The sequence below is a fragment of the Stomoxys calcitrans genome, chromosome 1, assembly GCF_963082655.1.
Source record: "Stomoxys calcitrans chromosome 1, idStoCalc2.1, whole genome shotgun sequence".
NCBI classification, from domain to species: Eukaryota; Metazoa; Arthropoda; class Insecta; order Diptera; family Muscidae; genus Stomoxys; species Stomoxys calcitrans.
The window spans coordinates 254,821,743-254,943,638 of record NC_081552.1 but is presented as its reverse complement, the minus strand read 5'-3'; the positions used below and the strand labels follow the sequence as shown (position 1 = coordinate 254,943,638).

General features: G+C 37.1%; 6 protein-coding genes across 17 annotated transcripts; 3 read left to right on the top strand and 3 right to left on the bottom strand.

Moving 5' to 3' along the window:
* Positions 1–402: 402 nt before the first annotated feature.
* On the bottom strand, positions 403–39,182 carry LOC106089049 (protein nervous wreck). 8 transcript variants are annotated; one of them, XM_059361239.1, is made up of 12 exons: positions 38,802–39,142; positions 26,932–27,161; positions 22,833–23,916; positions 22,631–22,766; positions 22,242–22,432; positions 21,534–22,167; positions 16,993–17,046; positions 15,941–15,967; positions 12,225–12,250; positions 7,912–8,023; positions 7,699–7,836; positions 403–7,635 (listed from the first exon to the last, which is right to left on the bottom strand). In XM_059361239.1, exons 1-12 carry the CDS (start codon positions 38,832–38,834, stop codon positions 7,289–7,291), a joined length of 3,012 nt encoding a protein of 1,003 aa, XP_059217222.1. In that variant the 5' UTR covers positions 38,835–39,142; the 3' UTR covers positions 403–7,288. The 8 variants fall into 8 exon arrangements, with proteins under 8 accessions (XP_059217222.1, XP_059217220.1, XP_059217217.1 ...); XM_059361237.1 differs by having other exon boundaries at positions 403–8,023; positions 21,534–21,950; positions 22,008–22,167; positions 38,802–39,182; XM_059361234.1 differs by adding an exon at positions 27,584–27,983 and having other exon boundaries at positions 403–8,023; positions 38,802–39,178.
* A 1,948-nt stretch (positions 39,183–41,130) lies between these two features.
* LOC131997756 (all trans-polyprenyl-diphosphate synthase PDSS2-like) lies at positions 41,131–48,026 on the top strand. Its single transcript, XM_059369278.1, has 4 exons — positions 41,131–41,546; positions 46,672–46,861; positions 46,929–47,475; positions 47,539–48,026. The coding sequence occupies exons 1-4, from the start codon at positions 41,131–41,133 to the stop codon at positions 47,808–47,810; spliced, it is 1,425 nt and encodes a 474-aa protein (XP_059225261.1). The 3' UTR covers positions 47,811–48,026.
* Positions 48,027–54,472: 6,446 nt separating this feature from the next.
* On the top strand, positions 54,473–59,340 carry LOC106089051 (all trans-polyprenyl-diphosphate synthase PDSS2). The gene is made up of 4 exons (XM_013254804.2): positions 54,473–55,047; positions 57,657–57,846; positions 57,900–58,446; positions 58,510–59,340. The coding sequence occupies exons 1-4, from the start codon at positions 54,629–54,631 to the stop codon at positions 58,779–58,781; spliced, it is 1,428 nt and encodes a 475-aa protein (XP_013110258.1). The 5' UTR covers positions 54,473–54,628; the 3' UTR covers positions 58,782–59,340.
* On the bottom strand, positions 59,264–60,547 carry LOC106089052 (methyltransferase-like protein 22). The gene has a single exon (XM_013254805.2). It carries the CDS (start codon positions 60,168–60,170, stop codon positions 59,343–59,345), a length of 828 nt encoding a protein of 275 aa, XP_013110259.2. The 5' UTR covers positions 60,171–60,547; the 3' UTR covers positions 59,264–59,342.
* Positions 60,548–62,745: 2,198 nt separating this feature from the next.
* On the top strand, positions 62,746–84,699 carry LOC106089050 (serine/threonine-protein phosphatase 6 regulatory subunit 3). 5 transcript variants are annotated; one of them, XM_013254802.2, is made up of 16 exons: positions 63,316–63,500; positions 63,796–63,934; positions 64,076–64,155; positions 70,850–70,969; positions 71,050–71,374; positions 71,455–71,762; positions 71,841–71,976; positions 72,048–72,166; positions 72,238–72,511; positions 77,048–77,112; positions 77,188–77,469; positions 77,605–77,641; positions 78,062–78,927; positions 83,261–83,518; positions 84,542–84,557; positions 84,638–84,699. In XM_013254802.2, exons 2-15 carry the CDS (start codon positions 63,875–63,877, stop codon positions 84,555–84,557), a joined length of 2,946 nt encoding a protein of 981 aa, XP_013110256.1. In that variant the 5' UTR covers positions 63,316–63,500; positions 63,796–63,874; the 3' UTR covers positions 84,638–84,699. The 5 variants fall into 5 exon arrangements, with proteins under 5 accessions (XP_013110255.1, XP_013110256.1, XP_013110257.1 ...); XM_013254801.2 differs by lacking the exons at positions 63,316–63,500; positions 84,542–84,557 and adding an exon at positions 62,746–62,856; XM_013254803.2 differs by lacking the exon at positions 84,542–84,557 and having other exon boundaries at positions 78,215–78,927.
* Positions 84,700–119,876: 35,177 nt separating this feature from the next.
* Positions 119,877–121,403, bottom strand: LOC106089023 (protein snail). Its single transcript, XM_013254765.2, has 2 exons — positions 120,631–121,403; positions 119,877–120,597 (listed from the first exon to the last, which is right to left on the bottom strand). The coding sequence occupies exons 1-2, from the start codon at positions 121,401–121,403 to the stop codon at positions 119,877–119,879; spliced, it is 1,494 nt and encodes a 497-aa protein (XP_013110219.2).
* Between the last annotated feature and the right edge of the window lie 493 nt (positions 121,404–121,896).

Genomic DNA, 121,896 nt, shown 5'->3' with positions numbered 1-121,896 from the left:
CAATGAAATACCGATTCAAACTCCTCAAGCCAGAATATTATAGAATTAAACAAAATAACACACAATTTTTTGAAATGGTTTACTTCATTATTATTTTTTTTTTTTTTTTTGTTATTCATAAAACAGAGTTTTTTCCATTGTATGTACTTATATGTATGTACTCATATGAAGGATTATTAGTGCTAACATAAAGTATTCTGTTTTTATTTTGCATATTCTTGCTTAGAAGAATCTCTTACATATCAAATTTATATTTTATTCTTTCGCCTCCTTTCATTTCATTTTTTATCATAGACCAAAACATTTAACAAATTATTACTAAAAAATAAATGTAAATAAATTGTATTTTAACATTATCATAAGTATTTTCATATCAAATAACCGATTGAAACAATTGATATATGTTTGTAATAGTTGTATCATTACTGAAGGCTCCTCTGATGGGCATTTATTTGAGGGACTTAGATCGAGAGTTAAATTCAACATTAACTCCACGCTCATAGTCCAAAAAATATTTTACCCATCCAAAATCACAGCAACAATACCCAAAGTAATAAGTTAGTTTTATTAATAGGTTATTTCCTAAATTGTTCTAGATTATCATAGAATTGAAATATAACAAATTAATAGAATTGTTATTATAGATACGAGTTAGGGTTTTTAGAATGAGAAAATTCCATTTGTATTGTTTGCATTACTTTTTTTTCTTTGCAATGTATTTGTTTAAAATTAATACTCACTATCAAAACTTTACCAATTGGCAAATAATAATCAATTTTTAGGCATTACGTGGGTGATACAAACATACAAACATATTGTATACAAGTGTTGGTGATGATTACACAATGCTAAATGCTGTACGTACGTTGTTTTTGTTTTGTTTTTTTTTTTGGACCACCAAATAAGAAGTTTACACAAATGTCAATGAATTTGTATGTGGATGCTTACATAGATATATGTCTTATAATTTGTAATAAATAGTGTATACATTTTATAACTATAGCTGTATGGTACATATATATGAATGCATGTATGTTAGTAAGTAGGCATGTTTGTATATAGGAGAATTTTTGTTTATGTTAAAGAAACTAATTGGCATATGGTTGGGTTAAAGGAATATTACGTTAATACCACATCTAGAGTTGACTTTAATGGAACTGTAGTTAAAGAACTTAGGATATGAGTTAAGTTTGGGCTTTATTGTACTAGTTTTAATTATATTCCACAAGAACATATTAATTTGAAAAGTTTAAAAAGGAAAGTTTAACGTGATCCTGAGGTGGATCTAGGAATCATGATGTACCGATTCGAAGGGAGTATCTTACGCTGAATCTTGAACAGTTCTTTATTTAGAAGAAGGAAAAGTTCAAAGAAGAATTATATCATATGCAGGCTCTTATAGAGCTGATTCATAGCCACGTGATTTTAACTCCTTAGCTCATAAATGGATCATTTTTGTTTATATTCGATGATATATGAAAAATTGTTATATGTATGTAAATATTAAACTTCATGAATTAGACTTCCCGAAAAGCGGAACAGTAACGATGGCACATTTCGATAAAAATTCCAATTATACCGATCTCAAAATTAAACTCCATTGGCTTTTAGGATACGAATTTTGTATCCAATTTTTCTAAAATTTCTTAAGTCGACTTTATAAGTTGAGGATCTCAACTGCAAAATTGCAAATTTTGCCCATGAACATTCCACTAAGGAACAGAAAGTTTGCACAAATACTTTTTATTAGTGTAGGTCAGTTGGGATTGTAAATGGTCCAAATCGGTCCATGTTTTGATATAGCTACCATATAAACCGATTTTGGGTCTTGATTTCTTGAGCCTCTAGAGGGCGCAATTCTTGTCCGATTTGACTGAAATTTTGCACGTGGTGTTTTGGTATCTTTTCCAACAACTGTGCTAAGTATGATTCATAGTCTGGTATAGCTGCCATATAAACCGATCTTGGATCTTGATTTCTTGAGCCGCTAGAGGGCGACATTTCCCATCCCATTTCGCTGAAATTTTGTACAACGGCTACTCTCATGACTTTCAACATTCGTGTCTAATATGGTCTGAATCGATCTATATAGCTTGATACAGCTCCCATATAAACCGATCTTCCGATTTTGCTTTTTGAGCCCCTACAAGGCGCAATTCTTATCCGAATGGACTGAAATATTACACAATGACATCTACAAGGTTCAGCATTCAATTTATTTATGGTCCGAATCGAGCTATAACCTGATATAGCTCCAATAGCATAACAGTTCATAATCAATATTCTTTGTTTGCCTAAAAAGAGATACCGCGCAAAGAACACGACAAATGCGATCCGTGGTGGAGGGTATAAAAGATTCGGCCCGGCCTAACTTAGCACGCTCTTACTTGTTATATGTAGAACATATCTCGAAATTTAGTCAGACTTTAATTTGGATACCTATTGAAATATCAAATAGAACCTCCTAAGGTTTTCCTACGACAGGACAACAAATTTGGATTTTCACATCCTTACAAGGCCCTATCAAATAAAAAATTATATGCGAGTTATATCGAAACCTGTGCCAATTTTAATGACACATATTGGGACGTCAAATAGAACATCTCACGCCCTATATTGTAGAGATGTGATCAATATTGAGGCTTTTACTGTCTTAAAAGACCATATCGGATAAAGTATATATATTGGAGCTACATCTAAATCAGGACCGATTTTTATGAAATTTTGCGCACGTATTGAAGAATTCGAATCACGAATAAGAAAGTGATTCTAAGCCGATCGGTGTACTTATCAATGGGTTTAGCTCTTCTCCTTCTAAGCGTTGCAAACAAATGCACAAAGTTATAATACCCTGTACCACAGTGGTGGTGCAGGGTATAAACATCTCATGCAGAAGAAAGAAAAATCCATAAGATATCAAAACGCTTTACATTGTAACATCATCTTGACTGTCATTAGACTGTAAAAAGTGATTATTTCTTAAATCTACACTTATCAGAAAATCTAACATAAATAATTGCATAAAATTAATTCCCTTATAAAAGTTCTGAATTTTACTCTACAAACTTATCGGCAATCGACTAACGTTTATATAGGAAAAATAATGTTTATATACTGGATTAAAATACGATGAGGCCAAAAATCGCAATTCCTAAGGCCGACTTCAAATCGCCGTAGCTTTGATGTAGAAAATTAAGATTTTTCTAAATAGTCCTTTACATTATAAGCTAACGACAACATGTTCTTGTGGCATGGTCATAGTGGGTTGGGAGTACATGGAGTTTTAAAGGCTTTGGCATAATTATTGTAGAAAAAATTGATTTAAATTAAGAAAAATCCTAAATTCTGATTGTTCTCCAAAATTCATGGGATATTTCATGAACAAATTATAAACAATTGACAGTTTAGTGTTAAGTGTTTTTTTTTTAATATAGTTAGTTTCACATTTATGTATGTATGCGACTGTAAATATGTCAATATAAGTGAACAAACAAAAGTGTTTTTGTAATATAATTAAATTTAATTCAATTCAATATTTATTTTAATAATAATAATAAATTTCTTCTATATAATATGTATATGAACGTCAACCAGTTTCGTTTTTATTTTGCCATTGCATTAAAATTTCTTTCTAAGCAGCACAACTTGATGAAGTACATTCACACGTTACCATTATAAGTATTTTGCATTGAAGAGTTTCTTTCATTCATGGTTTTCTATCATATTTACACTAAATATAATAATATGAATATTTTTATTTATATATTTGAATAAATTATTATTATAATTTTCTTGTGAATTCCCTAATAAAGTAGTTGCTTGTGTTTAAGATAATATTTTCTTGTTTATTGTGTATAAATTGTTTATGGAGCAGTTTTTGATGAGATTTTGGGAGGAGTAATGCAAAGTTATTGTTCTCTTCTATCGATAAAGGGAAACATATCAGTAGAGAGTCTTGGTTAAGTTAAGTTATTTATTTAATACCGTTTATTCTGAGCAATTTAGAGTTGTTTCTATATTCTGTGGGTTTTTTTGAAATTTTCTCATTTAATTAGTTTTTGTTTTTTAGAATTGGTCAGATTTTATTAATAAGCCTTAAGCATTCTAATCTCGAAGAATATTAGTTAAAGTTTGTATAAGGGTTTTTTTTCAATTGGATATCATTTTTAAAGAAAGATGGCTAAGGATACATATCATACTATAACTCACATGAGTCTCAATGGCATATAGAGGCATATAGACATTTTGCTATTTGTGAAGACAGGTGCGATATCTGCTATGGTGTCATAAAACAAACTTCTCTAAATATGATGCAAACTCTCTTTAAATAGATTCCTGTGATATTTCTCTGACGCTTAAAGATTTATGGTGCACTCAGTTCGGCTTATAGTTAGAATACTTTCGAGTGAAATTGAGAGACCTACGGCCATATTCACGAAACCTAATGAAGCCTTAAAAAGGTTTATATGACATTTCTATAAAGGAAATCAGTGAAACAAACCTATTTCAAAACTATACTACGGTTTGTAAATACTGGTTGTAACACCAATCTTATTCATTCCAACTGTTAAAGAAAAACTTTTAATCTTTTTGCGTTTTTTGTCAGGAGGAAACTTACACCCAAGTAATATAGTCTTTATAAATTCAGAATCTCATACATCAGTAGATCTGTTTATTTGCAAAATTTCCCCTGAACATTCCACTAAGGAACAGGGGCAAACTTCTCACATATCAATGAGTGTTGTCCGATTCAAGTTTAAGCTCAATGATAAGGGGCCTCCTTTTTATAGCAGAGTTCGAACGGCGTGCCGCAATATGACACCTTGTAGAGAGGTTTTTACATGGCATAGTACCTCACAAACGTTGCCAGCATTAGGAGGGGAAAACCAACGCTGAAAATTTTTTTTGATGGTCTCGCCAGGATTCGAACCCTGGCGTTCAGCGTGGCCTCACATGGTGAAAAGCGACACCTCTTTTAAATGCAGAATACTATCCTTATATTTCTAATCGAAAAACCGATGTACAGTCAATCAAATACATTTACGTACACTTCATTTATTCAACAAAAAACCAGCAAAAAATGCTCATGATGCAAAAATTTCGTAATATAACTTTTTCTAATTTGCTTAATCACACATTCATCTATCCAATATGTATAACTAAAATTCAGATATCACTCTTACTTGCACCTTAAGATCTATGAAAAACGAAAAAGTCTGTTTTGCGCTTTCTTTCTTTGGTCTTAAAATCTTATTGAGATGCCATTGCAGGATATTGTCCGGCTTTAGACCATCATTGTTTAATGCTTTCTTTTCAAAGAATAGCTTAGCAAAAGACATTTAAAAGTTAGCAAAAAGTGTGTTGTTGCTAGAAGCATTTGACTGGTTTCCTGCATCACGATTTCATTTTCGACCAAGAAAAATCATCAGCAGCAGATGTAAAATGGATCATGGTGCTTTACAACCATTCCAACTAGAGTAAGTTGTAAAGCACATATTTGAATTTGACTTGTTTTTTAAGCTCAATACTCTAGTTGGAATGGTTGTAAAGCACCATAATCCATTTTACATCTCCTGCTGATGATTTTTCTTGGTCGAAAATAAAATCGCGATGCAGGAAACCAGTCAAATGCTTCTAGCAACAACACACTTTGTGCTAACTTTTAAATGTCTTTTGCTGCACTATTCTTTGAATAGAAAACATTAAACAGTAATCGAAAGTCGGACAATATCCTGCAATGAGATCTTAAAAAGAAAAATAGCTAGAAAAATAAATCCAAAAAGTTTACGCACACAACTCACATCTCCTTTTCGATATTTTGGGAACTTTTGAGGAATTATATGGCAATTGACATTGTCGGTAAATAGTATATCCGATGTAATATGTCGAATATGTCAAGGAGCAGAAAATTCTTTGTAAATGCGAAAAATAATTATTACTGTATATTTGTAAAATATATCCTCAGTTGAAATTGAAAAACCCCATCCATATGTACAGAGAGTCATAAATAATTATATAAATGCTAACACTTTAGTCGCAAGGCTGGGATCAGGAAGACCTTATATATCATCGTCCGAGAAGGACGTTTCATTTTGGTCGCCAACTAAAACCAACTTTATGACAAGAGTAAGCCTATACAGGAGACATCGATACTCAAATTACGGTTAAAATCGTGAACCGACGAATGGAAACCACTCCCCATTCCGATAAAAAATATCTATATATTAATGGTGGGATTACATCCCTTTTAGTTGCCAAACAAATGAGTACGTAAACTTTTTAAATTGACTGTATGTATAAAGCTATATATAATGGATCATACTCAACTTAGCAGTAAGCAATTACGGTGTTCTTTCTGTTGTGTCCAAAGTATGCCGAAAAAATTTTCAGGAAATACAAGCATTTTAAGTTTTAAACTGAAGTTTTGATTGTAAATTTGAGGCCGTCCCAATCCCAAACACGTATAGCCATCGGAACTATATGGAACTCAAATGAAACACATTTGAGAGTAAAGCAGGAATCTGACATTTTAATTTGTGTTCCAGAATATGAAATACGATACTGGTTTTCATAATTAAGTTACATTAATTTACAATATTAGTAATAAAAATATGCAAAATATTCTAAAGTTCCCATATGAATGCGAATGTTTTTGAAATCAAGAACAAAAAGATTTTAATATGCTATGCTCTATGTTTTATGCATATAATATTAAACCATTTAAATAAATGCCTTCAAATGTAGAATGGATCGAATCATTATCAATAGTTTTAAATAATTTCTCATGTTGAATATAATTTTTAACAAAAGAACATTTTGATGTACTCAACGATTTTCTCGATGCATCAGTTGGGACTGATGAGTGATCAATTTTTAAAAGTTATGAAATAACTTTTTCAAGATCAAGATACTTCTGTAGATGGTGTATTGGTGTTTCAGGCATTGAGCATATTCATATTTGTGTATCGGTGAGTTTTAAATTTTGAGTATTTCCGTTTCCTTTACAACTGCGTTGCTTGATTTTCACTTTGAGGAGTCAGTAAGTGATTGCCCAGCAGGTATCTTCTAGTGCTCTTTTTTTATTATAATTTTATTTTGTTGTTTTGTAGTTTTGTTATGTTGCTAAATTTTTTTATTTTCGCTGCATCATTTGCCTGTGTGATTGTTTGTTTGTATACATAATCATATTTATATATAAGTAGAGTTTTTTTCATATATATATGCATATGGTACTTAGTGCTAATAATGCCGTTTGTGTGGGTGTATGTGTTATTGTAATATTGGCATTTTAAGCGTTGGATTCTTTCAGATTCTGTAACCGAGCCAATTGATTCGAGTCCAATTCTTCGGGTATACTAGCTCGTCCGCCCACCACTTGCTTGGGCGCATCCACATCGGCGGCCTGTTCTTGTTCTGACTCATCTACACTTTGTGGTCCTCCTCCTCCGCCGCCTCCGGCATTAGCAAAGGCATCATCGAAATTCGCATCAAAATTAGCCTCGAAGTTAGCCTCAAAGCCAGCGGCAGAATCTGATGGAGCAGCAGCATTGGATTTCTCATTGAATGGATCTTCAGCCTCTTCCAGGGGCTGGACGTCGGATGAATCATGCTCCTGGTCAGATGAGGGTAAGTCCTCTGGATTGGGTGTAGGCGAGGTTAGTGTTATTGATACACTTACAGCCTCTGGGGCTTCATTACCTTCAATTACTGGTGCTTTATCCGTTTGCCTGGTGGTCTGGTCTCCTTTCTTCGTCTTGCTTTTGTCATCACCACCGCCCGCGGCAGTCTCGGCTTTGCCATTGGAGGCCTCCTCGGCTTGACCATTACCTCTCTCTTCTATTGGAGGGAAAGATTTATCGGATCCGTCTTCAACCATAGGGGTTGCAGCGGTTACAATAATTTGTGCCATACCTAAATTTAAACTATTTCCTTTGTCCTTTGATACCTTGGCACCCAACGTGGGCGCAGCGAATGACGGTGGTGGCTGTGAGGGTGGTGGGTTACCATCTTCCTCGATATCGTCCTGAAAATTAAACATAAATTGATTTGATTAGCACAATTTGAATAACCAAAAGTTGCTGCAACTATTTTGTTAACAAGAAAATATAAATATTTGGCGTTAAAATCTAAGTTCGGTACTGTTATATGGAGACTATACTAAAACTTTGAACGAAAACTGAGACAAAGAGCTTCCAAATACCTAAAATCGGTTGGAATCTCTTAATGGGTGGGGGGGTACATCAAGATGACTGAAAACTAATATCAGGTGGCACCATCATATGGGCATGTACCTACAGTGGACCGATATTGAATATTTTTTGAAAGAATGCTTTCTGCTCGTTGAGAAACCAAAATGCTAAGTAACCTCCAAGAGGATTGGAAAAAATGGCAAATACCAAAAAAAAGTTATTTTAAAGCGTGGACTTTTCTTGTATCAAAACATAGACCATTATGACCCATTTTTAATACCAAAGATCTTCGAGGTAATGCAGCTATTTCTTTCTTAAAAATAGAAACGATTTTTTATCTTTGCTGGAGGTAGTATATACGAGGGCTGCTACATAAGTTTATGGCCTAGGCCACTACTTAATTGAATTCAGTTGTGGCCGACACTCACTCAAAGACTAATTCCATAAAGGTCGTACAAAAACGGCCGTTTTACCACAGAACATTGATGCCGTGCGTGAACTTATAATGCAAGATCGTGAGGCAGAGGCATCATTTGACACATCGCCCACCTGCACACATTCGATATTCCACGAACAGTTGGCCGTAAGAAAAGTTTGGTCTCGTTGGATTCCGCAGCGATTGGTGCAAAGAAATTGAAACAATGTTGAGGTTTTAGATAAGTTATATATTGGCGCGCCCCGGTAGCCGAGTTGGTAGCGTGCTTGGATTACCAGTGCAGGGGTCGTGGGTTCGATTCCCGCCAGAAGCCTTGTTCTGTCGCTACTGTGGTATCACAATGGACTTAAAATTGTCTATGTGAGTTTGTAAAGGACTGCCACTCTTACCTAACCTAACCTAACCTAGATAAATTATAAAACAATCTGTATCAATTTTCAAGCAAATGTGTTCAAATTGTAATAACTACGGCTCTATATGTGGAAATAGGGCGGTATATATGAATATGGAAACTGAATATAAATCTGAAACGATTTTGATGAAAATTGACAAATTTCCACAGTCATAAGAGACAAATGGCAATCGGTCAACAAATGACCCCAATATGGAAAGTCGGAATCTAGTTTGGGATCAAGCATAAACTTCTAAACTACTTCCACACAGACTTCCAACACGCATTTATAAAGGGATGAGACTTCCAGAATTTATTCCAGTAAGCCTGTAATAGAACACATTTTTTTAGATTGGAACCAAAAAATTATAAACTTAAACAAAACAAGTAAAAAGGCGTTAAGTTCGGCCGGGCCGAACTTTGGATACCCACCACCTCGGGTATATATGTAAAACACCTTTCGTCAAAATCCGGTGAAAAATGCATACCTTATGCCCCATAGCAGCTATATCGAAATATGTTCCGATTTGGACCAAATACTTATAAGTACAAATAATTTTTCAATTGCGTATAGCAAAATATTGGTCTTTTAAGTAGCTATATCTAAAATTAAACCGATTTGAACCATGTACTAAACGGATGTCGAAATGCTTAGCATAAGTCACTGTGTCAAATTTAAGTGAAATCGAATTTAAATGCGATTTTATGGGACCAAGACTATTGATCGGGATATCGGTCTATATGGCAGATCTGGACGGATCTGGATCAAATTTAAAAAGAATATCGAAGGGCCTAACACAACTCACCGTCCCAAATTTCGGCGTCATCGGACAATAAACGCGCGTTTTATGACCCCAAAACCTTAGATCGAGAGATCGGGCTATATGGCAGCTATATCCAAATCTGAACCGATCTGTGCCATATTGCAAAAGTATGTTGAGGGGCTTAATTTAACCCACCGTCCCCAATTTCGTACACATCGGACAATAAATGCGCCTTTTATGGGCCCAAAACCTTTAATCGAGAGATCGTTCTATATAGCAGCTATATCCAAATCTGGACCGATCTGAGCCAAATTGACAAGGGATGTCGAAGGGCCTAACTCTACTCACTGTCCCAAATTTCAACAAAATCGGGTAATAAATGTGGCTTTTATGGGCCTAAAATCCTAAATCAGGGGATCGGTCTATATGGCAGCTATATCCAAATCTAGACTGATCTGGGCCAAATTGACGAAGGATGTCGAAGGGCTTATCACAACTCACTGTCCCGAATTTCAGCAAAATCGGATAATAAATATGGCTTTTATGGGCCTAGGACCCTAAATCGTAGGATCGGTCTATATGGCAGCTATATCCAAATTTGGACCGATCTGGGCCAAATTGTCGAAGGATGTCACTGTCCCAAATTTCAGCAAAATCGGATAATAAATGTGGCTTTTATGAGCCTAAGACCCTAAATCGGAGGATCGGTCTATATGGCAGCTATATAAAAATATGGGCCAAATTGACGAAGGATGTCGAGGGGCCTTACATAACACACTGTCCCAAATTTCAGCAAAATCGGATAATAAATGTGGCCTTTATTGGCCTAAGACCCTAAATCGGAGGATCGGTCTATATGAGGGCTATATCAAGATATAGTCCGATATAGCCCATCTTCGAACTTAACCTGCTTATGGACAAAAGCTGAAACTTTGCACAGAATCTTGCAAAGTTTCAGCTCAATATCTCTATTTTTGAAGACTGTAGCGTGATTTCAACAGACAGACGGACAGACGGACGGACATGTCTGGATCGTCTTAGATTTTTACGCTGATCAAGAATATATATACTTTGTAGGGTCGGAAATGGATATTTCGATGTGTTGCAAACGGAATGACAAAATGAATATACCCCCATCCTTCGGTGGTGGGTATTTTAACCCTCCCGGCATCTGACCTAAATATGGTTCAGATCGGACTATATTTATATATAGCTGCCATATAGACCGATCTCCCTTTAAAGGGTCTGAAGCCCATTAAAGTTTTATTTATTCACGATTTTGCTGAAATTTAAAACAGTGGGTTATTTTAAGCCTCCCGACATCTGACCTAAATATTGTTCAGATTGGACTACATTCGATTTCGCTGAAATTTGGAATAGTGAGTAGGTTAAGGCCTCTTAACATCCCACCTAAATATGGTCCTGGTCGGACTATATTTAGATATTGCTGCCATATATACCGATGTGCCGATAAGGGGACTGAAGCCCATAAAAGCTTTATTTATTACCCGATTTCGCTGAAATTTGAAACAGTGAGTTTTTCTGAGCCTCCCGATATCCGACCTTAATATGGTTCAGATCGGTTTATAATTGGATATATCTGCCAAAAATACCAATATATATATTAGACCACTCAATGTCCGCGCCGAATTTGGGTGCTTAAGTTATCCAATTTTCACCGGATTGTGAGGAAAAGGGGTTTACATTTATACCCGAGGTGGTGGGTATCCAAAGTTCGGCCCGGCCTTAATGCCTTTTTGCTTGTTTCATTTCTGCCTATGAAGAGAAGTCGCGCAAAGTATTTATCAAATCGTATCCATGGTGGGTGAATAGGGAGGATGTAAAAAATTCGGACCAGCTGAACTTATCACGTTTTTCTCATTTTTGCTGACAAAGTTCCTTTGATTTATTAAATTTATTTAAATTACATATCCGTTTATTTTTCTTTTAAAATATAGTTGCCAGCTCTAATATCACAACACTCGGGGAAAAGGGAAAAGTGCGGCTTTCAATCATTAAAACGGAGGTAAACAATTACGATGTTGACTTCTTAGATCGGAATTGGAATTACCCAACTGAAGTTGTACTCAAATAGTTGGGGGGTTTTATTTGGGTTCTTAACCAGATGGAAGTCAAATGGATTAAATTGGAAAGTTATGGAAATCATGTGATAACAGCCGATAACACTTGATATAAAATGTAGAGCACAAAACACCGCCCGGTTGAGATTGTATTTAAAAAGGATGAGCAGTTTATCATTACTAACACTAATTCATCAATGATCTCTATATTCTATTTTTCTGATGGCCATCACATAATAGGCAATGCTTATATATGTCAGCATATTAAATATATTTTACATAGCTTATAACATAAAAATAAACTAAAAAATTTTAATATTTTGAATCAATATACAATATGGCAATATTTTTCTTATAATTTACCTCGTCTCCTTGCTCTTGGATGAGTACTGATGTAAGCATTAAATAGAGATAAAATTTTCATGAAACAAATTTTTTAAACAAATAACTTATGTAGCTAGATTTTCTATACGTTATGGTTGTATATAAGTAGAAAAAATATTATTATTATTTTTGAAGTAAAAGAAATACAAACTATTACAGTGTAGGGGATCAATAAATGGAACAACGTTTACATTGGATGTTCTACGGCATTTTATATATCTTGGGTAAAAATGGAAAGTGAACAACACAATATCATGTATATTGTGCAAATCACATGCATTTCTTTCAACGTGCTGGGATGTGTTTTTTGTCTTTATATAGAATATTTATATAGAGAAAAAATATTGAAAAAAAACATTACAACAAATAACGTCAATTTTGTTTTTTACTTTTCATTAAAAAGTACGGTAACACAAAAGGATCAAAGCAATGTATGGTCTTTGCTTTAGTTATTGTACCGATAACATTTAAATGCATAGACAAAATTAACCTACACAGAAAAAAAATAAAAATCGGATTTAATCACGAAACTAATTGATCCAATTAATTTTTTATTTTAAACTGCTTTAGTCACGAAAATGATAATTTTAATCACAGTTTTTGAAAAAAAAAGATTAAAACATTTTTTCAATTAAAAAGGTTACATATTCAATTAAAAATTTGATTGAAAATTTTTGAGATTTCCAATTTATTTTTTATTCCATCCAATTAAGAAATTTTCAATTAATTTATTAATTGATCCAATTAAAAAAAAAATAAAAAACAATTTTTAATCTTAAACAGAATTATTTGCCAGCAATTGCATTTTGTGATAGAAAAAACATCAAATTTGTATTAATTTTCATCCAGAAAATTAAAAGATCTTCTTCCCACATTTCAGATATCATTGGTTGGAATTCGATTATGAGATAGTCCACGATGTTAATTGTGTGTTACACTATGTTTTTGAGCAACTTCATTTGTCATTATCTTGTTTCAGTCTTCGACAAACTCAGCCATTAACCAGTAAGGAAAGCAAAAGTCGGGCGGAGCTGACTATATAATACCCTACACCGCCGAGTCGACGTTAAACTTTTAATATATATCACTTATATCTAAATTTAGTCAGTCTTTAATTTTGCATACCTATTGAAATATGGAATAAAACCTTCTACGATTTTCTTACGATGGTACGAAAATTGTGGCTTCTACAGCCTTAGAAGTCGAAACCCATGAAAGATATATATGGGAGTTTTATATAAATCTGATTAGATTTTGATGACAATTTTTGCATGTATTGCGACTAATATTGTGGCTACTACAGCTTTAAAAGGTCATAACGGATGAAAGATATATTTGGGAGATATATATAATTCTGACCCGATTCTGAAGAAATTTTGCACACATATTGGGACGTTACAAAAAACACTTCGGGCCAAATTTGGTAAAGATCGGACCAAAATTGTGCCTTTTACAACCTTAATAGGTCAAATCGGATGAAAGTTATATATGGGAGCTATAACTAAATCTGAACCGATTTTGATGAAATTTTGCACACGTATTAAGACGTCATATATATCATGCTAAATTTGGAAAAGATCGGATCAAAATTGTGCCTTCTACAGCCTTAATAGGTCAAATCGGATGAAAGTTATATATGGGAGCTATCTCTAATTATGAACCGATTTTTTTCAAAATCAATAGCGTTCGTCCTTAGACCCAAAAAGATACCTATGCAAAATTTGCGACCTGTACCTTGATTACAAGAATACATAGGCAGACGGTTATAGCTTAATCGAATTACGAAGGGATTCTAAGCCGATCTGTATACTTATTGATGGGCCTAGCTCTTCTCCTTCTTAGCATTGAGAACAAATCCACAAATCTATAATACCCTGTATCACAGTTGTGGTGTAGGCGTTCAAATGGAAATAAACTGTGTGAACTTTGTTCTTTTTTCAATAAGCAAAGGACACACATCGGATGGGGATGTAGTACAACCAAAGCCGTGGTGAGCATTTGGCTGATATTTTGCTTGGCACATAATTGTCACAGATTGTTTAATGGAGTATTCAACACCCTATTATTATTAAAGGCTCTATTACACGGCATATAGTTGTCTTATGACATAAGAAGGGAAAAATTTTTGTAACTGGTTTCAGTCGTTTTCTTTACCCCAATCCAAATTTCATTACGATACCTCTTCCCAAACTCGAGCTAGAATTTTTCTAGGGCAGCTACAATATATTCTTGGATATTTTTCGTCGTTTATGGGTTAATGCAATTTTCTTCAAAGATGGAATCGCAATGTAATTTTTTCAAAAGATAAAATATTTTGTGAAAAGTTATTAAAAGTTTCTTTAAGCCAAAATCTTCATGGAATTTTCTCGCCAACAAATTTTTATATTAAAATTGTTTCGAAAGACAAACAATTAACAATAATTTTTCTATAACATAATTGTATATGAATGTTCTTTTAATTCTTATTTTATTTAATTAAAATTTTGTCTGTAGAAAAAATATTATTTAAAAAATGACTTAAATGAAATAATTTGCTTGTTAGTCTGAAAAACTTTTCCAAAGAATAATTAGTAACTTTTCGCTTTGTTTCTCTTTCGAGATGAGCTCACTGGTCGAAGATTTTGGCAGTGGAAAAGGAAAGCCAGAGATCACTCCACACACCAACCACTATGGGACGCGTTTCGTCATTTGGTTTGAATAGCTCATCGGCCATATTAGGAGTGGAGGCTTCAAGGGCCAAACATTGGTAGATCGTACTTATGAAGCGGGACACTAACACAAGTCCTGCACCTTTCATACTAGTGTGACACTTTCACTACACTTTGAAGGCTTTGAAAGATTAGGATCAGCCTATTAACAGTGTGTTGGCAAATGCAAATTTTGGGCATGATAATTCCACTAAAGAACAGGGGCAAACTGCTCACATATCAATGAGTGAGTCCGAACGGAGTGCCGCAGTGCGACACCTGTTTGGAGAGAAGCTTTACATGGCATAGTACCTCACAAATGTTGCCAGAATTTTGGCCATTTTCGATTTTGAACAAAATAAAATCCCCGGAAAAAAACTTCAGAGTATATGTTCTCATAGTGGCTATCCAAGGTTTAGCCCGACCACCGTCGTTTGTAGCAATTACTCATTTTGCCTATTATTATCAATATCATCTTTGTACCTTACAATTTGTGGAATTTATAATATATCGATATTAACAGAAATCTTTTCAAAGAATTTGTTTCTAATACTAAAAACATATTAAGATGCTATCAGACGATATGTATTTTTCATCTATCCATATGAGTTTTTTTTATATGTATAGAGCTCTCATCCGCCTAAATTTGTCATATGTACTGCATATATTTTTTCCAAATACATCTACATGGAAGACCGATGAAAATAGAGACCGATCTAATCAAAAAAATTTTATTATTTATTTCAATATTCGTTATTCCAATAAATGTTTCATACGTATCAAACGAAGTTGACAACTGTCATCTTTCAACTTTGCCATGGTATGTAACAAATATATGTCGTCTGATAATACATTTAAAAAATCCAAGTAACAAAATCAAATCAAAACTATGGGGAGTAAATTGTATATGGAAAAAAACTAAACTATTCTATAAAAGAGAGTAATATCAATAAAAAGAGAGCAAAGTATAAACACATTGACAACGCAACAGAAGAGAACAAAATTTACCCTTTTTGGCAGTGCTTTTATTCGGTGCTTTAAACGAAAGGATTAGAGACGGATATTTTCGAAACAAAATACACTTAAAGCGGTAGGCAGTACAATCAAGAAACGAAAAATTTACAATTGAAAGAAATTTCAAATCAAAAGAAAAAACACACACGAGGTAAAAACAATAGCAACTCTTAGTTGATTGTTAGAGGAAACGGAAGAGACTTATTTGGAGGATTAAAAAATACAACGATGATAGGCATCACAGCCTACGCCGTTGCCGTATTGTTGTCGCTGGTTTTTAGGCTGCAAAGAAATTAAAATAAAAACCCACAGGACACGCACAACAAACGAAGAGGATAACACCCACACGCACACAGTAAATACATTGAGATATAAAAGGAATATAAAAAACTTCGGGGAGGAAAAAGAGATACATTTTTCTCAAGCTATGGCAACATTGGAAAATTTTGAAAAGTACAAAGAATTTTCGGTAAATCATTAAGTAAAATATTATTTTTAGATCTTTATAAAAAAACAACTAAAGTTAATTATAGTCAAGAAAGACAGAGAACTGAAAAGGGAAACATCAGAATTGAAATGTCATTGTAGATGTCTTCAGAGTTTAGACAGAAGACCAACACGCTTACACACTCATGGCCCTAGGGAGGAGGCTCTTCATGTACAGAGTGTTGTTGGAGGTTTCTCATGGAAGGATTTTTTTTTCTTTGTTTTTTACCTCTTAAGATATACAGAAAAGCAGGAGGATTATAATAGTAGGTTATGATTTTTTTTTGAAATAAAAATGGGGGAAAAGTTGTTGTAGTCAAAGATGAAAAACCAAATAAATCGAAATAAAGTTTAGTCGATAAAAACCCAAATACCAACTTAAGAATAATTTGAGGCATGATGTTGTTCATTGGATATTATACGAAAAAGAACCAAAAAAAATGAGAATGTTAACAAGAAATCATCAAAAACTATATGGTAGAGAAGACTAAGGGTATAGTGAGAGAGACATGAAAAGTACACAAAATATCTTAATGGTGTCTTCGCTGTTGGACAATTACCTGGAGGAGGCATGCTGGGCGCAGCGCCATTGGGTATGTAACCACTGTCGTCATCTGGAAGAAAAGAAAATGGAATGAAAAATCCATACAGAAATTTTGAAAAGTCAGCCAAAGTCGAGACCCCATACCACTCGTTGTATTTTGTATTCAACACATATTGTTAAATATTTCGTTGAAACAGTTAAAAGTAGAAATTGTTGCCATTCAGGTACTGCGGGGAGAGTGTTGCCCTATGTAAGTTTAAAATTAATGATAAACCCCCATTTACACTGCTCATTAAATCCGGATTTAAGACTGTGGTCAACTGATTTTACAAAGATGATCCAGCCATTAAATCCAGATTTAAAGAGCAGTGTAAACGGGGTATAAGCGATTTACTTTCAATAGCCGAGTCAAGTCGTCGCGCCACTAAGTGGTGTACCGGTTCAACCGGTTTTTATTGATAATATTTACTTCTTTTTTTTAGTGGCAACCTCACACAACCCTCTTCTAATCTTGAAATATAAAGTGATCTATTTTCGTCACATGATCATTTTGAACTCTTTGAATACTGCAAACAAATCTTAGTCTATACGAACATAGAAACTTACAAAAAAATTTAGATTTTTTATCTTAAAACATATGGGACCCTTCACATAATGTAAGCAAAAATACTTCAACCTCTTTACTTTACTCGTTTTAACTCTCCGCCAATTATTGCATTCATCAAGTGCATAGTGTGGCCACACAATTACTGGAACACTTGGAGCAATGTATCTTAGGCACCGGTTAAGGCAAGCTGTGGTCTACTGTTAAGTCGCTCTCGAACCCCGGTAGACGGAATGACAGGACCACAGTTACTTTTGGCGAAGTAACCGTGACTGATCCGAAGAGAATTTATTGTGCATCCCGAGAGTGACAGGGCAAGGCTATTCGCCGTATCCGTGGTCTCCGAGCTGATGGACATCCATCACAATTTACCATGGGCGAAGTAACGAATGTCACCCATGGCGCCAAATCATCCAAGGCGTTAGGCCCCGACGGAATCTCTACATTGATGTTGAAGAATCTGGATTTACCTGGAGTTGAGTACCTTACTACTCTCCTCAACCTGTCTTTGAATACTCTTATAGTTCCTGATGTCTGGAAAATGGGCCAAATCCGGCCACCAAGTGTTCCAAAATACTTGGTGTCACATTTGACAGCTCTTACACATTCTTCCCACATGCTACAACAATTTGCGATGAAGTCAAAAGTAGAAACATGGTCGTCAAGTCACTTGCTGGGAGCATGTGGGGTGCAGACAAAGAAACCTTGTTGACCACGTACAAAGTAATTGGCCGGTCTGTGGTAAGTTATGCAGCGCCGGTGCGGTCTCGTCAGCATTGTGAATAATATTCAGATCTGTCAGAATGCCGCCCTCCGAACTGCGACGGGCTGTCTCCTCAGTTCTCATGTGGACCACCTCCATCAGAAGACAAAGATCCTACCAGTGCGAAGACATAACTATATGCTGTCTTTGGGCTGTTATCGCAGAGACCATCCAAATCATCATCTTGTGGATAGATATCCACCGCCCAGAAGCCTTAAGGTAGATCTACATGATCTAGAGCGTGAGGTTCAGCGCTACAAGGGAGAACCAATATTCGCAGACACGGTAGCAGATGCGGTAAATGGCTACCGGATGAATGTAGTCCTTGGAGAATGACCGCCTCCCAAACTGATCCCCGCCGGCAAACCAGAGAACTTCTGGCTCAATTACGTTCCGGAAGATGCAGTCGCCTCAACTCCTACAGAGCAAGGATTGATGACGATGTGCACAATGTATGTCCCGATTGTAACCAGGGACCGCACGATACACGTCACCTGTTAAACTGCCCAGTCAGACCCACTCGACTCAGACCCAGATCCCTGTGGACGTACCCCATCTTATTCGCAGAGTTCCTGGATCTTGACACTCAACAGAATCAAGCAGACGAAGAAAGAACAAAACAAACTGCTACAACAACCCAATTACTTAAACCGTTAAACAGCAAACGTCGATGTCTACAGCCGCATCTTAAGCTAATGACTAACATTCATGCCAAAGAACACCTAGTAGGGTCACACACATACCCTTTCTCTCGCACACACCAGTCACCTCTCTCACTCTCATCACCAATACTCCTACCTATGACTTTGCATTCACACAAATAACGGATGCTTAAGTAAAAAGCAACAACAATTTGCTATATTTCTACTTCGTTTTCTCTTATTGAAAATTTATTCCTCATATTCATCGATTTGATTTTCGGAAAATTAATTTTCCTAAATATTCTGAACATCTCTGGAAAAATATCTTTCGATTCATTAAAATGCATTCAGTGGTTTGGCCGTAATATGTACCACAAACTCATTTAATAAAACTCAACTACTGCATAAGACCCGTAGTAATAAAATTTTTGCCTTGTTGTGCAGGCTCGCAAAACATATACAAACAACAACAACAAAAATGCAAATGCCTTGCACGCCAAAGCCGAACTTTAAAGAATTTGCCGATCTACATGCCAAGTAGGGCCACTTCACTCTTCCCCCAGGTAGTGATACTCTTTCTCTCGCACCAATTATTTCTCTTACTCTCATGTATGCTCCCACCCATGACTCTGCATTCACACTAGAAATGTGGGAGTGAGTGATTTTCCACCCACTCTCACAAGAAAAAAATTTTACTCACGCACTCTCACGAAAGAGAGAGAGAGAGACACTCATGTCAAATTCTTTGAATGACTTCTATAAATATATATTGACTATATCAAGTTATTGACCGATATGGACTTGTCGTGGCTGTTAGAAGTCATAGAAAAGATAACATTCGAAATTTCAGGCAAATCGAGTAATAATTGCGCCCTATAAATTAGAGATTAATTTCAGCCAAAGCGGATGAGAATTACGCCTTCTAGAAGCTCAAGAAGTCTAATGGGGAGATCGGTTTATATGGCAGCTACATCAGGTTATGGAACGATTTTAACCATACTAAGCACAAATGTTGGAAGTCCTACCAAAACACCACGTGCAATATTTCAACCAAATCGGATAAGAAGCTCAATAAGTCAATACCCAAGAACGGTTTATATGGCAGCTATATTAAACCATGGACTGATTTGGTCCATTTACAATCCCAGCTGACCTACACTAATAGGAAGTATCTGTGCGAAATTTCAAGCAACTAGCTTTACTACTTCGAAAGTTAGCGTCCTTTCAAGAATATTTATATTCTTTTTGTGGTCTTGGACATATATTTCGAGGTTTTACAAACGGAATGACGAAATTAGTACACCCCTATCCTATGGTGGAGGGTATACAAATTTCCTATATGTTATTTATATTCGAATTGCTAGCAAAAACGGATGGAGAGTCTCGAAAAGCATGACCAAAATAGTACAAAAACATGAAACTTGGAATATATTTAGATATAGCTGCCATATAGACCGATCTGCCGATAAAGGGTCTGAAGCCAATAAAAGCTTTATTTTTTATCCCATTTCGCGAAAATTTTAAACATTGTGTTGTTTCAAGCCTCCCGACACCCGCTCCAAATATGTTTGAGATCGAACTATATTTAGATATAGCTGCCACATAGACCAATCTGCCGTTTAAGTGTCTGAAACCCATAAAAACTGCCCAATTTCGTGAGCCAGCCGCCATCTGACCCAAATATGGTAAAGATCGGACTGAATTGAGATAAAGCTGTCGTAATGCCGATTAAGGGTCTCAAGCTCATAAAAGCTTTATTTATTACCCGAAATTTTAAACCTGCTCACTGTTTAAAATTTCAGCCAACAGGCCGCCCAACATCCGACCCAAATATGAGCCAGATCAGATTATATAGATATAGCTGCCATATAGACCGATCTTCCAATTTAGGGTCTTAATTCCATAAAAAACAGATTTATTGCCTGAAAATGTTTCTTGTACTACATGAGTTCTCGGGACCAGAATAAGATATGATCGAGACCAGCCCCTATTAAGATATAACTACGGATATAGTAGTGGAGTTATAATAAAATAGGATGATTATTATATCCTTGTTGAATTTGGCCCAGATCAGTCCAGATTTGGTTATAGGTGCCATATAGAACGATCTCTCGATTTAAAGTCTTGGCCCTATAAAAAGCTCATTTATTATCCGATTTCGTTGAAATTTGACGCAGAGACTTATGTTAGGCTTTTCGACATCCGTGTCTTATATGCTTCAGATCGGTTTATATTTGGATATAGATGCCAAAAAGACCAATATTTCGTTCTACAAAATTGAACAGTGACTTATATTTATTAGACCACTCTATGTCCGTGCCGAATTTGGATGCCAAGTTATCCAATTTTCACCGGATTCTGGCGAAAGGGGGTTTACATATACACCCGAGGTGGTGGGTATCCAAAGTTCGGCCCGGACGAACTTAATGCTTTTTTACTTGTTTTTAGTATATGGAAAAAAATTGTTTGTTTCATTCGAAATCTGTCTCTGTCTTCAGATTACAATAGTGGTATAGGGTACAATTGATTTTTTTCTGCATTAAACTTACCCGCAGTATCTTGAGAACCAAACATATCCTCTGTCAATTCGTGGGCATACTCTGGCGGCAATGCTGGGGCAGGTGGAAGTGCGAAACTGGGTGGTGCTGTGGGTGGTGGTGAATCTTCGCCACCCTCCGTTAAAGGTTCCCCATTCTCATCGCATTCTTCCACAACCAGAGAAGGGAAATTACCAAATTTACCCTCCAATTCACCTTCCCACCAGCCATCATCTACGCCATGGGCTGTCTTTGTTACAATCTTAATAATTTGACCCTCCTCAAACGTCAATTCATCCTCGGCCGTGGCATCATAATCGTACAAGGCAATGCAATACATTATGTCGGATTTCTTCTTTTGTGGTGCCATAATGACTGACACCTGGTCGGGTGATTGCATGGAGTCCACTGTTTGATCCTCCGTGTCAACTGTGTAATCGACAGATGAGAAAGAGATCTGCGAACGTAATTGATTAGCCGCACTACCATTGCCAGCAGCATCCTGTTCGATGTCCAAATAATTGTGGGGTACGTAGCCCTCCTCGCCGCGATAATTGCGTGCTCTTAACCAGCCATCACCATCGCCCTCGCCAATCACCTCCAATTGTTCATTCTCAACTATGGTCAATTCATCGGGATTTTGAGCCTAGATATTAAGGGAAAAGCGGCGATTAATCAAAAAAAGCAATTTTTTGGGTTAGAGGTTTTTCAAATACTAACAGTATAGCTGTATAAAGCTGTACACTTGAAAATAGCCTCTTTGGGTTCAGGAACAATGGGCTCTTCAGTTTCCTCCTCTTCATCGTCACCGCCCCAATTCACCTCAGTGGGATCCTCCCAAGCACTACTGGTGGTCATTGCAGCCATTGCCGGCATTTGAGTGGTAGGCTCTGGTATGTTTTCCTCCGTTTCTGTAAATTGGCATACAAAGTCAAACAATTAAAGTCGTATCAATTATACTAGCAAAAAAGATATGTGTCCGAATTGGGACAAAACTTTCTTAGGTTTACAGATAATCAAATACCAACGCAATTTTTAATGGCATATTTTCTTTCGTGGAAAAAATTCTGTGAAAATTAAATGTTTTAATGTTTTAATCAACAATTTACCTTCATCACTATCGCTGAAAGTTCTGTCGCGAGTAAGTTGAGGTTCCTCCTTGGCTCCAGATGTCGCAGGAGCTGGAACTCCGCCAGCAGCTTCCTCTTTGTCGCTATCATAAAATGAATCTGAACTGGGATTTTCCTGCAAAATAAAAATTGCATGAGAAAAGCGATCTAAAATATAACTCCCTTCCCTCGTTCAACTCACCCCTTGCCCTGAAGCATCAGTACGCATTGAAATTGAACTGGCCGATCTGGTTAACTCTTGAGCACCCATAATTTCGGCTTCCTGGACCCATTCGTCTACATTAATACCTCCTTCACGCAGACTCTGCAAACAAGCTTCGGCCTTAGCTTTTTCTGTTTCTGATCTTCGTATCTGATCGCGGAACTCCTCAATTTTGGAATCCAAATCTGGACCGTTGGGATCATTTGGATCGCTGCGTTGCCCGGAATCCCTAAGAGCCTGACATATGGCCAACTTTTTGGCATTCTCCCTTATTGAAACATTTTCCTTAACCACTCGCCCAGCTAAATTCTTGGCTTCCTTTGTCAAAGTCTCAGCAGCCGATTCATGTTCTGTGGTTACTTTACGCACTGGATCATTGTCGCAAGGTTCAAAGTCATATTGAATGTGTTGCTTGAGTACCGGATAGAATAGGTAACAGCATTGCAAATTGTATTCCCGTGTCAATTGTTGGGCCTGGTCACGAATCTTGCCAAATGAATTTTGTGTAGCCGAGCAGGTTAGCAATTCGGTGCGGCCCATCAGGGTCAAATACTCAGCCACTCGCTCGAACACATAGTTCTCCATGGTGGTCATGGTAGTCTGCAAGTCAACCGTGAAATAACGATTCTGATGGGCATTGGCCGCAGCCAAACTTAATATGTAATCATTGCGAGCTCCCGTCGACTTCTCCTCAAGCAATTCCTTACGCGAGGTCACTCGAGCACTGTTCTTCTGCAGCGACGTAATAGATTGGAAAAATGAGCCTTTTTTCTTCTTCAATTTCTCCTCAATGTCCCGAGCTTTGTCACGCACATCGTGGGCACAATGCTCTTCATCGAAATATTGTTTTTTGGTTTTATCCAAGTCGCCCACACTCAGATGCAGCTCCTTCTGGACATTCACAATGTAGGACAGCGATCTTTTGGCAATGCCCAATTTGTAGTCCCTCAAGACTTTGGCCTCATCGGCAATTTGCTGTTGAAATACTTCAATGGCAGCGAGGCGAGCACGAGCCAATTTTTCATTCTCTTCCAAAACTGTGCGCCAAACGCTCCACATGTTCCTATACGTTTAAGGGTAAATAAATGGGAAAACATTTATCAATGAAATGGAGTGAAATTATTTCATTAGGGGGTGTGTATTTGGGGTACTGATAGCTAAAGCGAACAATTCTATTGTGCCATTATCCACCCCTAAAATAAGTCATAAATGCGCCACAATGAATGGATTCGATACTGGAGGGTAAATAACACAAGCTCTTCCATTCCTAATTAAATACAAAGTCGACATTTTGTCAAAGGTAAAAAGCATTTAGCATAGAACCTTTTTTGGTTAAATGGCAAATTTCTTTAAATAGAAAGTTTTTGCATGGCATAGAACCTCACAAATGTCGCCAGCATTACTAGGGGAAAAACACCGCTAACATTTTTTTCTGATGGTCTCGTCAGAAGAGATGGGTCTATATGCCAGCTATATCCAAATCTGGAACGATCTGGGCCAAATTGAAGAATAATGTCGAGTTGCCTAGCACAGCTCACTATCCCAAATTTCAGCAGAATCGGATAATAACTGTGGCTCTTATGGGCCTAAGACCTTAAATCGGCGGATCGATTTATATGGCAGCTTATTCAAATCTGGACCGATCTAAGTCAAATTGAAAGAGAATGTCGAAGGCTCTAGCACAACTCACTGTCCCAAATTTCGGTGCCATCCGGCAATAAATGCGCCTTTTAGATCGGTCTATATGACAGCTATATCCAAATCTGAACCGATCTGGGCCAAATTGTCGAGTTGCCTAGTACACTGTCCCAAATTTCAGCAGAATCGGATAAAAACTGTGGCTCTTATGGGCCTTAAATCGCCGGATCGATCTATATGCGGGCTATATCAAGACATTGTCCGATACAGCCCATCTTCGAACTTAACCTATGGACGAAAAACGAATCAGCAAAATTCAGCTCAATATCTCTATTTTTAAAGACTATAGCGTGATTTCAACAGACGCGTCCGTCCGTCATAAACTATATATAAGCTATTGTATATAGCATGTGAGCACCGCAATAGGTTTCTATTCTTATAATCAGTACTCGCAAGCGACAACCTTAACGGTTCAAAGTTGCGAGTTCTCCGAGAGGAAACATTAAATGTTATCTCGGTTGTCAGGTGTGGAGAATCGATTAGACCCCGTAGTATTTTAATGATAAATAATGCTCTCAACATAAAACGTCTTCGGCGGACATGCAAATCTCTATGCTACGATGGCCTCATATGCACATATACACTAAATTGACAGTTTCGCACGCATTTACTCGAAATTAAAATCGATTCAGAATTAGATATAGCGTCCTGATAATGATATTTTAATAGTAATGCCATATTGTCCCGATCGGCATACATGCTCACGGAAATTAGATACGTACTTTCTCAATGTCTTTCATTTAAGTGCCACATTATCCTGGTAGCCTGTATGTCCTTTAGGGGGATTTTCTTTTTATACCCACCACCGAAGGATGGGGGTATATTCATTTTGTCATTCCGTTTGCAACAAATCGAAATATCCATTTCCGACCCTATAAAGTATATATATTCTTGATCAGCGTAAAAATCTAAGATCATCTAGCGTCATGTCCGTCCATCTGTCTGTTAAAATCACGCTACAGTCTTAAAAAATAGAGATATTGAACTGAAACTTTGCGGAGATTGTTTCCATAAGCAGGTTAAGTGCGAAGATTGGCTATATCGGACTTTATCTTGATATAACCCCCATATAGACCGATCCGCCGATTTAGGGTCTTAGGCCCATAAAAACCACACTTATTATCCGATTTTGCTGAAATTTGGGATGGTGAGTTGTGCTAGGCCACTCGACATCCTTCTTCAATTTGGCCCAGATCGGTACAGATTTGGATATAGCTGCCATATAGACCGATCTCCAGATTTAAGGTCTTGAGCCCATAAAAGCCACATTTATTATCCGATTTTGCCAAAATTTGGGACAGTGAGTTGTGTTAGGTCACTCGACATCCTTCTTCAATTTGGCTCAGATCGGTTCAGATTTGGATATCTCGCGATTTAATATTTTGGGCCCATAAAAGGCGCATTTATTGTTCGGTTTTGCCAAAATTTGGCATAGTGAGTTGTGTTAGGTCCTTCGACATTCTTCTTCAATTCGGTCCAAATCGATTCATATTGGGATATAGCTGCCATATAGACCGATCTCTCGATTTAAGGATTTGGGCCCATAAAAGGCGCATTTATTGTCCGATTTCGCCGAAATTTGGGACTGTGAGTTGTATCGAGCCCTTCGACATTCTTCTCAAATTTGGCTCAGATCGGTCGAGTTTTGGATATAGCAGCCATAGTGCCATAAAAGGTGCTTTTATTGTCCGATTTCGCCGAAATTTGGAACAGTGAGTTGTGTTGGGCTCTTTGACATTTTTCTGCAAATTGGCCCAAGTCGGTCCAGATTTGGATATAGCTGCCATATAGACCAATATCTCGATTTAAAGTCTTGGCCCCATGAAAGGCACATTTATAAACCGATTTCATTGAAATTTGACACAGTGACTTATGTTAGGCTTTTCGACCTCCGTGTCGTATATGGTTCAGACCAGTTTACGACACAGACCACTAAAAATATCAATATTTTGTTATACACAATTGAACAATGCCTTGTACTTATTTGGTCCTAATCGGAACATATTTCGATATAGCTGTTATGGGGCATAAGGTATGAATTTTTCACTTTTTTTTGTTCGGCCCGACCGAACTTACCGCCTTTCCACTTGTTTGGAAGTCATATGGTGGAAACACCAGGTTTAGCTTTGCTAAATTCGTTAATATCAGCCGTATATGAGAGAAGACAAGAACGAAGTGTAATGCAGCGTCATCGACAGAAACGCAAATCATCTTTTATTTACCAACGAATAAAGCAAAAATTAAATCTAAAATCCTCTTCGTGGAAGCAAACGGAAACTCTATTTGACAAATTAGAAAACTTTTCTCTCCCCTTAGATTCCCAATCACACAAATAGCCTATGCACGTGTACAAGTGTTGTAAAACTGCCTTTCAACTTACCATCGTTCCTCCATTCCTTCCATTTTAATATCCGGTATATTGGGTATCTTTTTGTTCAAATACTGCGAGGATATCTTCAGCAGAGCTTCACTGTAGGACTTTTCCACGGCGGATCGCTTGATGGTGAATTGTCGTATGTCCTCGAGCAAATCGCACTCATGTTGATTCTTCAACTGCAACTTGGCCACTTGTTCCGTGTGCAAATTCTTTAGGAATTTCACATAGTTACCCTAATTAGGCGCCCCATAAACACACACAGGATAAAGCAGGAAAGTCACCAAGATACGAGAGAGATATAGAAAACAAAACGAAAATATAAATCAGGATATGTGTTTGACAAACGAGGAGATTGAGACACCGATATAAACGGGAAAAACTGATGCAAGAATGACAGATGCAACGGATGACGTGTTAGTATAGTCATTTGTATAAGGATATAAAAGCATGAGTAACATTCAACCCATGCCAGTGTGTGTGGACTGTATGTGTTTATGAACTCATACGGCTAGGTGTTGTTTTCGAGTCGACAATAAAAGCAGTGATAGAAATAGATATAGTAACCAAAAGACATAAAGATAATAATAATAAAAAAGTCCACTTTGCATATAGAGGTGTTGGTAGTGGTGAGGTCAGTTCATATGGATATGCTTACCTTACGCGGTGGGGGCTGCATTTTTATTAGTGTGTTTCTATTTTTTTGTTATCCTAATATTATGTCCAAATTATGGATTGATTATTTTTTGTTGGTTCTTTCGAATTTCGATTTTCTTATTTTTAGCGGTTTTACGATTTAAATGTATATGTGTGTATGTATGTTTGTATGTCTGTGTGTCTGTCTTTTTGTGGGAGCGTTTATGCCTTTGTTTAACTGTTCCTTGAAAAGTCCTCCAGTTGTCAATTTGAGAGCATATAAATATGTGTGTGTATTTGTGTATGTGATTCTGGGTGTTGGTGCGTTTAAGCGTTAAGCATTTAGCGTTTTTTTTTTCTTAATTTATGATTGTTGTTTTTTTTTATTCAGCACAAGCAAGGGTACATTTTTCGTTTTTTATCTAAAAATACAAAAATAGATGTTGATACAATAAATTTACATATATATTGACAAATCATAGGGAAGAAAAACTATGAATAGCTTAATATAATAATATGTATGCATTGGGTTCGGCTAGGTCGACAACAATAAACCCTCCACCAAAGAGAAAGGCTTCATCGATATGCGATTATTCTTCTTTTTTAAACTAAACGAAAACAAAACCAGTATGGAAAGACAAAAGTCGGGCGGAGCCGACTATATAATACCCTACACCACCGAGTCTACGTTATACTTTTAATCTATAGCACTTATATCCAAATTTAGCCAGACTTTAATTTTGCGTAGTGAAATATCGAATAGAACCTTCTACGATGTTCTTACGATGGTACGAAAATTCGAAATTAAAAGTCGAAACGCATAAATGATATATACATGGGAGTTTTATCTAAATCTGATTCGATTTTGATTAAATGCACACGTATTGAGATATCAATTTAAACATCTATTAAACAATTTTGTACCGATCGGACCAAAATTGCCACTACAGCCTTAAAAGTCAAAGATATATATGGGAACTTTACCTAAATCTGGTTCGATTTTGATGACATTTTTTGCATGTAGTGCGACGTCGAATAAAACATCTCATGCAAAATTTTGTAAGGATGGAACCATAATTGTGGCTACTGCTGCTTTAAAAGGGCATATCGGATGAAAGATATATATGGAAGCTATATATAAATCTGATCCGATTCTGATGAAATTTTGCACACACACTAGGACGTCAAAAAAAGCACTTCGTGCCTATTTTGGTTAAGATGGGACCAAAATTTTGCCTTCTACAGCATTAAAAGACCATATCGGATGAAAGATATATATGGGAGCTATATATAAATCTGATCCGATTCTAATGAAATTTTGCACACATATTGGGACGTCACAAAAAGGACTTCGCGCCAAATTTGGTAAAGATCGGACCTAAATTGTGCCATATACAGCCTTAATAGGTCAAATCGGATGAAAGTTATATGTGGGAGCTATATCTAAATCTGAACCGATTAAGATGAAATTTTGCACACGTATTAAGACGTCACACGAAACATATTATGCAAAATTTTGTAAAAATCGGACCAAAATTAAAAGGGCACATCGGATGGAAGATATATATGGGAGCTATATCTAAATCTGGACCGATTTTTTTCAAAATCAATAGCGTTCGTCCTTGGACCAAAAGAGGGTCTTATGCAAAATATTGTGAAAATCGGGGCTCAAATGCGATTACAAGAATACATGAACGGACAGACAGACGGACATAGCTTAATCGAATCAGGAAGTGATTCTAAGCCGATCCATATACTTATCAATGGGTCTAGCTCTTCTCCTTCTTAGCGTTGCAAACAAATGTACCACCTCTGTAGTACAGGGTATAAACACAATTAAAACAAAACCAGTATGGAAAGGCAAAAGTCAAGTGGTGCCGTCTATATAATACCCTACACTTACCCTATAAGTGAAAATTGTGCAATACCACTATAACATCGCTATGTCTAATTCTTAACCAATGTTGATGGACTTTGGCATAGGTTTCCAGATAGGTAATACAACAATTTGTACTTATACATATATGAGAGCTGTATCTCCATTCGAACTGACTTTAATAAAATTCGCTAAACGTTTTTATACCCTACACCACCACTGTGGTACAGAGTATTATAAGTTTCTGCATTTGTTTGCAACGCTAAGAAGGAGAAAGGCTGGACCCATTGATATTTATACCGATCGACTCAGAATCCCTTGCTGATTCGATGTAGCCATGTCCGTCCATCCGTCTGTGAGTCCAGGTGCAGGTCGTATTTATTGTCCTATCGTCACGAAATTTTGCACATATCACTTTTTTGGTCCAAGGACAAACGCTATTGGTTTTGGTAAAAATCAGTTCATATTTAGATATAGCTCCCATATATATGTATCGGCCGATTTGCACTTAAATGACCGTAGTAGCTTCAATTTTCAACCGATCTGCTCACAATTTGCCGCAGATTGTTTTGTTGCTCATCTCAATATATCTACAAGATTTCATCAAAGTTGGTTCAGATTTAGACATAGCTCCCATATATATGTATCACCCGATTTGCACTTAAATGGCCATAGTAGCTACAATTTTCAACCGACCTGCACAAAATTTGGCACGGACTGTTTTGTTACTGATCCTAACATATCTGCAAGATTTCACCAAAATCGGTTCAGATTTGGATAGAGCTCCCATATATATGTATCGTCCGATTTACACTTATAAGGCTGTAACAAACACAATTTGTAACCGACCTGCACAAAACTTGCCACGGATTGTTTTGTTACTGATCTAAACATATCTGCAAAATTTCATCAAAATCGGTTCAAATTTGGATATAGCACCCATACATATTTGTCGCAGAATTTGCACTTAAATTGCAGTAGTAACAACAATTTTCAAACGATCTGTTTAAAAGTCGGTTCAGATTTAGATATAGCTCTCATATACATATATATTTACATATTGCCTTTCCTTACTGGTTCGTCATAAAGTAATGATTTTTGAAACATTTTTGTGAGGATCGCTTGAAAAATTGCCACATTTTCTCAATATGTATACTAACAAGTAAGAGCGTGCTAAGTTCGCCCGAGCCGAATCTTATATACCCTCCACCATGGATCGCATTTGTCGAGTTCTTTGCGCGGTATCTCTTTTTAAGCAAACAAAGAATAATGAAAAAGAATTGTTATGCTATTGGAGATATATCAAGTTATAGCCCGAATCGGACCATAAGTAAATTGAGTGTTGAAGACCAGAGTAGTAGAATTGCGCCTTGTAGGGGCTCAAGAAGCATATTCGTAAATATTCATATATGGGAGCTGAATCAGGCTATAAATCGATTAAGACCATATTGAACACGTATGTTGAAGGTCTCTGTACTAAATTTCAGCCAAATCGGGTAAGAATTGAGCCCTCTACAGGCTTTAGAAGTCAAGATCCAAGATCGGTATATATGGCAGATATATCAAGTTATGGACCGATTTCAACCATACTTAGCATGGTTGTTGGAAGTCATAACAAAATATTTCATGCAAAATTTCAGCCAAATCGGATAAGAATTGCGCCCTCAAGACGCTCAAGAAGTCAAGATCCAAGATCGGTTTATATGGCAGCTACATCAAGTTTTGAACCGATTTCAACCATACTTAGCACAGTTGTTGGAAGTCATAATAAAACACCATGCAAACTTTCAGCCATATCGGATGAGAAGTCCGCCCTCTAGTGGCTCAAGAAGTTAAAATCCAAGATCGGTATATATGGCAGCTATATCAGGTTATGAACCGATTTGAACCATGCTTAGCACAGTTGTTGGAAATGATACCAAAACACCACGTACAAAATCTCATCCAAATTGGATAAAAATTGTGCCCTCTTGATGCTCAAAAAGTCAAGACCCAAAATCGGTTTATATGGCAGCTATATCAAAACATGGACCAATTTAGCCCATTTACAATCCCAATCGACCTACACTAAGAAGTATTTGTGCAAAATTTCAAGCGGTTAGCTTTACTCCTTCGAAAGTTAGCGTGCCTTCGACAGACGGACGGAAGGACAGACCAACGGACAGACCAACGGACAGACGGACGGACGCACAGACGGACGAACGGACGGAGAGACCAACGGACAGACCGACGGACGCACAGACGGACGAACGGACGGACAGACGGACGGACAAATGTCATGACGATCAAGAATATATACACTTTATGGGGCCTTAGATTCATATTTCGAGGTGTTAGAAACGGAATGACGAAATCAGTATACTCCCCATCCTATGGTGGAGGGCATAAAAATTGGGCGAACATAGATATTGGAGATGTAACTTAATCTGAACCAATTTCTATTAAAACCCTTAAATATAGAAGATATCATAAAAGTATTTCATAAATGTTCTGGCAATGGCTCTAAAAGTGAAACTCATATATGGAAGCAACATCTATGTATATCTTTAACGATTTCCACCACATTCAGGGAATATGTATTGTGGTAGTCGAAGAGGAAAGCGTTGTGCACAATTTCGAGGGATCGGTTCATATACAAACTTGAAAAGCCTCTAAATGTGGAAAACTGACGAACACATACATATATGGGAGCTATATCAAAAGCTAAATCGATGTTTTCCAACTTCAATAGGCTTCGTCGATAGGCCACAAAAAAATTTCCGCAGCAAATTTGAAGATGATCGAACACCACACCACAATAGTGTATTCAGAACATATTTCGATGAAATTTCAACTAAGTTGTATAAGACCACAACACGTGTAGAGTACGGTCCAGTTCGGACATTATTTGCATATAGCTGACCATATTTCCATGAAATTTGCAACTGAGTTGCATAAGACCATAACACGTGTAGAGTACGGTCCAGTTCGAAAATTATTTGTATATAGCTGTCATAAAAACCGATCTCCCGATTTAAGGGCTTGGACCCATAAACGGCGTATTTATTAGCCATATCAAAGAAATATGAAACAGTAAATTATTTAAGGCCCCTCGAATCTCTGGCCAGATATGGTCAAAATTTAACCATTTAGCGAAAAAACTTTTCATAAAGTTCATAATTAGTGAATGTGTGTAAAATTTTCAAACTCTAGCTCAACCAGTTAGGTTAGTACTTTATACAATAGTATTAAATGATGCACTAAAAGTACATATCAAAGACCGTATACGACCAAGATGTACGGTCTGTTTGGTCTTCCTAACAGTTTAGACTAATGCAAGTAGGCATGTCTTTGGTATGTATTGAAACACATATGGTTCGATTTTTTCTTTTTTAACATATTTGCGTGAAGGGACCTTTCGACTGTAACAAATTTTCGATGTAGGCGAAGATAGTCCTTGTCGTACTATTATGTACTTTTGGTACCGAAATGTACACTCAAAGAAAAAAAGTTTGCTGAAATTGTGGCAGTAGTTCTGCAATTTCAGAGTAGCAGGCTTATTGCTGAAAAGTCTGTTGTTTGCTGAAAATGACTGCTGCTTAATTATGAGAGGATGTTAGAAGAAACAAGTAAAAGCGTGCTAAGTTCAGCCGGGCCGAATCTTAGGAAGCCACCATCATGGATTCTGCTATAAATTTATACAAAATAAATTTAGTTGAAGGGCATCATTTTATTCTACATACTTCTAGGTACCGAACAAGGATGATCGAGAGACCGGTTTACATGGAAGCTATATCAGGTTATGAACCGATTTAGACCGTACTTCGAACAGTTGTTAGAAGTCATAGCATATGCAAAATTTCAGCCAAATCTTACATAAATTGCGGCTTGTAAAGGCTCAAGAAGTCGAATCGGAAGATCGGTTTATATGGGAGCTATATCAAGTTAAAAATCGATTCAGACCGTACTTGGCACAGTCGTTAGAAGTCATAACATAACACCACATGCAAATTTTCAGCCAAATCGGACACAAATTTCGGCTTGTAAGGGCTCAAGAAGTCGAATCGGAAGATCGGTGTATATGGGAGCTATATCAGATTATAGACCGATTCGGACCGTACTTAGCACAGTTATTGGAAGTCATAACAGAGCACTACATGCTAAATTTTAGCCAAATCGGACAAAAATTGCGGCTTCCAGGTTCTGAAGCAGTCAAATCGGGAAATCGGTTTACACGAGGGCCATATTTAAATCTGAACCTATGTGACCCATTAGCAATCCCCAACGACCTACATCAATAAGAAGTATCTGTGAAAATTTCAAGCGGCTAGCTTTACGCGTTGATTTCGACATACGGACAGACATTACTAGATCGACTCAGACCTTCGAGACGAACGAAAAAGAATATGTATACTTTATGGGCACACAAATCAATATTTTGAGGTGTTACAAACGGAATGACTAGATTAGTATACCCCCCATCCTATGGTGGTGGTATAATAAATTGGAGACTTTTGGTGCCTGAATGAACGAATTTAAGAAAAATATTCTAGCCGTTCAATATAAACTGTCAAGGTGGACTTCTATCCCAAATTTAAGTGATCTAGTTCACTCCGTAATGAAAGCACAGAATGGTAAAAATTACATTACGGACGTTTTTCCATTTCCGGCACATTCACCATACGAGTCAACCTTACTTTTTATACCCACCACCATAGAATGGGGGGTATACTAATCTACTTATTCGCTTTGTCACACTTCGAAATATTAATCTGCGACCCCATGTAATCCGACCATCTGTCCGTCTGGTGATATCATGATAACGGTCGAACGAATAAGGATATCCGCTGGTAATTTTGTACAAGTACTTCTTAGGAGGCCACCGTAGCGCAGAAGTTAGCATGTCCGCCTATGACGCTGAACGCCTGGGTTCGAATCCTGGCGAGACCATCAGAAAAAATTTTCAGCGGTGTTTTTTCCCCTCCTAATGCTGGCAACATTTGTGAGGTACTATGGCATGTAAAACTTCTCTCCAAAAAAGTGTCGCACTGCGACACGCCGTTCGGACTCGGCTATAAAAAGGAGGCCGCTTATCATTGACTGCACTCATTGATATGTGAGAAGTTTGCCCCTTATAAACCGATATCCGTATTTGACATTTTTAGGCCCTGGAAACCGCTAAAGTTATTCGATTTTGCTGAAAACGAGGGTCTGTTACGACTATAACAACAAGTACAATCCAATCAGTCTATTACCTGATGTAGATTCCGGTTAGTCTTCTACGGTGCCAAGAAGTTGGCTGAATTGGCAGACATTTTTCACTTAAAGTATACTTGTGCCCTTCAACTAAGTTCGTTTGTGTAAATTTGTAGAACAATCCATGATGGTGGGTTCCCAAGATTCGGCTCGCCCGAACTTGGTACACTTTAACAAGTTTACGTCTCTTTTTACATGTTTACGCCTCATTATACACGCAAAAATTAAAACGTTTCGGACATTTTCACGACAAACTAAATAGTTTTATTACTACCTATTAACATTATTGAACGAAACTAACTTTGTTTATTGTTAACTATTAAGCAGCTTCGTCTATGGGAAAAAATCACATCTTTTATTGTGAAACCAAACACTTTTAAATGGCAAAAAGAGTTTCGATAACCGCCGACGATTATACTTTTACCGGACCAATAATCCTTAACTTGGTTCTCTCCCACTAAAGATAAAAAGTGAGTATTTGAGCGTAGAGACCAGTGATGGGCAAAAATACTCACACTATTGCACATTACTGTGTACGCACACAAGAAAATAATCCCAAGCAAGACTAACCAAAGAGCAGTCAGTATGTTGAGGAGTTCCCTCGAATGCGGATGGTAAACCCAAAAAGTGACAATCTTTAAAGTTTCGACTTATGTAAAAATATGCTGGTATGTCCAATGACAAAAATCATTAGAGCCACAGACAAATGGCTGCCAGGTACAAGCATTTCCAAGGCACACACATACATTGTTTAGTAATATTTACGCGGAAAAAGAAATATCCATGACAACAACTCCTATAATAAATTTTTGGTTTTATTTATAGTATAACGAATACAGCGAATCCTAAAACAAACCCACAATGGACTTGTGCGAAAATGGAAGGCTTTTAATATAATTGTGTATTATAACATCGAAATAAATCAAAATAAACTCTGAACAAGTTTGAGTTACCAACTGAGATTTGCTTATAATTGGTAGAATATTGAGTTTTAATTATGTTATAGCATTATATTGAACTTGGTTGGCATCCATTTCAATATGCACATTCTATTTTAAAATCAACAAGTAAAAAGCTGTTAAGTTCGTCCAGGCCGAACTTTGGATACCCACCACCTCGGGTATATATGTTAACCACCTTTTGTCAAAATCCGGTGAAAACTGCATACCTTATGCCCCATAGCAGCTTTATCGAAATATGTTCCGATTTGAACCAAATTCTAACAAGTACAAGTCATTGTTCAATTGTGTATAACAAAATATTGATCTTTTTAGTAGCTATATCTAAAATTAAACCGATCTGAACCATATACGACACGGATGTCGAAAAGCCTAACATAAGTCACTGTGTCAAATTTCAGTGAAAGCGGATTATAAATGCGCCTTTTATGGGGCCAAGACTTTAAATCGAGATATTGGTCTATAAGGCAGCTATATCCAAATCTGGACCTATTTGAGTTAAATTGCAGAAAGTTGTCGAAGAGCCTAACACAAGTCACTGTCCCAAATTTCGTCGACATCGGATATATGACAGCTATATCCAAATCTGGACCTATCTGCGCCAAATTGAAGAAGAATGTCGAGCGGCCCAACACAAGTCACTGTCTCAAATTTCGGCGACATCGGACAATAAATGCGCCTTTTATGGGCCCATAACCTTAAATCGTTAGATTGGTATATATGGCAGCTATATCCAAATCTGGACCGATTTGAGTCAAATTGCAGAAAGTTGTCGAAGAGCCTAACACAACTCACTGTCCCAAATTTCGTCGACATCGGATATATGGCAGCTATATCCAAATCTGGACCGATCTGCGCCAAGTTGAAGAAGGATGTCGAGGGGCTCAACTTAACTCACTGTCCCAAATTTCGGCGACATCGGGCAATAAATGCGCCTTTTATGGGCCCAAAACCTTAAATCGCGAGATTGGTCTATATGGCAGATATATCCAAATCTGAACCGATCTGCGCCAAATCGAAGAAGAATGTCGAGCGGCCCAACACAAGTCACTGTCTCAAATTTCGGCGACATCGGACAATAAATGCGCCTTTAATGGGCTCAAAACCTTAAATCGAGAGATCGGTCTACATGGCAGCTATATCCAAACCTGAACCGATCTGAGGCATATTGCAGAAGTATGTCGAGGGGCTTAACTTTACTCATTGTCCCAAATTTCAACAAAATCGCATAATAAATGTGGCTTTTATGGGTCTAATACTCTAAATCGGCGGATCGGTTATATCAAAATCTGGACCCATCTGAGCCAAATTGAAGAAAGATGTCGAAGAGCCTAATGCAACTAACTGTCCCAAATTTCAACAAAATCGCATAATAAATGTGGGTTTTATGGGCCTAAGACCCTAAATCGGCGGATCGGTCTATATGACAGCTATATCCAAACCTGAACCGATCCGAGCCAAATTGAAGAAATATGTCGAAGGGCCTAACACACTCACTGTTCCAAATTTCAGCGAAATCGAATAATAAATGTGGCTTTTATTGGCCTAAGACCCTGAATCGGGGGATCGGTCTATATGGGAGCTATATCATAATACAGTCCGATATAGCCCATCTCCGAACTTAACCTGCTTATGGACAAAACAAAGAATCTGTACAAAGTTTCAAATCAATATCTCTATTTTTAAAGACTGTAGCGTGATTTAAACAGACATACGGGCATGGCTAAATCGTCCTAGATTTTTACGCTGATCAAGAATATATATACTTTATAGGCTCGGAAATGAATTTTTCGATGAGTTGCAAACGGAATGACAAAATGAATATACCCCCATCCTTCGGTGGTGGGTATAAAAAGATTTGCATACACAAAAACATGACGTTAAATTATTTTATAAAGGAAGAAAAATTATTTGGAACATGTACTTTCATCGTAAACAAAGTTCTATGTTGTTCACAAAAGAAGTTTACTTGTCGAAAATTTTCGTTTACATGAAACGATTTTTTTTTTTTTGCGTGTATATAGATATCTTTATATGGAAGCTATGTCTGAATCTGAACCGATTTTGATGAAATTTGTAAAAACTGTAGATGGGCAATTAAATAACTAATACCAAATTTTTTTGGGATCGGTTAATTATTTAGTTTTCTTGAATAATTCCGGCGCAGGAAAATATTTTATGTTTTCTTGGGAATCCCCGGGCAGTGCCACCCACATATTTTCACTAGATCCCGACTTTGTTCACTTGAATGATTTTTATTACAGTGACGAAGTTTTAAGCTTGACAATTGTTATACTTTTCGATTTTATATTGTAGAGTGTACACATTTTCACGGGATTAGTTATTTCCGGGTTTAGTAAACGATTTCAATAGGAAAAATGTATAGCATTATTTTTCACTTTCATTTCATCCAATGTCTCACTATGTCAAATAAAACTTCCTACCCATTGACATTTTCTCCATGTTAACCCATTTGAAGCAAATGTTTTTTGTTGCCCTTCTTTTCCCCTTAACCAAGTCATGTGATTTTTTGCGGACGGACGGAGCAACATGCATTGAAATCGATGTTAGTTTCTTTTTGGCCCTAAATCTGTGAAAAAGAAACATTAAACATTGGGACTGACTAAGTGACTTTGTTAGAGCGACATCGTTGGGACAAAATGTTCGTTTCATACTTGCCATTGTCATGGTGGAGGGTAGAAAAGACCGACGAGCATAAAAGGATATTTTCTGTGAGTGTGTGTGGGTGTGTTTGTGTCTTATGTACACTTATGTAATGGTTGTATATGAAAAAATAAACCCAACCAACACAGACAGAAGACAGCGCACAACACTCCAATTCCTCAAATTGAAATGAAAAAGTTCTGCAAATTTTAAGTTATTTGAACTAATTTTTCAGTTAAAGATACTTCAGTTTGAAATTTTTGTTCTCCTTTCTTATCATCAACCAATTTTCACATCACGATGCCAAAGGCTAGGCTAGCAAAGGCGGAGGCCATAAAGCATTCTGTGGAAATTCTACTCGATTTTAAGAAGGAATACAACACAAGAAAACTTTGGCTTGGTTGGGAGAGGGGAGCCAGGGGAGTTTAGCAGCACAGTAGACTTGTTTCATGTGTTTCTGTAGTATATTTTTTTTAATGGAGAATAAAAATTGGAAATTTTCTAACACTTTTCTTGGTTGTAGCTTCCTTTTTGGCCATTGATTTTCTTCACATAGAGAGCACCGTTTGCTCTGAACTCCGGAATAGCACAAATATGGATAATCCACGCACTTTCAACACTGAATTTTTTCACAAAAAATACTTTTCAATAATTTCTTTTTGCGTTTCGTTTCTTACGTATCGATTTGGACGACGATGTCGTCGTTGTTGATGGAGAAAAAAGAAATGTTCTTTTTCTATTGTCCCAAAGAAGAAGTCTTCTTCTTCCTGTTGGCGTTATGTTGTGGTGTCTTTTCTGACGTTGGTGGATGTGAACATTTTTAAGTTTGGAACTGGAATAACTACGGACAACATTGTGCTGTTTTGAGGGTATCGTAATGCGAGAGTGTAATTTTCCAGTGTGCTCTTGATGTTGTTTATGTTGTTGTTGCTGAGTTCTGTTTTCCCTGTAGCGCTGTGGGGCCAATGGGGGGTTGCTTTGAGGATAGCGTAAATATTTTCATTCATAAATGACATTTTGTCCTTTGGTACGGGCATGAGCAAAGTTGCATTTGCAGAGCTTGCGCAATACTAACATCCCCACAGAATTCATGGGAATTTCTAAATTCCAGTCGCCACATTGCCAAGCCGTTACATTCGAAACACTTTTCCTTGCGTTGTCACTGCACTTTTGTCATATATGATTGCTTTTATTCTTACATACGATAAGATTACGATTAAGAGACTTTAAGCCGATATATTGTTATATGTTTTTTTTTTCAATTGAATAAAAAAAAACTTTTTGTCCGCATTGCTATTCCATGCCGCGTTTAACGTTTTTGCTGATACCCGATATGTTTGCTTTATCAGTTGGCCCATTTGAACAAGACCTTCATGACGTTCTCACTCAATTGGCGCGACTAACGAGTGTTTAGTTGCTGAGTGTAACACCAATCGCGAGATAAAACAAAATGATAGAATGCTTAGGGCTGTCGAGGTAGTTTTAAGGTCAAAAATATTCCCAAATTCACTCGAAAACTATTGAGGGGAAAATTTACTTTTATCTTATCCATTACGGTGGGTCATTGATTCATTGTTTATGATGAGTAGAGGTGGATTCAATTTTGTTATGTTATATTTTAATACCCACCACCGACGGATGGGACGGATTCATTTTGTCATTCCGTTTGCAACACATCGAAATATCCATTTCCGACCCTACAAAGTATATATATTCTTGATCAGCGTAAAAATCTAAGACGATCTAGACATGTCCGTCTGTCTGTTGAAATCACGCTACAGTCTTCAAAAATAGCGATATTGAGCTGAAACTTTGCACAGACTCTTTTTTTGTCCATAAGCAGGTTAAGTTCGAAGATGGGCTAAATCGGACTATATCTTGATATAGCCCCCATATAGACCGATCCGGCGATTTAGGGTCTTAGGCCAATAAAAGCCACATTTATTATCCGATTTTGCTGAAATTTAAGACTGTGAGTTGTCATAGGCCCTTCGATATCCTCCGTCAATATGGCTCAGATCGGTTCAGATTTGGATATAGCAGCCATATAGACCGATCCTCCAATTTAGGGTCTTAGGCCCATAAATGCCACTTTTATTATCCGATTTTGCGGAAATTTGGGGCAGTGAGTTGTGTTAGGCCCTTCAACATTCTATCTCAATTTGGCTTAAATCGGCCCAGATTTGGATATAGCTGCCATATAGACCGATCTCTCGGTTTTAGGTTTTGGGGACCATAAAAAACGCATTTATTGTCCGATGTTGCCGAAATTTGGGACAAGGGGTTAAGTTAATCCCCTCCACATATTTCTGCAATTTGGTCTAAATCGATCAAGATTTGCATATAGCCATATAGACGATCTCTTGATTTAAATTCTTGGCCCCATAAAAGGCGCATTTTTAATCCGATCATTTTTAATTTTAATCATGTCACATGACAATTCAAGTTACGACGTCCTTTAGAGAGCGTCCGTTTTTCTCAATAAAAAAATTGTGATGACTTGTTCGTGGACCCGGTTAGTGAATTCGTCGACACTCAAATTTTAAAACAGACAATCTGTAAGACACGTTAGTAGATATGCCATATCGATGAAATATTCAAATTGTCTTAAATAAGTCTTTGAAGGCAATATTATGATAGACATTTGGACTGCTGGGGCTGTTTAGTTTTGGGCTCGGCTTTTGGTAAGAACAATCAAAAGCAACCGGTTGAAGTCGGGATTCACTTTTAGCTTTTGGCAGAAGCATCAACGACAGATTGCTCACATCCACAATAGAATTAGACGAACGAAACCAGCTGTTAATAAAGTTCTAATTTAAAATAATTTCCCGCACAATGCAATCGAGTAAAATATTATTGCCTCATTGGAGGAAGTTCAATCAAGTACAAATTACCAGAAATTTGGCAATCAACAATAGGAAATTAAGTGCTAACTATTCTGCACCATTGTTGATTAACGAAAATTTTACTTTAAGGCAACAGCAGCAGCAACATCAAATATTTTATCAACAAATACCACAGAGGTGGGGGACAACTTCAGCAATTCATTTGACGACAACCACAACAACAGCGGCCAAACCATCACCTCCGAGACATGATTGGAATACGGCCGTAAGGGAAGCAGAACGTATTGTGGGATATCCAACTTCCTTTCTAAGCCTGCGATGGCTACTCAGCGATGAAATTGCCAATATGGGCCTGTATTTACGAAAATTGGTTGGTAGCACTCATCCTCTCTTGAAGACGGCCAAGTAAGTTGAACCATTTTGCAAAGTGAAGGTATACAATTCATCATCACTGAGTGAGTGATACGGGTAGTATGTGAATGGGATATGGAATGCAAATGTATCCATTTATTGTTTAAATATTTGTATACCTTCTACCATAGGATGGGGGCATACTAATTTCGTCATTCCGTTTGTAACACATCGAAATATTGATCTGAGACCCAACAAAGTATATATATTCATGATCGTCTTAGCATTCTTAGTCGATTAGCCATGTCCGACCGTCTGTCGAAAGCACGCTTACTTTCGAAGGTGGTTGAAATTTTGCATAAATATTAGTGCAGGTCAGTTGGGCCAAATCGTTCCAAGTTTGGGCATAGCTGCCTTATAAACCGATATCGGATCTTGACTTCTTGAGGCTTGAAGGCGTAATTCTTATCCGATTTGGCTGAAGTTTTCCACCAATTGTTCTTTTTTGACTTCCAAGCACTCTGCCAAGTATAGTCAAAATCGGTTCATAACCTGATATAGCTCCAATATAAACCGATCTCGGATCATGACTTCTGACTGACTGCACCGCTAGAGGGCGCAATTATTATCCGATTTGCTTGACATTTTGCATGCAGTATTTTGTTTTAACTTCTAACAAAAGCGTCTAGTATGGTTCAAATCGGTTCATAACCCGATATAGCGCCCATATAAACCGATCTCGGATCTTGACTTCATGAGCATCTAGAGGGCGCAATTATTTTCTCCAACAGCCAAACCAAGTGTGACCCCAATCGGTTCATAACTTGGTATAGCTGAAATCGCATACCAATTCTTATATATTATCCTTGGTTTGTCTACAAAGAGATATAGGCCAAAGAACTTAACAAATGCCATCCATGGTGGATGGAATATAAGATTCGACCCGGCCGAACTTAGCACTCTTTTACTAATTATACCCACCACCGAAGGATGGGAATATATTCGTTTTGTCACTCCTTTTGCAACACATCGAAATATCCACTTCAGACCCTATAAAGTATATATATTCTTGATCAGCGTAAAAATATAAGACGATCTAGCCATGGCCGTCCGTCTGTCTGTTGAAATCACCCTAAAGTCTTTAAAAATAGAGAAATTGAGCTGAAACTTTGCACAGATTCTTTTTTTGTCCATGAGCTGGTTATGTTCGAAGATGGGTTATATCAGACTATATCTTGATATAGCCCCCATATAGATCGATCCGCCGATTAAGGGGCTTAGGCCCATAAAAGCCACATTTATAATCCGATTTTGCTGAAATTTGGGACAGTGAGTTATGTTAGGCTCTTCGATATCCTTCTTGAATTTGGTCCGGATCGGTCTAGATTTGAATATAGCTGCCGTATAGACCGAACTCTCGATTTAAGGTTTTGGGCCCATAAAAGTCGCATTTTTAGTTTGATGTCGCCGAAATTTGGGACAGCGAGTTAAGTTCAGCCCCTCGACATATTTCTGCAATTTGGCCCGGATCGATGAAGATTTGGATATAGCTGCCATATAGACCGATCTCTCGATTTAATGTTGTGGGCCCATAAAAGTCGCATTTATTGTCCGTCGTCGCCGAAATTTGGGACAGTGAGTTGTGTAAGGCCCTTCGATATTCTTCTTCAATTTGGCTCAGATCGGTCAAGATTTGCATATAGCCGCCATATAGACCGATCTCTCGATTTAAGGTTTTGGGGTCATAAAAAGCGCATTTATTGTCCGATTTCGTCAAAATTTGGGACAATGAGTTGTGTTAGGCTTTTCGACATTTTTCTGCTACTTGGCTCAAATCGGTGTTGATTTGGATATAGCTGCCATATAGACCGATATCTCGATTTAAAGTCTTGGCCCCATAAAAGGCGCATTTATAATCCGATTTCGCTGAAATTTGACACAGTGATTTTTGTTAGGCTTTTCGACATCCGTGTAGTATATGGTTCAGATCGGTTTATTTTTAGATATATCTACTAAAAATACCAATACATTATTATACACATTGGAACATTGACTTGAATCGGAACATATTTCGATATAGCTGCTATGGGGCATAAGGTATGCAATTTTCACCGGATTTTGAGGAAAGGTGATTTAAATATATACCCGAGGGGTGGGTATCAAAAGTTCGGTCCGGCCGAACTTAACGCCTTTTTAGTTGTTTTTCGTTTAATATGTACAAATACAAACATACATTGTTGGATGTTGAAAATGTTGCCGGGGGCTAGTTCAGAATAGTAGTTTCACAAAAGCTAAAAATATACTTAACTTTTGGCATAAACCTTTTGTACCCATCAAATGCTACCCTTTTGATCTGCGCAATAAAATTAGTTTTTATTGGCCACCAGCATTGGTAGTCATGTTTTTAAAAAGCCAAAATCATTTTATTTTCATTTTGGAATAAAATTAAAACATTTTAAAATGTATTTACCTCTTTTTACTCCATTCGCATGTCGTAAAATGTCAACACCAATTTCTATTCTCAACTGATTAGCGTAAAAATTCATAACAAGTTTCCAAATGTTGAGCAATCAAATCTGGGGGTAACTAAATATATTTCCCGTTTTGCTTAGACAATACAATTTATTTTGAAATAAGCATAGAAATGTACAACATATGTATTGTATATGATGTTTGTTTGAGCTGGTTGACAACGAGACAACATAATGGGGCCTTATCGTATGTCTAAAGTAAAATGAATCCGAGACGGCTTAACATGGCCAATTTGATTGCATTCAAGGAACAGCGGAAGTACTTCGCAAATCGATAAATTCTGTCCGATTCAAGCCTCTTTGTATAGAAGTTATTCCATTTTATGGACGAAGCTCATTTTTGGCTCAATGGGTGCGTAAATAAGCAGAATTGTCGATTTTGGAGCGAAGATCAGCCAGAAGCATTGCAAAAGCTACCAATGCATCCAGAAATAGTCACAGTTTGGTGCGGTTTATGGGCTGGTGGCATCATTGGACCATACTTCTTCAAAGATGATGCGAATGGTAACGTAACTGTGAATGGTGATGATATCGAATTTTTTTTTTTTGCCGAAAATGCAAATGACTTGCATGATATGTGGTTTCAACAAGACGGTGCTCCATGCCACACAGCACTCGTAACGACTTATTGAGAGGCGAGATCGGTGAACATTTTATTTTACGTTCGGGACCGCACAATTGGCCGTCTAGATCGTGCGAATTAACGACTTTAGACAATTTTTTGTGGGGCTTGTTAAAGCTCATTGACATACATATGTGAACCATGTTGCCTCGAAATCGAGGGTGCCTATAGGGCGCAAAATTTTTAATATTTTAATATGCTCTATTAAATTTTTAATCGATCCAATTAAAAAATTTATTGTATGTTTCAATCATTTTTTTTCATTAGCTGAAAATTTTAAAAAATTTAATAATTTTTTCATTTGGGCCAATTAAACAATTAATTGCAATTTTAAAAAATGTTCAATAATTTTTTTAATTAAATATGGAATTTTTTTAATTGAAAATTTTTACAATCACCTTTTTCAAAGAAATATGATTGATATTATAAGTTTCGTTATTGAAACAGTCGCAATTAAAAAATTAATTGGATCAGTTAATTTCGTGATTGAAACAGATTTTTATTTTTTTCTGTGTAGTTTTGTGAATACAGTTTGAGTCTGTCTGCCCGCAGTTGTTGTTGTTGTAGCAGTGTGTAATACACTAAGACAGCAGCCCTTGCCGATAATGAACTCCATCGGGTCCATCCGGTACGTACAACTGGCTGCCATGGGTGCGTACAACCGGCTGTCCGCAGTAATGTGAGTTTGTTTTTGTTGTAGCCACATTTACATGTGGAGGTGGTGATCCTCGTCAAGCTCTTATAGGCGAGCAAGGTCGTTCCGGTTTATACGACCGATGCCGTATTGTAATGTGGGTTTATAATGTTGTTGTTAAATTGGACAAAATATACTTTTTATACCCACCACCGAACGATGGGGGTATATTCATTTTGTCATTCCGTTTGCAACACATCGAAATATCCATGTCCGACCCTATAAAGTATATATATTCTTGATCAGCGTTAAAATCTAAAACGATCTAGCAATGTCCATCCGTCTGTCTGTTGAAATCGCGCTACAGTCTTTAAAAATAGAGATATTAAGCTGAAGCTTTGCACAGATTCTTTTTGTGTCCATAAGCAGGTTAAGTTCGAAGATGGGCTAAGTCGGACTATATCATGATATAGTCCCCATATAGACCGATCCGTCGATTTAGTCCACAAAAGCCACATTTATTATCCGATTTTGCTGAAATTTGGGACAGTGAGTGGTGTTAGGGCCTTCAACATTCTTCTTCAAATTGGCCCACATCAGTCCAGATTTAGATATAGCTGTCATAAAGACTAATCTGCCGATTTAGGGTCTTAGGTTCATAAAAGCCACATTTATTATCCGATTTTGCCAAAATTTGGAACAGTGAGTTGTGTTAGGCCTTTCATTATCCTTCTTTGAATTGGTCCAGATCGGTCCAGACTTGGATATAGCTGCCATATAGACCGATCTCTCGAATTAAGGTTTTGAGCCCATAAAAGGCGCATTTATTGTCCGATGTCGCCGAAATGTGGGACAGTGAGTTGTGTTGGGCCCTTCGACAAACTTCTTCTAGCTGCCATGTTGACCGATCTCTCGATTTAAGGTTTGGGGCCATTAATGGCGCATTTATCGTTCGATTTCGCTGAAATTTAACATAGTGACTTATGTTAGGCTTTTCGCCATCCGTGTCGTATATGGTTCAGATTTTTAGACATAGCTACTAAATAGATCAATATTTTGTTATACACAATTGAACAATGACTTGTACTTATTAGTATTTGGTCCAAATCGGAACATATTTCGATATAGCTGCTATGGGGCATAACTTATGCATTATCAATTGGATTTTGACGAAATGTGGTTTAAATATATACCCGAGGTGGTGGGTATCCAAAGTTCGGTCCGGCCGAACTTAACGCCTTTTTACATGTTTCTTTTCTATTCAGTTTAGTCTTATGGCTGGAAAGACTATCAAATATAGTTTTTATCTATATCAAATAAGAAATTATATTTTTGTTGTATATTACTACTTATTCTAATGCTTTGGATTCATTATCCACTATTTTTTCACAGAGAAGTGTTGTATAATGGCAAAAATACCACGCAAGGGTGGGGTTTAATTGTGCTGCTGATTTCTAAGGCTGCTGGTCATGCACCATCCATACCAGACATGGAACAGGATAAAAGTGATGGTGTCCTGTACAGTCAAAGAGCTTTGGTTGAGATAACAGAAATGATAGGAATGTGTCACTTGATACACAATGTAAGTGGTTAAAAAAAGCAATATGTATTATTTTAAATTCTGAAATAATTCTTTCCCCTTTTTGTAGAGCCTTGTCAATTTGCAAAGATCTACCAAGGCTGGTCAGGATTCCACAACATATGATGACATGACTTTTGGCAATAAGATTGGTCTTCTTATAGGCGATTACCTGTTAAGTCATTCAAGTATGGAATTGGCCAGTTTAAAAAATCAAATTGTGGTGGGCCTTATTTCTTCAACTGTCAGAGACTTTTCCGAATCCGAGTTTTTTGGGGAGCGTGATGAGCAAAATAATCCTTTGCCTTCCAAGCCAGGCACTGTATATCAACAGACCAATAGCCCAGCCTGCACTGCCGACGTTGACTTTGATGCTGAGGACATACTTAAACCCATGAATATAGCTAAATTCATAGGCAACCCAGAAAAGGAGTGGGAGGCTCGTAATATGTTAAATGTTGGTAGCTTGCTGGGTAAATCTTGTCTGGCCTCGTTGCGGCTAGCCGAGCAGAGCGAGAAATTACAAAAGAAAGCCTATCTGTTTGGCAAGCACTTGTCGTTAGCATGGCAGGCATGTTTGGATGCGGAACCCTTTCAGCTAACTTCTCTTCCATATGGTAGATATGATACATAAAGGAAACTAATTTGTAGGCTAATTGAACCTAATCATTTAATTTTAGATACCTCCTTCAGTCTAGTAAGCGCTCCCGTTTTATTCCACTTAGAGTATGATCCCAAACTTTACGATGAATTTGAAAAGGGCAACGTTTGTGTGGATAACGTTGATTACTTCAAAATACACCAGACAATTTTGCAGGGCCCTGGCTTGGAGAAAACAAAACAACTGCAACGCAAGCACACGACGGCGGCACTTCACGTTTTAGAAAGTTTTCCAAACAATGATGCCAGAAGGGCTTTGGAAAACATGATATTAGCCATGCAGGATTTGTAGGCAGTATACACAGACCTGTTGCGGTTTTCGAAAAACGAACGATTTTCTTTGGCCTAATTCTGACAGATATTGGCACATACGAGGGCGGTTCGGAAACTTCTTAGCCTATCAATGAAAGAGAATAGTTGATTTTTCAAAAATATTTTTATATTTAGTTTTCAATATAATCCCCTGAAACTTCAATACAATTAGTGCAACTCTTATCTAGCAATGCTATCCCTTGATTAAAATTGTTTTCCTCCAGGTCTTCAAAATAATGGTTTACAACTGTAATTGCATCTTCATTTGAGGTAAAACGCTTGTCAGCAAGGAATTTTTTTAGATTAGGGAACAGGCGAATGAGTCGGGTGGTCAAGCAACTCGTGCTTTAATTCGTTGATTTTAGCCATTGTTAAAACACTCTTGTTCGCTGGTGAGTTGTCTTGATGAAAAAAAGGTTGCAATAGTACTCTGAATTTATTGTTTTACCCTTAAGCAAATAGTCAGTTAAATATCTTTGAAGACCTAAAAAACCGTTGGCATAACCTTACCAGCCGATTGAATTGTTTTTGCCTTCTTTGGGGCAAGCTGGAGTAAGAGCTTGGATCCATTGTTTGGATTGTTCTTTTGTCTCTGGAGTATAGTGGTGGATCCATGTCTCATTAACAGTTATGAAACAACGCTTAGAATCCATTTTATTTCGTTTAAAACGATCCAAACAAGCTTGAGAAATGTTCATTCTTATGCGTTTTTGTTCGACTGTTAACAAATGCGGCACCCATCTTGCAGAAAGCTTTTTCATCTGTAGTTCTTCATGCAAAATTAAATGGACTCGATCATTTGAGATGCCTATGATATTAGCTTTTTCACGCACTTTTATTCGTCGATCATTTAATACCATATCATGCACTTTGGCTACAATTTTTGTTGTTGTTGCTGTTTTTAGACGTCCACTATGTGGTAGTAGTAGTAGCAGTGTGTGGTACACAGAGGCGGCAGCCCTTCCCGATGAAGGAATTCATCGGATCAATCCGGTACATACAACCTGCAGCCATGGGATTGACTATGTGGTTAATCTTCAATGCTTGTACGATCAAGTTTAAATTCAGCAACCCAATTTTTTACTTTTGCATATGAAGGAGCACTTTCACCTAACACATTCACCATAACATTATGAATTTCTTGTCCCGATAAACCTTTTTTATGTATTGTAAATATTTAATGACACCACGCATTTCTAATTTTCTATTGTAAAAAAAAATCGCGTATACGTCTTTTGTGAACACCTGTTTCTATATGAAGGAGTTGCCAGATCGAAACAAAATTTAACATGTGTTCATAGCAAAGAAGGAAGTTTCCAAAACACTAACTTTTTCTGTTTATAACCCGCTTTTTGTGCTAGGCTAAGTAGTTTCCGAACCGCCCTCGTAAAAGTCTCAATGCAGACTTTCATCAAATTTCTATTCTGTAAGAGAAACTTCGAGTGATTTCAAAACTTAAAAGTATAAGGTTTGGAAAATATACGCAAAGCAATTTTTTGCGTTTTGCGAATTCAAAAACCGGAACAGGCCTGAAAATAAACTAACAAACAGGTAGCTATTGCTCGAAAATATTTTTAACTAAATTTTAAGCGGCGATTTAAAGTCCTAATTATCGATTATACTGGCCTAGTAAAGTACTTATGTACCAATTTGAAATAACATATAAAACACCGCGCTTTTAAGGTGAGTATATTTCACCAAATCAAATTTTGTGTTTCGTTACATTTAATTGGTTGTTGAGATATTTAATATTAATTCAGCGGGGTAATTATTTTCTTATTACCCATGCAATATATTAATTTTTAAATTAATGGTTCGATTATGGATAGCAACTCGACTCAAGTTGCGTTGGCAGGAGACAAAACCACGAAGAAAAACTTAGCATAAAGTTGGACATTTATGTCAATTTTATTCAATATCAGTATTTTTATACCCACCACCGAAGGATGAGGGTATATTCATTTTGTCATTCCGTTTGCAACACATCGAATTATTAATTTCCGACCCTATAAAGTATATATATATATATGTTCTTGATCAGCGGAAAAATCTAAGACGATCTAGCCATTTCCGTCCGTCTGTCTGTTGAAATAACGCTACAGTCTTTAAAAATAGAGATATTGAGCTGAGACTTTGCACAGATTCCTTTTTTGTCCATAAGCAGATTAAGTTCGAAGACTATATCTTAATATATATAGACCGATCCGCCAATTTAGGATCTTAGGCCCATAAGAGCCACATTTATTATCCGATTTTAATGAAATTTGGGACAGTGAGTTGTGTTAGGCCACTCGATATCCTTCTTTAATTTGGCTCAGATCGGTTTAGATTTGAATATAGCTGCCATATAGACCGATCTCTCGATTTAAGGTCTTGCACTCATAAAAGGCACATTTATTGTCCGATGTCACCGAAATTTGGGACATTGAGTTAAGTTTAGCCCCTCGACATATTTCTGCAATTTGGTCTAGATCGATCAAGATTTGCATATAGCTGCCATATAGACCGATCTCTCGATTTAAGGTTTTGGGCCCATAAAATGCACATTTATTGTCCGATGTCGCCCAAATTTGGGACAGTGAGTTGTGTTAGGCCCTTCGACATTCCTCTTCAATTTGGCTTAGATCGGTCCAGATTTGGATATAGCTGACAGTGACTTATATTAGGCTTTTGGGCATGCTGTCGTCTATGGTTCAGATCGATTTATTTTTAGATATAGCTACTAAAAAGACCAATATTTTGTTATACACAATTGAACAATGACATGTACTTATTACCATTTGGTCCAAATCGGAACATATTTCGTTATAGCTGCTATGGGGCATAAGGTATGCATTTTTCCCTGGATTTTGACCAAGGTGGTTAACAAATATACCCGAGGTGGTAGGAATCCAAAGTTCGGCCCGGCCGAACTTAACACACTGCATTTTTATGGAGTATTAAACTCCACTCAACTGGCTTATGGGTCGGATATGGATGGCAACCCAACTTCAGTTGTATTGCCAATAGCCAAATTTATTGCATTGATCGATCTAGGCCAAATTGCAGAAATGTGCCGAGGGGTTTAACTTAACTCACTGTCCCAAATTTCGGCTACATCGGACAATAAATGCGCATTTAATAGACACAAACCTTAAATCGAGAGATCGGTCTATATGGCGGCTATATCCAAATCGAAACTTAACCTGCTAATGGACAAAAAAAGAATCTGTGCAAAGTTTCAGCTCAATATCTCTATTTTAAGGATTGTAACGTAATTTCAACGGACAGACGGACATGGCTAGATCATCTTGGATTTTTACGCTGATCAAGAATATATATACCTTATAGGGTCGGAAATGGATATTTCGATGTGTTGCAAACGGAATGTAGAAATGAATATACCCCCATCCTTCGGTGGTGGGTATAAACAGAAGATACGCTTTCCGGTTTATGGAGCAGTTTATGAATATTGTAAAAGCTTTAAACGAGAAACGTTATTAAAATGCGAGAAAATATTTAACATAGCTCACTATACTAAATTTCGGCAAAATCGGATAATACGTTATTTATGGTTGAAAGACCTTCAACCGAGAGATCGGTCTTTATAGAGGCTGTGACAAAAAAGGTCCGACCTTAACCTTTTTCGGCATAAACACAACCTAACACAACTCATTGTGTTAAATTTCAGTAATATGGGGCAAAAAATTCGTCTATAAGGGGCTTAAGACCTTAAATCGGGCTATGTTAATACAAAGATCTTAACACAAATTATTGTCTAAATTTCAACCAAATCAGGTAATAAATTCGCCTTTTATGGGCCTAAAATTTTAAATGATAAGATCGACCAATCAACACACATTGTGCCGAGTAATAAGTAAAGCATTTACGAGCCCAAAACTTAATTCGATAAAGCCATCTTCGAACTATGGTCAGTAAATGATATGTGCAAAATTTCAGCTAAATATCTTAATTTTGAAAGACAGTAGCGTGATTTCAGCAGGCAGTTGGACGGACATGGGTAGATCGTCTTAGATATTTCTGACGACCAAGACTGGCCCAAGCTTAAAGGAGGAATCGTCCTTTGCAAATGGGAAAAACATTTTTTTTTTGGTCTTTTGATCCCAATAAGCAAAGTACGCAATTTTATGACGATCGGTTAAGGATAACCCGTCGACATGACGTCCAAAACGCATATTGTACCCTTAATAACTTCTGTGGCTTTGATAATAAAAAAAGTAATTAAAAGCCATATCCATCTGTCCGTGTATCCCTTTCAAATGGTTTTTCCGTTTGTCGTTTTATTTTTTGTAATCATCAAACCAATTTCCACATATCACTTTTTTAGCCCAAAGACAAATGCTATGAATTTTATTTTATTAAAATTTAGATTTAGATATAGATCTAATGCCTATATATCACTCGATTCCCACTTATAAGTATGTTTAGTATTATTTTCAACCGATTTGCGCGAAATTTTGTATGGAATATTTTATTACCCAACTGAAAGCCACCGTAGCGCAGAGGTGTCCGCCTACGACGCTAAACGCCTGGGTTCGAATCAGAACAAAATTTTCAGCGGTGGTTTTCCCCTTCTAATGCTGGCACCATTTGTGAGGTACTATGCCATGTAAAGCTTCTCTCCAAAGAGGTGTCGCACTGCGGCATGCCGTTCGGACTCGGCTATTAAAAAGGAGGCCCGTTATCATTGAGCTTAAACTTGTATCGGACTCTGCACTCATTGATATGTGAGAAGTTTGCCCCTGTTCCTTAGTGGAATGTTCATGGGCAAAATTTGCAACTTTAAACCTCTGCTAAATTTCATCGAAATCGGTGCACAAAACGGTGTTTGGTTTGTTGTGGTTTTACTCTATAATATTTTTAAATAAGAATATTTTGATTTTTTCAATGTTTGCTGGGTTGATGCTTTTTGGCAATTAAACCTTACAACAAACCGATTACTGGCTTAGGTTGTTGTTGCAGCAATGTGTTGTACACTGAGCAGCATCCCATGCCGATGAAGAACTTCATCGGGTCAATCTGGTACGTATAACCGGCTGCCATGGGACTGGATTAGGTGTATGCCCATAGTGACATGGGGCGGATTAATATCCGCATCTTCTTTTCAATTTAACCTAAATCCCCATCCTCATCTTTGGGCACTTCGGGATATGAAAACTTAAACTTTGTGATCTTTTCTTGTTCGCCCTTGACTGTCTTAAAATTAGTTTCCTGATATATAACTGAGGTTACTATGTAAATTTTTCCTATTGATCTTCAACTTGATTCGCCTTGCACTATCCTATAACTCTTCAGGGCAGCAGGTGCGGTGCTTTATTTGTTAAAATTCACTTTTTTTTAGATATTTTCATGAATTTTTGATCTGTGTATATTATGGTGCGCTGTAACGTATAGACAAGTTGGACGATAGATAAAGATATTTTGTCTAAATTAAAGCTGAGTATTCTGTTCAGCTTTTCAGGCGGAATGCTGTCAAACTCCATATAAAACAAACGTCGGTGAAACGTTGACTGAAAATAGGCGGCAAAGTGGTACTCTGCTTATAGCTAGGAAAAATTCAAAAACTACTATATGGCAACACTTAAAACAATTGCCGGCATCAATTTTATTGGTTTTATTGGGTTTTCTTTATTTACGGAGAAAAAGTATATAAAATAGAGAAAACAAATAGTGCAAATAAAGAAACGTGTTTTGTTATGGAAACAAAAACATTTGATTTCTGCCAAATTTCGCTCGCGAAACAATTGAAAATTTCAGCGGCTTTTCCGAAAGCAGAATCGAATACCAACCCTAACATAGAAAAAGGCCTTGTTGAACTTGATTGATCTGTCAACGAGTTTTGTTTGTGTTACGATGAAGAACCATAGCACTCACAAACAACGAAAAATGGCGCGCACTTGTAACATTCACAAAATCAGAGTTGCACTAATCACTTATTTTGACAGATAGTGCACTCACTATTTTGTTGTTGGGCAACTGCCACTACCTGTAAATTAATATATATTGCGTGAGACCACCTTTTTAAATCCGCTTTCCACTCAAGGTAGTTTCGTTCGGGTTGATTTTTGTTGTTGTGCTAATGACGCTACCTCTTAATTGTATCATGATGTCGTGTAATAGTGCCTTTAGTAGTTTCTTTAGAATTTTATAGTTGGATGCTTCAGTATATTGATTTTTATTTCCTTCCTTTTTTTGAAATTAAAAAAATTGTTATTTTTCAAACACGAGAGTAGTTCAATGAAATTTGTTCATCCGTAAAGTTGTTTACACTCGAGGTCCTCGCTTTAAAGCCATTCTCCTTCATGCATTTCGCGATCGCTCGTATCCCCGCCGGGAAGCAACGATTAACCAGAATTTACACTAGGATCAATTATTTTTTAAGTGCTCCTTTTAACCTTAATCCCCATCCTCATCTTTGGGCACTTCGGGCCATTACCGTAAAAATGGCATTTATTTACTTCACATGTTTTTGGCTGATACGTTCATTTTATATGGAGTTTGACAGTTGTTCACGTTAAAAGCCGAATAGAGTATCAACCCGTAGTGGGTATAAAAACGCCTTTATTTAGGATCGCTCACATATTTCCATCAATGTGGCAAGCCCATTTTTCTCAGGTGTTTTTGTTTATACATCAAACAGATGTTTAGTTTTGGACTCAGCTTTTGTTGAGAGCTGCAATAAAAAGCAACAGGCCTGAATTGAGTTGAAGTCGAGTTTCACTTTTAGCTTTTGGCAGAAGCGTCAAGGGCAGATAGATAGCATCGACAATAGAATTAGACGAACGAAACCAGCTGTTAATGCTGCTAAATAAAACTAATTCCCGCACAATGCAATCGAGTAAAATACTATTGCCTCATTGGAGGAAGTTTAATCAACTAAAAATTACCAGAACTTTGGCAATCAACAATAGAAAATTAAGTGCTAACTATTCTGCACCATTGTTGACAAACGAAACTTTCACTTTAAGGCTACAGCAGCAGCAACAACAACAACAAATTAATTATCAACAAATACCACAGAGATGGGCGACAACATCAGCCAAACCATCACCTCCGAAGCATGATTGGAATAGGGCCGTAAGCGAAGCAGAACGTATTGTGGGATATCCAACTTCCTTTCTAAGTCTGCGATGGCTACTCAGCGATGAAATTGCCAATGTGGCCCTGTATTTGCGAAAATTGGTTGGTAGCACTCATCCTCTCTTGAAGACGGCTAAGTAAGTTGAAAAAGTTTGCACAATAAAGGTATACAATTCATTAACACTGAGTGAGTGATGCGTGTGGTATGTATGTTTGTTTGGTATATTATTATTTGCGACACAGTGTGAATGGAATGCAAATATACCGATTTGTTTACATATTTTTTATGTAATACCTACGTACATATACAAACATCCACTGTTGAATGTTGAAAATGTTGAGAATAGTAGTTTAATTCATAAGGGTCGTAAATCATTGAAGTCAAGGTTTCAAAAAAGCTACAACTATACTTAACTTTTGACAAAAACCTTTTAAACCCATTCAATGCTACCCTTTTGAACTGCGTAATTCTCATACCTACATAAAAAGGCATATTTACGGTCACCAGTGTTGGTTGCCACAACTTTTCCTAAATTTTGAAATAAATTTAAAACTTTTAAAAATGTATTTACCTTTTGCTGTAGCAGTTTGTTGTGTTCTATCTTTCGTCTGCTTGATTCTGTTGAGTGTCCAGATCCAGAAACTCTGCGACTAAGATGGGATGCTTCCAGAGGAGTCTGGGTTTGAGTCGAGTGTGTCTGGCTGGGCAATTAAACAGGTGACGTGCGTCGTGTGGTCACTGGTCACAATCGGGACATACATCTTGCACGTCGGCATCAATCCTTGCTCTGTAGGAGTTGAGGCAGCTGCATCTGCTGGATCGTAATTGACTCAGAAATACTCTGGTTTGCCGGGGGAGGTCAATTTCTTCAGGTGCAATGGCAGGCGGTCGTTCTTCAAGGACTACATTCGCCCGGTAGCTATTTACCACATCTGCTACCGTGTCTGCATGAATGTTGTCTAGACTCGTTTGATCTAGAGGTTCTCGCTTTGAGCGCTGAACCCAACGCTCTAGATTAGATCTAGGTGGTGGATACCTATGCACAAGATGATGATTTGGATGGTCTCTGCGATACCAGCCTAAAAGGTATTGCTTAGACAGCATGTAGTTATGTCTTCGGACTGGTAGGATCTTTGTCTCCTGATGGAGGTGGTTCACAGGAGAACTGAGAAGACGGTTCATGAAAGTTCGAAGGGCGGCATTCTGACATAATTGGTGAATTTGATTTCAATTTCTTACAATTGCGAGCGGATTTTTCCGAAATTTGGTACTCATTGTTTTGTTAGCCACCTGAAAAACTTTGCCGAAGTCCATTAAAGTGGGTTAAGAATTAGATATCTAACGTCTGTAAATTAATATCGACACCATCCGACTTTACATTCCTTACTTGCTTTTTATCAGATTCGTACTCTACTTCCAATAGGGTGTTCCCCCTATCTGCTTGACCACAATTTTACCAAAAAATGGCATAAATCGGTATACTACCCTTTAATATATCTCGTAAGTTAATATTAGGCGCGCTAACAAATAACAAGTAAAAAGGCATTAAGTTCGACCGGGCCGAACTTTGCATACCCACCACCTCGGTTATATATGTAAACCCGCTTTCGTCACAATAACTTATGAACCCAAATTCGGCATGGGCATTGAGTGGACTTATAAATATAAGTCACTGCTGAATTTTTATGTAAAATTTTAACAAAATCGGGTAATAAATAAAGCTTTTATGAGCTTCAGACCCTTAACCGGCATATCGGTCTATATGACTGCTATATCTAAATACAGTCCTATTTTTACCATATTTGGGTCAGATAGCGGTTGGCCTAAAACTACTCACTGTTTCAAATTTCGTGAAATTGGATAAAAAATAATGCTTTTATGGGCTTCAGACCCTTTATCGGGAGATCGGTTTATATGGCAGCTATATCTAAATATAGTCCGATCCAAACCATGTTTGGGGCGGATGTCGGGAGGCTTAAAATAACCCACTGTTTCGAAATTGGGTAGTAAATAGCGCTTTTATGGGCTTGAGACCCTTTATCGGGAGATCGATCTATATGACAGCTATATCTAAATATAGTCCGATCAGAACCATATTTGGGTCAGATGTCAGGAGGCTTAAAACTACTCACTTTTTTAAATTTCAGAGAAATCAGATGGAAAATTAAGTTATTGTGGCCGTTAGTTCCTTTATCGGAAAATCGATCTATATAGCAGCTATATCCAAAAATGGTCCGATTTGGCCCGTTCAAGAACTTAACCAGCGTGTATCAAAAAGACATATCTGTGCCAAATTTCAGCTCAATATCTCAATTTTTTAAGCCTGTAGAGTGATTAGAACAGACGGACGGATAGACGGACAGACACACGAACATCGTTAATTCGTCTTAGAATTTTACGACGATCCGAAATATACTTTGTAGGGTCGAAAATTGATATTTCGATGTGTTGAAAAAGGAATGACTAAATGAATATACTCCCTATCCTATGGTGGAGGGAATAAAAATGTTAGCCTTAAAACTCTAAACCTTTCGGATTTTGTCTCCACTGACCTAATGCAATTACCCTAACTTGGAATTTTCCACCTACAAGACTATGGCCTACTGCGTAAGGGAAGAACCATAGCCAAAAAAAAATTTCTGTCAAGGCTTGAATCAAGACGTTCAGTGTTTTATGTGAACACGCTCACCTCTGCGGCCTTCTTTACTCTTAATAATCCATTCGCTTTCAATTAACTTTTCACAGAGGACTTTTGTATAATGGCAAAAATACCATGCAAGCTTGGGGTTTAATTGTACTGCTGATTTCTAAGGCTGCTGGTCATGCACCATCCGTACCCGACATGGAACAGGATAAAAGTGCAGGTGTCTTGCACAGTCAAAGAGCTTTGGTTGAGGTAACAGAAATGATACGAATTTCTCACCTGATACACAATGTAAGTACTTAGATTATTTTAAATTCCGAAATAATTCTTTGCATTTTTTGCAGAGCCTAGTCAATTTGCAAAGATCTACCAAGGCTGGTCAGGATTCCACAACATATGATGACATGACTTTTGGGAATAAGATTGGTCTTCTTATAGGCGATTACCTGTTAAGTCATTCAAGTATGGAATTGGCCAGTTTAAAAAATCAAATTGTGGTAGGACTTATTTCTTCAACTGTCAGAGACTTTTCGGAATCCGAGTTTATTGGGGAGCGTGATGAGCAAAATAATCCTTTGCCTTCCAAGCCAGGCACTGTATATCAACAGACCAATAGCCCAGCCTGCACTGCCGATGTCGACTATGATGCTGAAGACATACTTAAACCCATGAATATAACACAATTCATAGGCAAGCCAGAAAAGGAGTGGGAAGCTCGTAATATGTTAAATGTTGGTAGCTTGCTGGGTAAATCTTGTCTGGCCTCGTTGCGGCTAGCCGAGCAGAGCGAGGAATTACAAAAGAAAGCCTATCTGTTTGGCAAGCACTTGTCGTTAGCATGGCAGGCATGTTTGGATGCGGAACCCTTTCAGCTAACTTCTCTTCCATATGGTAGATATGATACATAAAGGAAACTAATTTGTAGGCTAATTGAACCTAATCATTTAATTTTAGATACCTCCTTCAGTCTAGTAAGCGCTCCCGTTTTATTCCACTTAGAGTATGATCCCAAACTTTACGATGAAATTGAAAAGGGCAAAGTTAGTGTGGATAACGTTGATTACGTCAAAATACACCAGGCAATTTTGCAGGGCCCTGGCTTGGAGAAAACAAAACAACTGCAACGCAAGCACACGACGGCGGCACTTCACGTTTTAGAAAGTTTTCCAAACAATGATGCCAGAACGGCGTTGGAAAACATAATATTAGCCATGCAGGATTTGTAGGCAACATATAATAAGTTAACAGGTAGCTATTGCTCGAAATATTTTTAGCTACATTAAAAGTCCTAATTATCGATTATGCTGGCCTGGTAATGTACTTGTGTACCAATTCGAAATAACGTATGAAGCATCACTCTAGAGGCTTTTTGTTAAACTAAGTCCATGGCAAAGCAAGAAAATGTGTTTGTTAGGAGCTTTAAAGTTCTTACCATTGATTGTTGGGATATTTTTTAATAATTCAGCGGCATAATTTCTTTCTTATTACCCAAGCAACATATTAATTTTTAAAATAGGTCACATGAGTGGAGTTTAATACAACAGAGAAATGCAGTGTGTCTTAGCTACAAATTCAAAATGTATTTATTGACAGCTCTAGTTTAAGAATATGTTACTAAGTTTTAAATTTTTTTTTGATATTACTGTGTATATCAACTTTGGTTTACGTTAAATATTTTTGTATTAAAATTCTAAACATTTTTCTAGTTAAGTGTACAACAAAAATTATCTACATATATACATACAAGTTTAAAGTACATATACAAATGCAATCTATTAGTTTATACATCATTGTTTTGTTATTTTTAGTAGAATCAAATGCTTGCAGCGCTCGTATTTAAAATACTGAGGAAAGTTGGTCTCCACATACTCAAATTTCCATGGCTTATGCATGGTTTGTTTAAGAAAATATTCAAACATGGGTGCCACTGCATCCATTTCCGAAAACGTGAAGACATATCGCTTTTCCAAGGCCACAAAAATTTCTTTCTTTCTCCCGCTTATCTCTCCGCGTTGTAAAATTATGTCAATAACTCTTATAAAGGCATTGGTCAGATCGTCATCATAAATGGTATCAGCAGCAAATACAATGTCGCTTTCATCAATGGCCTTCAAGAGATCCGGACTGTAGGCTTGGATCTCTTGCATAAAATCATATTCCATCACATTAATTTTGCATGTATCACACAGTTGGCTGTTTAATTTGACATTGTTTCTGATTAGATCCAGAATTCCGCCTATATCAACATCAGTACACACAACTTTTTTCACATACAATGCAGCAGCCACACTAGTCAAGCCAACTCCCGCTGCCAACTCGAGCAATTGTTTATTCTTAAATTCTTTACGTTTGTGAAATATATAATCGGCCAGAAGAAGAGCACCTCTCCACACTTGCAGTCCCACTAGTTTGATTTCGGTAGCATCGGAATGTTGAAGTTCAATAATTCCATGGCTTGGAGCATCATCACCTTTTCTTTTCACCTCTAAATCCCCATCCTTATCTTTGGGCACTTCAGGATAGGTAAACTCAAACTTTGATGTGATCTTTCCGTCTTTGTCCTTTACTGTCTTAAAATTAGTTTCCTGATATATTTCCGAGGTTACTGTATACATTTTTCCTATTGATCTTGAACTTGATTCACTGTGCTTTATGTAATGACTGCCCAGAGCAGCAGGTGCGGAGCTTTATTTGTTTATAGGCATCTTTTAGATATTTTCATGAATTTTGGTTTTGTTTACGTTTATAAATAGAAAACAAGAAATACAACAACAAAAAGACGATATATTATGGTTCGCTATAACGTACAGACAAGTTGGACGATAGATATAGTATGAAAACTCGTTGACAGTGCACATCGCGTAAAAAAATGTTACTCAGTTGTTTTTCGTATGCTACCTTTTCGTTATATCATGGGTCAAAACACATAAGGTTTCTGTATTGGTACGGGATTCACTCAACAAGGCTCGGGCAATCGATCAGTTGATATACTTTTTTTTTGAATTTTCGTCATTATGGTGCTATGCTCGTTTTTCACAATTGAAAACACATATTTTTCGCAATCGCTGAACTCAGAATGCACTTATAAGGTGAGGTCATGCGAAAATATGAGTTCATTTTTTTATTTTTGTTTTGATTTTGCAGTAAATCTAAATGTCAAAGGCTTCATATCATGATATAATTACCAGTTAGGGTACCGTAAACAGCTCAGTAAAATTTTTTCTCTCGAGGTGCACTATCTGCCAACGAGTTTCTTGTGTCTGTATGTTTTATAGTTTAAAACCATAACACACAAACAACGAAAAATGCCGCGAACTAGTAACATACTCAAAATCAGAGTTGCACTTACCACTGATTTTGACAGATAGTGCACTCAATATTTTGTTGTTGGACAACTGCCACTACCTTTAAATGAATATATCTTGCTTGATATCAGCTGTCTTATTTTCTAAAATCTTAAGGAAATGTTCTATTTGGTCCGATATTCCATACATAAGCAACAAAACTGTAATATGATTATGAAAATACAAAAATAAAATACATTTGTGAAAGATAAGTTGTAAAGTTTGTTTCTAAACCACTTTTGACATTTCAATTTACGTCATTTGCCACTCAAGGTAGTTTCGTTGGGGATAGATTTTTGTTGTTGTGCTAATGATTGTACCTCTTAGTTGTACAATGGGCTGAACCATGACATAATGACCAGACAGTGTACCGTATACAATTGAGTACAATTTTTTCTCGCGAAGAGCACTATCTGCCAACGAATGTTGAGTATGTTACTAGTTCGCGTCATTTTTCGTTTTCTGTGAGTAATTATAGTTCTTAACTATAGTACACACACATAACCGAAACTCATTAACAGATAGTGTACTACGCGAGAAAAAATTGCACTCAGCTGTTTACGGTACACTACCTGGTAATTATGTCATGGCCACACCTATTTGTGAAAGACTTATCATGGCAATCCTGACTACAGATATTCTACATAATTTTTTCAGATCTTAGTTGTTCTGGATATATGTAATTTTCATTCAAATTTCATTATTATTTATTTATAATTAATCAATCAAACTCCTTTGCCCAAAAAGTAATTGCGGATTTTTTAAAAGAAAGTAAATGCATTTTTAATAAAACTTAGAATGAACTTTAATCAAATATACTTTTTTTACACTTTTTTTCTAAAGTAAGCTAAAAATAAAAGCTGATAACTGACAGAAGAAAGAATGCAATTACAATTTGTCAACGCCGACTATATGAAAAATCCGCAATTACTTTTTGGGCAACCCAATACAAATGTGGCTACAACAACAACTTTTTTCGCTTTCCCGAAATTTTTCGTGATTACTTTTTTTTAGCAAAAAAACATGCTGGCTTCATTCAGTTGGGCATTCCCCGATAATGGCTGGTACTGTGTACGTTTTTCACCGTTGAAACCCCTTTTTTCGCGATTACTTTTTTCTGCTTTAAAATCTCTTATCTAAAAAAAGGAATCGACGAAAAATGTCGCGAAAAGCGAATATAGTACCAGCCTTAATGAGGGAATGCCCTACTGAACGAGATTGGCAAGTTTTTTTTGCTTTAAAATCTATTGTCTAAAAAATGTAATCGGCGAAAAATATCGCGAAAAGCGAATATATTTCAGCCTTTACTTATGGTAAAATTTTAATTATATTGTTATTTTATAATTGATATTTGTGGAGTGTTTTAAAAATGAGGGCTGGTATTCTATTCTGCTTTCGGAATAGTCGCGGAAATCTTTTATTGTTCCGCGAGCGGATTTTGACAGTTATGTTTTGATATTATTTTCATACCAAAAAACGTTTTTCATCTGCAATTATGGTTTTATTTTTTTCGCAAATAAATAAAATAACAAAAGGAAAAAACGAGCCATTGAAACCAATAAAATAACAATGGTGTCAGGATTTGCCACTTAAATTTATTTTGACCATTTTTCTCACTATAAACAGAGTACTACTTTTTCACCTATTTTCCTCCAGTGTTTCCAGCTGAACAGAGTACTCAGCTTAATCGTGAAAAACATATTATAAAAGTGACAACATCGTACGATAAGTTTTTTGGTTTTACTCTGTCGAATGTGAGTTGAACGAAAAATTGTATGCGCCTAGTCAAGAATGACTATCTTTGACAGTGGCAGGTACTCCTCAACCTCTGGCATCGCTGTTTTTCAGACATCGACAAATTTTCCCGAGTTCCGACTAACATTTTGCAAAAATATTTTTTGCTTTTTTTCTAACAATTTAATATTTCGTTTCTTTAGTAATTTATTACATATAAAAGGTGAGTGGCTTGCAAAATTTCAACAATAATACAAAACAATTAAATAGAGCGCTCAAATGGTTAAAAAATCAATCGAACATTGAACTCGGTGGTAGTGTTGGGAGTAGAAAACCCTAAAAAGTGTGGTGTGGTCCGGTGCCGATGAAACGCCTTCTATGGTGTAAATTCTATTGTTTTAGAGTGTCACGAAATGATTGCTGCAAAAATTTTGTATATCATGTGCAAAGCTGGAATGTCGTACATTAAATTATGTGTAAATTTAAAAAAAAAATAGTGAATTGTGGTTTCAAATCTTAAAAAAATGCAACAAGTATGACAGATTTACTTGTATGGGCAGACACATTTGACGTTTCCAATTGGTCGCTGAGAGCGCAAAAGAGAGGGAGAAATAGAGCACAGACTGAGATTTTTGGCAAATGTCACGGCGAATAGGCGAAGAGTGAGCATTACTTTCATTCGTCCCAGTATTGAAGTTTGCCAAGACGGAAACGTAGAAAAAATAGTTAACCAAAGAAATAAAACGCAGAAAACACTCTTCACTTTACAGTTTTATTGACAAAAGAACAATTTATTTGTAGTCCAATGAAAATGTAATTGGAATTGTGAATTCACCACTTACCATTGAGTCGCAAATTCTCGCAAAGGTACGAAGAAATTTGCGGAAATCAATAATTGATGTGTGTAGTCAGTTGTGTGCTCCTTTTTGGGGGGACAAGCGAAGCAAAAACTCCCCTCAATACAGAAAAATATTGTATGGACATTATAGTAAAGTGTAGTGGCCACAATCGTGGATTTCTTCTTTGGGTGCCACTCCATTCATATATTTGTGTGGCCATTATACCTATCCCCTCGCCATAATCATCAACTAACTTTACATTTAAGCGTCACGCAACAATTACAATGTGGTCTTTCTATTTTTTGTTTTTTATATAAAAAAAGTGCGGCTGCCACAACTACAACGTCGAAGACGTAAACGAAAGAAAAAACAAAAAGCTCACGGTTGAACATCATCACCATCATGTTTTGGGACAAGAACGATTCACCCTCACAGAATATTGAGGCTCTACTGGAGAAGGAAGTAAGTAATTGCAGTAAATCATTTGCAAATCTGTTACTAATATGAACAAAATCTATTTTGAATCATTCGCTATGTCCTCCCTTGGCCCTTGTGTGTGCGGTATGTCGATGCGCCGTATGTTGCTTGCGATGTGGTTGACAGAACGTCACAGTTGAAGAGTTTTTGGAAGAGGACGACATCATACAAGAATGTAAAACTTACAAGAAATGCATTGTCAACTAGTAAGTATTAGTGAATAGTGTTCTAATAACTTTGACCACCGAGCAAGACCAAATCTTAAATGCCCTCTCAACGATTGTGCAAGCAGAAACTGTAATCTATTTCAAAATACTTCGAAAATGTGTATGACGCACCACAGTAATGTGGATAGTTAAGCAATATAGGCTAAGATCATTTTTAAGAACCCACCCACCACCCGCTTGCCAAAAAATAGTTTTTCGATTTAATTTTGGATAGTAATAATTTTTTTACCCTCTACCATAGGATGGGGGTATGCTGATGTTTGTAACTCCTCGAAATATTTGTCTAAGAGCCCATAAAGTATATATATTCTTGACGGTCATAATATTTAAAGTGGATCTAGCCATGTCCGTCCGTCCGTCTGTCTGTCGAGAGCATGCTAACTTTCGAAGGAGTAAAGCTAGCCGCTTGAAATTTTGCACAAATACTTCTTATTAGTGTAGGTCAGTTGGGATTTTAAATGGGCCATATCGGTTCATGTTTTGATATAGCTGCCATATAAACCGATCTTGTGTCTTGATTTCTTGAGCTTCTAGAGGGCTCAATTTTTATCCGACTAAGCTGACATTTTGCACAAATCGTTTCAGTATGACATCCAACAACTGTGTTAATTTTGGTTGAAATCGGTCTATAACCTGGTATGGCTGTCATATTAACCGATCTGGGGTCTTGACTTCCGGAGCCTCTAAATTTTGCATGTGATGTTTTATTATGACTTCCAACCACTGTGCTAAGTATGGTTCAAATCGAACTATAAGCTGATACAGCTGCCATATAAACCGATCTTATCAAATCCTGACTTTGAGTCACTAGAGAGCGCAATTCTTATCCGATTTGGATGAAATTTTGCATGAGTTTGTTACGAGTTCCAACAAATATGCTAAGTATGGTGGAACTCGGTCCATAACCTGATAGAGCTGCCCTATAAACTGATTTGGGGTCTTGAGCCACTAGAGGGCGCAATTCTTACCCTATTTGGCTGAAATTTTGCATGACGTGTTTAGTTATGACTTCCAACAACTGTGGCAAACATGGTCCAAATAAATAACCAATGGCTGTCATATAAACCGATCTGGGATCTTGACTTCTTCAGCCTCTAGAGGGCGCAATAATTTTCTAATTTGGCTGAAATTGTTTTCAACGGCTTCTCCTATGACCTTCAAAATACGTGTCAAATATGGTCGGTATCGGTCTATAGTCTGATACACCTCCCCCATAAACCAATCTTCCTTTTTTACTTCTAGAACTAGGGGCGCCAATTCCTATTCGAATTGGCTGACATGACAATGACTTATTCTATGGTCTCTAGCATTCAATTCAACTACGGTACGAATCGGACCATAACTTCATATAACTCCAATAGCTTAGAAATTCTTCTAAAAAGAGATACCGGGAAAAGAACTCGACAAATGCGATCCATGGTGGAGGGTATATAAAATTCGACCCGATCGAACTTAGCACTCTTTTACTTGTTTTTTTATTATATTTTCGTTGTTTTTTTTTTGCTCGTGGAAAATCGTCCCCATATCGTCACTAGGGTTAACATATATAGATCCTTTGTAATTGGGAATTTGATATAAGGTATTACCGTTTATGGATGGCCATTTAGACCAAAATAGTGCAAATTGGATATTCCTATAAACAAATGCTTCAGAACATCCGCCGCTGTCATAGCTGTCACGAGAAGCTTAGCTACGAGCTAACGGGCGCGTCCACAGGTTACGGGTAGTGGAATGCGGAGTAGCTGCAATGTCAATCGCTGAGTGTCAGTGAGAGGCCGGGCGTCACCGGCTCCTGCATTAATACTAAATGCCTATGATCCTCGATGTAACAACAATTATTGACGCCTTTAAATAACCAATGGCCACCATTTTCTCGCGGCGATCGGTCCCTTGGACCGGAACGAGCTTGTTCACCTACAGGTGCTTGACGAGGAACGCCACCTCCACAGCAAATGTGGCAACAACAACAGACAACGCCCTCCTGATGACGACTTCCGTCGACTTGTTAAGTACTTGATTCAAGCATCGTTCTCCAAAACTTAGTCCCGAATAGTTTATCAATAAAATTTGCTTTTAGGTCGAAACAATAGCCGTCAGATTGAGTAAATGGCATATTTTCACATCAAATTGACTCTCAGATTTGACCGTCTACTTCTAAACATAAGGTTAAGACTTTGGCATTTCTATTCCTACTCTATTCTCCGTGTATAACAACAAGGGTCAGACTGACGACAGCGTTAGTTTTCATCGCAAAGACTACCATCGTCCGACCGTTCCACCGTCGACAAGATTCTTTTTGCGGGTAAGATTTTGTCTTACTGTCATCAGCAAGCCATTATACCGTATAGGGACGGATATTTTGGTGTTAAAAGCATATCTTTTTCCGTTATAAGAAAACTTATCCTCTACAATATTGAAACTATTAGCAAGGGCCACTTGCCAAATGGCCTCGCTGCTGAGCTGGCCACTCATATATTAGTAATGATCCATGCTTCATCTTGGAAAGAATCCAGAATTCGTTTGTACTGCCAGCCTTAGCAATGATAACCGGAATGCCGAAATGCCAACATGACAAAATGCAAAATGCAAGCTGGAACCTTGAGGTCCGATCTGTGTGGTGTCCATTGGCTGTCACGAGAAGCTTAGCTGGGAGATACCGGGTGCGTCCACAGGTTGCGGATAGTGTAATGCTCCATACCGAGTAGCTGCAACGGCAGTCGCGGAATATCATCGGTATCGAGCGCAGAGTCTCAGGAGAGGCCGGCAGTGCCTATGATGCTCGATATGACAACGCGAGTTATTGGCGACTTTAAATAACCAATAGCCACCTTGTTCCCGCGGCGATCGGTACTTTGGACCGGATCGAGCTTGCACACATACATGGAAACGTGGGCGGTATAGTAATCTAGTCATTCCGTTTAAAACACCTCGAAATATTAACCTGGGACCATATAAAGTTTATATATTTTTGATCCTCTTGATATTCCAAGTCGATTTAGCCACGATTAAGGTCGCACGAATACAGCTGGCCACATGAAACCTTGCAAAACTACTTCTTATTGATGAAGGTCATTGGAGATTGCAAATGGTTAGGATTTGGATATAGCCCCCATATAAACCTATTGATCGATTTGACTTCTTGAGTACCAAAACGCGATTTGGCATAATTTTGCCATTAATGACTTTTCCTACAAACGTGCCAATTATGATGTGAGTGGATCCATTACCTCATTTAGCTCCCATATAATCCGATCTCCCGATTGTACTTATTGAACCCCTAGAATGCGCAATTCTTATCCAAGTAGGCTGAAATTTTGCATAACGTACGACCTCCAATATTTATGCCAAGTATGATGTTAATCGGTCCAGAACATGATATAGCTCCCAAATAATCTCGCGGCAGCCCTCGCCATGAAGGCTTTCATCGGGTCAATCCGGTACGTACAACCGGCTGCCATGGGATTGAAATCTATCTCTGAATTTGGCTTGCACAATATTATACAAAATAAACTATTGGGTTGCCCAAAAAGTAATTGCGGATTTTTCATATAGTCGGCGTTGACAAATTTTTTCGCAGCTTGTGACTCTATAATTGCATTCTTTCTTCTGTCAGTTGTCAGCTGTTACTTTTAGCTTGCTTTAGAAAAAAAGTGTAAAAAAGTATATTTGATTAAAGTTCATTCTAAGTTTTATTAAATTAAATTAAATTACTTTTTGGGCAACCCAATACATGATATGTAAGCAATACCTTTTGAGCTGTTGTCGCAGAGACCATACAAATCAACATCTTGTGGATAGATATCCACCGCCCAGAAGTCTTAAGGTAGATCTACATGATCTATAGCGTGAGGTTCAGCGCTACAAGAGAACCTCTAGATCAAGCGGCATATCAAGCAGGTCTAGACAACATTCATGCAGATGCGGTAAATAACTACCGGGTGAATGTAGTCCTTGGAGAACGACCGCCTCCCATTGCACCTGAAGAACTTGACCTTCCCTGGCAAACCAGTGTAGTTCTGGCTCAATTACGTTCAGGCAGATGCATCCGCCTTAAATCCTACAGAGTAAGGATTGATGCCGACGTGCAAGGTGTATGTCCCGACTGTGACCAGGGACCACACGATACAAGTCATCGGTTTAACTGCCCAGTCACAACCATTCGACTCAGACCCAGATCCCTCTGGACGCACCCCATCTTAGTTGCAGAGTTATGGATCTTGACACTCAACAGAATCATGCAGACGAAAGATAAAACCAGAACGGCTTTAATATCTTCGCAGTTGTGTGGGGCTGTAGATATATCCCCGCGTGGGTTTCAGCGCATAGGGGTGTTAGGAGGGTTGGAGCTTGCGTCCTCGGTTGCTGAACTTTTGGAGCAGAAGAAACTGCGGCATTGCTCTAATTGCTGTTCGGGTGTTGTTAATTCCGATCCGTTCTCATCTTTTACTGGTCGTCATATATTTTTGCCGCTCATTTTTTTATCGACTTGTAAACACCACTCACGTTTCCAATATTAGCTGCATTTTCGGCTTTCTCTGGCAGCATATTAAAATATATTCGTGTATCTTTGCGAACTAGGCATTTGACCAGCGAGGCAGTGGCAAGATATTCAGCCCTGGCTGTGGTTTTGGTAACCTAATTTTGCCCGTAGCAGGGCATTGCGTAGACGTTTCCGGTGTTGTATTTTCTCTATAGTTTCGTTGCCTATCCAAGGCATAGTCGAGCAACTCAGAAAGAGTTTGCTGATATGTACGTGGTCGACTTGATTACGGGTGTTTTCATCTTGTTTTTGCGCAGAAATCAACCAATCTGTCGCTATTGTCATTCCTAGTATCGCCAAGTCCTTGCATTTCCATGATTGATTATAGATTATTGTTATTATTGCCCACCTTGGCATTAGAATCTCCCATAACAAGTTTAATATATCATTTTGGTAGAGAGCGTGTCACTGAGCCGATTTGTGAATAGAATGGATCCTTTGTTTCGTTGTCATCGGGTTCGGTTGGCGCGTAGCATGGTACAATAGATATTTTGTGAAATTTCGAATTGAAACTTTCCGTCATGGTGTGTTCAGATATAACATTGTATGATAAAAGACCTCGCTTTGCTTTCCGCAGCAGTAGAAGATCCATAGTTTCGGATTTTGGTCATCGTACTTCACTTGAATCGAGGATGTCTTGGTTGTCGTTTGACATCTCATTCTAGACTTGGTAAAGTCTCGACGCTACTCAGAGATTTCTGACGTTCCATGTTCCAATCATGCACCGTGTTGTGAATCCATAGGTCTTCATCGGGGGGTTGTCGGTTTCATTATTTCTTGTTGATGTTTCTGTAATTGTGATTTTTAAGTGGATGGCGGATTGGGCCATCGTATCGGTACCTAGTGCTAGGGCTGCCTGCGACCCTCTTGGCCGGGTTTTCTTGATGGTAAATGTACTGAAATTCTGCGAGCGCCATCGTTGGCCATTTCTTTTAGCTCATCCGCTGCCGACCGTGCAATAGGGCCGTTTTCGTATCCGTGCAAGCGGGACACCCTCTGCTTGTGCTAAATTATTGGTTCGCCCCGCAAATTTTATTTCTGCGATTCCAGTCATAAAAGATGAGCTTTCGCCAATCCACTACCTAGGGAGTCGTCCGATGCGAGAAGTAGCATTGAAACTCAAACGTAAATCATCCAACATCCGTCTCCCGGTGAAAAGCGCCAGACTTTTTTCTGCGGTTTATGCCAAGCCCGTTGGCCCTCGTCCATCCTGACAACCTTCTAAAGGTTTCCCGAAGGAGGTTATCACTAAAAGTTACATGCTGTTTAAGCAATACCTTTTGGGCTGTTATCGCAGAGACCATCCAAATCATCATTTTGTGGATAGATATCCACCGCCCAGAAGCCTTTTGGTAGATCTACATGATCTAGAGCGTGAGGTTCAGCGCTACAAGAGAGAACCTCTAGATCGAGCGGCATATATCAGGCACGTCTAGACAACATTCATGCAGACATGTTAGCAGATGCGGTATGTAGTCCTTGGAGAACGACCGCCTCCCATTGCACCTGAAAAAAATTAACCTCCCCCTGCAAACCAGAGTGGTTCTGGCTCAATTACATTTCGGCAGATGCAGCCGCCTCAACTCCTAATGTTAGAAGCCCAATGGTGGCTGTTTACTTTCGTGTATAGAGCAAGAAATTTATTTTCCTAGAAAATTTCTTAAAATTTGGTGAAATAAAAAATTGCAAATGCAAATTTTTTCCTGAACATTCCATTACGGAGTTGCGGATATACTTCCCTCAAATCAAAAAGTTCTGTCACAAACATACATGTTTGAGGTACCTCCTTTTTAGAGACAAGTCCCAAGGCTAGCTTATAGAGCGAAACCATTTTTAACAAATGTTGCATTGCGTGGTTAAATACTTCCCAAATGTCACTGGCATAACGATTTTTTGGAGCCCAGCCTCCATAAATGAGAGATGGGATTACATACAAAAATTATCAAATCTAGAATACAGTTTTGGGCTGGTTTAGGTTCGAGTGGTAGTCTTTTTCTAAACAGACTCACTTAGACTATTTTAGTCCATTGTAATACCCACCGTGGCGACAGACCTGGCCTCTAGCACACTAGCAACTTTTACATCTTTAGCAACTTGTTGCTAATATAATTTTCCATATCATTTATTTTTCAGTTTTACTCGCCCAGATGTCATTAAACGTATGATTGAATTAATAACCACAGAACCTGCAGAGGATTTGCCATTGGCCCTACGTTTTCGCCATGCCAATGTCGCTTGTGAAATTTTATTGCTGTAAGTTTTTCCTGGCATTTCGTTTTGGGGTTGCGTTTTATAATTTCATTTTCATTTTTTTTATTTTGTGGAATTTTCAGCGGCCTACCGTCCTTAGATGAGAAATTGATCTCCGATGAAGATACATTAAAAATGCTATATTCATATCTGGAAAATGAACCACCGTTAAATCCATTGCTAGCGTCGTTTTTTAGCAAGACATTTAGCATGCTCTTTACCAAAAAGTCTGATCAAGATTGGTTTTTGTATCAACAATTGTGCCTAAAACTTATGGAGTTTTTAAAAACGCAAAATAATTTTTTGGATTTGATGTGCAAGCATTTCAGCACGCCCGTTATACCCGATATCATAGTGGAGTTGATGCGCAATGTTGAAGGTGCCCAATTGAAGAGGAGTATGTATGAGGTGGGTAACAAAAATGTAGTTAAATGTCTGGTGGTTTTATGGTTTTAATTAATTGTCTCATTTGCCTCGTGTATTTTCAGTGGTTAAATGAAGAAAGACTGGTTGAAAAACTTATTGACATTATTGGTGATCCTGAACAAAGCGATAAGCACGTAAATGTTGCTGAATTTCTCTGTGATCTTATACACCAGGGACGTACTATGCGTCAAACTGAAAATGACACTTTTGAGCCGATTTTTAAAGTTTCCAATCCTATATTGAAAAGTATCGAAAGTGCTACCACTTTATTTGCCTTGTTTAATGTGATCCTGCAACCAAATGCTCTCGAGAGTGCTATTGTATCTGGCATTACGGTTGTACTTAAAGTTATCAAAATGGTTAGTGTGATGTAAGTATTGGCTAATGTTTTTCCTCTGTACATCTGTACATCTGTTAAATTATTGCCCTTGCTTTCATAATTTTTCAGGGATGAACGTGATGACCGTTGGCTCTATATACAAGCTCGTGAGCAGAAGGTACATGACGAATTTTTAACGACTGTGATGCGTGTTATTGAACCTCAACTAAAGTCCTTTAATGAATTACTTAGGAACCCGCCAAAAGTATTAAATTCAAAAGAAATTTGAAAAAAATGGAGTCTTTTACAGCATGAAGTTTTGCCTCTTATTTGCAGAAAGACGATATCATTACATCAGCTGCTGTACTCTCGCCGCCATTTGGAATGACCCGCTTGCAAGTCTGCCGAATTTTTACGGTATTGCTGGAAACTAAAAATGAGGAGATTACCAAAGCGTAAGAAACACGATTTCCGCATTTGATGATAAAGTAACCTTTTCTTTTTTTTCATTTAACTGACAATTTAGCATCTGTGCAACAGATTTCTTTGATATTCTGCTTTCACTCTTCAAGCAATACAGCTGGAATAATTTCCTTCACAGTGAAGTGGAAAAGTGTATTCATATCGCGTTTAAAAGTACGAATCTTAAAAAACCTAAACCCAAAACCGGAACTGAACCCGAAACAATTGAAAACATGCTAGACGATATAGTGGATATTGAATTCAACTTTATGAATGAATCAGAAGTTAAAGAGAGAGACCAAAACGGAGAGATTCTTCCGTCCGCCATACAAACTCATGTAAGAAATCTATTTTTAAGGCACAGGTAATGCTTGCTTTGGATAACAAATTAAAACACCATAAAAAATATGCCATGGTGGTAACACCTTCATTAATGCTTGCGAAATTTATGAGGGTATATAAAACTTCTTTGAGAAGAGGTATCGAGACACCGTTTGGAATTGGCCATATATAAGAGATCCCCTATCATTGATATTAGAGAAGTTCCTTTATGGAAAAATTGCATTTACGTGTTGTAGTAACATAAGGGCGGTAGTTACTGGTCGATGAAGGGTTACATTGCTATAATTCGGTGCATAGAACTGTCTGTCATGGTAGTTGTGACAGTGTGTTTGTAATCTCTTCCTCTTATAATTTCGTGGATAGTTCGGCTTGAAGTCATGTACAATTATTAAAAAAAGGTATCGGTGTTTTTTATTAATAGTTTTCTTTTAAATTTTCCAATATTTCGATTACCGCCGGTAATCTTCATCAGACAATGGATAACTAAAAGGATTATATTGGGTTGCCCAAAAAGTAATTGCGGATTTTTTTAAAAGAAAATAAATGCATTTTTAATAAAACTTAGAATTAACTTTAATCAAATATACTTTTTTACACTTTTTTCTAAAGCAAGCTAAAAGTAACAGATGATAACTGACAGAAGAAAGAATGCAATTACAGAGTCACAAGCTGTGAAAAAATTTGTCAACGCCGACTATATGAAAAATCCGCAATTACTTTTTGGGCAACCCAATAGTAACATAAAACATAATTTAACAAAAGCACAGAAACAAAGTATGAATTTGATTTGAATTTGGTGTAGGAGTCACAATTTTTGTGCGATCTCTACCAAATTTGGCATGAAATGTTTCGTGTGACCCAATATGTGTGCAAAATTTCATTTAAATCGGTTCAGATTTAGATATAGCTCCCATATATAACTTTCATCCTATTTGACCTTTTAAGGCTGTAAATGGCACAATTTTCGTCCGATCCTTACAAAATTTGGCACGAAGCGCTTTTTGTTACGTCCCAATATGTAATCAAAATTTCATCATAATTGGATTAGATTTATAGGGTGATTTTTTTGAGGTTAGGATTTTCATGCATTAGTATTTGACAGATCACGTGGGATTTCAGACATGGTGTCAAAGAGAAAGATGCTCAGTATGCTTTGACATTTCATCATGAATAGACTTACTAACGAGCAACGCTTGCAAATCATTGAATTTTATTACCAAAATCAGTGTTCGGTTCGAAATGTGTTCATTCACCGTAACGTTGCGTCCAACAGCATCTTTGAAAAAATACGGTCCAATGATTCCACCAGCGTACAAACCACACCAAACAGTGCATTTTTCGGGATGCATGGGCAGTTCTTGAACGGCTTCTGGTTGCTCTTCACTCCAAATGCGGCAATTTTGCTTATTTACGTAGCCATTCAACCAGAAATGAGCCTCATCGCTGAACGGTGAATGAACACATTTCGAACCGAACACTGATTTTGGTAATAAAATTCAATGATTTGCAAGCGTTGCTCGTTAGTAAGTCTATTCATGATGAAATGTCAAAGCATACTGAGCATCTTTCTCTTTGACACAATGTCTGAAATCCCACGTGATCTGTCAAATACTAATGCATGAAAATCCTAACCTCAAAAAATCACCCTTTATAAATAACTCCCATGTATATTTTTCATCCGATATGCACTTTTAAAGCTATTGTAGCCACAATTTTGGTCCCATCCTTACAAAATTTGGCATGGACCGTTTTATTCAACGTCCTCATATGTGTGCAAAGTTCCATAAAAATCGGTCAAGATTTAGATATAGCTACCATATATATTTTCATCCGATATGGCCTTTTAAGGCTATAGAAGCCACAATTTTGGTCCGATCTTTACAAAATTTGGCATGGACGTTTTATTCAACGTCCTCATATGTGTGCAAAGTTTCATAAAAATCGGTCCAGATTTAGATATAGCTCCCATATATATTTTTCATCCGATATGGCCTTTTCAGGCTGTAGAAGTAACAATTTTGGTCCGATCTCTACAAATTGACATCCCAATACGTGTGCAAAATTTCATCAAAATCGATAGCCAGATAGCGCCGACAAGCTAGTGCACACGCCTTATAAACGTGTCGCCTCCAGTCTTAAATAGTTCAGCGGGTAACCCGTCGGCTCCTGTTGCCTTGTTGTCATTCTGACTATGAGGTAAACATTCTATACTATCATCGGGGATTGGTTCTGCGGTATCCTCTTCGCCGCCATCGTCGGACACTAGCAGCTGGGTAAAATTTTCTTTCCATATCTTCAGTACACTAACCGTGTCAGTTACCCGATTTCCTTTTTTTCTCTGCAGGAGGATATGCCTGCACCAAAAGCCATCGGTTTGATGTTTAATTTTCGGACTTCATTCTGACTCCTGTACAACTCAATTCGCTCACACTCACGCCTTTCCATTCCATTTTTCTTTCTGTGAAATAGACGTTTCCCCTCTCTCTTTTCCGCAGATATTTGACGCGTTTGATTTCAGGGTTACTCTGTATGCCACATTCTTGGCATCCGTAGCATTTCGACACTCTTGGTCGTACCATTGGTTTCTTGGGGGAGACTACTTGGGCACAGTACGCATTTCGTGGTATTTTTCATGGAGTGGGCAATGGTTTGCCACTGCGCCCTTATATCGTCGGAACAAGGAGTGCTTTCATCAGGCAGCTCTGTCAGTTGAGTGGAGTATGCCGTTGTCATCTGTCGCATTTGCAGCTTTTCAATGTCTAGCTTCCTTGCAGTGTCAGATCGTACGTTTCTCGCCACACTAAGACGGATACGACACTTTGCTGCAACAAGGTAATTATCCGAATCGATGTTCGCCTCTCGGATCGACCGTACATCCAATACGCGGGTTGAATGTCATCCATCTATCAAATCATGATCTATTTGGTTTTTCGTGTTTTGATCGGGTGCCAACCATATGGCCGTGTGAATCCTTCGATGTAGGAATCTGGTGCTGCTAACTACCATGTTTTTTGCCGCGTGTAGTCTAAATTTTCCGACTGTTGGGCCAAAGATATTTTCCTTCCGTATTTTCACATTAATATCTCCCAGAACGATTTTAGTATCATAGGCGGAACAGCTGTCATATTCTCTTTGTAGGCGATCGTAGAAAATATCCTTGGTCTGTTCGTCCTTGTCTTCCGTCGGGGCATGGACGCAAATAATTTTGAAAATTTTGGGCTTTATGTGGATTGTGGTCGCAATCTCATGCACCGTAGGGGACAAATCCACAGCCAAATTCGTGCCTCGTCTTATGGTATTTATAATATAGGGCGTTGTTGTTGTTGTTGTAGCAGTTTATTATGTTGATTCTGTTGAGTGTCAAAACCCAGGAGCTCTGCGACTAAAATGGGGTGTGTCCACAGGGATCTGGGTCTGAGTCGAGTGGGTCTGGCCGGGCTGTTAAACAGGTGACGTTTAACGTGCGGTCCCTGGTTACAATCGGGACATACATCTTGCACGTCGGCATCAAACCTAGCTCTGTAGGAATTGAGGCGACTGCATCTGCCGGAACGTAATTGAGTCAGCACTACTCTGGTTTGTCGTGGGAGGTCGATTTCTTCAGGTACAATGGGTAGCGGTCGTTCTCCAAGGACTACATTCACCCGGTAGCCAATTACCGCATCTGCTACCGTGTCTGCATGAATGTTGTTTTGACCTGCTTGATCTAGAGGTTCCCTCTTGTAGCGCTGAACCTCACGCGCTAGATCATGTAGATCTACCTTAAGGCTCCTGGGCGGTGGATATCTATCCACAAGATGATTATTTGGATGGTCTCTGATATAACAGCCCAAAAGGTATTGCTTAGACAGTATGTAGTTATGTCTTCGCACTGGTAGGATCTTTGTCTCCTGAGAACCACATGAGAACTGAGGAGTCAGCCCGTCGTAGTTCGAAGGGCGGCATTCTGATAGATCTGAATATTATTCCACTGCGTTTCACAAAGTTGACGAGACCACACAGGCGCTGCATAACTTACCTCAGACCGGCCAATTGCTTTGTACGTGGTCAACAAGGTTTCTTTGTTTGCATCCCAAGTGCTGCCAGCAAGTGATTTGAGGACCATGTTTCTTTTATTGACTTTATCGCAAATTGCTCTGGCATATGGGGAGAATATGTAAGAGCTGTCAAATGTGACGCCAAGTATTTTGGGACACTTGATGGTCGGATTCATTTCTCCATCGACCACAACAGTGAGCTCAGTTGTTGTTGGTGTAGTAGCAGTTTGTGGTACATTAAGGCGGCAGCCCTTGCCGATGAAGGAATTCATCGGGTCAATCCGGTACATACAACCGGCTGCCATGGGATGACAGTGAGCTCAGTATTCACCTCACGCGTATTTGTAGTGAACAATGTGGCCGAAGACTATATGAAAAATCCGCAATTACTTTTTGGGCAACCCAATAATTATTATTTATGTATATAGATACGATTTATTTTTATTATATTTAATAATGCTGTCTTTTTTGCTTTCCACATTTTTGTTATTACAGCTTATTGTAAATTGTCGCCTGATTTCAAGACTTATAGAGTGCTGGACATTGAACCGGGAAAATGAGTAAGTCCACTATAGTGTTCAATTAATGTTGTCCATAGTCCTCAGTTTAATCAATGTTTTCCTTTTCCCACACAGAACGGAAAAGAAAGGTCGTCGTTTGGGTTATATGGGACATTTGATAAAAATCTGCAAACATATTTCAGAATGTATAACAGAATCGAAACATATCGGTGCCTTAGTTGACAGTAATCTAAAAGACGATACAGAACGTGAGCTATGGAAATCCATAGTGGATAGCACAGATGGTGAACTAACGCAAGCGTTGAAAATCCAAAGCAAACTTTTGGCAAATTGTGAGGCCAGTGACTACGATGTATCGCTGGACTTCCTAACTGACAATGACTTTTCAGATGCTTTGTAAGTATAGCAAGCCGCAGTTGTGTGAGCAGCTCATAGCTCACTTCGTAACATCGCCAGCATTGTTATGAATGTTATATTTATTTGTAATTGAATATTTCTTGTCTTTGTTTTCTTTATCCCTATTATATAAAGCAACAACCTGTGTGCTGTCACGGACTCCATGGACACAGTAAGTAGTCTTGAAACAGTGTGTGTTGTAATCTAGTGTTGTTTCACGGTTTCTTTTATGCCGAACTACCCAAAAGGCCATTGTTCTTGTTGTTGCTGTTAACTCCAGCTTTACAATTCGTGAAATTCGTACTAATGCTTCCTAATGTTTCGTTGTTTAAAGCCCACCAAAAAATAAAGCAAAAATTTTTACAACTCTTCTTTTTTAAACGAAAGAGGCGATCGATCCCTTTTTCTAATGTTTTGCTCTACCCATTCACCCAGTGTTTTGGTTAAAGTTGTTTCCTTTTTGTGTTTATCTCTTGAATTTCTAAGAGCATATGAAAACTTTCTCTATCTCTTTGAACATCACCAAACAAAAACAAACCATGAATTTTCATTGCCAAATTCTTGCCCGATTAATGAAATACTGAAAAACCAGGACTTTCTTTTTACACTTGATTACAATACCCAACATGATTCTGATGACGATGATGGAGGGGACGGCAATGATAGTGATGATCATAATGAGAACAGCAACGACGACGAAGGTCAAGACAACCAACAAGTCACAAATGCTCTCAATTTGTTTCAGTTCGGTCGCAGCAACGACGATGACGATGATGACGAAGAGGACAATGGCACATCTGGAGATGTGCTTTCGTTCGACGCCAAGTTGAAACTGTTTACAGCGACAAGTAATCCTTGGGACACGAATGACGAATTGTATATCTTTAAGTCTTCGCCGTCTTTGGCATGGCCTCAGGAAGCCTCGACCACCGACAATTTTGCCGATTTTGATGCTCATTTCAGTTCCTTTGCCAACGACATGAGTGACAGTTTAACAGGAGCTACTTCGGGGACAACGCCAGCGGCCAGTAATGATAACATTGGAGATTGTCCGACACCACGGCCGGAAGATAGCACCGGTAATAATTTTACAAACGCCCCAGCTACGTCTGCAACAACTTCCGAAGAATACGACAACAATGCGAATGTCGAAAAATTGGCATGGCCCGGCGAACTCTCATCATTCCATTCAAGACAAACGTTTGTAGATGATTATGAAGATGACGACGGTATGTGGACTAAACCCCTTGGCGGCGCATCAGCAGAAAATGACGTGCCTGAGGAGGAGGAGAAGGAGAAAAAAGATGCTGATAAAATTACAACTTGTGATGATGAAGATAACGTCGATGGTAAAATGGAAAACACGTCTGCGTTAACAAATGGTCCTACTAAAAGTACAGAAGACGAACCAGTCACAGCAATAGATAACGAGGAAAAGAAGGCTGAAACAAATCAATTGTAAGATACATATATTTTTCATATCATCTTTCATCCTATTTGAATGGAAGTCCAAATGCAGAGTAGTTTTAAAATTTTTATAATGTTTGGCAGCTGCAACACTATGCTGCAGAGAAGGTGCGCACACAATTAACATAGAAAGATTAGCAGGTTAATTTAAACAGTAATCTTTCGATTAGAAGATATATTTCGGTCTTAATATATTTTTTAGTAAACTCACAGGGGCTCAACTCTCATTCTATGTAAACACAAAATGAAAAGTTTTTTTTTACGTTTTTATAGCGTATCTCATTCCTGTTTAGGCAAACACAAAAAAAATGTTATTTTGTCAGCATGTTCTCAAATGAAAACGAAAATGAAAATATTTTTTCCATTTCAAGTTTTCACAGAAAGAGGTTTGAGGACGACCAACAAACATAGTAAATGCTGGCAAAAGTAGCCAATGCTCATTACATAGAAAAAAATAAAAACAGGTTTCAATCACGAAATTAATTGATCCAATTAATTTTTTAATTGAAACTGCTTCAATCACGAAAATGATAATAACCGTTTTTGAAAAAATTTTCAATTAAAAAATTCCATATCCAAATAAAAAAAATATTGACATTTTCAATTAATTTTTCAATTGATCCAATTAATTGAAATTTTTAATTGATTCAAATAAAAAATTATTGCAATTTTTTGAAAATTACAATTTTTTCTTATTTGGTACACAAATGTTTAACTTCTAGAACATGAACTTGAGGTGCGTTGTTTGAGCAAAGGTTCATGGGCAACCGTATAAAACAAAACATCCCCTTTAGATTTGTGGATGTTGTTGTAGCAGTGTGTTGTGCAGAGGCGGTATCCCTTGGGATGAAGGACTCCATCCGGTTAATCCGGCAGGTAGAACCGCCTGCCATGGTATTGCTATAGATTTGTCGAGATGTGGGACGTGCGGGTTTTTGAAATCTCCTTCCCTTTATATTGTAGGGGGCAAAATAGCTTTTAATTGAATTTGATTAAAAAATGTCGGAATCAATTAATTTTTTAATTGAAAACTACAAAATTTTCAGATTCAATTAAAGAATTAATTGAATCAATTAATTTTTGAATTGAAACTGGCAAAAATTTCCATCGCGACTGTAATTGAAAAAAAATATATAGTATTCAATTAATAAATGATTGAATCAAATAATTTTTCAATTGAAAACAATTTTATTTTCTATTAAATTTGAGATTGAAAAATTTTTGACAAATTTTTCTGTGTAGTTTTGCTTATTTAAGTAAGTAACTTAATTTTAGAATGTAAAATTAACTATGCTTTAAATTAACTTTTTATACCCACCACCGTAGGATAGGGGGTATATTCATTTAGTCATTCCGTTTGCAACACATCGAAATATCAATTTCCGACCCTATAAAGTATGTATATTTTGGATCGTCGTAAAAGTCTAAGACGATTTTACGATATCCGTGTGTCTGTCCGTTCGTCTGTTGTAATCACTCTATAGGCTTCAAAAATTGAGATATTGAACTAAAATTTGGCACAGATACGTCTTTTTAATGCACACTGGTTAAGTTCTTGAACGGGCCAAATCGGACCATACTTGGATAAGGCTGCTATATAAACCGATTTTCCGATAAAGGGCCTAATGCTCATAAAAACATAATTTTTCATTTGAAACAGTGAGTAGTTTTAGGTCTCCCGACATCTGGCCCAAATATGGTTCAGATCGGAGTATATTTAGCAATAGCTGCCATATAGACCGAACTCCCGATAAAGGTTCTGAAGCCCATAAAAGCATTATGTTTTATCCAATTTCACTGAAATTTTAAACTGTGAGTAGTTTTAGGCCACCCGCCATTCGACCCAAATATGGTACAAATAGGACTGTATTTAGATATAGCTGTCACATAGACCGATATGCCGGTTAAGGGTCTGAAGCTCATAAAAGCTTTATTTATTATCCGATTTTGTTGAAATTTGAAATGCAAAATTAAACAGTGACTTATATTTATTGCACCACTCAATGTCCGTGCCGAATTTGGGTGGATAAATTATCCAATTTTCATCGGATTGTGACGAAAGGGGGTTTACATATATACACGAGGTGGTGGGTATCCAAAGTTCGGCCCGGCCGAACTTAATTCCTGTTTACTTGTTTAAAATGTTTCGTCTAGTTAATTCTTGTTAGTCGAATTTTTCTAGCCATTGTTACTAATTCGCCATAAGCCATAAACAAAAGCGAAGAAAGGCTTCCGAAATTTCATAAGAATAATCTTTTGGGTTCTTAAGTGATGGTTCGAAACGTAGCGGAGTTGGAAACAGGTCAAAGTTCTGTTAGCTTCTATTGGATAAGAAGAATATAACATCGTTTTAACACGAGGCGTTTGGAATTTTTTTGTCCGATTTTGATGACATTTCACAAGTATTATTTTTTTAGACCACCTACATAAATTTTTTGGAATTTAAATTAAAGGAAAAAACTTTCATAATATTATGATTTTCATAAGATATCTTCACAGGAATTCCCGCCTTTTCTCCCTTTTTTATAACCCCGTAATCCAGAGTCCGATCCCGGGAATTCTCCAAAAATGTAGCTCTTTAAAATCAACAGACGCAAACATTGCCTGACCAAATACTTTTTATTAGTGTAGGTCGGTTGGGATTGTAAATGGGCCAATTCGGTCCATGTTCTGATATAGCTGCCAGTAAAACCGTTCTGGACTCTTGACTTCTTCAGCCTCTAGGGGGCACAATTCTCGTCCGAAATTTTGCACGTGGTGTGTTGGTATCACTTTCCAACAGTTGAGCTAAGTACGGTTCAAATCAGTTCATAACCTCATATAGTTGCCATAAAACCGATCTTAGATCTTGACTTATTCAGCTTTAAGAGGGCGTAATTCTTATCCGATTTGGCTGTAAGTTTGCACGTGGTGTTTTGGTGTCACTTCCAACCACTTTGTAAGTACGGTTAAAATCGGTTAATGACTTGGTGTAACTGCCATATAAACCGATATTGGATCTTGTCTTTTTGATCCGATTGGCTGAAATTTTGCATGAGGTGTTTTGTTATGACTTCCTGTGTGCTTAGTTTGGCGCAAATCGGTACATGATCTGATAAAGCTGCCATATAACCCGATCTGGGATCTTGACTTCTAAAGCCTCTAGTTGGCGCAGTTATTATCTAATTTGGTTTAAATTTTGTACAACGGCTTCTCCCATGAGCTTCAATATACATGTAAAATATGGTCTGAATCGATCTATAGCTTGATACAGCTCCCACATAAACCGATTTTGCTTCTTGAGCCCCTACAAGGTTCAATTCTATTAAAAAGTTTTTAAAAATAGAGATATTGAGCTGAAATTTAGCATAGATTCTTTTTAGTCCATAAGCAGGTTAATTTCGAAGATGAGCTATATCGGACTATATCTTGATATCGCCCCCGTATAGACCGATCCGCCGATTTAGGGTTTTAGGCCCATAAAAGCCACATTTACTATCCGATTTTGCTGAAACTTGGGACAGTGAGTTATGTTAGGCCCTTCGACATCCTTCGTCAATTTGGCCCAGATCGGTCCAGATTTGGACACTGAGTTGAATTAGGACATTCGACTTCATTCTTCAATTTGGCCCAGATTTGAATATAGCTGCCATATATACAGATCTCTCGATTTAAAGCTTTGGGGCGCATTTATTGTCCGATTTCGCCGAAATTTGGAACAGAAAGTTGTGTTAGGCCTTTTCCAGGGGCAAACTTCTCACATATTGATGAGTGCAGTCCGATTTAGGTTTTAAGCTCAATGATAGGGGGCCTCTCTTTGGAGAGGAGGCAACGTCACAAATGTTGCCAGCATTAGGAGGGGAAACCCCTGCTGAAAATTTTTTCTGATAGTCTCGCCTGGATTCGAACCCTGGCGTTCAGCGTCATAGGCGGACATGCTAGCCTCTGCGCTACGGTGGCCTCCTAATAATAATGATACCATGGTGTCTATAGTTCGAATCAAACTCATGACTCTGCAGTGGCAATCCGAGCACGCTGCCAACTATGCTTCCTATGGTAGAATAAAATACGAACTCTGCATTTGGCTTCTAAACGTTTACTACTTTCAATAATTTTCCGTTTATTATTATATTTTTTAATAGTTTTAATTTTGAATTGTATTTATTTTTCTTTAATTTCGTTATATTGAATGAGTTTTTTTTCACTTAAATAAGCTTAAAATCACCAAGGCTTTGAAAAGAGAAAAAATTTACACATGCTTATTCGAGTATATACCCCAATTAATACTTTTCGCTTTCGCTCTCTCTCTCTCTCTCTCTCTCTTTCTTACTCTCTATGGTTTTAGGAATAGTTCAGAAAATGAACAACCTGCACAAGAAGATGACAACAATACCAACATCACAACATCGAAAGAAGAAAATGTTGATAAAGAAGTGAATGATGTTAATAAGGATATTAATAATGAGGAAGAGGAGTTAATAAATAAGCACAAATCAATCACAATAGAGACAGAGAGCAATGTTAAGGATACAAAGGAGACAACAGCGGCTGCTGCTGTTATCACAACGGCTTTAACAACAACATCAACAGATAATTCTACAACGTAAGGTGTTGAAGCATTTGCAATGAGATTTTTGAACATTTGATGAAATAAGAAATGAATTACACACACACACACACACACATATATACACACAATACAAATGTCACTTTGTCGCACATATACAAACATTTCGAACCTATGTATACTTCCTTCTCTAGAAGCAATCTTTTCCAAAAAAACCAAAAAAAAAAACAAAAATCACAACATCGCAAAACATACAATGTTGTACAGAGCTAATTTACAAGACATTCATAGTGTTGTTGTTTTTGTGAAATTAAATGCAAAAAATCAAAGAAAACAAAACTAAACAAAACTAAACAAAAAGATCAGTAAGTTGAGATTGAGGTTGAAAATATGTTTGTTCACATGTTCTGTAGTTAGAGTTATGTTAACTAATTTCTCTCGAGTACCAGAAGAATACGTTTCATTTGTTTCCCTCGTCCAACCTTCCTCCCCTTTTCCCAAAGACGTTCATCATTCCCCTAACGCCAGTTATGGTGTGATGCTTTCGTTATTCCTTTTCGCCCCCAATAACCCCAACACATCCCCTCCTTTTTTCATTGCAAATTTTGCAAGATGCAACAATATTTAATTAAATAGCATTATAACGTAATAATAAACATAATATATTTAATAATAAACTATAATCAATTAGGCTCGTAGTACATTAAACAAATTGTGTATTAATTGCCCGCCCAAAGCGTATTTAATTGAAATTATTAAAAAAAAAGTTAGTAAGAAGCAACTTGTATCACATACTATTACTGCAACTACCACAACTACTACTACTACTACTATATGATATACATACAGATATACACGTATAGTTGTATTTTTTAAAATAATTTCGAAAAACGTTAAGTCCTCGCTCGTATTGCCAATTGTGTTTAATAAGAGATATGTTATAGGCTTATTTTTTTTTTAATTTAGATTGTTTTTTCCTTTTTTCTTCCTTTTGTATACTCCTTCTATCAATGATGATGATGATGATGGTGGTGATGATATTGTTGATTTTACATTTAGTTTGTCTCATACATAAGTACGTACACACATACAAATCCACATCATATATATATAAAAAAGAAAATTAAATAATTAAATATATATATATTTTTATAGTTACGTCTCATACGCTTAAAGCGAAGTATGTGCTGCTCACTTAAAATTACCGAAACACTAAATTTAATAATAAAATGTTTAAATAAAAAGAAAGAAAAAGAAAAAAAAGAGTTAAAAACATAAACCAAAAACCCATGTAAAAAAAATGCCGTAACGGAAATTTATACCAAATTATATTTTTTTTAGTTAAAAATACACCACACTGACATGAAACCTAAATGCTTCTTGTTTTTAAGTTCTACTTTGAAACAATAACAACTGAATTATTTGATAAATAAAAAAAATCAAAGCATTTTTACAATACACTCACCAAGTGTTCGTCCAAAAACCAATGGAAAAATAACAAACATAACGAAAAACATGCAGAATTTTTTTAAGATTATTAAAAATAATATCAACTGTGTTTGTAAGGCTATATAAAAAGAGATTAATTACTATTTTTTTTAATATCTAAACTCAATGTAATTCCCCGCCTTAATTCGTAAATGTGTCTAATAAAAAAGTTTAACTAAGAAAAACTTGTAAAAATAATATAAGAAAAACGTTAAGAAACTAAACCAATGCATACATACTTCGAAAATAATAGGACCCTATATAAAATATTAATATTAAGCAGAAGGCATATTTATTTAAAGATTTCCAATTCCTCATTGGCTTTGTGTATATGAAATGCTAAAAACGTTTACTGAGATATTGAAGTCGCTATGAACACTTGATAAAAACATGTCGCTGATTTTCCAACTTTCTATTACTGGGACATTCTAACCGGACATTCTAACCGTAGCATAGAGGTTAGAACGTCCGCCTATGATGCCGAACACCTCAGTTCAATTCCTGGCGATAACATCAGAAAAAAATTCAGCTGGTGTTATCTTAACTTGTAAAATTTTTTTACGAACTGGCGTCATGCCACTTATACATGGCAATAAAAACAAGTAAGAGCGTGCTTAGTCTTATATACCCTCCACCATGGATCGCATTTGTCGAGTTCTTTGCGATGGTGCGTTTTTTAGGCAAACAATGAATAAGAACTGTTATGCTATTGGAGAAATATCAAGTTATAGTCCGATTGGGACCGTAAATGAATTGAATGCTGAACATTGTAGAAGTCATTGTGTAATATTTCAGTCCATTCGGATAAGAATTGCGGCTTGTAGGGTCTCAAGAAGCAAAATCGGGAGATTGGTTTATATTGGAGCTGTATCAAGTTATAGATCGATTCCGATTATATTGCACACGTATATTGAGGGCCATGGGAGAAGCCTTTGTACAAATTGTGTGCTAAATTGGATGAGCATTGCTCTCTCTAGAGTCTTAAGAAGTCAAGGACCCAGATCGGTTTATATGGCAGCCATATCAGGTTATGTACCGATTTGTGCCAAACTCATTAAAATTTTTGGAAGTCATATCAAAACACCTCATGCAAAATTTTAGCCAAATCGGATGAGAATTGCGCCCTCTAGCGGCTCAAGAAATCAAGATCGGTTTGTATGGCACCTATACAAGGTTATGGACCGATTTGCGCCAAACTCATCACAGTTTTTGGAAGTCATATCAAAACACCACCTGCAAAATTACAGCCAAATCGGATAAGAATTGCGCCCTCTTAAAGCTGAAAAAGTCAAGACCTAAGATTTATATGGCAGCTATATGAGTTTATGAACCGATTTGAACCGTACTTCGCACAAATGTTGAAAGTGATACCAAAATACCACGTGGAAAATTATAGCTAAAATCGGATAAGAATTGCGCCTTCTAAAAGCTCAAGAAGGCATGACCCAAGATCGGTTTATATGGCAGCTATATCAAAACCTGGACCGATTTGGCCCATTTACAATCCCAACCGACCTACACTAATAAGAAGTATTTGTGCAAAATTTCAAGCGGCTCCTTCAAAAGTTAGTTAGTAAGTTTTCCAATCAGTTTTTTTTAAACTTGTTTTTATATTACAAACATTATAATATCAATCGTGGTTTGTGCTAACTAACCAACTTCAGTTGAGTTGCCAATTGAATTGCATACTATTTTACAATTTACTTAGTAGATGAACTTTCAAAACATTAATATTGAATGAATTTTTATTAAATGACCAGCTGTAACGGGCCCGCTCCGCTGCGTCTTCTTTTACTTTATATGGAGCAAAGTTATCCTTTGAATATTAATTTTCGACAATTAAAGAGCTTTTAATGAAATACCATGCTACGAAATTAGTATATGCATATCGCTTGACTAACAGTATAACAATATAAGCCTTTATCTGAATTCCATATGATCTTTATTGGACCACGAATTCGCTCGGAGGGTTTAATGCCATTAATCGGACATTTTTTCATGATGTCCGATTTAGGAGTGTTTTCGGGGCTGAGGTGGTTCCCTAGACACTTGGCCCTGAAAAAAAATGTCAGCATCGTGCTCTTGTCTCAAATACCATTTATTTAAACCCCATATTGCCATTGGATTAAGTAGAGTTTATACCCAACCATTTGACCCCAAAATTGGTTTTCAAATTAGTTTTCTAATCTCAAATACCTTTCATTTGAGCCACATATTGGCATGGTCTGCAAATTTTTACCCTTTGGGGGTTTTTGGGGAAAAAGGGCATTCGTATTCTACTCCCAAATACCTTTATTTGAGCCCCATATTGCGATGGTCAGTAAATAATTGCTGTTTGTGGTCTATTTTGGGAAAGGGGTAGACCGCTAGAAAATGAGTCCCAAAAGTTGGTATCAATTTCGTGCTCCACTCCCTTATACCTTCAACTGGGCCCCACATTGACATGGTCGGTAAATATGCCCGATTTAGGGGTGTTTTGGAGAGTGGGGTGGCCCCCAAACACTAAGCCCTGAAAATATATCAGCATCGTGCTTTATTCTCATGTATCTATATTTAATTTATTTGAACCACATATTGGCATTCGCCTCGAAATTAGATATCAAATTCGTTTTCTAATCTCAAATACCTTTCATTTAAACCCCTTATTGCAAAATTCGGCAAATATGTATGTATGTATGTATGGGCCCCAAAAACTATCGTTATCGAGCTCCTCTGTCTTGAAGACCCAAATTGTCTTGGTAAGCAAATACCTCCTATTTGAGCGTTGTTATGGTGGTGGGACGTCCCCTAGACAGTTGGTCTGGATGCGTGGTCTACTCTCAAATACCTTTCATTTGAGCCCCATATTTCCATAGTCGGTAACCATGACAGGTTTGGGGGTGTTTTGGGGGATGGGACGGCCACTCATTGACTTCGTATTCTACTTTAAAATACCTCTTATTTGAGCCCCATATTGCAATGGTCAGCAATTACTTTCTATATGGGTGGTGTTATGGCGGGATGGCTCCATAGACACTTCCGAATATTGATATCAAATTCGTGCTATACTCCCAAAGACCTTTCATTTGAGCCCCATATTGCTATGGTCGTAAATTTATCCCCTTTGGGGGATGTTTTTGGGGAGGGACGGCCTCCCAAATACTTGGTCCCACAATTGGCTATCAGCATCGTGTTCTACACTCAAATAGCTTTTATTTAGTCCCCATATTGCCATGGCAGTAAATAAGTCATGTTTGGGGGGTGCTTTGGGAAGGGGTTGACCCCCAGAAAATTGGTCCCACATTTGGATATAAAATTCGTATTCTACTCGTAAATACCTTTCATTTGAGTCCCATATTGTAGTTAATGTTCTATATATATATTTTGTAGATTTTGGGGGTGATATCCAATCCAAAATTTGGATAGCAAATTTTTGTTTTTAGGTTACTATGAGAGAGCACACAAAATTTCGCATAAATCGCACCACCCATCTCCGAAATCTGGCGTTTCTGAAAATTAGGGTAAGGGGAGTGTCCGCCCCCCTTCAGATATCAAAAAATGTAGTAACCTATTTTCATTTCGCACCATATGTGGAAATTTCAAAAAAATCGATTGAGCCGTTTTTGAGCCTCTACAGGGAGTGTTTTTTGTTATGACTTCTAACAACTGTGCTAAGTATGACGCAAATCGGTCCATAACCTGATGAAGCTGCCATATAAACCGATCTGGGATCTTGACTTCTTGAGACTCTAAAGGGCGCAATTATTATCCCATTGGAAATTTTGTACAACGGCTTTTCACACGATCTTCAACATACGTGTTGAATATGGTCTGAATCGGTTCATAGCCTAATGCAGCTCTCATATAAACCGAAGAGATCGGTCAGCCTCTAAAGGTATTGTAGCATTTCTAAAAAGAGATAGCGGGAAAAGATCTCGACAAATGCGATCCATGCTGAAGGGTATATAAGATTCGGCCCGGCCGAACTTAGCACTCTTTTTCTTGTATTCAGTTACGATCGTGATTGAAATTCTGGCAACTTTAAATTATAAAATTAATTGATTCAATCAGTTTTTTTAATTGAATCTTAACTTTTTTCGATTACGATCGTGATTGAAATATTTGTAATTTTTAATTAAAAGATTAATTGATTCAATAATTTTTTTAATCGAATCTGAACATTTTTTTTAATTACGATTGAAATTTTCAATAAAAAATTTATTGATTCAATCATTTTTTCAATTGAATCTTAAAAACATTTTATAAATAAAATGTGATTGAAAATTTATTTTTTTTAATTTCACAATAACGGCTAAGACCACAGCATTTTTTTTTCTTTTTGTCGTTCGTTCTCCAATTCATTGAAAACAGCTGATTTTAAAGAGGGAAAACAGCTGAGTTGGCGCCGGTTGCAGAACGTACAACCCGATGAAGTGCTTTATCGTCAAGAGCTGTCGCCTCGGTGCTACAACAACAACGAATCGAGTGAAAAAAATGTTAGTGTTCTAGGTAATTTTTTGCAATTTTGTTTTTGGCTCAAAAAATTTTTAATTGTCTAAAACGTGAGTTTATGACAAGCAAACGAAAGATACAAAAAATTCTGCTAAATGAGGCCAAAATTCTAGCTTCTAGGGGCCGTAGAAATCTAAGGGGGATATGGAATCTATAACAGCTTATAGACCGATTAAGAAAAAAGTTATCATGTATGTTGGAAGTCAGAACAACACACTACGTAAACAATTTCCCCCAAATCGGATAAAGGTTGCGGTTTACAGGAACTTAAATGCCAAATCGGGAGATCAGTTTATATGGCAGCTATATCAGGTTATGGAGCGATTTGGGCCGCACTTGGCATAGTTCTTAGAAGTAGCAAAATAACATTCCGTGCAAATTTCAGTGAAATCGGACAACAACGGCGGCTTCTAGAGGCTCAAGAAGTCAAATCGGGAGATCGGTTTATATGGGGATATATCCAAATCTAAACCGAAAAGTCCCAAATCTGGGCCAATAAGACAATCCCAAAGTCAGCGGCCTACATCAACAAGAAGAGCTTGTGTTCAAGCGGATATCTTTATTTGTTCAACCGCCATTTCCATCATCCTATGGTGGTGGGTATAAAAGCATATATAAATAGAAATAAAATATTTGCAAAATGAAAATTTTGAAAATGTTGCTCATCCGATTTGGCTGAAATTTAGCATAAAGTGTTCTGTTATGACTTCCAACAACTGTGCTAAGTATGGTTGAAAAAGGATGATAACCTGATATAGCTACCATATATACCGATCTTGGATCTTGACTTCTTGAGCTAATAGAGGGCTCAATTCTTATACGATTTGGCTGAAATTTTGCACACATATCAATGAGTGCAATCCGATTCAAGTTTAAACTCAATGATAAGGGGCCTCCTTTTTATAGCCGAGTTCGCAGTGCGACACCTCTATGAAGAGAAGCTTTACATGGCATAGTACCTCACAAATGTTTCCAGCATTAGGAGGGGAAAACCACTGCTGAAAAATTTGTAGATGACTTCGCCAGTATTCGAACCCGGCATTCAGCGTCATAGGCGGACAAGCTAACCTCTGCGCTACGGTGGCCTCCAAAAATTAAATATTTACTTGTATGGATAAATTTTACAGTTTCAAATTAAGTCATCCATGTTTTTAGCTACAAAACATTCGATTTAGTTATGGTCTGAATCGGACTATAACTTCATATATTTCCAATAGCATCACAATTCTTTTCCATTATTTTTTGTTTGCCTTAAAAGAGATACCGCGCAAAGCACTCGACAAATGCGATCCATGATGGAGGGTATATAAGATTCGGCCCGGCCGAACTTAGCACGCTCTTACATGTTTTTTTTTAACCTACCACCGAAGGATAGGGGTATATTAATTTTGTCCTTCCGTTTGCAGCACATCGAATTATCCATTTTCGACCCTATAAGGTATATATATTCTTGATTAGCGTAAAAATCTAAGACGATCTAGCCATGTCCGTCTGTCTGTTCAAATCACGCTACATTCTTTAAAAATAAAGATATTGAGCTGAAACTTTGCACAGATTCTTTTTTTTTGTCGATAAGTAGGTTAAGTTTGAAGATAGGCTATATCGGACTACATCTTGATATAGTCCCCATATAGACCGATCCGCCGATTTAGGGTCTTAGGCCCTCAAAAACCATATTTATTATCCGATTTTGCTGAAATTTGGGACAGTGAGTTATGTTAGGTCACTCGACATCCTTATTCAATTTGGCCCAGATCGGTCTAGATTTGGATATAGCTGCCATGCAGACCAATCCGCCGATTTAGGGTTTTAGACCCATAAAACCCACATTTATTATATAGAAATTTATTTTACATTTACACACATTTATTTTATAGAAATTTGGGACAGTGAGTTGTTTTAGGCCCTTCGACATCCTCCTTCAATTTGGCCCAGATCGGTCCAGATTTGGATATAGCTGCCATATAGACCGATCCGCCAATATAAAGTCTTGCGCTCATAAAAGGCGCATTTATTGTGCGATTTTGCCAAAATTTGGGACTGTAGGTAGTGTTAGGTCTTTCGACATCCTTCTTCAATTTGGCCCAGATCGGTCCAGATTTGAATATAGCTGCCAAATAGACCCATCTCTCGACTTAAGGGTTTGGGCCCATAAAAGTCACATTTATTGTCCGATGTCGCTGAAATTTGGGACATTGAGTCAAGTTAAGCCCTTCGACATATTTCTGCAATTTGGCCTAACCGATCAAGATTTGAATATAGCTGCCATATAGACCGATCTCTCGATTTAAGGTTTTGGGCCCATAAAAGGCGCATTTATTGTCCATTGTCGCTGAAATTTGGGACAGTGAGTTGTGTTAGCACTATCGACATCCTTCTTCAATTTGGCCCAGATCGGTCCAGCGTTGAATATAGCTGCTATATAGACCGATCTCTCGATTTACGGTTTTGGGGCCATAAAGGCGCATTTATTGTCCGATGTCGCCGAAATTTGGGACAGTGAATTGTGTTAGGCTCTTCAAGATTTGTATATAGCTGCCATATAGACCAATATCTCGATTTAAAGTCTTGGGCCCATAAAAGGCGCATTTATAATCCAATTTCAATGAAATGTGACACAGTGACTTATGTTAGGCTTTTTAAAGGGTGATTTTTTTGAGGTTAGGATTTTCATGCATTAGTATTTGACAGATCACGTGGGATTTCAGACATGGTGTCAAAGAGAAAGATGCTCAGTATGCTTTGACATTTCATCATGAATAGACTTACTAACGAGCAACGCTTGCAAATCATGGAATTTTATTACCAAAATCAGTGTTCGGTTCGAAATGTGTTCAAATTTTGACAAATTTTGTTCAGCGATGAGGCTCATTTCTGGTTGAATGGCTACGTAAATAAGCAAAATTGCCGCATTTGGAGTGAAGAGCAACCAGAAGCCGTTCAAGAACTGCCCATGCATCCCGAAAAATGCACTGTTTGGTGTGGTTTGTACGCTGGTGGAATCATTGGACCGTATTTTTTCAAAGATGCTGTTGGACGCAACGTTACGGTGAATGAACACATTTCGAACCGAACACTGATTTTGGTAATAAAATTCAATGATTTGCAAGCGTTGCTCGTTAGTAAGTCTATTCATGATGAAATGTCAAAGCATACTGAGCATCTTTCTCTTTGACACTTTGTCTGAAATCCCACGTGATCTGTCAAATACTAATGCATGAAAATCCTAACCTCAAAAAAATCACCCTTTACTTGTTTAATATACTTAGAGCCTTACAATAAAAGTCAAAATTGGTCTGGCCAGAGCCATCTGCGTGCTCTGGTGTTAAATGGCGCTTACCTCAAAATCATTTTCGCTCTCTTTTCATAACGGTACATGGTACAGCTCCGATATTTGGAAAGCAGACATAATTCGAGATCCTCTGTCGATATCCATCAAAAAATGAAAATCGAAAAAAATTCGCTTACACCATATACGCGAGAAGGGCTCGATATTAAAGAAAAAAAATTAATTGAATTAATAAAATGATTGACAATTTTAAGTTTTGAAACTATCCATTGAAAAACAACAATTTTCTAATTCAATTTAATAAAACGATTGGAATTCATTAATTGGTGTAATTTTTTATTAAAACCCTTCAAAAAAAAGTTGATAATTAAAACTATTAAAATTTCTAACCACACACACATTTTATTGATTTAACAATTGATTTTTTTTTTTTAAATAAAAACCAAATTCAATTGCAAAGTACTGTAATCGAATAATTTTAAAATGAACAATTTTGTTATCGCATTTTGTTAAAATGTTAGCTCCATTAAAGGCAAAAACTGTTGAATCAAAGAGTTTTTAAAATTGAAAAAAAAAAATTTAATTAAAAATTATAATGGTAATAAGTTGTTATCAGCCTTTTTGATGAACAATACGAATAGTTTATAAATGAAAAATCGCAAAATAAAATCGCCCATTTTGTTTGATTTATTTGTCATTTTCTGTGAAACGTAATTCCCATTTACGAAAATAAGTCAAAACGAGATGTATCCTAAAAATTTTGTTTTGGGGAGAATCACATATCAAGATCTCATTGACATGTTTAAGGAATGAAGTGACTTCAAAGATATCTCAATTAAGCTAGCTACCAAAAGCGTTATGCCTCATTACACATAAGCCAATGGATTTCTGTGGTTAGTAACAATCTAAAGAAACACTTGATGGGGTATATATTTCTGGTTTTACTCCCGCGGTCACCGCTTAAATCAATTTGTGATCAAGACAAACGATTCCCCTTTTACGGAATTTTAAAAATATCATGCTTTAAAGGAAAAGTATAACGGAGAATATACCCAAACAACTCTTGCTGTTTATGAGAATCTGTATCAAAATTGCTAATATTTGTTTTTTTTTTCAAATACATTCTTTTTGAAGATTTTCTTAAAGAGAAACAAACAAAATCAGCAGGTTTGTTTTTTAATTTCATATAAACTATATTTAGAAAAAAAATGTTAAATTTCCCATTTCTTATATTTGCCATTTTTTATTTATAATTGTTTTTGTATTCAAGTTAAAAAAATTTGATTGTTCTAATTTTCACAAACATTTTGCATAAAGATTTTCGTAACCAGTATAGAGACTTTCATAAAAAATTCGAAAAATGTATTGCTATACATTATAATATTTTTGTTCAAACATTTAACACAAATTACCATTATAGAGGAGAAGAAGATAAGAAGAATAACATCAACAACAACAACAACTTTATTTAAAGTACAAAATTACATTCACATTTAAAAAGTAAAATACAAATACATACATAGTAAATGTAACCCTCCCTTAAATATAACTCTTAAGTTCAATAACTTACCTAAATAACAAACAAACAAACAAAAAAACAAATAAAAACTACAAGATTAACAAAACGTTTGCTTGACGAAGGCAGAAACGAAAAAAAAAAATTAAACAGCTTCCCTCCCTAACACTTGTTCACCATATCTATTTTAGTTTTTTTTTATCCTTTTGTGTTTAGTCAAAAAAGAAAAAAAAAATAACAAAAAAATTCAAAATGAAAACATAACAAATGTGCTAAAGTGTTTTTTGTTTGGTATAATTTTAAGTTATATACATGATTTTAAATATAAAACACCAACATACATACATAAATACACATCTTTACATACTGGCGGGTTGGTTATTAAAAACAATAAATACAATAAATGACATAAATACCAGGTAGTGTACCGTAAACAGCTGAGTACAATTTTTTCTCGCGAAGTGCACTATCTGTCAACGAGTTTTGGTTGTGTGTGTGTGTGTATTATACTTAAGAACCATATACACAAAGGACGAAAAATAGCACGAACTAATAACATACTCAAAATCAGGGGCCGAACTACCGCATACGTGATCGAGTACGCTTTTGTATCGAATGAGATTTCGTCTCGTATCGAATGGATGTATTTCCGCACTCGAAAGCTATCGTACTGAAAATTTTCAAGTGGCTATCGATTATTTTTTGCATCAGAGTATGTGGCAAAAGAAAACAACACAAATGAAAATTAACATCATAACAAAAGCCGGGGTTTTGTAAATTAATAAATAAACAAATAAAAGCGTGCTAAGTTCGGCCGGGCCGAATCTTATATACCCTCCACCATGGATCGCATTTGTCGAGTTCTTTACGCGGTATCTCTTTTTAGGCAAACAAAGAATATTGAATAAGAACTGTTATGCTATTGGAGCTTACTTTTACTTTAATTGGCTATGACAGAATATTTGTTCCACTAGCCGAACGAATAGCGTTCCAAGCGCCTCGATCTTCTGCGCTCATTCTAAAATCTCTGACACCAAGTTTCGAGGTGTCTCCCACAACATGATCTTTCCATCGGGCTTTTGGTTTTCCCGGTTTGCGTGTACCACCGTGTTTGCCTTCAAAAGACTTCTTTGCTGGAGCTTCTTCATCCATTCTGACAACATGACCTAGTCAACGCAGCCGTTGTATTTTGATGCGTGTAACTATGCTATCGTAGTCATACAGCTCGTGGTTCATACGTCGCCTATAGAATCCGTTAACCTAAACTGGTCCATATATTTTAGGAAGAATCTTTCTCTCAAATACTCCAAGCCTCATCTGCTTTCACAAGTACCCATGCTTCAGAACCATATAACAGCACGGGTAGTATCACTGTCTTGTAAAGTGTGCTATTGGAGCTATATCAAGTTATAGTCCGATTCGGACCATAAATGAATGCTAAACATTGTAGAAGTCATTGTGTAATATTTCAGCGGCTCAAGAAGCAAAATCGGGAGATCGGTTTTTATGGAAGCTGTCGATTCAGACCATATTATACACGTATGTTGAAGGTCATGAGAGAAGCCGTTGTACAAAATTTTTGACAAATCGGATGGGAATTGCGCCCTATAGAGGCTCAAGAAGTCAAGATCCCAGATCGGTTTATATGGCAACTATATCAGGTTCTATACCGATTTACGCCATACTTAGCATAATTGGAAGTCATAACAAAACACCTTATGCAAAATTTCAGCCAAATCAGATGAGAATTGCGCCCTCTAGAGGCACAAGAAGTCAAGACCCAAGATCGGTTTATATGGCAGTTACATCAAAACATGGACTGATTTAAACCATACTTAGCACAGTTGTTGGAAGTGACACCAAAACACCACGTTCAAAATTTCAGCCAAATCGGAAGACGAACAGTGAGCTGTGTTAAACCACAGTGAGTTGTGTTAAGCTCCTAGACATCCTTCTTCAATTTGGTCCAGATCGGTCCAGATTTGGATATAGCTGCCATATAGACCAGCTTTTCGATTTAAGGTTTTGGGCCCATAACGCCGCATTTATTGTCCGATGTCGCCGAAATTTGAGACAGTGAGATGTATTAGGCTTTTCGACGTCCTTCTTCAATTAGGCCAATCTGTACCGATTTGAATGTAGCTGCCATATAGACCGATCTCTGGATTTAAGGTTTTGGGTTCTTAAAACACGCATTTATTGTCGGATTTCGCCGAAATTTGAAACAGTGCGTTGTGTTAGGCTCTTTGACATTTTTCTTCAACTTGGCCCAAATCGGTCCAGATTTGAATATAGCTGCCATGTAGACCGATATCTCGATTTAAAGTCTTAGCCCCATAAAAGGCGCATTTATAATACGATGTCACTTAAATTTGGCACAGTATTTTATGTTAAGCTTTTCGACATCCGTGTCTTATACAGTTCAGATCGGTTTATTTTTAGATACAGCTACTAAATAGACCAATATTTTGTTATACACAATAGAACAATGACTTCTACTTTATAGTATTTGGTCCAAATCGGAACATATTTCGATATAACTGCTATGTGACATAAGGTATGCAATTTTCACAGGATTTTGATGAATGGTGGTTTACCCGAGGTGGTGGGTATCCAAAGTTCGGCCCGGCCGAACTTAACGCCTTTGTACTTGTTTTCTTAGAATTCTTTTAATTGGTAAAACGAATGGTGGACTTTCAAAAAACGCCCGGGCGACATACTAATTTCGTCATTCGGTTTGTAACTCCTCGAAATATTCGTCCCCATAAAGTATATATATTCTTGATCGACATGACATTTTATGTCGATCTAGGCATGTCCGTCCGTCTGTCCGAAAGGACGCTAACTTTCTAAGGAGTAAAGCTTGCCGCTTGAAATTTTGCACAAATACTTCTTATTAGTGAGGGTCGGTTGGGATTGTAAATGGGCTATATCGGTCCTTGTTTTGATATAGCTGCCATATAAACCGATCTTGGGTCTTGACTTCTTCAGCTTTTAGGGAGCACAATTCTTATCAGATTTGGCTAAAATTTTGCACGTAGTGTTTTGGTATTAAATCCAACAACTGTGTTAAGTATGATTCAAATCAGTTTATAACCTGGTATAGCTGCCATATAAACCGATCTGGGGTCTTGACTTCTTCAGCTTTTAGGGAGCACAATTCTTATCCGATTTGGCTGTAATTTTGCACGTGGTGTTTTGGTATTACTTCCAACAACTGTGCTAAGTATGATTTAAATCGGTTTATAACCTGGTATAGCTGCCATATAACCCGATCTTGGATCTTGACTTCTTGAGCAGCTGGAGGTCGCAATTCTTATTCGATTTGGCTGAAATTTTGCATGAGGTGTTTTGTTATGAATTCCAACTGTGCTTAGTATGTACCGCAAATCGGTACATAACCTGATATAGCTGCCATATAAACCGACCTGGGATCTTGACTTCTTTGGCCTCTAAACGGCACAATTCTTATCCGATTTCTGAAATGTCTACAACGGCTTCTCTCATGACTTTCGACATACGTGTCCAATATGGTCTGAATCGATCTATAGCTTGATACAGCTTCCATATAAACCGATCTCCCGATTTTGCTTCTTGTTTACTACTTTTTTGCGGTTCTATCATATTGTGAACCTTTTTTCACTTTAGATATGCTAAAACATGTCATCTGATAGCCAGCCACCTTAAAGCCAGTATCAAAACACACATATACAAAACGCTCCTGGGAAAGTCCTACAAATAAATTTGCAATAGTTACTATTTTTTCTTTCAATATCAAATAATTGAACACAACAAAACAAAAATAAATTGTCATAGAAAGCGTTAAGATCTTTAAGAAACCCAAATAAAACTACTGAAAGCAATATTTGGTAGTGCAATGGAACATACATAATATTGGATTTCCAAAAATAACTCATACAAAACCTTTTAAAAGTACATATATTACGTTGTAAGTTTCATAGTTGTAGATAATATTGAGGAAAACATCACATTTATGACCATGACTAAGTTTCATTTACACAGTCATACATCAATGGTTTCTCTACATCTTATTCGCAAAGATTATAAGGAACAAGCACACAACGGGTAATCGTATTGACCTTCATAAGACACTTTTTTTTTGGTTCTTGATAACATGGAATATATTTCTATCTCTATAAACGGCCATTATTGACGAGATTGCTTTTGGTTTATATGTTACCGTTCATTCTAGACCAGTGTTGGGCACATTTGTTAAGGTCAAAACGGAATGAGCGTGTTGAGCTTTGTTTTTGAGCATAGCGTTGCAGAAATGCAACTCTGTACACAAATGCCACAAAAGCAACGCGGAGAAGTTCAAAAAATTTTCAACTTTGACGCTTGAAAGGGTCATTCTGTGTTGGCATACGAGAAGTAGGGTTTTAATCATCAAAGTTGAAAATTGTTTAACTTTTTGAGTTGCTTTTTTAACATTTGTTTGCTGAGTTGCATTTTTAAACGCGTAACTCCTCAAAGCGCTACTTCTGTTTAGGACTTTAATGTGCGTTATACTTCCAAGCCCATGGGCTTCCCAGAAGTCCACTCGTCTATCATGACATTGTCTTCAAAGAGGTATTTTTGCTGGCATGTCTTTTTATTGTCGTCGAATTCACTGTCCTCAACCAATTCAGCAAACCTTTTTTTATTTCCTCTATCTCAAAAAACTCTGCTCTGTAAGGACATCTTAGCAGACCGTGTCGTACAAACCGTCATCCTACCACAAACTTTGTTTTGTACATTAATGAAAAAGAAATCTAACTGTACCAAACAACAAACAATGAAAAATGTGATGGAACGTAACCAAGTCATTTGAGTATCAACTTCGACTAGAACTTTTGTTATATTATTTTAAAAAAGTAAAAACGAAAAATTAAAAAAAATAATTAAAAAAAACATATTTACAAAGAAATTGTTGGTAAGTAAACTTTTTATCTTACGCGTATACAAATGATCATACATGTTTATCTTTTCTAATTAGAAACCGTAAAAAACGAAACGAATTGGAGTATGTGCAAAAATTGCATTTATTAATTCGGAAAACTAACACCACCCATTAGTAAAATTCCCGGAAAAAATGAGAACCAAAATTTAATGTAATTATTTTTTGTGTATAAATATAATTTTAATATTAAACCTCTTCTTTATCATCGACGACAAACTTGTAGAAATCTTGGAATATTGTCATTAACGAATATATGAGGGATATTGTCATCCATATATTCATTCATGACATGCTCGTTCACAATGTCGTTTGAAATTGCATGCATGATTTTCCCGACAACTATATGAAAATGTCATCCACGATTTGTATGAGTGGTCGGCTGTATGTCTTCAACGATTCAATAAGGTCTTGCATCATTCTTTTATGACGACGCGGCCTGCTGGGTTATGTTCTTGTCCAGGTACACAAAGATGTCCATTTGTGTATGTATTTGCCCGCCACTGTTTACCAATAACACTAAATTTCCCATGAACATTCCATTAAGGAACAGAGGATACTTCTCTCATATCAATGAGTGCAGTCCGATTAAAGTTGATGATAAGGGGCCTCCTTTTTTATGCCGAGTCCATTATCATTAAGGAGTAGTTTTATGGTATCCTCGTCACCGCCACTATCGGATACCAGCAGCTGGAAAAAGCAAATCTGTTACCAGATTTCCAACTTTGTTTCTGCAGGAAGATGTACCTGCACCAAAGAAATCCGTTTGTTTAATTCTTAAGTAGAATTTCTGGACTTCATTATGACTCTTGAACATCGATAAGAGGCCTTCTTATTTATACCGAGTCCTTTATCATTAAAAAGTGGTTTTATGGTATCCTCGTCACCGCCACTATTGGATACCAACAGATGGAAAAAACAAATCTGTTAACAGATTTCCAACTTTGTTTCTGCAGGAGGGTGTACCTGCACCAATCGGTTTGGTTTAATTTTGAAGTAGAATTTCTGGACTTCTGGACGACGCACAGTGGGAGAAAATCGAAAAAAAACTAATGTTGGGTCACATCGGCAGGCAGGTCACATCCGCCCTAATGTTGGTCACATCGGTATTTCGAAATATTGTTCGGGCTGCAAAATCTTCACTTATGGTCCGATTTTCCCTACAAAAAAGTCCGCTTGGGTTCGCTTCCCTACAAAAAAGTCAGCTTGAGGCCTACAATATCTCCACTGGTTTCGGAGATATTCGAAAAAATTTTTTTTGTGCAATTTTGACCGAGATCTTTTTCGTATTTTGCAATTTTCGATGACATTTGTGGTTCAATTCAATTCAATTTTTATGCATGATTTGGATTCGTGACAAAATTTACAACGACTTTGCAGCGAAAAGTGTCCACATCCGATAAATGTAAAAGTAAAAGTTATACAGTTTGGAAGTCAAAAATTTAAAAATGTGTTTTTTTTTTTGCATTTTTTGGTCATATATAGTATTTTTATTGATTAGTCTTTATTAAAGAATCTTGCTTCAATGCCTTAATTTTTTCTTTTTTGTTGGTGAAGAGAACATTTTGAAGATCGTTTTTAAGTTTAACAATATATGTCAACCTAAACGGGTGGTATATTAAAAAATTGGAAAAACCCCTCGAGTTCAAAAATTCCAAAGTTCAGTTCCCCCTTGGAGGAGAAAAGCTTCCTATTAATGTAAATCGGTTGGGATTGTAAATGGGCCATATCGGTCCATGTTTTGATATAGTTGCCATTAAAAACTGATTTCGGTTCTTGGATTTTTGAGCCTCTAGTGAGGGCAATACTTATCCGATTTGGCGCATGAGGAGTTCTGTTTTGACTACCACTAACTGTGCCAAATATGATCCAAATCGGTGCATAACCTCAAATAGCTGCCATATAAACCGATCTTTAGATTTGACTTCTTGAGCCTCTAGTGGGCGCAAGTAGTAACCGATTTGGTTGCAATCAGGATTACTTTAACAGGGTTGAGCCAAGCGATCAGCCAAAACAGTTTTTTTTGAGTTGACTTCATTAAGCTGTCAAACTTGTTATATTTTTTTTTGTTTTAGTCCTATCCAGTGCAAGTCAGATGTTCTGGATAAAATTTCAGTGCACAATTGTACTGGTTAGTTATCGATAACATACAATAGCAGATAATAAGAAACGATTTATCGGCATTTGTACTATGTAATACTAAAATAAAACACAGCAATTGTTCACGTTTTTCTTAGTTGTTTACAAGGTGCGTTTGTTCACTTTCAAATTCAAATAGAATTAATAAAATATACAAAATTAAAATAGATATCCCAAGTTGTGTTAAAAAAGATGTGAAATAGAAAGAAAAACAAGTAAAAAGGCGTTAAGTTCGGCCGGTCGAACTTTGGATACCCACCACCTCGGGTATATATGTAAACCACCTTTCGCCATAATCCAGTGGAAAATGCATAATTTATGCGCACATAGCAGCTTTTTCGAAATATGGTCCGATTTGGGCCAAATTCGACACGGATATTGACTGGTCTAATAAGTACAAGTAACATTGTTCAATTTTGTAGAGCAAAATATTGGTCTTTTTAGTACCCATATTCAAATATAGACCGATCTGAACCATATACGATAGACTGTTGAAAAGCCTAACATAAGGTACTGTGTCAAATTTCACTGAAATCGAATTATAAATGCGCCTTTTAGGGGAACCGTCCGCCTTCCAATATCGAAAAATTATATAGCCTATGTTTTCTTCCATACCAACCTACACAATATGCGAAAATTTCGAGAAAATCGCTTCTGCCGTTTTTCAGTCTATACGGAAAAAACAAACCGAGTCCCATATATCCGTGATTGGCTAATGTGCCCATTTTGGGCCTTTTTGTGGGGTGGGGTTAACCCCTATACTTCGACATGAATTTGTATGCCAGATTCGTTATCTACACCCGCACACTTTTCATTTGATACCCATATTGTCCATATCGGTCCACTTTTGATTTTGGGTGATGTTTTTGGGGTAACGGTGGCGGGTCCGCCTCCTTCCGTTATTCATAAATTATAAAACCTATTCCTACTTCCTGACCATATTCGTAATCTACTCCCGAATACCTGTCATTTGAGTCCCATATTGATCGTCAAATAAACCTATTTTAAAGGGTTTGGGGCTGGGGCGGCCCCCCAGGTACTTGGACCCAAATTTTATTATGAAATTCGTACTCTACTCTTGAATACCTTTCATTTGAATCCCATATTGTCCCATTTGGTCCACTTTAATTTTTGGGTAGTACTTTTGTGGCAAGGAGGAGGGTCCGCCCCCCTTGAAAATGCCAAAATAATCGGTTCAGCCGTTTTTGAGTCTATACGGAACAAACAAACAAACCGACAAACACCCAAACAAACACAAATTGAAATTTATATATAAGATGAGTTTAGTTTAGTCCAAATCAGTCTATAACCTTAAATTTAATTATGCCCTTAATTTAATTTAAGGTTATAGTCTGATTTGGACCGTATTTGGCACAATTGTTGAAAGTTGTAATAGAACACAGCATAGAAAATTTCAGCCAAAACGGACAAAAATTGAGGCTTGTAAGGACTCAAGATTTCAAATCGGGAGATCGGTTTATATGGGAGCTACATCAAGTTATAGACCGATTTAGACCGTACTTGGCACAGTTGTTGGAAGTAGTAACAAAACACAACATGCTTAATTTCAGCCAAATTGGAAAAAATTACAGTTTGTAAGGGCTCAAGAAGTCAAATCGGGAGATCGGTTTATATCGTAGCTACGTCAGGTTATAAACCGATTTAGAGCGTACTTGGCACAGTCGTTAGAAGTCCTAACAAAACACTACATGCCAAATTTCTGTCAAATCGGACAACAATTGTGGCTTCCAGGGGCTCAAGAAGTCATATCGGAAGATCGGTTTATATGGGAGCTATATCAGGTTATAGACCGATTTGGACCGTAATTGGCACAGTTGTTGGAAGCCATAACATAACACGATTCAACCAAATCGGACAAAAATTGCGACTTACAAAGGCTCAAAAAGTCAAATCGGGAAATCCGTTTATATGAGAGCAATATTAGGTTATAAACCGATTCACACCGTATTTGACACAGTTGGTGGAAGTCATAACGGAACAACACGTGCAAAATTTCAGCCAAATCGGACAAAAATTGTGGCTTCCAAGGCCACAAGAAGTCAAATCGGGTCCTCGGTTTATATGGAAGATATATCTAAATCTGAACCGATATGGCCCATTTCCATTCCCCAATGACCTATATCAATATTAAGTATCTGTGCAAAATTTCAAGCGGTTAGATTTACGCGTTCGACCGTTATCGTGATTTCGACAGACGGACGGACATAGCTATTACGAATCAGAACGTCGATTCGATCAAGAATATATATACTTTATGGGGTCTTAGACGAATATTTCAAGGGGTTACAAACGGAATGACTAGATTAGTATACCCCCATCCTATGGTGGTGGGTATAAAAAGCCTTATGTATGTATGAATCTATATAAGAAACTAGTTTCTTATATGCAATAATTCTGTATAGGAAAAAAAATGCATAAAAGAAAAAAAGTTAAGTAAAGTTTTGGACTTTCTTATATCCGTTGTCTACTCATTTTAAATTTATTGAGTAGACAACGGATATAATAAACTTTAATCATTTTACACTCTCACTTCTCACTTTAATCATTTTACAGTTTCTATTGGCTCAGTAGTGTAGTTCCAATTTTGGGTTTGGAATGATTCCCATGGTTGTCAAGATTAAGCTACATGTATAATTGTAATAATTGTGCTGGATTTTATTAATTCAGAACATAAATATTCGATTCTTTTCTAGCACGTTCACCTTGGGCAAGTTAATAATTTCGTCTGCAATTATGTTTCCAAAAAATAAAGCAGAGCGGTAGACCATCCTTTCCAACTCAATTGGATATTTTTATGCTGTACCTCGTACTCGTACATCAAGGCCTTTTAGTTTGCAAAATCTACATAATTCATGTGTTCTTTGTTTTCTAATAGTTTGTCCTTTATCGACAGTCGTTTTCTTATCTTGCCAATACTAAATGCTTCAACTTCAACAATCTCGTCAAAATGGCTTTAGTTCAACTATATGTATATGTGTTTAAACCAAAATTATAACATCCATTATAAAATGTTGTGTCTTCCTTTTCTTCAATCTCTACATAAAACCTAATTGGATCTATTAGCAAAATTTGCAGGAAAAAAAATAAATGTAATTCAAAAAAAAAAAACAAAAATTATATAAAAAAGTAATATAAAATGTGTCTTGTATTGCATAAGAAATTATAGATGAAATTTTGTATTTGTACATATTCATATAAGAAATTCATATAAGAAATCCCCATATTATCCATAAACATACCCATTTTGTTAGAGAAAGCTTTAAGAAACACTACCCAAATACAAAAAACTTATATAAATATAAGTCATTATTTATAGAGTCTAAACATACGTAATGTAGACATAAGTGAAACATCATCATCAATGGATCATCTTTAAACAAACAACAACAATAAACATATTAAATTTTCATTACACTTAATAATCGTTTTGCGATTTTTGTTGGTTTTTATTTTCGTCTACACTGAAAGTTGTTGATGGTAACTGTCTCGAAGAATCATGTCAATAAACGCACAAAACTAAAAATTAAAGTATATATGAAAAGTTTTGGATTTAAATGCAGAATTTTTTTGAGCACCTAGAATTATTCACTTAAGTTGTACATATATTCATCGCATTGGAAACATATTTGGTCACTTATTTCCATTTTATTGTTGATTCTGTTAATGGGTTTAACATCTTTTGAATTTGTGCTTTTGAGTTATTATCCTGGCAATTTATCTTTAAGCGGAATTTTGAAAAATGTACACACTCTGTTCCTCCACGAAATGCCATTGTGAGACCATCTGAAATAGAGGGTGTAAAGAAAAGTTAACATGTATGGTGTATACTTCGCACTGATATATACTTGGGCTTCGACTTAATCCGACTACAGATAACAAATGAAAGCCTGTTAAATTTGGCCGTGCTCAATCTTATATGCCCTCTACCATGAATCGTATTTGTTTAGTCATTTGGGATTTTTTTATGTATAGTTGGTACAGGGTACGCCAGAGAAACTTACTTATTTGAAAAAACTTCCGAAATGTCTCATCTCTCTCAGAGGCGATCTCCAATGACCGGCACGCTCTCCAGATTTGAGTCCGTGCGATTTCTTTGTATGGGGTTATTTAAAATCCCTTGAATCCCATTGCCAACATATCAATAGATACGCTGCAGTGGACACGAATTTCAACAAGTAAAAACGCGGGAACATGGCAGCTATATCTGATTTGGACCATAATTCGCACAGTTGTTGAAAGTCATAACAAAACGCTACATGCTCAATTGCAGCCAAATCGGACAAACATTGCGGCTTGTAAGGGCTCAAGAAGTCAAACCGGCAGATCGGTTTATATGGGAGCTATATCAGGTTATAGACCGATTTAGACTTGTTGGAATTCATCAGAGAACACTACAGGCTAAATTTCAGCCAAATCGGACAAAACTTGCGGCTTCCAGGGGCCGATATGGCCCATTTGCAATCACCAACGACCTACATCAATGTTTAGTATTTGTGCAAAATTTAAAGCGGCTAGCTTTACACGTTCGACCGCTATCGTGATTTCGACAGACGGACGGACATGGCTAGATCGACTCAGAACGTCGAACGACGATCAAAAATATATGGCAATAAGTAAAGCTAGTCGCTGAAAATTTTATTCTATGTATATTATTCTACGTATATTCTACTTTATATACGTAAATGGGTAAGGATTGTAAATGAACCAATACCTAGAAAGATGATCTTAAGATTTAATACCTTGAGCTCCTAAATGCCACAGTTCTTATCATATTTGACTGAAATGTCCAAATTGACAGTTTAAGGAATAACAAGAAAAAGGAATAACAAGAAAAAAATCAGCCCATTTTTGTTTAGGCTTTCTTTGTTTGCTTCTTTCCCGCATATTACCTAAACATACACAGAAAAAATCGGGATTAATTACGAAATTAGTTGATTCAATAAATTTTTTAATTGAAACTGCTTCAATCACGAAAATAATAATATCAATCACCGTTTTTGGAAATGTAATTAAAAATTTTTTTCAATATAAATAATTTTTTAGTTGATTCAATTAAAAAATTATTGATTTTTTTTGAAAATTCCATTTATTTCTATATTTGGTACACAGATGTTTAACTCCTGGAACATGAACTTGGGTGCGTCGGTTGGGCAATGGTCCGTGGGCACCCGTATAAAAGAACTTCCCCGAGGGGATTCTCAAAAAAATTGCGGGTGTCGGGTAGGGGTGCGGTATACACAGAAAAAAAATAAAAATCAGTGGCATCAAATTAATTGAACCAATTAATTTTTTAATTGAAAGCAGTTTCAATCAAGAAAATGATAATATCAATCACCGTTTTTGGGAAATGATTGAAAATATTTCCAATTAAAAAAAATTACATATTTAATTAAAAAAATTATAGAAATTTTGTGAAATTTTCAATTAATTTGTTAGTTGATTTAATTAAAAAGGTTATTGAATAAAAAAAGTTATTGAAATTTCTTGAAAATTTCAATGAATTTCTATACTCAGCGGTACACACATTATTTCCTACTGGAACATGAACTTGAGGTGAGTTGTTTGGGTGAAGGTCCATGGTCACTCTTATGAACCAAAACTCTTGTTGGGTGTTGGGTAGGGGTGCCCCAATGATTTGTTGTTGTTGTCGTAGCAGTGTGTTATACACTGAGGCGGCAGCCCTTGGCTGATTAAGGACTCCATCGGGTTAATTCGGTACGTTGAAGCGGCAGTCATAGATTTGTCGAAATGTGGGACGTATGGGAGGGGATTATATAGCTTTTTCAATCACATCCTCTATTGAAAAATTTTTTAGATTCAATCAAAAAATTATTGAATCAAATAATTTTTTTTTTGAAAATTAACTAATTTTCAATCATGATTGCGATTGAAAACAATCTGATATAAATTCAATCATGACAATTTAAAAAAATTCTATCACGATTGTGATTGAATCAGATTCAATTAAAAAATGAATTGAATCTACTAATTTTTTTATTGGTAAAACTATTTTATATTCAATTAAATTGTTTGCGATATTTTTCTATGTAGTGTTCTATTACGATTTCCAACGATCATGCCAAGTATGGTCCAAATCGGTGTATAACCCAATATAGCTCAAATATAAACCGGTCTCCCGATTAAACATCTTGAGCCCCTTGAAGGTGCACTTGTTATCCGATTGTGCTGAAATTTTGTATGTTGTGTTCGGTGACGACTTCCAAAAACCTCTGCCACGAACGGTACATATATGTATATAACCTGATATAGCTCCCATATAAACCTATTTTCCGAGTCCCTGGGAATAACAATTGTTGTCCGATCTAGCCAAAATTTTGCACGTAGTGTTTTGTTGTGACTCCACACATCCATGGTAAGTATTGTCCGAATCGGTCTAAAACCATATAAGCTGATCTTCCGATTAACCTACTAGGCGCCAAAACGCTTTAATTTTCCCTGATTCGGCAGAAAATTTTGGAACGTAAAGTACAATTACGACCTTTAACTAAGTTTTTTTGTGTTAATTGATTGGTTTCCAAGATTCGGGACGGCCGAAATAAGTTACAATTTACATTTTTACAATTAGTTGGATCAGTTAATTTCATGACTGTGAAATTAACATATATCTGAAGTCATCGTGCGAAGTACTTTGCATACGCGATCCATGTACGAGGTTATACAGGGTTATATTAGCAAGTGTACACTTATATACTCCTTAAATGTACCGCCATAATTGTGGTACAGGGTGTTGCAAAATTGCAAATTTTGCCCATGAACATTCCACTAAGGAACAGGGGCAAACTTCTCACATATCAAAGAGCGCAGTCCGATTCACGTTAAAGCTCAATGATAAAGGTTCTCTTTTTTATAGCTGAGTCCGATCGGCGTGCCGCAGTGCGACACCTCTTTGGAGAGAAGTTTTACATGGCATAGTACCTCACAAATGATGCATTAGGAGGTGAAAACCGCCGCAGAAATTTTTTTCTGATGGCCTCGCCAGGATTCGAACACATTCGTTCAGTGTCATAGGCGGACATGCTAACCTCTGCGCTACGGTAGCTCCTATATATATTTCACCCGATTTACACTAATAAAGCCATAATAAAGACAATTTTTAACCTATCTGCACAAAATTTGGCACGGATTATTTTGTTACTGATCTTAACATATCTGCAAGATTTCAACAAAATCGGTTCAGATTTGTATATAGCTCCCATATATATGTATAGCAGGATTTGCATTTATATGGCCGTAGTAAAAACAATTTTCAAACTATCTGTTCGAAAAAAATTCGATTCAGATTTAGATATAGCTCTCATAGACATATATCTATTGTCCGATTTTATAATTGTAGGGTATGTGTACTGTATTATATAGTCGGCTCCGCCCGAATTTAGCCTTACGTTACAGGTTTTTCCTGTTCTTTTGATATTCGATATTCTTGTTATCAAGCTACAGGTCGTATTTGCTGTTCGTTTATCGTATTTGCACAAGTCACTTTTTTGGCCCAAGGACGAAAGCTTTTGATTTTGAATAAAATCGGTTCAGATTTGCATATAGCTCCCATGTATATATTTGATCCTATATGGTCTTTTAAGACTCTAGTAGCCACTTTTTTGGCCCGATCTTTACAAAAAATTTGCATAAATGTTCCAACATGTGTGCATAATTTTGTCAAAATCGTTCCAGTTTTAGATATAGCTCCCATATATATTGTATCTTTCATTCGATATGAAATTTTTAGGCTCTAGTTGGTCTGATCTTTAAAAATGTTTAGTTTACCCCCGTCTTATGGTGGAGTGTATAAAAAAATTTTCATGTTGTTGAAAATGTATCAATAACATGAGTTTCCAGTAAGCAACTAGCAAACAAGGTGTTAAGTTCGGCCAGGCCAAACTTTGGATACCCACTACCTCGGGTATATGTGTAAACCACCTTTCGTTATAATCCAGTGAAAATGCATACCTTATGCCCCACAGCAGTTATATCAAAAAAGGCTCCGATTTGGACCAAATACTAATAATACAAGTCATTGTTCAATTGTGTATAACAAAATATTGGTCTTTTTAGTAGATATATCTAAAAATAAACCGATCTGAACCATATACGACACGGATGTCGAAAAGCCTAACATAAGTCACTGTGTCAAAATTCAGTGAAATTTGTTTATAAGTGTGATTCTTGGGGCCAAGACTAGAGCTGAGTAGTTTCGGATGGAACTAGTTCATTGGAACTTATCCAATTGAGGAACTGCTGGAACTAGTTTCACCTCTTTCCTTCTTATAGTTCCATAGTTCCTTTTTTTGCATGTAAACTTTCTTTTTCTTTCTTTTGTTAATTTGTAGGCCAGCTGATTGACATGCCATGTTTTTCAGCTTCACACAACCACTCAATTAAAACGTGGTAGCATCCACATTTAAGTTTTTCTTATTGTCAACAAATCTTATTTGTTTGATGCGCTTCGATTCGTTTTTTTCAGCATCGAGACTTAATACTTGTTTAAAACAAAGAACAAACAAGTAAGAGTGTGCTAAGTTCGACCGGGCCGAATCTTATATACCCTCCACCGTGGATCGCATTTGTCGAGTTCTATGCGCAATATCTCTTTTTAGGCAAACAAAGAATATTGAATATGAACTGCTAAGCTATTGGAGTTATATCAAATTATAGTCCGATTCGGACCATAATTGAATGCTGAACATTGTAGAAGTCATTGTGTAATATTTCAGTTCATTCGGATAAGAATTGCGCCTTGTTGGGCCTCAAGAAGCAAAATCGGGAGATAGGTTTATATGGGAGCTGTATCAAGCTATTGATCGATTCAGACCATATTGCACACGTATGTTGAAAGTCATGAGAGAAGCCGTTGCACAAAATTTCTTCCAAATCGTGTGAGGTTCAAGAAGTCAGGATCCCAAATCGGTTTATATGGCAGCTTTATCACGTTATATACCGATTTGCGTCATACTTAGCACAGTTATTGGAATCATAACAAAATACCTCATGCAAAATTTCAGCCAAATCGAATAAGAATTGCGCGCTCTATTGGCACAAGAAGTCAAGATTCCAGATCGGTTTAAATGGCAGGTATATCAGGTTATATACCGATTTGCGCCATACTTAGCACAGTTGTTGGAGTTGGAAGTCATAACAAAACACCTATACCTGACAGCGATACCAGATTATGGACCGATTTGAATCATACTTAACACAGTTGTTGAAAGTGATACCAAAACACTACGAGCAAAATTTCAGTCAAATTGCGCCCTCTAGAGGCTCAAGAAGTCAAGACCCAAGATCGGTTTATATGGCAGCTATATCAAAACATGAACCGATCTGAACCATATTTAGCGCAGTTGTTAGAAGTGGTACCAAACCACCACGTGCAAAATTTCAGTCAAATCGGACAAGAATTGCGCCCCCTAAAGACACAAGAAGTTAAGACCCACGATCAGTTTAAATGACAGCTATATCAAAACATGGACCGATTTGGCCCATTTACAATCCCAACCAACCTACACTAAAAAAAGTATTTGTGCAAAATTTCAAGCGGCTAACTTTACTCCTTCGAACGTTAGCGTGCTTTCGACAGACAGACGGATGGATGGACGGACGTATGGACGGACGGACATGGCTAGATCGACTTAAAATGATATGACGATCAAGAATATATATACTTTATGGGGTCTCAGACGCATATTTCGAGGTGTTACAAACACGAAATTAGTATAACCCATCCTATGGTGGAGGGTATTAAAATAAATTTTAAATTTAATTATATACACAGTTGGAATCTTTGTATATATATGTACAATTAAAATAAAACACTTATTTTAAGGTTCAAAACTAAATTCAAAGTTCTTTGTTTGTTTTGTATAAAGGAATCAAAAAAGCCGATCGCAAATGAAAAAGGAGTTAAGGAACAAAGAAAAGGAACTAGTTCCTTTTGTGGAACGAAACTAAAAGGAACTAAAAAGACCACCTCTAGCCAAGACTTTAAATCGAGAGATCGGTCTATATGGCAGCTATATCCAAATCTGGACCGATTTCGGTCAAGTTGCAGAAAAATGTCGAAGAGCCTAACACAACTCACTGTGGCAAATTTCGGCGAAGTCGGACAATAAACGCGCATTTTATGGGCCCAAAACCTTAAATCGAGAGATCGGTCTATATGACAGCTATATCCAAATCTGGACCGGTCTTTGCCATATTGCAGAATTATGTCGAGGGGCTTAACTTAATTCACTGTCCCAAATTTCAGCGACATCGGACAATAAATGTGCTTTTTGTGGGGTCAAGACTTTAAATCGAGAGATCAGTCTATATGGCAGCTATATCCAAATCTGGACCGATTTAGGCCAAGTTGCAGAAAAATTTCGAAGAGCCTAACACAACTCACTGTCCAAAATTTCGGCAGCTATATCCAAATCTGGACCGATTTGGGCCAAGTTGCAGAAATATGTCGAAGAGCCTAACACAACTCACTGTCCAAAATTTCGGCGACATCGGACAGTAAATGCGTCTTTTATGGGCGCAAGACCTTTAATAGAGTGATCAAGCAAATCAGTGAGGGGCTCTTAAACTGCATTTAAGGCCTTGGATATGGTGTTCTACTTCACTCATTCTACAAACTTGACATTTGCGGAATATTACTTGTTTCAGCCTGTGCAAAATTTTCTGCTTTTTAATTTTTTAATTAATTTAATTTTGATTTTAATTTTAATTTAATTTTTTTTTCAACATTATTTTGTAAAATGTTGGTTAATTTTCCTTTCTGTGTAGACAAAAAATTGCTTAGCTATTCATTCCTTATAAAAGTGTTAAAATAAGCTTTAAATTAAAAAAAAAAATTGTATTTTTAAAATTAGCATCCTCTGGAAACATAGTATTAATCTGCATTTTGTTACATCCAAAGTCTTGATAATGTACTTGAAAAATATGTATTCTTAAATACAGGTTGTAATTTTTGAAGGCGCAATTAGTATTTATTTAGAAAAGTTAACGAAAAAAGCTTCAGTTTCATAAAAACAATAAAAAATAAAGAAATACATTAAACTTAAGCTAATTTTAAGAGAACAATGAAAATGAGAAAAATTACCTTATTGGGAACAACAAAGATTGTATTAACTAAAGAAAATAGAGTTTAATTGTCTAATTGTGGTATACTACAAGTTTAAAATACACGTTTGTTAAGGAATAAGCAACATAAGAATTAAAAGAAATAACCTTAATGAAGAAAAGCTTCAACTTAAACACTAAGTTACAAAAAATAGTTCCGCCCCTTCCCACTTACACGATACATACATATATTAAAACCAAAACATATGGGTACATACATAGCCATATATAAATAAATATATATTTGTAATAATTCTCTTTCTATTTCAAACCAATGTAATGTCTACCATTAAGACATGGAAAAGTTAAACAATAAGAAAAAAAACCCAAGTGTGCTTCATTAAATCCAAGTAAAACCAATTCATAAGAATTTAAATTTATTGTCCAATCAAAAAAAAAAAAAATATAATAACAGCAGTTGAAAAATTTAATAAAATCCGAAATCTATATTCATAGAATTCTTCTATGTTTACAGTGGTCAAGTATTACAACCATTCCAAGTATTCTCTATGGTTAACAGTTGTTTTATTGGTTTTTATTTATATTGTATATCATTTGTTAGCGTTGATAAGAATTATTCATAAAAAAAAACAAAAAAAAAAGATATTGGTGTCTATTTATCCTTCCTACCAAGCAAACCAAAAAAGAAAAAAACACTACTTTTTTACAGTTAACTAAAAAACCAAACTAATGCGATTAAACCTGAATCGCAGCAAAGAGAATAAAGAATACATAAATAATGGGAACTTCACATCGGATAGGACGAAACGGGAAGCGGAAACACATACATATGCCTAAGAGAGTTAAACATATTATTGAAAACATACCACAAACCCCCTTACATATAAAAGACCTTGCAACATGACCCACATGTGCTAAATGTTTGAATTTAGGCTAGAAAATATTTGCAACTGAAATCCATGTATTATCGAATATGTTAGCTGTAAGCAATTGATAGAAATATGTATGAGTTAAGCCTAAACTTTTGAGAAAATGAGATGGTCGAAAAGAAAATATCTTAAAATAAATAAATATGAATAATTAATAAAAACGAAAGGGCTCATTTTTTACTTTTGCAAGTAGGTATTACATACTACTCATAAATTCACTTAAAAACAAGTAAAGGGGCGTTAAGTTCGGCCGGGCCGAAATTTGGATACCCACTACCTCGGGTAGATATGTAAGCCACCATACGTCAAATCCGGTGAAAATGCATACCTTTTGCCCCATAGCAGTTATATAGAAATATGTTCCGATTTGGACCAAATACTAATAAGTACAAGTCATTGTTCAATTGTGTTTAATAAAATATTGGTCTTTTTAGTAGCTATATCTAAAAATAAACCGATCTGAACCATATATGACAAGGATGTCGAAAAACCTAACATAAGTCACTGTGTAAAATTCCAGTGAAATCGGATTATAGATGCGCCTTTTATCGGGCCTAGACTTTAAATCGAGATATCGGTCTATATGGCAGCTATATCCACATCTGGACCGAATTGAGCCAAGTTGCAAAAAAATTTCGAAGAGCCTAACAGAACTCACTGTTCCAAATTTCGGCGAAATCGGACAGTAAATGCGCCTTTTATGACCCCAAAAACTTAAATCTTGAGATCGGTCTATATGGCAGCTATATCCACATCTGGACCGATCTGTGCCAAATTGATTGCGCCTTTTTTGGGCCCAAAACCTTTAATCGAGAGATCGGTCTATATGGCAGCAATATCAAAATCTGAACCGATCTGGGCCAAATTGAATTAGGATGTCGAAGGGCCTAACACAACTCACTGTCCCAAATTTCAGATAGATCGGATAATAAATGCGCCTTTTATGGGTCCAAAACCTTAAATCGAGAGATCGGTCCATATGGCAGCAATATCCAAATCTGGACCGATCTGGGCCAAATTGAAGAAGGATGTCGAAGGGTCTAACACAACTCACTGTCCCAAATTTCAGCAAAATTGGCTAACAAATGTGGCTTTTATGGACCTAAGACCCCAAATCGGCGGATCGGTGTACATGGGGGCAATATCTTCAAACTTAACCTACTTATGGACAAAAAAAAATCTGTGCAGAGTTTCAGCTCAATATCTCTATTTTTAAAGACTGTAGCGTGATTTCAACAGACAGACGGACGGACATGGCTAGATCGTCTTAGATTTTTACGAAATACCGAAGCAACCAACTTTAGGGGCCTACCAAAAGATGTTCGTACAACACACAACTTTTGCACACAAACTCGCTCACACCTAAGCTCTAACCATTCCAAATTTCAAAGAGATATCACTACCCGTTTGCAGACGGCATATTTTTACTGTTTTGTTTTTTTTTTTTGATTTTCTACCACTGAGCGACGTTGGGTGTGAAAATCTTTAAGGACAGTAAGCCGCCCATCAGGGCGATAAAAAACAGAACCGTAAGGTCACAATCAGTCTCGGAGTATAAGAAGGAGATTAACGCCTTCTCTGAGGATGGCACGATCCTCATCGTTTGGTTGCCGAGCCATAGTGTAGTTAGGGGTAATGAAAGAGCAGGATTTGGCAGTGAAGGCCAGAGGACAGCTATCAATATACCCGAAGCCTTTCGGGTCGACGCAATCCGAGTTAAGGGCGTGGAGGACGGACACACTGTGAAACAGCGAAACGATCGTTGGGACGACGAGAGCTATATGGGGATATCCGGATTATGAGAATACAAGGCTATTACTGAGAGGAAGTAAGAAGGAGGGTAGTACAGTTTTCGGTATGATAACGGGACACATAAGACTAAGATCTCATTTATGCAAAATCGGTACAGCAAATAATAGCATGTGGGAAGGATGGCATTAGCGGCTAACAGACACCGGCACTTGGTGGGGACATAATACCAGACAAGAATCAACATAGGCTTGTGGTATGGAAAACAATAGGGATTTTGTAAGTAGCACGGAATTCTTAATCCGAGTTAAAAAAGTTGATATGGTCAGATCCAATTATATCTGGTCTAATTGTATCAAATCAGATCTAATTGGATACAATCTGATACAATTGGATATCGAATTTGTCCCAGATAAAAGATTCAATTATATATAATAATATCTAATTTGATCATAAATCTTAAATTAAAAGAAAAATTGCAGTTGTTTTCTTTTTGTTTAATATACATCTAAATATTGTTGTAATACCCACCACCATAGGATGGGGGTATATTAACCTAGTCATTCCGTTTAACACCTCGAAATATTGATCTAGGACCCCATATTGTATATATATTCTTGATCGTCTCGACATTCTGAGTCGATCTAGCCATGTCCGCCCGACCGTCTGTCGAAGTTACGATAGGGGTCGAACGCGTAGAGCTAGCCGCTTAATATTTTGCACAGATACTTAGTATTGATGTAGATCATTGGAGATTGTAAATTGGCCATATCGGTTCAGATTTGGATATAGCTCCCATATAAACCGATCTCCCGATATACCTTCTTCAGCCCCTGGAAGCCGCACTTTTCATCCGATTTAGCGAAAGTATTGCATGTGGTGTTCTATTATTACTTCCTTTATCTCTACTAAGTACGGCCCAAATCGGTCAACAACCTGATACAGCTCCCATGTAAATCGGTCTCTCGATCATCCTTGTTCGGTTCCTAGAGCATTAATTTTTGCAGTACAATTGGTCTATTTTAAGAACAAACACCATCGTCTTTTGCTCCCGTCGGTACTCCTTTTTTATACCCTCCACCATAGGATGGTCCGTCCGTCTGTCCGTCCGTCCGTCGGTCTGTTGAAAGCACGTAAACTTTTGAAGGACTAAAGCAAGGCGCTCGAAATTTTGCACAAATACTTTTTGTTATTGTAGGTTGGTTGGGATTCTAAATGGGCCAAATCGGTCCATGTTTCGATATAGCTACCATTTAAACCGGTCTTGGGTCTTGATTTCTTGAGCCTCTAGACGGCGCAATTCTCGTCCGATTTGACTGAATTTTTGCACGTGGTGTTTTGGTATCAATTCCAACAACTACGCTAAGTATGGTTCACAACGGTCAATAACCTGATATAGCTGCCATATGAACCGATCTTGGGTCTTGACTTCTTGAGCTTCTAGAGGGCGCAATTCTCGTCCGATTTGACTGAAATTTTACACGTGGTGTTTTGGTATCACTTCCAACAACTGTGTAAGGTATGATTCAAATGGGTTCATAATCTGGTATAGCTGTCATATAAACTGACCATGGATCTTGAATTCTTGAACCTCTAGAGGGCGCAATTCTCATCCGATTTGGCTGAAATTTGAAACTGTGAGTGAAACGTCGACGCTGTGGTCCTTTATGGGCAACATCTGCTGTTCCTTTTGAATATCATTATAAATTTTTAGCAAAAAAAAACTTTGGACGAGAAACAATGACCAACCTTAAATTGGATTGGCGGAATGTGCAAATGTAATTGGAACTATTTTTAATATTTTACATTTTGCAACCGTATTACATTTAGAAAATAAAACTCCCATATATCACATATTACCAATTGTTAACACCAACCATAATATACAGATCAAATTAAAAAAAAACAAGTAAAAGCGTGCTAAGTTCGGCCGGGCCGAATCTTATATACCCTCCACCATGGATCGCATTTGTCGACTTCTTTTCCCGGCATCTCTTCTTAGGCAAAAAAGGATATAAGAAAAGAGTTGCTCTGCTATTAAAACGATATCAAGATATGGTCCGGTTCGGACCACAATTAAATTATATGTTGGAGACCTGTGTAAAATTTCAGCCAATTCGTATAAGAATTGCGCCCATTGGGGCTCACGATGTAAAATAGAGAGAACGATTTATATGGGATCTGTATCGGGCTATAGACCGATTCAGACCATAATAAACACGTTTGTTGATGGACACGAGAGGATCCATCGTACAAAATTTCAGGCATATCGGATAATAATTGCGACCTCTAGAGGCTCAAGAAGTCAAGATCCCAGATCGGTTTATATGGCAGCTATATCAGGTTATGAACCGATTTGAACCTTATTTGACACAGTTGTTGAAAGTAAAAATAAAATACGTCATGCAAAATTTCAGCCAAATAGGATAGGAATTGCGCCCTCTAGAAGCTCAAGAAGCCAAATCCCCAGATCTCCATTCCATTCCAATCGGATAAGAATTGCGCACTCTAGAGGCACAAGAAGTGAAGACCCAAGATCGGTTTATATGGGAGCTATATCAGGTTATTGACCGATTTGAACCATACTTGGCACAGTTGTTGGATATCATAACAAAACACGTCGTGCAAAATTTCATTCTAATCGGATAAGAATTGCGCACTCTAGGGGCTCAAGAAATCAAGACCCAAGATCGGTTTATATGGCAGCTATATCAGGTTATGGACCGATTTCAACCATACTTAGCACAGTTGTTGGATATCATAAGAAAACACGTCGTGCAAAATTTCATTCTAATCGGATAAGAATTGCGCACTCTAGAGGCTCAAGAAATCAAGACCCAAGATCGGTTTATATGGCAGCTATATCAAAACATGGACCGATATGGTCCATTTACAATACCAACCGACCTACACTAATAAGAAGTATTTGTGCAAAATTTCAAGCGGCTAGCTTTACTCCTTCGGAAGTTAGCGTGCTTTCGACAGACAGACGGACGGACGGACGGACGGACGGACGGACGGACAGACGGACGGACATGGCTAGATCGACATAAAATTTCACGACGATCAAGAATATATATACTTTATGGGGTCTCAGACGAATATTTCGAGTAGTTACAAACAGAATGACGAAATTAGTATACCCCCCATCTTATGGTGGAGGGTATAAAAAATTGGAAAATATTTCACGTTTTGAGAATTGGAAACTTTGTTAGTAAAATGCCTCATACTTAAGAAGTACTAATGCAAATATATTATATAAAATAATTTATATCCAAGGCCGGATACAGTCATATATATCATATCTTTTTGAATATAATTATATCTGGCCTCGTATCCAATTATATCTGCTACCAGATATAGTTATATATAACATCAGATATAATTATATATAATTGGATATGGCAGATCCATTTGGATCTATTTAGATTCAACTATATCATAACAGGTATATTTGGATCGGACCTTATCAATTTTTTACGCGGGAATTTAAATTTTCTTTTTCGAGGTTACTTGTTATTATTTAGAGCGCACAACAAGCCGAACACTGGCTTAGGTGTATATCCATAGTGGCATGGGGTGGATTATTATCCGCACCCTCTTTTCAACGTAACCTAACCTAATAATTTAAACATTTTTTGTGATCTTTTCTGTGTGGTGATTTATGAAATCGGCAGATCAGTCAGTTTTTGAAAATCTGTTTTCAGTTTTTCGGGTTAACTCATCACCTTATCGAAAAATATTCAGCAAATTGGTATTTCGATGAAAATTTGGTCTACATTAAATATTTAAAGAAATTGTTATTTGTTTCTCTTTCGAGACGAGCTAAATGATCGGAGATGCAAATGGAAAATGAAAGCCAAAGATAGCAACACACACCAACCATTATGGAACGCGTTTCATCTTTGGTTAGAAGACTTTTCAACCATATTAGGTGTGATGGCTTCAAGGGCCGTGCGTTGGTATGTTGTATTTGAATCGTATTAATGCGAAAACGCATCTATGATACAATTACCACATTAACCACACTCGACAACCCTGTCTATTAGCTGTACTTTTCCTAATGCATGTATTTTTGTGTAACGACAGACATTCTTTCTGTGACAAATTACACTTTACAATTAGTACGGAAGGTACTACTCATGATTTTGTGCATATGTTGGAAGTTGTCTTAGCGTTCGAAACCATCAGTAGGCTTCGAACGCTAAGACAACGGCAGTGGCTCTCGCTGTTGGTCCGTGTGCTCAGGTTGAATCCTGGTCGGGATCTGCCGAATTTTTTATGTTTCAAGTTTTTTGCCTGTTGGGGCGAGATCATTAAATTTTACAATTTTTGATTGCTTCTCTTTCGAGATGAGCCAATTATAGAAATATTGACCACAAACAATAACTCTAATCTCTCTAACTAAAAAGTAATATATGAAATTTCCTTAATTTTTTTTTTTAAATTCCGTTAAAATAATATTTTTGTTTTTCCAACTTAAAGATTTTCTAAAAAAAATTTCCTTTAATAATTTTTTACCAATATTTTACCATCTTTCCATCAAATTTCCGAAAAATTAGACCACTTTTTTTCTATTTGTTTAATTTATTACATTTGTTGCAAAATAAATGTTTTGGTTTATTTTAAAATTAACACTTAATGCTAATATCACAATCGTTTGCTTGAGGTAGTGGCCTAGTGGAGGTCGTTAACAGTGGTGTAGTTTAGTTTAGTCCTTGCCATTTTTCCTTTTTTCAATCCGAATGACTTGTTTCCGGTTTCTCGACTGTAGGCAGGCCCGATTCACTGTGTCTATTTTCCATATGCTTTTGAAGATCCCTACGTCTTCCGAAGGTCTTATGGCACAAGGTACATTGATAGGTCTCCGAGCCTGCATTGCCGGCATTGGCATTCGACTGCAGATGAAGGCGTATGTGTTTGTTCAGATTACTGGGATCACCAAAGGGCCTCAGGCAATATTTGCACTTCAGGGGCTTGAAGCCTGTATGGGTCCTTATGTGAATTTTCAAACCATATTTGCGGGAATACATTTTGCCACAGTAAATACATAGATGACCTTGTTTGGAGGCACCCATATTGCTGACAATGGCTTCAATTTGGGCAGCAGCATTTAGAGGATTTGAAGAGGTGGGCTGCAGCAGACTCATGTGTGGAAAGGCAGCTGTGGAGAGCGACGGCAAGAAGGACATGTGCGGGCTGGAGGTGTGATGGTGGGGAGCTACACTCAGGGCACTGGCTAGAGAAACGGAGAGTGATGTTGGCGGGGGCGCAAGTTGCGGCTGTTGGTTAACTGGTGTTGACAGCGATATGGGTTTAAAGGCTGAAAATCTAGGCATTGGTGAGGTGGGCTGTGTTGGAGACTGTGGTGGTGGTGGTGAGTACGAAGGCGACAGTGTCGGTGCTGAGGTTGCGGAGCTTGTGGTGGGCAACAGGGGTGAAGTGCGTGCAGGTGTGCTGTCACTTACCAAGGGTAGTGGCAATAGCTGCTGAGTGTACTGCTTGGCCCTCAGGGCATAATGTAGGCGTATCCACAGAACATCAATATTGTGACGACCACAGCCCAAGGCCAAATGAATTTTCAAAGGATTTGGAGTCTCAAAGGTCAAGTGGCACCAATGGCACATATAACGATTGTTTCCTTGTATATTAAGGGGTGTCAAGAAGGGTATGGCCATCATAAGGGTCAACTCTTCCCCAAACCAGGCCACCAACTCCTCTTCCCGTTCGACATCACGAACCACTCGTAACATGACTTGGCCTCCTTTCAGCTCGAATAAGGCATTGTAGCTGTGAATATCTTCGGAGAGCTTAATTTTACGCATTTGTGATGCACTTATTGACAGTTTATCGCCTTGTGGTGTCAAAGAGCAATAGACACGTGTCGAGGATTCCGTGGTGGTCACTTCGGCTGCAGTGATTAAGTCTTGGGTGTCGAATAACACAGATTGGGTGTCTTTTGCTATAGCCTGGGTCACGTGTATTCCGGCCCTTATGAACTTTGATTTTTTTGGTGATCCTTGATGCGAGGAGGATGGAGGTGGTGTCACCGAGTTCCCTGCAGATGAAGCAGGTGCTGGTGCAGCCGATGATGATGTGGGCGGCAATAAATGCTCAATGCGAAAAATCATACTGGAGCTGCGTTTGAGGCCACTTGGCTGTGTGGGGCTTTGGGTTTGGCGCGAAGAATTGGCGTTACTCGTTTTGTTATCCACTAAACGATTTTGTTGAACGATATGTGAGCTGGGCAATACCGGTAGCATATTTTGTTGGAAAAAGCTATCCAGTTGGTCCTTTCTCTGGGTAATGTTGTTGCTTTGGTGTCTAACTCGATTCTGTGACTCCAATTGGAAATGTCACTTACTTTTATATGTGAGCTCTGCCTCTCTATCTTCCTCTCCGTGCTAGTTGGCGCACCACGTGTTCGCAATCAGGATTTTGGGTTTTTGCAAAACCCTTATCCTGCCTTATTGGCTTGGCGTTAGGGGTTTGTGTGCGGCCCAATATTGCGATTTGCTAAACGATTTGTTACGGCTTGCAGTGTCAAAACACAACAAAACAATCTAAGCTGACAACATGTGCCAACAAGTGCTAAAATTCCCAGCGTTTGCGCGCCTGTATAACCACCCAGCCGCAAAAGCGGCAGCGACCGTGGCAGCAAGGATAACAAAACAACAACATTCAATCATTGCATACCCCAACATCATAGTGAGGCACAAGTTGTTTTCATTCAGGACATCCACTTGTAAGTTAAGG

Coding starts and splice junctions, on each gene's coding strand:
- LOC106089051 (XM_013254804.2), top strand. CDS start 54,629: ATGCTGCTAAATAAAACTAATTCCCGCACAATGCAATCGAGTAAAATA. Junction 57,847..57,899: donor TTTCTCACCTGATACACAAT/GTAAGTACTTAG, acceptor CATTTTTTGCAG/AGCCTAGTCAATTTGCAAAG. Junction 58,447..58,509: donor GCTAACTTCTCTTCCATATG/GTAGATATGATA, acceptor ATTTAATTTTAG/ATACCTCCTTCAGTCTAGTA.
- LOC106089052 (XM_013254805.2), bottom strand. CDS start 60,170: ATGTATACAGTAACCTCGGAAATATATCAGGAAACTAATTTTAAGACA.
- LOC106089049 (XM_059361233.1), bottom strand. CDS start 38,834: ATGGCCAAAAAGGAAGCTACAACCAAGAAAAGT. Junction 23,917..26,931: donor GAAGGAATGGAGGAACGATG/GTAAGTTGAAAG, acceptor TTAAACGTATAG/GAACATGTGGAGCGTTTGGC. Junction 22,168..22,241: donor CAGCTTTATACAGCTATACT/GTTAGTATTTGA, acceptor CTTAATATCTAG/GCTCAAAATCCCGATGAATT.
- LOC106089050 (XM_013254801.2), top strand. CDS start 63,875: ATGTTTTGGGACAAGAACGATTCACCCTCACAGAATATTGAGGCTCTA. Junction 72,167..72,237: donor AATGAGGAGATTACCAAAGC/GTAAGAAACACG, acceptor CTGACAATTTAG/CATCTGTGCAACAGATTTCT. Junction 77,470..77,604: donor AATGACTTTTCAGATGCTTT/GTAAGTATAGCA, acceptor TATTATATAAAG/CAACAACCTGTGTGCTGTCA.
- LOC106089023 (XM_013254765.2), bottom strand. CDS start 121,403: ATGCTACCGGTATTGCCCAGCTCACATATCGTTCAACAAAATCGTTTA. Junction 120,598..120,630: donor AGGGCCAAGCAGTACACTCA/GCAGCTATTGCC, acceptor GGTAAGTGACAG/CACACCTGCACGCACTTCAC.
- LOC131997756 (XM_059369278.1), top strand. CDS start 41,131: ATGCAATCGAGTAAAATATTATTGCCTCATTGGAGGAAGTTCAATCAA. Junction 46,862..46,928: donor TGTGTCACTTGATACACAAT/GTAAGTGGTTAA, acceptor CCCTTTTTGTAG/AGCCTTGTCAATTTGCAAAG. Junction 47,476..47,538: donor GCTAACTTCTCTTCCATATG/GTAGATATGATA, acceptor ATTTAATTTTAG/ATACCTCCTTCAGTCTAGTA.